At 36.7% G+C, this 144,179-nt stretch overlaps 2 protein-coding genes across 3 annotated transcripts; one reads left to right on the top strand and one right to left on the bottom strand.

Annotated features, from left to right (window-relative positions):
* Positions 1 to 5,973: 5,973 nt before the first annotated feature.
* On the bottom strand, positions 5,974 to 100,525 carry LOC118838683 (N-acetylated-alpha-linked acidic dipeptidase 2). 2 transcript variants are annotated; one of them, XM_036746037.1, is made up of 19 exons: positions 100,429 to 100,525; positions 99,031 to 99,142; positions 85,380 to 85,566; positions 84,238 to 84,339; positions 83,069 to 83,194; positions 80,165 to 80,351; positions 73,146 to 73,239; positions 65,440 to 65,538; positions 57,608 to 57,693; positions 57,243 to 57,362; positions 56,854 to 56,936; positions 51,799 to 51,862; positions 50,685 to 50,752; positions 38,981 to 39,072; positions 37,719 to 37,809; positions 34,073 to 34,337; positions 27,981 to 28,062; positions 27,375 to 27,467; positions 5,974 to 6,267 (listed from the first exon to the last, which is right to left on the bottom strand). In XM_036746037.1, the coding sequence occupies exons 1-19, from the start codon at positions 100,508 to 100,510 to the stop codon at positions 6,078 to 6,080; spliced, it is 2,223 nt and encodes a 740-aa protein (XP_036601932.1). In that variant the 5' UTR covers positions 100,511 to 100,525; the 3' UTR covers positions 5,974 to 6,077. The 2 variants fall into 2 exon arrangements, with proteins under 2 accessions (XP_036601932.1, XP_036601933.1); XM_036746038.1 differs by lacking the exon at positions 65,440 to 65,538 and having other exon boundaries at positions 100,429 to 100,510.
* Positions 100,526 to 125,319: 24,794 nt separating this feature from the next.
* LOC118836810 (olfactory receptor 8A1-like) lies at positions 125,320 to 126,252 on the top strand. Its single transcript, XM_036743970.1, has one exon. It carries the CDS (start codon positions 125,320 to 125,322, stop codon positions 126,250 to 126,252), a length of 933 nt encoding a protein of 310 aa, XP_036599865.1.
* Positions 126,253 to 144,179: the final 17,927 nt, after the last annotated feature.

Here is a 144,179-nt window from a genome sequence, read left to right on the forward strand (position 1 = left end):
AAATAATTTTCTTCCTCCCTTTGGTTACATGATAATGCCATGACTGCCAACTTCCTTATTCTCCAAGAGCATGTGAGTCACTCTATAACTTCTTTTTGTAGTCTGGTTTCATTTATGGTAAAAGAATGTTCCTCTGCATATAGCTAAGTTTTTCCAACAGAGTGTACACTTGTTAATCATTTCATAAAGATTGTACATTGAGAGTACCAAATGGTTAATATCCTTGGACTAAGAACTCTGGGATTCTTAGCACTCTCTCTCTCTCTCTCTCTCTTCTCCCCTCTTCCCGGCCCTGCCCCCCCACCCCCCAATTACTGTCACTTAGGAAAAAGAAACCAAAGACGACGGTTCACGGCTTTCTTCTTTTATCTGTTGTTATAGTAAAAAAAAAATATGTAGAGCACAAAGAGGCCAAGCCAACCTTCTGTTGATGAGCCTGTCAGTAACTGTGCTGGTCCTCTGAAAAATAGGTACAATCTGACATTGTACTAGTATGCAAACCTTTTACAATTTGGTAGAACCTACCAGAATTTGATCTCTGTATTGTAGCCTTTGAAGATACCATGACGAGGTGTCAGTGTAAGACTTTACTATCTGGATTATGATTGTTTTCATTGGAGGCTAGAAATTTATGAGGGGTATTGAGAACTGACAGAGGCAAAAAGAGGCCTGATGGCATTTTTAAAAATCACAAGCCCACCTCAGGATTACAGACATTTTATTCAAGGACAGTGTGAAGCAGCCAGGAGTGGGTGGTAGTCTCACTGGCATAAAAAAAATATCAAGAGAACAACGAGAGGAAACAGCTAGCATAGAATTAATTAAGGGAGGAAGGAGTCTAAAGATATCACAGGGTCTCATCTCTCTAGTTCCCTGCACATGAATGTAAATTGTCTAGATTGCTTCTTTGTAAAAAATGGGGTAACCCTTTGGTTAGAGGAAAACACATTAGACAAATTAGGTATAGGGTGAAGACTTTGAAAATATTATTTCTAATAATTCCTAGTTAGGAATTCTAAACACCTGGGTGATTATACAAAATGTTAGCACTGGAGCTACCTTTTGGACACTGTGCTGCCCTAGGTATACAAATGTAAGACTCTAATGACCTTTGAATGTGCTTTGAGTTTCTCTAGTAATTAGCGGAGATGGATTTTCTCTTAGCCATCTATACTTTTACCCATCCCTCTTTACAGTGAATGCTAAAAATTCAGAAACAATTGACCTTAGGCTGGGATATGGCTGTGAGAAATGGTAAGGGTAACAAACCATAAACGGGTTGGGATCCATGGCCAAGCCAGCACAGGAAAGCTAGGCTTCATAAATACTTCTTTCTGTGAAATGGATCCAACCTCATTGGTTTTGTTCTCTGATAGAAGGAATGGGAAGAGTTCTAGAAAATTTTGCTGCATCTCTACATGATTTCACCAGCCTGGATGATTGGAAGCCCATGTTCTGGTGCACAGAATATAAATCTCTATAATGACAATGAAAGAAATAAGAGAGCAGATTTAAATACAGCTGCAGAGGGCACTAAACTCAACCTTGGCTTCACTTGCCTAGTCAATTTCATTTTCATTTCAAGGACATAAAATCCTCATTCAGTGAAAAGTTAAGCAAGAAGTTCCAGAGTGGTAAGAAAAAAGGCATAAAAAACTTTCTTAAAAAATGCTAACTCTTGGCTGTAATTGTATATCAAGTATGAATTAGCAACCTAATCAGTATAAAAAATGAGTCATAAATTATAAAGCACTTCTTCCCAGGAAAAAATGTCTAGTTTAGTTGGATAGTGCTGGCATTTCCTTATAGCTCTTATTCCTTTGGCAACATTACTTAATAACCCTTTCTGCCAGAAACTCAAAGGTCAATGTGGGCATTGTTTTATTCTAATTTCCCGAATAATCTTCTATCAGGACCATTTTTGAGAAGGGAGAGACAACCTTTCACAGAAGTATCAAAGTGAAAACTTAAAAAAAGAAAGATATAAAAATACTAAAACAGTGATTAAAAGAATCCATGGGAAACTAGTATGTTGGTAAACAAAATGGGCTTTTAGCACTCAGTTCAACCAAGTGCCCTTGAAGAGTTTGGCCTTTGTTTCCTTGATTAGATTGAGAGTCCTTGGTGTCCTCCTTGCCTCAGGGGAGGGCCTAGTTTACACATGAGTTGGAGTGCCGTGTTTAGGACATCAGAGGCTTTTAGACCACATGGGTTTAAGTCACCCCTTTGTGACGATTTTAGGTCACGTGGGTGAGTCGCATGTGTGACTCACCTTTGACCCTGAAAAAGATATAAAACCAGGGGTTGGCTTTCTCTTTTTCAGAACTCTTACCCACAGCCATGGTGGCGCGCGTGACTCTGGGCTAGCCCTTGTTATGAGCTCCTGGGCTGAACTTAGATGTTGGTAACTATTAATTGTATTTAGTCTGTCTGTCAATGTCTGTAATTTGTTTGTATTTTGCTCTGAAGCTCAGGGTGCTGGCTTTTTCCCCTGAACTAAGTGAATGGTATTTGTATGCTGAATTAAAGAAGGCTTGTTAACCCCTTAATGTTGCTTTCCTTAGTAAAGCAGATCAAAAGAACTTGGGCTTTGGCAGCATTCTTGTTGTTGGGCTTGTGTTGGTCTTTCACCCCCACAACAGCTGCTATCCAGATTGTTGAAACAACTAGGTGGCACAGTGGATAGAGCACCCAGCCTGGAGTCAGGAAGACTCCTCTTTCTGAGTTCAAATCCCATCTCAGACACTCATTAGCTGTGTGACCCTAGGCAAGTCATTTGACCCTGTTTGACTCAGTTGCCTCATCTGTAAAATGACCTGGAGGGGAAAACGGTAAACTATTCCAGTATCTTTGCCCAGAAAAGGGTCATGAAGAGTCAGACGCAACTGAAACAACCCAGCAATATTTATATGGTGCTTACTATGTGCCAGGCACTGTGCTAAGTGTTTACATTTATCTCATTTTGTCCTGCATTTTACAAATAAGGAAACTGAGGCAAACAGAGGCTGAGTCTGTACAAGGTGGGATTTAAACTCGGATTCTCCTGACTCCATGCCTGATGCTGTATCCGTGGTGCCAAATAGCTTCCTTTATAGTCTACAAATAAGTCTTTTTGCTTAATTTAATTTAGAGACTGAAATCCAGAAAGTGTGAATGAGTACACTAAAGTCATACTCAATGGAAAAGCACAGGCAAGAACTTCATTGACCTCTCTAGTCCAGTATTCTATCCATTCTCCTAAATTCCTATTGATCAAAGGAAGAGGACAGGGGGGAAAAGTCTTGAGCAACATTTCTTACTTCTATTGCTAAAATTGTAACCCTTGTGTAAACAAGTCAGGGGCAAAACTGTCTATTAACTGAATCCTTTAAACTGGCTTGATACCTTTGAGATTCTTAAAAACTTCCAAGAAGGACAAAAACCTTTTGCATCATAAGGCATACTATTTTACTTTCAGATCACTCCCATTGTTAAAAATTATCCTCATCACAACATTCACTTATTGTTACTAGTTCTACCCCTGGGAACTAAGTAAAATAAGTTTAATCTCTTTTCCATTAGCTAGCCCTTAAAATCCTAGAATTTTGTTTTGTTAAACATTCATACATATGATATCAGGCAGATCACTGTCACTAGGTCACAGAATATGTGGATCAGTACAAGAAGAATGGAAAGGGGAGGGGGGAGGGTTTGGATGGAAGTCATGAAGGGCTTCAAATGTCAGAGGATTTTATATTTGATCTTGGGGGTGATAGGAGGCCACTAGAGCTTACTGAGTAGAGGGCAGCATGGCCAATTCTGCACTTGCAGCAAATCTGTTTTACAGATGAGTTGAGGAGGATAAATTAGAGGGAGGAGAGACTTGTGGCAGGGCTTACAATAGTCCAGATGAGAGGTGATAAGAGCCTGCACTACGTTGGTGGAAGTGTTAGAGAAGAGCACAGGGTGTACAAGAAAGCGGTTACAAAGGTAAAATTGTAGGAATTGGTAAGAGTTTGGATTTGTGGGTGAGAGAGTTAAGAGGCAAGGATGAGGCCCAGTAACTTGGAAGATGGTGGTGCTATCAACACTAATAGGGAAGTTTAGAAAGGGGGAGGTTGGGGAGGAGGGGAGACAATGAGTTCAGTTTTGCACATGTTGTATTTAAGATATGTAAAGAACATCTAGCTCGAAACTCCCATAATATACTACTTACATTATTATGAATATACTACCTATGTTATTACATATATACGTATATGTGTATGTACATTACATATCTATATATACATATATAATGTTTTAATTTTTTTCATTTCAAGATAGGAAATCAGGCTACCAGTTGTTATGCTTAATATACTACTTATATTACAAGTAATAATATATTACTTAGATGTATACATGTATATATTATGTATACATACATAATATACTAACATATATGTATAATGTTTAAATTTTAATTTTTCTATCTCATGGTTGGGAAATCAGGCTAATTGATGTTAATAGATGTCTACTTCTAGAAATTCAACCTCTCATAATTTTTTATTCCTAAGGTACAGAGGGTAAAATTTCAGATAACTAAGTTTATTAAATCTAGTGTTATTTTATACCCAAATCTAACACAGTGATCTCTAGATAAATGACTACAATTGCTTTGTGACAATATCACTTAAGAGTACAGATAGTGAAGATCCCAAGTGAGTGCAGGTGATGCTTCATTTACCTTATCTCCCCATTCCAAGATAAAAAACATTTGTTGTTCTTCAGATCTCTTGGGGCAACTTTATTATCTTTGGACTTAACACATTCAAATTTGCATTAGTTGTTTCTGTACTTGTCTATCAGATCATAAGCTTCTAGAGGCCAGAAGAAGCCTGGCTTTTATTCATCTTTGTATCCTTAGTGCCTAGAACAATGCCTTGTATAAAGTAGATGATCAATGTCTAAATTATCGAAGCTTTGGCATTGCTAAATTCATCTGGCCCACTGGTGAGGTGTTTTTTTTTTTTTAAAGAAAAAAGATACTTAAGAAAAAGTTCCAATTCAAAAGTTGAATGCAAACTGAACATGAGTTTACAGATTGATATGTCAGATACCACCCCCCAAAAAAACCACCAATGTGATCTTAGACTAAGCTAAGACAAATAATAATCCACTGTGATCTTTGTTGGCCAGAACACACTTGAAGTACTGTTTCTTTAAAGAGAGACATTGACAAGCTGGAGCACATTCACAGGAAAGTGCCTAAGATAGCTGAAGCCCATGGCTGAAGGAAAAACATTGTCCTTTAGTTTGATGGGGTTGTAGGGAGAGAAGACTTGGGTGGCAGTTGAGGATGAATCAGTAGAGGAGGTATTTAGCATACTAGGTATGATTCTAGAGGGCTGAGCTTTGAACAATAAGTGGGAAAGTTACAAGAAAGCTGATACATTTGATATCAAGAAAAAGTCCCTAACAATTTATTCTATCTGAAAATGGACCTACTGCCTCAGGAGGTAGTTGTCTCCCATCACTGGAGGTCTTCAAGCAGAAGGTAGAAAACCATTGTCAGGGGATATCTAGAAGGGATTCCTCTATCAAGGGAAGCAATTAGGACTTTTCATGTAGTCAGTGCAATGGATTTGCCCTGAGAAGACTAAAATGCCATTTAATATTATCTTTTAAGTCTATGATTTCTGTTTCTCAGCTAGGTTCCTGGCCTCAATTAAGTTGGAGGAGTTGTAGCTGCTATTTCAACTTGCTACATTTTGCAAAGTTGATTCCTACTGCTTCAAGAGTTTTGCTTTTGTCCCTGCTAATGTAAATGTAATAGATCTATGCCTGTGAAAAAGAGCTTCCAATGTCTTTTCTCAAGTTCAGCTGAGCAAAGGGAGAATTCTTAAGTAATTTCAAGCAGATTATTAGCTAAATTGATAAAGCACTTTGAAGTGAATTGATGAAGAATGTCATATAAAATAGCAGTTATGCAGGTTTTGTTTGTTTAAAGGCTTCATGGGTTATCAGAGAAAAACTGGAGGTGAATCCTATTCTCTGATTTCTTTCCTGCTGGTGCTTGTAGCTGGTCACACACACAGAGGGTTTCTGCTGCCATCTTCTTATAACACTTCCTTCAGAGTCCCTGCTGCTGCTTGAATTGTAAATGCTGCAATGGAGATCTGTTTTTTAACTTCTTCCCAGGCCTCAGGTTGATCTGCTTTGTTTTCAATATCAAACATGGCATCATAGATTCCTGGAAATGATTCCCCTGCGTATTTGTTGTGACTACTTGGAGCAAAGATGATGTGCCTATGAGAAGAAGCATAAACCAAAGCAGACTGGTAAATAATTTTGTTCTCTCTTAATGTAGTATTAAATGAGCATTTAGTGACCTGATCCCTAATACTAGTGTGAGAGAGAGAGAGAAGAACTGCTTCCCACCCACCCAGTTCCCATAACATGTTTGCTGTAACTCTTTTAAAAAAAAAAAAGTAAAGTAAACATCAACAGACAACTTTTTGAAATTTGTGCATAATTTACTGCAGATCACTTTAGGATATAAATAAGGGGACAAATGTACTGTTGTATGATTCATTGGTTAGGTACACAATACTAGGGAGAATATAAAGCTAAAATTCAAATTTCTGATACACACACACTTCTAGCGATTTGTTACTTGTCCTCTGTTGAATGGAATTGGGGAGGGGGATAGACACACAGATTAGTGTATGAAGGGGAGGTACTTTGTAACAAGGTCAAGGGAAAAAAAGAATGTATCTGAACATGATAAAACATACACATGAGTCTTTTCTTCACATATAATATGCCAGTAGATGTATGTTTTGATAAGGTTAGCAGTACACATAAACTATGTGCAGACTAAAGCAATAGATCTGAGAAAGAGACCCTGGCTATGAAAAGTATGATCTTTTTTTTTTTTTGAGGGGGGAAGACAGGGCAATTGGGGTTAAGTGACTTGCCTAAGGTCACACAGCTAGTAAGTGTGTCAAGTGTCTGTCGCTGAATTTGAACTCAGGTTTTCCTGACTCCAGGACTGGTGCTCTACTCACTGTGCCAGTTAGCAGCCCCAAAAGTATGATTTTCAAGGAAGGCTCAGAACATCTTAAACATTCTGGGTTAGCCACTGGGAGGGCTATGGAATATTAGCAGATTTTCTGGAACAGGATCAATTAACAGGAGACAAAAAAAGGTTTTTTAGAATTTTCTCATTTTCAGTATCACCTGCAAACCATAATGAAAGAATGTGGGGGGAGGGAAGGTCCTGAGAAGAGGGTGTAACTAGCATTTTGGTAATAATAACAGACACCTCCTAAAACATCTGGTTAGGATGATGGTATGATGAGTTACAGACAAGTCCGAACCCTTCAACATGTATCTTGGCAAAGATCCAAAAAGCAGAACCAGATTAAATAATGATCAAGAAGTCTGAAGAGAAACAATAGTAAATTTCTTTACCTGGACTAGGACTACACAAAAAGACAGCGAAAAGCCTGAAAGCACGGAGATCTTGTCAGGGAGGCAGACGGACAGGAATAATCCAGAAGCCTGTCCATGTTCAAATGCTGAAGCCCCAAGGGGATCAGAAACATGTGATTATTATTTCTCAGACTGTGGATGCTGAACTGAAAGGTGGATGACTCAGAGTAGGATACCCTGGGAGCCAGGTGGGGACAGAGGAAAAGAGGATTCTATAATTCTATAGAATTCTGATCTGAAATGCACCCAGGAAGCCCTGAAGACCATGGCACCCTGGCCCTAGATAATCTTGAGGGTCTGAAACATACTATTGCTCTGAGCGTAGGCACACTTGAAAAGGTGGAAACCAGTAGCAGAAATTCAAGAAATCAAGTTTAGAAAGAAATGGGAGCTAATCACATCATCTACAAGTACTAGATAGGGTGGAGACTAGCCCTGCCACAAAGTCCCAAATAAGGAACTGAGGTTGAGGACAGGAAGAAACAAAAGAAAGCAATAAACACTTTGAAGAAATAGTATAGGTCAAAAGATATCCAAGCACTAAACAGAAAAAGAAAGTAACTCCACAACTATAAGCAGAGCCTCAAAAAAAAAAAAAAAGATGGCATGGCTACAAGGATTACAAAAGTATCTGGAAGAAATAGGTAAAACAATGAAATTTATAAGTGAAATAAGAACTCTGGAGGAAAGAATGGGAAGAAGAATACATAGCATTGGAATTAAAGTATAAAACCTTACCTGAGAGTAAGAGAATCCCTGAAAATTAGAGTGGAGAAAAAAGAATGCAATGATTTTATTAGCCAAAAAAAAATTGTAAAAAATGGAAAGAATTTAACATATTTACTTTCAAATAGTTGACCTGGAAGACAAGTCAAAGATAGATGGATAGATAATTTAAGAATCACTGAATTCCTCCATAACCAAACAACAACAAAAATCCTGAATATTATATTTCAAAGAATCTTAAATAGTAGCCAGTGCTATATACTATGACCAGTTTGATCTATACCAGGAAAGCAAGTTTAGTTCAATATTATGAATATTATAAACATAATAATGTATAACATATATAATATGTTAATATATAACATTTATGATGACAAAAAATCATGTGATAATATCAATAGTTGCGGAAAAAAGCCTGACAAAATAAGGTACTCATTCTGTTTAAAAACATTTAAAAGCACTGGAATAAATGTACCATTCCTTAAAATGGAAAGTAGGATCTATACAAACTCCAAACCCAGAATTATGGGTAACTGAAAAACATTAGAGGCTTTTTCAATAAAATTCAGTGGTAAAGCAAAGATGTTCACTAATACAGCTATTATTTGATAAAGGTGGCAGAAATGCTAGTTACAGCAACAAGAAAAGAAAATGCAATTAGCAGAATAAGTATAGACAAAATTATCTTTTTGCAGGCGATTTGAGGCAGCTAAGCAGAATAGTGGGTAGAACTTGGAGTCAGGAAGAACTGAATTCAAATCTTGCCTCAGATACTTACTAGCTATATGACCCTGGAGAAATCAATCTGTGCCCTCAGCTTTCTCATCTATAAAATTAGAGGATTCGATTTAATAGATTATAAGGCCTCTTCTAGCTCTGAATCTATGAATTCATGATATGATGGACTATTTAGAGAACCTAAGTTCTCTAAACTAAGCAATAATAAAAATGTCAGGAAACAATTACTTAAGCAAAGTAGCAAGATATAAGATAAACTCACACCAACCATTACCCCTTTCTGTATACAACCAACAAAACTCAGTAGGATGAGGTTGAAAGAGAAATTCCACTCCAAATAACTAGAGAATATATAAAATATTTGGGAGTCCACCTCCCAAGACACGGACAGAGAGGATTAAAACGTTAGTTAGAAGTGAAACTCAGCTGCCAGATATCATGCTTTCATTACCCTCAACCTGAAAAAAATTGGGGAATTCCAAGAAGCACTAGGCAAAAATCTGAATGACCTCTGGGATAGTATGACCCTGGCTGTAATAGATTCCCACTGTCCCTCAGTGGTGACATTGCTCCTGCTCTATACATTTGTTTCATATATGAAAGAGAAAGGGAAAAAAGAGAGTAGAGACAGATATAATTACATTTTGTCTTTTCCAAAGAGTAAACCTAGCGGGCAGCTAGATGACTCAGTGGATAGAGCACCGGGCTTGGAGTCAGAAAGACTCATCTTCCTGAGTTCAGATCTGGCTTCAGATACTTAGTAGCTGTATGAACCTAGGCAAGTCACTTCACCCCGTTTGCCTCAGTTTCTCATATATAAAATGAGCCAGAGGAGGAAATGGCAAACCACTCCAGTATCTTTGTCAAGAAAACCCCAAAATGGGGTGTAATAAATGTATGTTGAATTGAATGGACATTGGCAATCCAGTGGCAAAAATGAAATTAAAGCTCAGACCGGGTCCTTTGCCATTCTCTTCCTGTGAGAAGCTCATATCATGGTACTCTTTCTGTAGTATAGCAGTATCTGAATTCTGCCTTCCAGGGAAGAATATGTCACTTTAAATAAGCATATCAGAAAATTAACTCAGTGGTCAAATCCACTGCCTTCTAAAGCTCAAGTTGATTAAGGCTGCTATATCAGACAGTTACAGCAGGAAGCTTAGCATACAGCAGCATTATACAGGCAATGAATACCTCTTTTAATGCTAGTCATTTGGATTCCCTGAAGCACATCAGACATTCAAGGTTCTTGGCTTTTAAAGATTCTTAAGGTCTTAAAGGGATCTTTCTTTTTAAAATGAATATTTATATCCTGCTTGATCCACCACTAAAACTATGACAGGTTAGGCAGAGCCTTAGTCTGAGTGTTATCTGGAAGTGAGGGAAAATTAGTCTGGCCACTCCCTACCCCTTTTAGTCTCCTGTGACTTTCTTGAAGAAGAGAGCTGTTATACCACTCTCATTTCCCTCACCATCTGTCATGCCAAAGAAGGCCTACTGATTATTTAGAGGATTTGCAAATAAAAAACTGTCAGTCAGCTCCAGATTAGAATAATACTTGGGATTTTGTTTCATGCTCTTAAAAGTACTTTCACGGACACAATTCTCATTTGATTCACAGAAGCATCAAAATGATATCCCCATTTGACAGATGATGAAACAGTCACAGTGAAATTTTTTAATTGGGGCTCCCTATTTTTCTCAGGCAGTAGCATAGGAACTAAAGAGACTACTGAGACCCTCAGAGACTGAGACCCAGTCTCATTACAAACTAATGCAAGAGTTTTGATCAATTCCATTTCTGACCTGGGCCGGTTTGCTCCTCATTAGGCCACCTGGTGCGCTGCCCACCCCCCAAGTTGAGCGAGCTCATCATATTGATGATGGACTTACTGAGGACAACTGCTCAACTTTAGCTCTACCACAGCTTAGAACTACTGCGATCAAGATATTCACCAGCCTCATGGGTAGTAGCTGTATTATAGGCATGTGCAATTACCCCCAGGCAGACACAGCAAGATTAAGTGATTGAGAATCCTCTGACTTTTGAAGGGGTGAAAAGAACCTTAGAGATCATTTAATCCAACACTCTCATCCTACCGATGAGGAGGGTGAAACCTAGCAAGTTGAAATGACTTGTCTAAGGAAAAAGAAATCATAAGAGGCAAAGCTAGGGATTCAAACCTAGGTCTCTTGCTTCAACATCAATTATTCTTTCTACTATGGCATGACATCATACAGTAAGTTATTGACAGGGCCAGGACAAAAATCTAGGTCCCTTAGCATCATAGGACTGAGAAAAGAAGTTTAGTGAAAATATAGTTCCAACTCTTCATTTTACATATGAGGAAACTCAAGATTCTAGAGTGGTAGAATGAATTGTCCAAGGTCACATAGAGCAATAAAGCCAAGTCTCATTTGATGTTTTTGCATCCCTGGCACCTACCAGAGTATCCAACTCTGTGATTCCCACTTTGGAGTTTTCTTGGCAAAGATACTGGAGTGGTTTGCCATTTCTTTCTCCAGCTCATTTTACAGATAGTGCTTAATATATTCTTTTTGATTGAACTTTGCCTACAAATCTAGGGCTCTTCCTATGACACCATTTTGGCTTAATGCCAAATCCAGTGGCCATTCGAAGAGTTAATGGGGCAGATTTTAAGTCTGATTCAAAAGGGAGGATTTTGGGGAATTTTACTCCTAGGCTGCAGGTTGGGCTAGGGTCTATTGACCAAATAAAATTCGAAGTAGTTATAACTAAAGAGGAATGGACACGGGCTGCAGTTTTTAAGTAAATATGCAATTAACGGAACTTATCTCCTTCAATAACAAATAATCAATAACAAAACCAACAGAATTTATATGATTATCTCAATAGATGCAGAAAAGGCTTTTGACAAAATACATTTTTAATCATACCTGTTTCTACTGTGAGCACCACCGTCATTCAAGTCAGCCAGGTCCACAACTTTGAGTTTATCCTTTACTCTTTTCTCTCCCTTTCTCCCTATATATAATTGTCTATGTTTGCTGATTCTAATTCAATATCTCTTTCATCTGTCCTTTCTGTTCACACAGATACCACTCTTGGTCTCACCTAGTCTTTGCCACTCACCTAGTCTACTTGCTGACAACTTCCTAAAAGTTTCCCTGCTTCTATTATTTTCCCTCTCCAACCCATTTTCTGACTGATATACCTACAGCACAATCCTGACCATGTCACTCTCTAGGACAAACTACAAACTGCTCTATTTGCCCTTCACAATATGGCTCCAAACTACCATTTCAGAGTTCTTTCACATTATTCCCCTTTACATACTCTATTGTTACAGCCAAACTAGCCTTCTTAATCTGTCTTCAAACCCAACATTCTATTTCATGCTTCTGTGTCTATATAGTCTGTAACCCACCTTGCCTCCTAATCATCAACCTTGCCTCCTAATAATACCCTTAGCTTCCTTTCTGATCCCAAGAATCCAAAGGAAAGATAACTCAGGTATATCCTCTGGGCATCAAAATGTGCCCAGTAGATACAATTCCATTAACCTTGATAAAAAAGCTCTCCTAATGTGTTCAATACAGTTAGATGGGTTTAAGTGGTATCTGAGCCAAATGCCTTTAATTTTTTATTTCAATCTGTGCTTTATCTTAAGACTCTAAGCTTATTTCTGTCACTCTGCATTTTATTTGGGCTAAGTTCCTGTATTTTTCCATCTTCATTTTATTGCCAATTCTGAAATGTGACACATATAGATAATGACCAGTACTGTAGTGGGGGATAAGGGGATGATGTCTGTGATAATTGCCCCTACCCCTGACATAATATAGCCCTCTATAGCAATTGGAATCCAACTTCAGTATCAGATGGGAGAGGAGCTTTAGGAATGAAATAGATACAGAATATTTAAGAAGAGTTAGACAATGTTAATGTGACAGTTTTATCTCAGGGACAGGTGTGTAATCAAAAGGCTTCATTTTTACAAAACAACTAACTGAGGAGAAGCTGACCAATAGTTAGCATGGATCTTTGTAAGCCAAATTACCCTTTGAATAGTGTAATTAACCATGCTATCTCCTAAGGAACATACTTTTGCAAACACTTCCTATACTTTCCCCTTGGGACATGGGAACAAGCCACTTAACCCTCTTTCTCTTCTGGGAGAAGAACTGAAATAGCACAATTGTGGTTCTTCCTTTGTTTCAAAGAGGACCAATGACATCACTGGGTGATATCATGACTCACACATGAACTGGATTTAAGTGAGGCAGAGTTGCACAAATTTGTCAGCCTCGTTTTTTCCCCCCGGAGTCATAAAAGTCCATTGGCAAGACAAAAATCGAGATGACTGGCAATGGCCTAGGATGCAGTGGATGATCTTGGTATCTTCAATATATGACCAAACTAAGTGTTCCATAGCACCTGCTTCAGATGCCTTAATGGCCACTGGAAAATTTAAATTGTCCTCATCCACCTATTCTGTCTTCACTTGCTTGGAGTAGCCATTCCCCTAACTAACCAACAGGTCTGAGGGCTGTCAGTTACCCTAACCTTGGTTTAGCCCATCTGGCAAGATGGTTTTACTGGGGTGTGGCTGCTGCACATACCACAGCTTCCTGGAGCCACAGATGAGAATGAAAGGTGGACACCAAAGGTGGGTGAGCAGACCTGAAAGGGCGTGGCAAGTCCTCACACCAGAGGTGCTAGTCCTCCCTGAACACCCAATACACAATCAGTATGTCAGGAAAGCTAGGCTGTAGGCAGTAATTCTGAGGAATGGAATAACTGCTCTCCCACACTGTGACTACCTAGAGCCAAGATTCTTTGCTACTGTTTGACAATAGCTTTAGAAATACCATTGATGCAGAGTGCCCTGTAGTTTTGAAGGAAATGGGTGGGACCTTCTTGTAGCAGAACAGTGTGGCTTTATGATTCAAGTTGTTGTTAGATGTTTTTCCTTGCATATTTCCAAGTATATTTCCCCCTATTTTGTGTGTCTTCAAAGGATGTCATGTACATGCTGCCAAATTGCTCATTTAAGATATAAAAAAGACCAAAGAATTTGGCAATGATGAAAAATCAAAAGTCAAAAAAAAAATCCTATCCATGATAATACTCGTTAAAGCCATTCTCTTTTTCACTAGACTATGCTTTGTCAAAGGTTAGGACCACCTGGCAGTAAGAGGTTATGGGATCCTGACTATGGGAATGGGAGATGGTATTTTTTGATTATCTATTATATCCTTAGTAATTTGTTTGGCACCATGGTCCATACAGACACATTAACCCCCAAGACACAGTCCCTGCACTCAAGAAGCTTTAGCGTTTTGATGAGATTTTTCTGGGTCTTTGGTATCATATTGGAGGTAGAATGATATAATGGAAAAAGTCTTGAATTTAACATTATAGGATCTGGGTGTCACTTATTGTCTGTGCGATCTTGGACAAATCACAACTTCTTTGGGCCTTAGTTTTTCTTCTATAAAATGAGGGAGGTGGATTGGATCAAGTATTCTTAACCTAGGGTCTGTGAAATTAAAATAACATATATATATTCTGATAACTATATTTTGATATGATTGGCTTCCTTTTTAATCCAAAGTATTTTATTTTATGTATTTAAAAATATTATTCTGAGAAGGGGTCCATTGGATTCCCCAGACTGTGCCAAAGGGGTCTCTGATGTAAAAAAAGTTAGGAAGCTAAGAACTTTACTAGATGATCTCTAAGGTTGCTTCCTATTCTAGATCTTTGATCCTATTCAATCACTGATTTTCATGTAAAAATAGAGTCCTTTATGCAAACAGAACGACAAAAATTTCATATCCTTTGATCCAGAGTTTCCACTTCAATGTTTATATCCCAAGGAGGCCATTGATAAGAATGAAAATCTCCATACATACCAAAATATTTGTAGCTGCACTTTTTGCGAGGAAAGAGTTAGAAACAAAGAGTTGGCAACAAAGTAGGCGCCCATCGATTTGGGGAATAGCTTAGCAAACTGTTGTACATGAACATAATGGAAAGTTACTATGCTGTAAAAAAAATATGATGAATACAGAAAAGCATGGAAGGACTTACAGATGGCAGAATGGAATAAGAAAATAATATACATAATGATACAACTAAAAGGAAAAGAACAACCACAAAACAATCAAAATTGAATGCTGGTAAATTTCAAAGAACAAGCATGGCTCCAAAGGAGAGAGATGAAAATATCCCCTCCACCCTTACTCCTTTGTAGAGAGGCCCACAGGTGTGGTTCATGGTATATATTTTCAATGTATCGATCGGTTTTCCCTTTTTTGGTGTGTTTTCTTTCTCTTTTTAAATATTATTTGTTACATGGGATGGTTCTCTGGGAGAAGGGAAAGGTTAATGGGTGAAATTACAATGATGTTAAAAAAAAGCTATCAATAAAAATATAAGGGTCCTTTAAAATTTACATTTCCTTTGGGCCGAGTAATCACAGGTAAGAGTGTGATACCCTATGTGGACAGAGGGAAAGAGAGACCAGACTTCTAGTAGGGCAACACAGCTTCCTTCCTTCCTTTTTTTTCTTTCTCTCCTCTCTCTCTCTCTCTCTTCTCTCTCTCCCTCTCTCCCTCTCTCTCTCTCTCTCTCTCTCTCTCTCTCTCTCTCTCTCTCTCTCTGTATCTGTCCCCTCAGTCCACATGGTGCATCACACCCTGACCTGTGGGTACTCTGCCCAAAGGGAATATGAATTTTAATCTCTGAAACTTTTTTCTTATTTAAAGACCAGCTTTAACCCCAAATCACTGGCTCTCACAGATTGGCCAAAAACAAGTCCCAGGCCAAATCCTACTTGCTCATTGTTTGGGCCCTGATTGGCTCAGAATGAATGTAAATAGCAAATATTTCTGTGGGTCTTCCCCTCTATTTTCTATTTTCTTCTAAAAAGAGGTCATTCTTTGCCTCTTTGGATGCAGATGGCTGTTATGGTAATTAGGGTGGGATTTTTTTGTTTTCTCTTTTAGAATGCTAAGGTAATCAAGTACCTTTATGAGTCTTGCCTTTCAAATGTAATGGCAAACAAAGTGGACTTTTTGCTGTCTTTTGTTTCTTTCATTGAATCAAGAGTCTTTGACATACTTAAGAAATACAAAAGCCTAGTTCACATAGGTTTGACTGGCATGGTTGTGATGCCCTCTGATCCTGTGAGGTGTATATAAGATCTGAAGCTGGTGTTTTGTTTTAGGGCTCTCACTCACTGGAAGAGCGTCATGTGATTTGATCAGACGAGACTCTAGGTGGCTGCTGGAGCCTCCCACCTTTGAAAATCCAGATGTTGGTGCCTCTCTCTCTGGTAACTATGTAATTTTTTGGTCAGACAGATAGAGGCCTGTCTGTTGATCTCTGTGTATTATTTGCTCCGTTTATATAATGTATGCTTATAATTTCTGTTTGTATTTGCTCTTAAGTTCAGGGTGCTGACTTTTTCCCTTGAACTAATTGAATAATATATTGTTGCAACAATCCGGCTAGCAGCTGCTATAGGGGTGGAAAACTAACAACAACCAGCTCACCGAATGCTGTAAGCCCAGGTTCTTTTGATCTGCTTTACTAAGGAAAGCAACGTTAAGGGGTTAACAATCTTATTTTAATCCAGCGTACAAATATCATTCACTTAGTTCAGGGGAAAAAGCCAGCACCCTGAACTTCAGAGCAAGTACAAACAAATTACTAACATTAACAGACAGACCTTGTCTGATTCAAATCTCAATGCATAGTTACCAGAGTTTAACTAAGTCCCAATATCTGGGTTTACAAGCTGGAGGGCTCAACAGCCGCCCGGAGTCTCCACATCAGTGTGCCACCAAGAGTGACAGCCTTAAGCAAATAGCTCTGTCTTCTCTTTTTATGCACTCTTTAGCCCTCATTAAATGTCATCTGAGCCACCAGAACTCAAGCTCTTACTATTGGCTCTGGAGTTAGCACCTCCCCCTAGGACCTTGAGGGCTTCACCCACATTGGTTTAGCACCTAATAGCTAGGGGTCTTGGGTCTACTTGGGAGTGAAGATGTAATCAGACCTCCCTTCATGGGCCCCACCTGGAGCCCCACCTTAGTTACCTAATTTAATCAAGGAGATAAAGACCAAACTCTTCAAGAGCACTTCATTAAATAAGTGTTAAAAGCCCTCCTTAATTACGTATACATATGTATGTTTAATTAAATACAAACTGAGATTGTTAGCCCCTTAAAGTTGCTTTCCTTAGAAAAGCAGATCAAAGAACCCATGCTAGGAGCCCTCCTGTGTGCTGGTACTACTGGCCTTATACCTCCACAACAGATGCAAGCAGCATTGTTGTTACAATGGCTCTGGAAGAGAAAGTGAGGCTGGTGACCTTGCACAGCCCTCCCTCACTCAAAGCAAAGTCAACTACAAGTCATGTCATCATTTCTCTGATGCCACGGTCCTCTTCTAAAATGAAGGACAAACACAATCTTATTAAGCCTCAATCACTGAATGGGCATTGCCCTCAGTTGAACTGAGACCTGTTAAAGACCTTAGCTTGAAAAGGCCAAGGTCCCCTCTTGAATCTTGGGCCATCTCCTATAGTCCTGATCTATATGTGGTCACTGGATCCAGATGGCTCAGAAGGAGAAAGTGAAGCTGGTGACTTTGCATAGCCCTCCCTCTCTTAAATCCAATTCACCTGCATGTCATGGCATCACCTCTCTGATGTCATGGTCCTCTTCAAGAATGAAGGACAAACAGCAGCAAGGGTCCTTACTGATCCATAATACAAGAGACTGATAAGTCTAGAAAAAAAAATGTAATGCCAGGAACTGGAAACATAGTTCAACTGACTCTAAATCAGATATCCTATCTGGAGCTTTGGGCAAGCACTTGGGTACTTTTTACCTTTGTTTCTCCTAAGAACAACTTAAGATGAGAATATAACCATTATTTTTAGCACCCTTATGACTGTGACAGGGGATATCTGAAGCCCTCAGAAATTTCCTTGGGTGGGGGAATGGAGATGAACAACCAAACTGAATATTAGAATGTGCCAAATATTTCATTGTAAAGTAAAAACTACTCATTGGTTCTTATCTGTGATTATCTCAATATGTTTTTCATAATTCATGAATAATAATCAGCAAAATGAATGCAAAAATGTTTTCATAACCCACTGTTATACATTTATATCAAACTTTTGATTATTATTCATATTGGAGTGAAGATGTACAATAAAGCCCAATGATTTTAAAAAAATACTAGTTTTTTATTTCCTGTTTTTATTTATTACTTAATCTTCTAAATATTTGTGAAATTTCTTAAAACTCTATACATATATTTTAAAAACCTGATTGCTTTGATTTCTAATTCAACATCTCAGAAAAACTTCACAACACTGTAATCCTTTTTCTCTCTCTTTGTAACTTATTTCTTCATAATCTCAGAGGCTTATGAAATAGAACATCTTAAAACTGTTATTGGCCCTGGACCACAAACTCAAAGTTCTGAATCTCAGATGGGTATAATTTTTGTGCATGTTTAAAACCTGATCCAAGCTGCTAGTTACAGAGATAGAAAAAAAATGTGAAATAGGTTCTCTATATTGTTTTTTTTTCACTTTTTAAAATTTTATTTATTTCATTTTAATTTATGGAATAAAATAAGCATTTCCATAACTTAGTAAAATAAAAAAAGATGTTTGCACATGAAACTGCAAATGTATTATGTATAACTTTCTACTCCTTTTAAATCTATAATAAAGTTATGTAAATTTAATTTCTTTTTTTTCTCTCCCTCCCCAGATGGCTACCATTAGACACTAATTTGTATATATAAGTACATGTTCATATACATGTAAAATCACTCTATTCACACTTCTACTTATCAATTCTTTCTCTGAATGTGGATAGTGTCCTCCTTCATATGTCCTTTGTAGTTAATTTGGGTATTTATAATAGCCAAAATGACTTATTTGCTCAAAGCTGTTCTTAAAACAATATTGTTGTCACTGTATACAACATTCTCTTGCTTCTGCTCATTTTGCTTATCCAAGTCTATCCATGTTTTTCTGACATCATTGAGCTGATCATTTCTTACAGAAGAGTAGTATTCCATTGTAATCATATACTACAACTTGTTCAGCCATGCCCCAAAATCATAAAAAAAAAATACACACACTTATACACACATATGTAAATATATATATATATATACACACACGTGTGGATAGAACTGGAGTTATAGCAATATTTTTCATATGGTTTACTGAGAAAAGTGCCAGTAAGAATATCAAACAGGTATTATATTGCAGCTAGGTGGAACAATGGCTACAGTGCTAGGCCTGGAGTCAGGAAAACCTGAGTTCAAATTTGACCTCAGATACTTGACAGCTATGTGACTCTGCACGAGTTACTTACCACTTTGTCTGCCTCAGTTTTCTCAACTGTAAGATGGGGACAACAATAGCACCTACTTCCCAAGGTTGTTGTGAGGATAAATGAGATAATATTTGTAAAACACTTCTTATAGTACCTGGCACACAGTAGGTGACACATAAATGCTTTTCCTTTCCTTCCCTACTCTCCCCAAAATACAACCTGTTTACAAGTTAATCATGTTAATGAAATAAAATTATGTTTCTTCATCATTATTGCAGGCTGTACTGAAATACAAAGTGTGCTCAGCACCCAGCATATTCCTTTGTAGGTAATTCAAAAAATATTTGTTGAACCAAATACATCAATTGGCTACAGAACACTCCTTTTTACATATCTTATTCCTAGCTCCAAACATCTACAGGGAAAGGCTAAACAATGTTCATCAAAAATCAAAGCTGGTATTTTTGCTGACATTTCTAAATTTTGTTTTTAAAATTCATATGCTAATTTGGCTGATGACTACTTCTTTTCATTAAAGGCTATTAACACATCAAAATATAGCATTTGTTGAGCCTGGCAAGCTGACAAATTTTTCATTTTTTTTTTACTTATATCTTCTCAGTTATTTTTTAAGTATTCTTTTCAGAAGCCTGGCCTCAACAAGGAAGGTTAAATAAACCATTAGGTTGAGAATAGATGTATTAGCATCTGAAAACTACAGAAGCTAGAGGTTCTACAAGGTAGAGACGATAAAGGAATACATTCCAGACATTGGCAATAACTTATGTAAAGCCACAGAAATGGGAAATATAACTGCAAGTAGGACACTTTGGTCGATTCTGCAGGAAAGTCATTCTCCACTCCTGTTTCAAAACTTGTCATACAATATAATCTCAAGACATTCACCCTTTCAGCACAGTCCTCCCAAGCCAGGCTTATCAACTCAAGCCCTCACTCTGGCCTTCCACACCTCCCCCAGGCCTCTGCTTGTTTAATCATGCCACTTTCCTTGCTGAAAATCCTGTAACTATTCTCTACTGTCTCTAGGAGGTACAGTAGAACACTGATTCTGGCATCAGAGATGGGCCTGTGTTCAAGTCTAACCTCTGAAACTTACTACCTGTGTACCTTTGGACAAATCACTTAACTTTCCTGGGCCTCAGCTTCCTTTTCTAAGATAAAGGTATTGGACTAGCTGGCTTTTGAGCTTCCTTCCAAATCTAAATTATCCTATGAATTTTCTTAGTCTGACATTCAATATTCCCCCACCATAATTTGGGCCCAGCATTCTTGGCAAAGTGGCTTACTCATTCTCTCTCTAAGGTTTTTCCATTTATATCTATATCACTGTACTCTGTTTCATGTAGTGTACTTGATGTAGCAAACTCTGGCCTCCTCTACTGTCTTACCTTTTCACTTCAATCCATAGTGATTTCCCCCTCTTAAATAATATTCACTTAAAGCAAACTTTAGAAATTATACTTCATAATGAAACTTCTGACAAAAATATCACCAAATCTCAAGTGGTTTTGAAAGAGACAGGAATAAATAGTATGGGATTTTTTTTTAAAAAGCCCATTTTGAGTTTAAAAGCATGAACGCAACTAGCAAGCCAATCATGCCAAAACAGAAATATGAAAAAAGTTGCTATCTTCTATAATCATCATGCATGAACACATCCTCCCCAAGTATTTTACTGAAGAATATAAAACAGGCATCAAATACCAAACTGAGAGAAAACAGAAGAAAAAACTTGAAAGCCATTGAAATTATGTGAAAAGGCATTGGAAGATCACAACAATATCTAACTAATATAGGCAGTAGAAAACTTGAACATACTATTGTTTATTTAAAAGCAACAAAAAAGAAACGTGTAATGGAATCTGGAAAAAAAACATATCAGAAATTCTAGATTCCTTAATGAACAATTGGAAGCAAAAGTTAATCAGTGATACAAGGAATCAAAGCAGCAGAGTGAACAAAATACTTAATTCAACATCCATCAAAACCTTTACTATAGAAATTTAAGAAGATATCAAGGACAAGACAATCCCCAAGATGTGGAAATGTTCTGGTCATCTATTTAGTCAAAATAAGCTTTGTTGATTATTCCAAAGATTTTGACTTAATTACACATACGTAGTTTATTCATGTGCTCCAGATATATAAAGCAGACCCAAGTATGATGCCAACATTATAGTATTTGATGTCCACATAGAAAACTGTTTTCTACTTAAAATATGACACCAACGCAGTAATCTCAAGGGCAATTCATATAAAATGTGTTATTTTTTAGTGGGATAGTTTAAAATCTATTGTGGTTCTGCTTAGTTTTAAATTCATTATCATTTCTCCTAAAAAGAATTTGTGTGGCTACAAAATTAGTCAAATCCGAACATTTACTTAACCACTTGATGTACATGGCTTACCTTAAGCTACATGGCTCTACCACAAAACAAACTGAATAGCTCTTTCATATTATAGAATCTTTCTCCAATAATATCAAAATATTGCTTGTACTCGATAAATGTAAAATTCTTAATATATATCTGGGAAATATTTATGTTGAAAGTTTCCAAAGTTTGAATCTGGAAATCACTTTGATCTAATGCAGGGGTGAGGAACCTGCAGTCTCTAGGCCAGATGTGGCCCTCTTGGATCTCAAATATGGCCCTCTGACTGAATCCAAACTTCACAGAACAAATCTCCTTAATAAAAGGATTCGGTGAAGTTTGGATTCAGTCAGAGGGACGCAGTTGAGGACCTAGAGGGCTACATCTGGCCTGGAGACTGCAGGTTCCCCACCCCTGATGGATAAAGGTGCTATCTACAAATACCTTGGTTTCTTCAAGGCAAGACAAACTAAGCATAAAAATATCAAAGAGAAGGCTATAGGTGAATACAATAAGAGACTTACTGGCATTCTGAAATCAAAGCTAAAATGGGAAGAACACATTTAAAGCAACTGATTCCCATGCAATACTTGTCAACATATACTTTTAGAACTGTAAAATGGAAATATATCAGATTTGAAAATTACCCAGACAAAAATCTATACAATATTGAAAAAAATAGGGCCTATGTCCCTAAATTAGCTATGGAATGATTAGTACACAGAGAAAAGAAGGAAGAGGATTAATAGATGTTTTTAGAATGCATGGCAAACAGGTCAAAAAGTGACAGAAATAATTTTAAAACAAGGGTCGGCTCTTTAATGAACAACAGTACAAGGTCCAGGCCACTGGATTTTTCAAAAATAACCAAAAAGGGGCCTTTTCTCTAGATGGAGGCTATGAAACGACTAATAGCCAAGGATGAATCATGCACATGAACTCTTCCAACATTATTACATCAACAAAGCGGTATTGAACAAATGGCTGAGAAATGAAGATTTATTTGTTAAAATGGAAGCATTTATAGTAACAGCTCAGGAGCAGACTGTTGCCACCAAAAACCATATAAGGGCTATCCTTAAGTGACCTTGACTTAGTGATGAATGTAGACTATGAAAACAAATAGTGGAGACAAAGCAACACATTACTATGGATTGAAAAAAATTAGAGCGTTTTGACTTAATAATAATAACAATAACTTAATAATATGCAGATCAGGTGTTCAAAATGTATTGAATAATATCTTCCTCCTTGATCTAATATGTTATGTCATATATATATATATATATATATATATGTATATACATATATATGTAATATCCTGATTTACTTATAGAAAAACAATAAGATCATAGTTCTAACTGGAATGGATCCCACAGTCCCAAACCCTCATTTTGCAGATAAAGATACGGAGGATCAGAGAACTTTAGTGACTGGCTCAAGGTCATACAAGTAGTGGACCCCAGGTCCTATTGTTCCAGTCAGTTCTCTTCCTCCTCTACATTCTATATAGTGGATAAAAGGAAAAAAATTCTTTGAGAGGATATTTAGTATAATAGAAAGAGGCTAACGTAGAATCTGGAGATCTGGATTTGGATCCTAGCTCTGAAAATTACTTAATAAATGACCATGAGCAACTAATTCACCATCTCTATGAGCCTCCTTTTTTAGCAATAGAATGGAAATAATAATATACACATACATAGACTTAAGGGAGCCAAGATGGCAGAGTAATCAGTAAATCGCTGTAGTTCTCCCATATTCACCTTCAAACAACCACAAAATAGCACTCCACAATAAATCCTGGAACAGCGAAGCCAGGGGAAAAATGGGGTAGGGTGGTTTATTTAGCCTAGGAGACTTGGAGGATCAACATCCATCTCACTCTGGTAAAAAGCCATTCCATGACAGGAAGCATCCCAGCAAGCCAGCAGCGAGCCCCACCTCAGCAAACCAAGGGGAGATCCTGAGCACCAGTGTGGTAGAGCAGCCAAATGCCAACACCAGGATGAACCTCCCCCGCCCCCACCTGCACGTGGCTTTGTATAGCCAGGGCAATTGGCAGACTCCAGCTCTGATAACCACCAGATGTTTCAGCATACCTCAGGCAAACAGGTATTCTTCAGAGGCCAGACCACCACATGTTTCAGTACAACCCAGGGTAAAAAGGCATTGTCCAGCGTGACAAAAAAGTAGGCCAGACCTCTACATGCTTCAGCACAGCTCAGGGCAAATAGGCATCATCCAGGGGATGTACCTCAGTGTGGCCCCAGGGAAATGCAGTCTCAGGACAACATCAGCACAATACCAGGTAAACAGCCAGGGCCTGCAGCCACTGGCACAGGAAGCCTGAGAAACAGCCCCTTCCACTCTGGGAGAAAAGATCATATTTAAAAGGAAAAAGGCCAAAAAAAATAAGATCAGCAAATAACAACAAAAAAAAATCTGACCATAGAAAGTTATGGTGATGGGGGAACACCAAGACAAAAACTCAAAAGAGGACCACAGTGTCAAAACACCTATAGCCAAAACCTCAAAGAAAAACAAGAAGTGGTCTCAGGCCCAGAAAGAACTTATGGAAGAACTCAAAAGGGAACTTAAAAATCACGTAAGGGAGGTAGAAGAAAAATGAGAAAAAGAAATGAGTGATGCAGGACAATTATGAAAAAAGAGTCAACAGTTTGGGAAACTGCTTAAAAAATAGAATTGGCCAAATGGAAAAGGAGATAGAAAAATCCACTGGAGAAAACAACTCCTTAAAGAGTACAACTGGCCAAATAGAAAAGAAAGTACAAAAGCTGATTGAGGAAAACAATACCTTAAAAATTAGAATTGGGCAAATGGAAGGTAATGACACCATGGGACATCAAGAACCAATCAAACAAGTTCAAAAGAATGAAACAATGGAAGAAAATGTAAAATACCTCATGAGAAAAACTACTGACCTGGAAAATAGATTCAGGAGAGACAATATCAGAATCACTGGACTGCTTGAAAGCCATGATGAAAAGGAGGACCTAACTTTTAAAGAAGAATAGGATAGAGGGAAATAAATAGGTAGTAATCATAAGCGTAATGTGAATGAGATGAATTCTCTCATAAAATGTAAGCAGATAGCAGAGTAGATCAAAAACCAGAATCCTACAATATGTTATTTACAAGAAACATACCTGAAGCAGAGAGACACACACACAGAGTAAAGGTAAGGGGCTGCAGCAGAATCTATTATTCTTCAGCTGAAATAAAAGAAAAAGCAGGGGTAGCAATCCTGACCTCAGACAAAGTAAAAGCAAAAACAGACCTAATTAAAAGAGAAAAGGAAGGAAACTACATCTTGCTAAAAGGTGCCAAAGAAAATGAAGCAGTATCAATAGTAAACATATATGCAACAAGTGGTATAGCATCCAAATTCTTAAAGGAGAAATTAAGTGAGTTACAAGAAGAAATAGACAGCAAAATTACTAGTGGAGGACCTCACCTGTCTGTTCTCAGAACTTGATAAATCCAACCAAAACACAAAAAAGCAAGAAACTAAAGGAGATAAATAGAATATTACAAAAGTTAAGATATGACAGACCATTGGAAAAAATTGAATGGGAATAGAAAGGAATATTTTTTTTCTTCAACACATGATACCTACACAAAAATTTACCATGTAACAGGGCATAAAAATCTCAAAATCAAATCTAAAAAGGCAGAAATATTATATGTATTCTTTCCAAATCATAATGCAATAAAAATTACATTCAACAATGGGCAGTGGAGATATAGATTAAAAATTAATTGGAAACTAAATAATCTAATCCTAAAAAATGAGTAGGTGAAAGAACAAATCATAGAAACAACAATTTCATTAAAGAGAATGACAACAATGAGACAACATACCAAATTTTATGGGATGCAGCCAAAGCAGTACTTTGTACTTCTCTAAATTCTTACATCAACAAAATGAAAAAAGAACAGATGAATGAATTAGACATGCAACTGGAAAAAAAAACTAGGAAAAGAACAAATTAAAAATCCCCAATTGAGAACCAAATTGGAAATCCTGAAAATAAAATGTAAGATTAATAAGATTGAAAGTTAAAAAAAACAATTGAGCTAATAAATTAAGAGCTGATTTAAAAAACTATGATAGATAAGCCATTGGTTAATTTAATTTAAAAAAAGAAGAAAACCAAATATCCCGTATCAAAAATGAAAAAGGTGAAATCACCACCAATGAAGAAAAAACTAAATATGCCAATAAATCTGACAATCTGAGTAGAATGGATGAATATTTACAAAAAATATGAATTACTTAGATTAACAGATCAGGAAATAGAATACTTAAATAATCCATTTTAGAAAAAGAAATTGAACTAGCCATTAATGAACTCTCTAAGAAAAAAGCCCCAGGGCCAGATGGGTTCATGAGTGAATTCCACCAAACATTTAAAGAACAATTAATTACAATACTATACAAAATATTTGGAAAAAATAGACAAAGAAGCAGTCCTATCAAACTCCTTTTATTGGTTAATGGAGTTGTGAACTGATCCAACCATTCTGGAGCACAATTTAGAACTATGTCCAGAGGGCAACCAAACTGGGCATATCTTTTGATCCAGCAGTACCACTACTAGGTCTGTATATGAAAGAGATCATAAAAATGGAAAGGACCCACGTACAAAAATATTTATAGCAGCCCTTTTCATGGTGGCAAAATATGGGAAATTGAGAGGATGCACATCAATTGGGGAATGGATGAACAAGCTGTAGTGTATGAATGTAATGGAATATTACTGTGCAATAAGAAATGATGAACAGACAGATTTCAGAAACACCCAGAAAGATTTATATAGATTGATGCATACAAATGAGCAAAAGAAGGAAAATATTGTACACAGTATCAGCAACATTGTGTTATCAACTATGAATCAGCTCAACAATCAGCTCTTCTCAGCAACATAATGATCCAAGACAAGTACAAAGGACTCACAAAGGAAAATGCTATCCCGTATCCAGGTAAAGAACTGATGGACTTTGAATGCAGATTGAAGCATTTTTTCCATTTACTTTATTCTTTCCTGTGTTTTTTCTTCTGATCTGTTTCTCTTTCACAATAGTGACTAATATAGAAATATTCTTTACATGATAGCACATGTATAAGCTATACCAAACTGTCCACCATTTTCAGAAGAGAAGAATGGAGGGAGAAAAATTTGGAACTCGAAATCTTGTAAAAATGAACGCTAAAAATTTTCTTGACGTGATGAAAAAAATACTATTAAAAATAATAATACAGTCTCTCTCACAGAGATGTCATTAATAAAGTTCTTTGTAAACCATAAAGTTTTACATATCAGTGATCTATTAAAGTTAATTATTATTATTATGAACTATATTTTAACTATTTATTACTATTACTTAATACTTACAGGTACATACATAACACTTATTCCCTTATATCACTAAATGAAGATACTTCTCTTTCAATTAATTGAACTTTTACAGAGTTCCACTCTATGCAAAGCAATATAAAATACACCAGGTATACCAAACACATACAGCGTTATAGGAGACACACTAACCATCTTAACCATTCACCTTAAGTATATAGAAACCTTTCTGCTCAACTGCATTCCATCATTCTCAAAGAGATCTTTTCTGTGTATGGTACCTTGTGCCCACTAAAAGTTCATATCTCCATCATCTTACCTATAGAATTGCCTTCCAGGTAAACCAAGTGGATCAATGAAAGCTCTTTCCAACAGCATCAGCTGATCATTCACAATTCTCACTGCAATTGGGCTATGGGGAAGGAAAAAATGTAATCACTTTTACCGCCAAAATATTTCAAAAGAATTTACAAAAAAAGAGGCAAGACATAATTAAGCTTAAATGAGGTGAACATGGTGTCCCCATTTGTCCACAATAATGATATATCCCACTCAATACTTTACCGGGAAAGTTATCATCACTATGCAACAAATTTAAATATTTTGCATTCTAATTTTGACATTTAAGTTATTAGATGACATGTAAAAGTTCACCCAGTAATTCACAGACTAAGGGTTATAAGTCACAAATCACATGTTACCGTGAGAGACTCTACAAATAGACATGGATCAAAAAAACTATCAATTAATTCCAATCATTCTTAGCATGTAAGATCCTAAAGTTTCATCATTCATCCATATTGTGTCCTGGGTCTTCAGGTTCCACCATTTAAATGCTTTATCAGTATACATTGACAGATTTTGTTATTTCCACAGATGAGCCTCTTTCATAAAGAGGTTTGGTGCCCTGGCATTTTAAACTTACTTATTAAAGTCAATGTGTGCAAGTCTTCTATGAAAATCTGCAGCAGCATCTGTGAAGTTTCTCACAGCAGAAAATAAGGAATCTTTAAAAGGAAAAAGAAGTACAGGTTTTTGGAAGAGTAATGTCAGAGAAAGAGCCAATAATCTTATAAATTCTTTATATTTCAGAGGCTCATTTGCCTATCTATCCCTCCCCTTTCCAGATGGTCCTAAAAAAAAGTTCAGTTTTTTCCCCCATTTTTTTGGTTGACAGTGCCTGCAGAACCATAGAGGTGATTAGCAAATGTCTTTAGCGAGTAGGTGTTGTATGAAAATGGAAACAGTATTAAAATTTGTTTCTGAGAGGATAGCAGCCAAGAATCTTAGAAAGCCTGTAAATGGTAGGAAAAAACCACAGCTAAGGCAGTAACAGGAACATACACCCACGTAGCTTATCTAAATTGTAGCATTGCTCAAACTCTGCATAGAGATGAAAGTGAAGCCTTTCATAATCTGCCTTCACCCCTATCTTCGTAGGCTTATTAATCACTATTACCCCTTCATTCTAGTCAAACTACTGGATATACTAACTGGTATACTAACTACTGGTATACTAACAAATTATTGTTTTACTTCCTTTTTTGGGTGCTCTTTCACAGGGTAAAGGCTGGTCCCCATGCCTGGAATGAACCCCCTCCTCATGCCTACCTCTTAGAATTCCTAGCTTCTTTCAAAACTTGGCTCAAGGGAATTTTTCTACATGAGGCCTTTCTTGAAAACCTCAGCTAATAGTGTTCTACCCCTTCTCTACCAAACTACTTTGTATATAAGTTTCATTACGTATAGGTAAGCGTTTGCTTCTAAGCTCCTAGGACAGTACCTGGCACGTAGTAAATGCTTAATAAATGCTTATCAATTGATTAATGCTGTGAACTCAAAATTCAGGATAAAACAAACTCCATTCTTGTTTGAAAAGATTACAAATCAGAACCTCACCTAAATGGCAATTTGTTGCAAAACTGGCATGCTTGGAAAACTAAAAATCCAAGTTAATGGTGTTGGCCTCAATGTGGTAAAAGATGGAGAATTTTCTTCAGACTTCCAAGTTTTCAAGGAAAGAGAGCATGTCTTCATTATATTTTTGATGGTCGTCCAATTGAGACCATCTTTCACCATGAGTTCCCTCTTCCTTTGAGCTCAACACTCTGATCCCCATCTACCTCCTTCCTCCAATCTCTTGATGAGGTGTAGCCCTTTTCCTTTCCAAGGCCAAACTCTCAAGAGAGGGACCCTTTCTATCTTCTCAAGTAGATCGTCCTCCCAATCATGCCCCCTCCCTCTCAAAAGCCTTCACTAGACCCTACTATCCTCTCAAAGTAATATATATGTATATATGTATATGTATGCATGCATGTGTACATACATATACATATATTTTTACACACAGTTATCTATATCTATTTATATCTTTATCTTCTCTCTTTCTCAGCCAAACTCCTAGAAGCAGCTGTTTATAATTGCTAATTCCATTTACTCCCTCCCCTCTCTCACTCCTCAACTTTTTGCAATGTGACTTCTGATCTTCTCTCTCTAACATTACCAAGAATCTCTTAACTGCTACATCTGCTGGGTTTTTTTTCTTGGTCTTCATCCTTCTTGGCCTCTTTGCTACATTTGACACTGTTTGCCTCCCTCTCCTGGATATTCTTGCCTCTCTGGGTTCTTGTGACATTACTTTCCCCTGCAATATTATTTCCAGCATGAAGTATAAAGGTATACTGAGGCAGACACGGGAGGCTTGTGCCAGGCAAGTCAGAGTGTCACTACCACCTTCTAAGAGACAGCTGTTGAGAATAGAAGGTGGCCTATCCTTCCTGGACCTTTAGCCTTACTTCTGTCCCATCCCTGCAGCCATCCAAGGAAGCACCTCCTAGAAAAAAGAGGCTAGTCATCACTCCAAGTAGTGACTGACTGCCATCTATGGGGAAGCCAAACCAGCCCGGGTGAAATTAGCAAGGCACCCTGAGGGAGAGATGGAAGGCAGTTTGTGCCAGGCAAGTCAAACTATTACCACTAATTCGACCACCACCTCTCCTCAGACCACAATACAGACACCCTAGGATCTTAAACTTAAGAGCCTTGGAAATATTGTCTCCCAAAATTATCAGTCTTGCTTTCTGATCATTTTCCATATTCAAGGAAGAAATACCTTTGAAGAAAGGTCCCACTTTCCTCACCCCTACTAACTCATGACATCTGGCACCGATTGGTGATAAACTCAAGAGCTGAGGGAGTGGCAGGACACCCCAAGCCATTGGTCCTGCTTCTAGCCCAACTCTCAGAGCCATCACCCTGGGAAGCAACCCTCATAGAGATATGACCTGACAACTAACTGCCTTCATGAGTTCTGCAGATATAGCTACTGAAGACCCAGAAAAGAAAGTTTGCCCCCAAAGTTCTTGACACTGTTAAGTGGCTCAGCATTAGAAAATGATGATTTTATCAGTGAACATGAATTTAGAGATGATATATTATCATCTGTTTTACCTCTGCACCCTATGGACCATGGGACCTTTCCATCAGATTTGCAGCTGAAACCTTCTGTATCATTAGAATTTGAGCTTCTTAAATCAGAAACTTTCTTACTTTTCTATTTATATCTCCAGTGCTTTGCACAGTGTTAATTAATTAAATGCTTTTTCATTCATTCATTCATTCTTGATTTCCTTCCTAATCTATCTAACCACTTTGTTTTCTTTGCTATACAACCATTTATAAAATTTCTCCCAACGGCAGAAGTGTCCTAAGGTTCTGTCATTGGCTTAGTTCTCTCTATACACTTTCTTGGTGACTTCAGTGGTTCTCATGGGTTTAAAATAACTCAAAGATCTATATATCCAATCCCAGTCTGTCTCTTGAGCTCCAATCCCACAGATCCAGTGATACACCAAAAGCCAATGTGAAAGTGGATGTCCTCACATCTCAAACTTAATGTGTTCAAAAAAAGAGAACTCGTTATCTGTTCCCAAACACTCTGTTCTACCAAGTTTCCCTAAGCTCTGTTGAGGACACCATCATTCTAATCTTCCAGGTTTATTCTCTTTTCTCTATATACTGAATCCTCTGTCAAACACTACTGTTTCTTACTTCCCAACATCTCTTACATCTGATTCTTTCTCTTTAACACAGCCACCAAATTAGTCCAAATTCTCATTACATCTTCTCCTGGACTTTTTCAATGGTCTCCTAGTTGGTGTCCCTGACTTAATCTCTCTTGATTCCAAGCTATCCTCTACACAGTTGCCAAAGTGATTTTCCTTAAATACAGATCTGACCATGTCACTCCTCTAGTGGTGATGGTTTCCCTATTGCCTCTAGGATGAAAATATAAACTCTTTTTTTTGTCTTTTTAAGGCCTTGACAATCTGATCCCAAACTATCTTTGCAATTTCATTGCATTATTTCTGTTATTATATCTAGAATCTAAACAAACTGATTTTTTCTTCCATCCCTCACACATGGCACTTCATTTTTCTTCTCTATGTTCTGCACTATTCATGCCCTAAGCTTTTAATGCACTCCCTCCTTCAAAACACAGCTCAAGAACCACTTTTATACAAAGCATTTCTTAAGCCACTCCTTCACCCACCAATGCTGTCCCTCCCTATCTTCCATTAACTTGTATTTGCTCTCCATACTACCTAGACATCTACATGTTATCTCCCCTCATAGAATCTATGCTACTTGAGAGCAGGAATTGTTTCATTTTTTTAGTCTTTGTAAATCCACTGCTTAGTAAAGTGCCTGGCTCTAGCGGGCACTTAAATAAGAGCTTGTTGATTACTGGTTAACTGAGGTACAGCATCAGGATACTAACAAATAAAAATGGTTGTGGTGATATGTAGATATATACACACACAAATTATGTGTATGTATATACATATATGATATATACACATGTACACATATGTATATGCATAAATATATATATGTGTATATCTACCTGACATTAGAGGGGTAGAACACATATTTTGCTTTATAAAAAATCCTTGGGCAAAATTATACTGGGATCAGGATGGATATTTGGCAAAATGCGTCCCATCCCCCTTTGCCATCTTCTGTTTTATTTCTTTGCACATCAATAAGTCATTTGTAAGAATGACTAATAAGAATCTTGTGAATATATGCAGCCAAATCAATGATAATAATAAACAATTTCATTGTTGGAGAGCATTAAGTCATACAGTTTCTGAAGACTCAATGAGGTTTGAAACCTATAAGCTGTATAAACTTGGACAACTTAGTTCAACATCCCTGAACCTGTTTCCTTATCTGCAAAATGTGGATAATCAGATTCCTTACTCCACAGGGTCACTGTGAAGTTGAAATAAGACTATTAATGTAAAGCACTCTGCAAAATGTAAAGAACTACAAATGTTATCATTTTAATTACTGACGTAATTCAAAAACATCTTTAAGCATTATAGAAACATTCCTTCTTTAAAGTCATTAAGTACCCATAACATGCCACCTATATAAGTTTTTCATCCTGTGTCTCTACCCCCACCCCCAGACCAACATCTGAATCATAAGGATTTCCCTTCAGATGGTGATTTCTAAATCATTTTACCTTATCTGAGTCAGGAAGCAGATTTTTTTATTCATCTTACAACTTCTGAGTATAACATGACTTATTCCTTAACTTAAGTAGTCACTGTCCATGGAAAATCATAATATTGTACCAGCTAGAGTTGAAGAGGATCCCTAAGGGCTCAACTAGTCTAATCCCTTCATTTTACAGGCGAGGAAACTGAGGTCCTAGAAAAGGGAAAGAATTTGTTCAAAGTCACACAAGTAGCAAATGGAAGTGCTGGGATTCAAAATAAAGTTTCTGACTTCTAATCCAATGCTTTTCTACCACTCCGCACAGCTGGTATCCAGTAAAGTGGAAGATTCAGGCATCTATCTGGATACCTCTTTGCACATTAAGTGGGCACTCTACCATCTAAACATATTCTCCATATGGCAAGGCTGCTATAAAAAAAAGCCAAAGTCTTCCAAAAACTATAGTTAGTAATCTTACATGGAATTAAAAATAGTAATGTAGAACAGAATTAAGAATGATCACGTATTTTAAAAAGTGAACATGGACAAACACGTTCAAGGTATAAAATAATCCTTCTTGTCTCAAATAAATATGGCTTTAGCAAAGCTTTACTCTTAATAAATATGGAAAATAATACCAGTAATATCAGTTTTGTAGCTTTTCAAAGCTACTAATATCCTATATTTAAACCTTTATGCAATGACTAAGAACTCTACTGGTGGGGCAGCTAGGTGGTGCAGTAAATAGAGCACCGGCCCTGGAGTCAGGGGGACCTGAGTTCAAATTCGGCCTCAGACACTTGACATACTTACTAGCTGTGTGACCTTGGACAAGCCACTTAACTCCAATTGCCCTGCCTTCTCCCTTCCAAAAAATTAAAAAAACTCTACTGGTAAGCCTTGAAAGTACTGGTGACAGATATTATAGATGCAGCTCAGTTTTAATTCTTTACAAGGGTAGCGATATAGAAAAGACATTTACCTACCTGATGTTTCCAGCACTTCCCACACACAAGAAGAAACATGCTACATATGTAGTTTGTTTATCAGTTCCAAGGAATGAACCAATTTGGTTATGGAAATCTCATCATTTATATCAGATCTTATTACATTCTCTCTCTGTCTCTCTTTCTGCCTGTCTCTTTGTCTCTCACATACACACACAAACACACTCCCAGATTCAAGCAAAATCTACAAAGGTTATGAGCAGGTAAATTTTAGAAGAGCAAGCAAATTGGAAGAGCAGGCAAATTTTAATTAGTAATCCTCATGGATATTTGTTCAGGCACCCTCAATTGCTGCCTCTTGAAATAAGCAGAATTCAGTTTGGAATTTAATTTCTTTGATAGGCATTTCTTGGGCAAATTTATTTTTAGTAATCAGTCCAATTTCATATTAAAACAAATAACTGAATAATGACAATGATTGTTGGAAGTAATTATCAAATTGTTATCAAAGGAGGTAATTTCTTAATAGTATGACCCACAATAAATGTCAACTACTACTTACCAAATGACACTCTATGGTCTTTCAATTGTTGGTCATGTTTCTTGGATAAATTATAGATACTGGTAGCATAGTTTCCTAAAGCTTTTGCATAGTCTTGAATATTGAAAGGAATGATTCTGGAATCTGCAAGTTCATATACTAGTCCTCCTCGTAACTGGGCTACAGCAAGTTGTTTCTTAAAGGTAGGGTCATAAAACTGGTCGACCAGCTCAAAAGTCTCATAAATAGTGTGGTAAACTGGATAGCTACTGAACTTGTCTGTTTTCTAGGGTGGGGGTAAAAAAAAAAGCATAGACATATGTTAAATACTTTAAGTGAAAACAAAATTAAGCACTTGTGAAAAAAATTATATCCATATGTCACTATATCCTTCTCCACAATGAAGCAACAGCATTAAATAATTGAGGTAAACAAAACAAAAACAAACAAAAAACTTCCCAACAGTTGGTCCAAAAGTGGAGTGCATAATGTGTTGGTGATGAGTTTCTTCCCTCTAGATAAATTTAAGAAAACACTGGAAAACATCTGAGGGGATTTCTTGCTTGAAGTAAATGGTTACTTGAGGGTTCCCTGCCAACTCTGATATTCTGTGATTCCATATATTTTTTATATCCTTGTATATGTTTGTATTTATTCTCTTCATATTTATACTGCATATACTTATAAATTCACTTCTCTCTCTCACTAGAATGTAACATCTTTGTAAGTAAAAATGATTTCATCCTTTGTATTTATATTTTTAGTTCTTAGATCTAACAGTTACTTAATAAATATATGATGATCGATTCTATGAAATCTTAATGGTCTAAAACTCCACAAACTAAATGTCCAATAATTTGAAAACGCCTTGGTCCTTATTTTACAAACTTTATGAGTCACAAAAATTCTGCTTACTCAAAATTTAAAATACTTCTCACATATTTTGATAACTTGTTTCATAAAATAAGTTGCAATTTAATAGAATTAACATATAAAATAATTAAGATTTTCAGAATGCTATTCTCAACCACAAGCCACCAAATGTGATTATCCTCATTTTATGGTTGAGGAAACCAAAGCTCAGAGAAGGTAGGTGACTTGTCCAAGTGCTATGATTTGAACCCAGGACTCTTCTTGATGTGTTTATATTAGACTGCCTTCCTTAATTTTAATTTGAGAATCTATTTGAAATTTACTACAAATTTCTAAATGTACCAAATGTGTATTCCAAACTTTCTTTAATGAACACTGCTTAGCTTAAATGTACATGTATATAATACACATGCCTAGTATACCCAATAACTCATATGCTATTCAACAGTTTAAATGACCATATTTGCAACCAATCAATTGAGGTTAAAGGATTGGAATTGTAACAAATAAAAGAGAAGCCTATTCCATTTCTCTTCATAGTCCCAGAGTAATAAGAGGGGAGGTAAAGGAAATCTCAGCCCTGGAGAGTCCTTCTAAATGTGTATGTTCTTTGAATCAACATTTTATTGAAGAAAAGCAGGTTGGAGGCAGTGATACCAGAAAGCTTTCTCTATAAAGGTCTGTACTTTTAAAAATGAGTCTGAAATTTTCAGCTATTGATAAGCTAGATGCTTTAAAAGTATAAAATTGGGAAGGCATAGATTTTATAGTATAACAGGAGTTTGGAAGATGCTCAAAACACCTCAAATATAGTCACTCATGTGGAAGATGCCAGGGACTTATTCTATGAAGAGACATTCCATATTGGACTATCAAGCGTCTGAGAGCACCTTTTCCATTGGCTGTATAGTCATAACTGGCTGTGTCTTTAAATCTTCCTCTGTGAGGCAGGTTTCTTTTGTTTGAATGACATCCATGGGTGAAGGATACATTTACTCACAGCAGAGGCACCATGGAGTAAAAGCTGAGTGAGAAAGGGCCTGAGGGCGACCTTTCCCTCAGGCCCTGTGGTCCTGAAAAATGGGTCTGGGATTTTGTTCTTGCTTTGTTTGTCCTTTTAAGTTCTACATGCAGGGAATGGAGGCCCTAGACACAGAAGCTTGTCAATGTGGCCCTGAAGCCCAGGTTTCCAACCTGGTTATTGTTGCTTGCCCAGCAGGGAAGCCTTAAGAAGCCAGGGCAACAAGACATAAAGGGAGGGGGAAAGAGAGGATACCTTCAGATTTAGAACTTGGTGGGACTAATACTACGGAGGAACAGAGATAATTTTTTCATTCAACCCACCCCTTTCCTCTTCAGAAACTGAGGTTTTGCCCCTGAAGTGCTAAGAGAAAATGTTTGTATGTTTGTTCTGGCTATACCTTTGAAGCAAATATCTTTTTGTAAAAGCAAATCTGACTGTTAAGTGATTAAGTGGAACTGGGGGTTTGGATCCCTAAAGTTTGAGGAATACAATTACAAATGGCAGAGACCAAAGACACCCCTAATTCTCTAAGGGTCCTGGAAAACCCTTGGGGGGGAAGAATGAAATGTGACACACTGGTCCTCAAATAGTGAAGGCCAAAAAAACATTATTACATTAGAAAGAAGATTCCCTAAGAAAAGACTTAAGAGTTTTTAGTGGATTAATGCACAAATCAAGTCAACAGTCAACGAAAAACTAAACATGATCCTGGGAGATATTAAGAGGAACACTGCTTCCAGCACGAAGGAGATAATCCTCCTGTTCTCTATCCCGATCAGACTACATCTGCAGCATTGTTTATTTTTGGGTGCTACATTTCAGGAAGAGTGTCAGTGGAACGTGGCCAAAGAAGGTCAATCAGGATGGTGAAATGCCTGAAGATCAAGACATATAATAATACTACTAATAACTGATTCTACGTGGCACTTAAAAATTTGCCATTCTCTCATCTGATCCCCATCAGGATCAATTAAAGGAGCTAGGAATGTTTAGCCTGGAGAAGCCTGAGAGGGGAGATGATAGATATCTTCAAGCATCCAAAGAGCTGGCTCTTAGAAGAGAGAACAGATTTATTTTACTTCTTTCCAAATGGCAAAATTAGGATCAATGGGTAGAAATTGCAAAGAAGCCAATTTAGACTTAATATGTATAAGGAAAACTGTTCTAACAACTAGAGCTGTTTAAAGGGAAATGGGCCCCCTTGGGAGGTAGTGGGTTCCTCCAAACTGGAAGTCTTTAAGCAAAGGACAGATGATTGATTCCTTGTTGGGGATATTACAGAGGAGATTTCTCTTTAGATATGGATTTGATTAGTTAAGCTCTGAGATTCCTTCAAAACCTGATAGTCAGTTCTATGAACTATATATGCATTATTTTGCTCACTATTATGGCACTAGCTTATTTCAAATGTAATAATTCACAAAGCATGAAATAACACTTAATGGTCTATAAAGGAACTTAGAGAAGAGTGGAACCAGGAAACCTGTTCACTCAGTACAGGTCATCAGATGTGGCAGCATTTGCTCACTTGACCAACATATACACAACACACACAAATCTACATATATGTATATACACATATATATACACACATGCATGCATACATATATGTATATTGTAGATAAGTGTTTATTATACATGCATAGGTATATAATTTATTATTTATTTTATTATTTACTATTAAAATATTCACATTATATATATATATACACACACACACACACACACACATAGAATAAAATTCTTACTCCAGATAATAAAATGGCTTACCCTGTTCTTAGTATAACGGGCTCTACCAGAAGCAATTCCCAGCCTCTGAAAATAAGCTTCAAAATCACTCCCAGATCCTAGTTTATTTATTCTATACATAGAAAAAAAATCAATATAAAGTCAACTTCCCACAATAACTTATAACCTAAGTCTAACAAAACTCTATTCCTGACAGGAGACAGAAAACTATTCTCAGTGAATTTAATTAATTTTTGGATGAAAATAGAACTGTTTTAAGTTTAACATAATCATGAGAGGTTTAACCTCAGGCAACTCTCAATCTAAAATGCTGCAGACAAGTTGCCAATCTGTATTAATGGTAAGAGTTGTCATGCTAGTAGTGTCTTTTACTGATGAAATCACAGGCGTAGATGAAAACCACAATCTTCGGGTAAATATTTTCCCCTATAAAATGTTAAGAGAATTTCAGTCCTGATAAAACTAAATGCATCTTATTTTCATTTTAGTAACAAAGCCAATATTGGTGAGCTGTGTTTTACTTAATTAAAAAAGAAAATAGTTGGAGGCAGATTTAGTCACACTACTCAAATCTTCTAGAAAATCCAGTTAAAGAAGAGGGAATGAAACTGAACTTTCTCATACAGTTTTTGCAAGCTTAACAACCCTTTGTCCTACCTGTGGTCCCTAGAAGTGAACACATAATGAAGAAAAATGACATAAAATGAATAGAGGGAAATAGCTATAGTGGAAAAAATGAAATATTTCTGAGTTACAAAATGAATGAGTCATTATCTAGCTTTTATGCTGTTATTGCATATCAGGATGCAAATCAGTGATGAAAATAAAATCACCCTAAAAGAAATGGCAATTTGACATTCGTTTTGCCATATACCCACTGTCCTACTCAATGGTTTAGACTGGAATCTAGGGTGGAGATAGGGAAAACTAGGATTAGGGCTGGGGGTTTTTTTTTGTTTGTTTTATTAATGTATTTTGTTATTAAATTATAAACATTTACAGAGTACTTCCACCTGATAAGATGTATCTTGTAACAAAGTAAAACAGATAAAACTAGCAATTTAGTGATCTTATCTGAAAGTGCAACCAACATCTCACATATGTAGCACCTTTTACCTCAAAATATAAAAAATATATATATTTTCTCTCTTCCTAACCCCCATCCCAATGAAAGGTAAAAGAAAAAGAGTTTCTTGGAAGTTATATTTTTTAGACAGTCAAGGAGCAAGTGAAATCCACTGCTTATTTTCTAGTACATGCAAAACATATATTTAAAAATTTACCTAGGAATATTTTTATCTTCAGGTGAAGGATCCTTTTTTAACCAGCTTTCATAAAGAGATTTGCTCTCAAAACCATCATCAGGGCTATCAATCTGGAAAGGTAAAACACATATTGGAAAATCAGAAGCAAAAGTATAATCAATCATAATGCTATATAAAATGTATGTATCACGATATATACTTATGGGTAGGTAGGTGGCACAGTGGATAGAGATCTAGGCCTGGAGTCAGGAAGACTCATTTTGAATTTAAATCTGGCCTTAGACACTAGCTCTGTGACCCCAGGCAAGTCACTTAACCCTGTGCCTCAGTTTTCTCATCTGTAAAAGGAGCTGCAGAAGGAAATGGCAAACTACTCCAGTATCTTTGCCAAGAAAACGCCAAACAGGGTCAGGAACAGTCAGACATGACTGAAAAATGATTAAACAACAGCAATACAAACATATATACATGTTAAATTGAATTTTTTAAAAGTTATTATGAAGCAGCATTTTATAGATTAGATTCCATAAACCTTTATGTAAATGTGTGTATGAATTCCAACTTAATATTATAAGTTATGGTTCATTTGTCAATAAGTGCCTGTTTGCAAGTAGGCAAAAAGTTATCTCCCAGGTAGTGGTTTTTACCATATTATTGTTAAAGATGGAAGTCTTTTTTTAAGCATTTTTAAAAAGACTTGAAAAATTAAAAAAAAATTGGCATTTTGTCTTTTTTTTTAACTAGAAACTTTGGGAAAAATTTGTACTTTGGTAACTTTTGCTTAAAAAGATACAGGGAAATCCTAAGAAGGCTAGTTATGATCCATGTTAGGGAAGATTATTTAGCAGCTTGCAACAGTAAACTCATATCCTAAGAGCCCACATCAAAACACTACTCTTGACTATAGATGGAATTCATTTTCTGAGAGATGTAATTAATTTTTAGATGAAAACAGAACTATCTGAGTTTAATACAATCACAAGAGGTTTAACCTCTCAATATCCCAGGAACCTTCTCAGTCTATAAGTTACAGAGAAGTTTGCCAATCTGTATGAATGATAACAGTTGCCATGCTGGGAATTTCTTTTACTGATGAAATCACAGGATCAGACAAAAACCACAATAATCCAGTTTTCTCAGGGACATATTCTGGAATAAATCAAACCTACACATTTGCTTTTCTGCTGGAGGGAGAAAACTAAACTGTCTAGACCTGCGGCCATAGGAAGTGTTTATCAAAATGATGGCTCACCTAATTCTTTTTTTATCAAGAGCCTTAACTCTGGCCCAGATTGACAAATCTAATTCTGTTCTGACTTTACCTATTTAATTCATGTAAGTCCAAATATCTCTTTGAAATTAGCCAAATCTCACTTTTAAACACAGAACTTTAGAGTGGGAAGGGGCTTTAGAGATCACTTGACAAAATCCTCTGAATTTGCAGGGAAAGATTCTAAGGCCCAAAGAGATTAAATGACTGGCCTAATTATTTTGTGAAAGGCAGAACTAGAAGCAAGTCTACTAACTCCTAGGCGTACCCCTGCTACGACATCATACTCTGAACACATTGTCACCAGTTTTTTACATATTGGGCCGGATGTAAGGGGGCAGGAAGAAAACATAATTAATGACAGAAAAAAAATGGTGCCGCAACTAAGTGAAACAACGTAATATAATAGTAAGAGTCTAGAGCCCTTGATTCAAGTCCTGACTATGACTTAGGCAGATCACTTTCCTTCTTGGGCCTCAGTTTTATCGGCTATAAATGAAGAAGACTAGATAATCTCTAAGATCTCTTCTGACTTTTACTTTCAATGAATCAACATGTCTGTAACTTAGGCTAATGAGGGGCACTGGAGATCCCCTAATTACATTATTTTTTTTCCTACCTCTCCTTTTCACTACTATATACCTAATCTTTATGGAAACTGTTATGTTCAATTTAAGTACTTTAATATATCAGTCCTTAACTTTTAAACTGAACCAATTAGAAATGATAAGATTACATAAATTTAGAGGGAAAAGGATCTTAGAGTTCATCTAATCCAATACCATCCTCTCAGCTGAAGAATCATCTTGAAAGATAAGATGAATGCCCAAGATGACAGATAATAAGCACCAGGAACCAGGATTCAAACCTAGAGACTCTCATTCCAAATCCAAAGTTCTTTCTGCTAGGACCACAATACATGAGTGCAACCTATTTTGTTTCTTAGCTACATATAAATATCAAGTATGTGCTCAGAATGTCAGAGAGAAAATTTCCTCCACGGCAAAGTTTCTGAAGGCAAAGAACTAAAAGAATAAGTGCAAATGTTTTATAAGATGAAGCGGGGCAAAGACTGCCTGATATAGTAGACTTAGCAGATTCTAAACTGTCTTTGGCAAGTCCCATAATCTCCCTGGGCCTGTTTCCTTATGTGCAAAATGGATATAAAAAAAGCTCCCTTACCTATCTCAAAAGGCTGTTGTAAATTCCAAATAGGCATGTTGCAAATGTCTCTGAATCACCCCATGCTCTCAAAATGTTCAGAACCTACAGAATCCTATCCATAGGATTCTCTTTGGAGTGTACCTCCCAGAAGCTTGTGCAATGGATCCACAGTGTGGCTTTCAAAATAATTAAATCTCCAACAAGTACAAGGTATTTGATAGCACAAAATTTCACCAAAAAACAAAATTGTTTCAGCAGCTCAGTTAATAAAGTTTCGTTGTAAAGCATACAATTATCCATTAATACCATGAACAAATAAAAGAAAGGTGAAGCTCTATATCCCCCCACTCCACTTTGCTCTGCCCAAGAAAAAATAAATAAAACCAAAAAAGGTCAAAAAAAAAAAACAGAGAGAACAGAAACTAGGAACAAAGACGTAATCTGGATAATTATTAATAGCTTCCTTGTTTGAAGAATAACTGTGAACGAGGAAGCAATTCTGAGTATTATAAATATTCAAATCAACTACAAAGGACCTATAAAGAAAGATGTTATCTACCTCTAGAGAAAAAACTAATAGAAGTTCCTATAGGATGGTTTTACATATCTATTTGTGTCAAATGATTGCCTTCTCTAGTTCAGGGCGGGGAGGGAAGGAGGCAGACAGTTCAGAACGTAAAATGTAACAAAAAAGAAATAAAATTAAATTAAAAAGTCCTTGTTAATGAAAACTTGTGAATCTTGTGTGTTTTAAGCAAATCTTTTGTAGTAGAGAAAATAGTTCTCCTTTACCTGAGCTATTTCTTATACTAAGTAACTCTCTAGAAGTAATCCTGTTACCTCTTTTGGGGAGATTGTAGACACCAACTAAATCTAAGTTTTGTTTATTTAAGGACTGTCCCATGAGTTCTACTTTGGGGTGGGGCTACAAAGAACTAGAGACAATGAGAAAAGTTGACCATCCTTCTTAAGAGACCAGGCCACATCAGGACTGACCCTACTTCACCTAAGCCAAGAACCAGGGCCTCATATTCCAGATAAGCCCTCATAGCTAATATACATAAGGGTCTGCCCCACATGGTTTGGGGAAAAAATGAGCATTTGGCAGTGTCCCTTGTAATGGATGATGTCCCCAGGAGTTTTAAAAATAGCACTACATGTGTTGAAGGGGACTTAGAATGGAGCAGTTCTCAGAGAAGGTAGAGCTCCATTCCCCATTATCATTCCATTTGAGGATAGTTTGTTTAGGTTAGGTGTACACACACACACACACACACACACACACACACACACATACACACACACACACACACACACACATACACACACACCCCATAAATATATTATCTGCTTATATGGTCTCTTGTTTGTGGCAAACTTAAAACTTACATAGGGATGTGATTATGATAAATCCCTGTTGCTTATTATAAATCCAAATGGGTTCAGTGTCTCCTTTTCCTTCATCATTCCTACACCTAAACATATGCTAAAAATCAGAGATAATGCTTTCTATAACTTTAAAAGGCCAAAGCTTCTTCCCAGATCTCCACTGGCTACCATTATTAATTATACCAGGTAAGGATTTGGTGGCTGCCAAATTTGTTTTACATAAAGGAAAAGGAGATTCATAAGTAGTAATAATGGTAAGCAATTGAGGAACAAATCATTTGTAACGAGCTGCCTAATATGGGCAACAGAAGTGCTTTTTTCCTCCTCCCAGAAAGAGAGGAGACCAGGAAGAAATTGTCTACCAGCTTAATAGAAATATAAGCTTCGAGATAAGCCACTCTAAAAGACAAGAGGTGGAGGAAAATTAAAGCTTCCTTTGGCTGCTCTTCAATCAGGAAACTGAATTGCTTCTATCTGAATTGTCTTAGGAAGATCCTGAAGATCACCCTGCAGGATAAAATACCAGACACTGAGGTCCTTTCTTGAACTAAACTGCCAAGCATTCAAATTCTAATGCAAAGAGCACAACTCCGATGGACTTGCCATATTGTTTGAAAGTAAAACAGACACTTGTTAAACTATTTTATGGAGCACTCTCAGAGGGCAAGTGTTCACATGATCTCCAGAAGAAGTGATACAAGGATACTTTCAAGGTCTCTCTTAAGAACATTGGAATTGCTTGTGTGACATGGGAGACCCTGGCACAGGACTGCTCAGCATAGTGTGCCCTCATCAGAGACTGTACTGTACTCTATGAGCAAAGCAGAACTGAAGTAGCTCAAAAGAAACACTAGATGTGCAAATTTAGAGGAACCACCCCAAATGTTCACACAGACTATTTGTCTCTGATCTGTGGTAGAATATTCCAAGCTTATATTAGTCCCATCAGCCAGTCAGACACACTGTAACTTGACCTCTAGCATAGTGATATCATTTTGGTCCTCTTTGAGAACAAAGGACAACCACCAACCAGTCTCTCCAGTGTGCCCATTGGTCCTTATTCAAGGGGAAAGACTGCTCTTCAACTTTTCACTCTCATCACCTACAATAGGAACTCACAAGGTCTTGAAGAAAAGGAACAGAAGGGGTAGAAATCGTCCCCACTTCTTCCTATGAGATGTGAACAAGACTGCTGATCTGATCCCCTCTTCCCAGAATAAAAACCAAATTTTTAAAAGTTACCAATGTGTTGAATTCTCTGAAAGAGTCTAGTTGTCTTGGAATAACCTAGGAATAATAATAAACTAGGAACAATCAGATGGATCACAAATGGCGAGAGTTTATCATCCTTTCACCCTCTGAAAATTTGCACCCTTAACAATGAAATGTGCATAGTCAGGGGAGGTCTCTCTGCCTCTGCTCTTAAACCTGCCATAATAAACAGGCATAATCCTATACACTTTGTGTGATTCATCCCAAAGGAAAATCTCACACAGCATAAGTGCTACAACAACAAAACTCCAAAACAAAACAAACAAAAAAAAGAATAAAAGAATATCATTCTACTTAGACTCTTTCCTGCAATAAGAAATCTGAAGTAGAGGTAGAATAAAGTTTACCTCATTAAAAGAAATCTAAGAGGAAGAATACAGACATAACATAATAATTTCCATAAAACAATATAATATGGTCAAATATCAAAGGCAATTCTAATGAACTTCTCTTTAAAAATATATTTTTCATCAAAGCACGGCAGCAAGAGATAGAAAGAGAAATTCCAGTTAAAATAACTACAGACAATATAAAATACTTGGAAGTCTACCTGCTAAAACAAACCCAGGAACTATATGAACACAATTACAAAAAAACACTTTTTACACAAATAAAGTTAGATCTAAACAACTGGAAAAATATCAATTGCTCATGATAGAATAAGCCAATACAATAAAAAGGACAATCCTACTTAAATTTTCTAATTCAGTGCTATACCAATCAAATTACCAAAAAAATTATTTTATAGAGCTAGAAAAAATAACAAAATTCATCTGGAAGAACAAAAGGTCAAGAATATCAAGAGGATTAATGAAACCAATGTGAAGGAAGGTGGCTTCTATATTACAAAGTGGTAATCATCCAAACTATCTGGTATTGGCTAAGAAACACAGTGGTGAATCAGTGGAATAGATTAGGTACACCAGATACAATAGTAAATGACATAGTAATCTAGACTTAGATAAACACAAAGATCCAAGCTTTTGGGATAAGAACTCACTATTTGACAAAAATTGCTGGGAAAATTGGAAAACAGTATGGCAGAAACTAGGTATAGACCAATATTTTATACCATACACCAAGAAAAGGTCAAAATGGGTGTATGATAAAAGATGATTTAATAAGCAAATTAGGAGAACAAAGAGTTTACCTGTCAGATCTATGGAGAAGGGAAGAATTTATGACTGAGAGACAGCATTATGAGATGTAAAATGGATTATTTTGATTATATTAAATTAGAAAGGCTTTTGTAGTCAAAATTAGAAGGAAAGCAGAAAGCTGGGGAAAACTTTTTTACAGGAAATATTTCTGATAAAGGCTTCATTTCTCAAATAGAGAACTGAGTTAAATTTGTAAGAATACAAGTCATTTCCCAGTTGATAAACCGTCAAAGGATATGAACAGGCAGTTATCAGACAAAAAAATCAAAGCTCTCTACAATCACATAAAAATGCTCTTAAATGACTAATGACTAGAGAAATGCAAATTAAAACAGCTCTGAGGTTGCATCTCATACCTATCAGATTAGCTAATATGACAGAAAAGGAAAGTGATAGATGTTGGAGGGGATGTGGGGAAAACTGGGACACTAATGCACTGTTGGGGGAGTTGTCAACTAATCCAACCATTCTGGAGAACAATTTGGAACTATGCCCAAAGGGCAATCAAACTACATACTCTTTGATCTAGCAATACCCCTAATAGATTTGTATTCCAAAAAGAGGGAAAAAACCTACTTGTCCAAAAAATATTTACGACATTTCTTTTTTTATGGTGGAAAAGAATTAAAAATTGAGAGGATGCGCATCAATTGGAGAATGGCTGAACAAGGTGCGGCATATGAATATAATGGTATATTATTATGCTGTAAAAAATGATGAGCAAGTGGATTTCAGAAAAACCTGGAAATACTCACAGAAACTGATGCAAAGGGAAGTGAGCAGAACCATAAGAACTTAATGGGAACATTGTACAATGATCAACTATGAATGACTTAGCTATTCTAAGCAATATGACAATCCAAGGCAATTCCCAAAGGACTCATGATGAAAAAAGCTATTCACGTTCAGAGAAAGAATTGATGGAGTTTGAATGCAGATTGAAGCATGTCATTTTCACTTCATTTTTTGGGTGTTTTTTTTCTTTCAGTCTGTTTCTTCTTTCAGAATGTGAATAATATGGAAATATATTTTACATGATTGCACATATATAACCTATATCAAATTGTTTACTGTCTTAGAGAGGGGGCAGGTAAAGGAGGGAGGGAGAAAATTTGGAACTCAAAAATTTTTTAAATGAATGTTAAAGTTTGTTTTTTACAGGTAATTGGAAAAAATAAAACACTTAAAAATCAAAATATATTTTTCACTAATTAAAATTTGACACACAAACAATATCTAGATAGTACCTACTAACACATTGTAAATCTGAAATCAGGCATTATAGTATTTTCAGATCTTCTCTCTAGGTGATGCAGTATATAGAGTGCTGGCCCTGGAGTCAGGAGGACCTGAGTTCAAATTCCGGCTCAGACTCCTACTAGCTGTGTGATTCTGAGCAAGTCACTTAACCACTGTTTACGTTTCAGTTTCCTCATCTGTAAAATGAGCTAGAGAAGAAAACGGCAAATCACTCTAGTATGCTTGCCAAGAAAACCCCAAATGGGGTCCCAAAGAGTCAAACATGACTAATCAACGACAACACCTTATTTCAACAAATGTGCTACCAGTAAATGTACACTGTCTTGTTTCTTCACTGTTACATTTTATATTGTTAACCCTACTGAGTTTCTATCCCTCTTCATATTCTTTACATCACAGAAGTTTGGGATTGAGCAACTATTTTACTCTCCTGTTTAAAAAAAAAGGGAGGGAATTTTGTAAAAATTGTATGGTTTTTCAACTAATTTCAAGCTCATAAGGGTTAGGGTTAGGGCTAAGGGATTTTTTTCCCTTTCATCTCTTAAACCTGCCATAATAAACAGGCATAATCCTATATACTTTGTGTGATTCTTCTGTGACGTTTTCTGAATCATTTATAACCTTACTGGTTTCCTTTTAAGCCTGTGAATTTAAAGTCTTTCCTGAATTCTTTTTCAATGTTTTATTTTACTTCATTGAAATCTTTTGTTTTAAAATCGCATTCATTTTGAAAATAACCCTCTCCTACCTAGTGAGTCATTCCTTGTAATGAAAAATAAAAAAAGAGAAGAAAAAAAGCAGCTCAGAAAAACTAACCAATGACTCATGATAACCTGATTGTTGAACAAGGATAAGCACTCTGAAAGGCAATAATAAAGAGGAAGCATATTCCAAGCATGATGGACAATTTTTGTAAAGCTATAGAGAGAGGAGATGGCATGTGGAGTTCAGGGAACTTTTAGTAGTTCAGTTTGGCTGGAAGATGGAGTACATGAGAAAGAGTACTGTGAAACATCTGAAAAGTTACACTAAAGCCATATGTTGATGTCTTTAAATGCCAGCTTGAGGAGTTAGCATTTTATACTAGAGACAATAGGAAATCATAGAAGACTTATGAGGAGGGAAGCTAACATGGTCTTAAGATTTAGGAAGACAATGTGGGCAGCTGCGCTGAGAAAGGATTAAAAAGAGAAGACAATAGAAGCAGGGAGAGCAAATAAATAGCAATTACATTAGTCCAGGAGAGGGGCAAAGGTGTCAATTGGGATAGTAGCCATGTGAACAAAGAGAAGGGAATCAGTGGAAGAGATATTATAGAACTGACCAAATGTGGCAAATGATTGAATATGGAGATGGGATGAGGGAGAAGCAGGAGTCAAAGACAACACAGGCTGAAAATCTAGGTGCCAAGAAGGATACTGGTGTTCACACACACACACACACACACACACACACACACACACACACAGATTAGTATTTATAGGGATGAAAAGTTTGGGATGAGGGGAGGAAGATTTGGCTATGTTGAATTTAGGATGCTGATAGGACATCTATTTGGAACTGTATAACAAGAAGTGATGTGACCTTGAAACTAAAGTAAGACAAAGTCTAGATACATAGATTTGCACAGAAATGATAAATAGATGGAATGCTTGCCCAATCTGCAGTTAGTATAAAGAGTTAGGATCCATGAAGATCTGGATACATGAAACTCTTGACTGGCTAAAACAGTTACCTAAATTACAAAAATAAAATTGAAAAGCAATAAATGAGAAGTCTTAGGCCTGTGTTAAAAATTGATAATCACAAGTATAAGATGAGAAGGTGTAATTGCATGATGGGTTTGTCTAAAAAAATGTTCTGAATTTTAGTGGATGGGAAGTTCAAAATGAGTTGATAGTGTGATATTCCAGTCAAACAAACAAAAATATTTCTAATGTGACCTTGGGCTGTACTGAGAGGCATATCCTCCAGAAATAAAGACGCAATAGTTCCACTGTACTTTGCCCTGGTCAGACTCTAACTGTAATATTATGTTCAGTTAAGCACATTACATTCTAGAAGGATATTGATAAGTTTGAGAACATTGAGGAATGCAGACCAGGATTATGAAGGACCTTGAGTTCGTACCATATAAGGATTGATCAAAGGAAATGGGAAAATTTAACATAAAGATGATGATGAAAATGATTATCCAAACCAAAAAAACCCCCTCACAAAACATTAACAAAATACAGTGGCCATCACTCTATGTCAGCTACAGAAAGATATGAACAATATCTATATATGGTGTCATAGTTCTGCTTTCTTCATTTTGTAACAGTTTCTCATTTAAATTTTCAAGAGTTTTGTTTGTGATATGATTTCATTGACAGGATTTCACTGGCATAGGATTTCATTGGCCTAGGGAACTCCCAGTGAGGAAACTTGCTCTATGAATGCAGCTCAGGAGCTATTCTACATCACAGAGCCTTAAGAATTCGCTAGGGCACTGAGAATTGACTTCTCACTAATAATTTCTTAAATGCAAAATCAGATGAGCTTTTCTCAGTTCTCATTCATTTACTTCTCATTGGCATCTCTTCAATTTGTGATACTGTTGACACATAAATACATGTATATAACTAAATATATATGGATACGTATGAGATGACTATAACAACATAAATAGAAAAAATAACAAAATCAAAAGTGAATGTTATGTATTTATAATGACCAAGTTTGAACCCGAAGAATTTGCAGATGTAGGAGACCTATGAGTGTGGAACACTACATATATTAGCATACTTGAAGGATGTGTTGAATTTTTTTCTTCTTTTTTCTATCTTTTGTCTTAAGGGATGGCTCTCTGGGTAGGGAAGAAGTGAAGGATATATATCAAGAAATGAATGCGATTAAAAAGAAAACCAACAAGTTTTTTTTTGATGAAAACTCTCTTAAGTCTTAGAAGGGCTACAATATGTTGAGAGAGTACCTATACGCTGACAAAAATCACAGATTCTTAAAGTACTATAGCAAGTCTTCATATTTTGTTGTCACTGTTCAGCCATTTGAGTCATACCTGACTCTTCATGACCTCTTTCGGGATTTTCTTGACAGAGAGACTGAAGTTTTGTCATTTCTTTCTCCAGCATATTTTACAGATGAGGAAACTTGGACAAACAAGGTTAAGTGACTTGCCCAGGGTCACATAGCTAGTAAGTGTCTGAGGCCAGATTTTGAACTTAGGTCCTCTTGACTCTAGGTCCAGCACTCTATCCACTGTACCACCTAGCTACCCAAGTCTTCGTAGACCTGATGACTAATAAATGACCCATGGAGATGTTAAATGAAGTAGATTACCTAACAGTCCTTTACTGTTTTCAAAACACTTTCATCTCCATGATCTTAGGCAGGGCAAGCAATTCTGGCCATTTTAAAGATTGAGAAACTGAGACCCAAAGAGGTCAAGTGATCTTGTCCAAAGCCACTTAACTTAAAGCCAGGAATGGAATTCAAGTCTTCTCTATTATAATAACAATTCTCACTTGTATAGAGCCTTAAAGTTTATAAGGCAATTTCCTACCAGTGAGGGAGGTAAAACAAGTACTGTCCGGCCTATTTTATAGATAAAAAAACAAGTTCAGTGAGATTAAATTACTGTTTTCCCCCAAGCTTATAGAGGTGATAAGAATCAGAGTCAAGACTCAAACCCTGATATCCTGACACTAAGTTTAGTGTCTAATGTGCCTCTTACTCTGCTTTTTCTCTACATGACAACTGGTAGGCTGAATACACAATATGATTGTATGTATTAGCATTGCCTAGAGAAAGACTAGGGCTATCACTCATAATTTGTGACATGGACATATAAAACACAATTTCTTAATATTTTGTTGACTGGAGGGAAGTACCAAAGTTGAAGTGTGAAAGCAGAGAAATGCTTACCTCATTTCACGCTGATTCATTCTAATTGCGGCTAGATACATCAAATGCCTATTCGTATAGTTTCTGTATTTCAAACTGTCATGATTTTAATAATTCATTCAAATACAAGAATCCTAAATAAAATGTGTATTCCCTATTATATAGTGACTTAATAATAATCTCTTTGATGGAAGAGACATTTTTTTAATCCCCAGTTCCTAGCAAAAAGCCTTGACCATAGTAGGTGCTAGCTTGATGAATTTAATTTATCTGTTATTTTGTGACAGATTCATTTATGTACCTCTTTTGTCAGATTATAGACCAATTTGTAGAGAAGGGGTGTGCAGTCCACTCTAAGGGTATAATTGCCTGAGAAAAGAAACAAAGATATGACCAAGTTAAATGTGAATTATTAACAACTCTAACTTTATTTCCCAATGTTTTAATTATGAGCATATTTCAATAGTTTTAGAAATTAATTCTTCTTTCCTCAGGAAAGGGAAATAAGAACACAGCTGGACAGCCAGAGGGAAAGCTCTAGTAATGCAAATTGGGACCAGGAGCAAAGAGAAAACATTCTTATTCTAGCACTTTTCAGGGGGAATCTGGAATTATAAAGCCTTCAGCACTGGAGGTTCCTGTGGGGGATATACTGGAAAGAAGGAATACTACAGGGGCTTGGGCAGCAATGTCTAAAAGGCTGGAGGAGGGCTGAAGGCAGTTTTTCTATAAATGGGTTGTTCATAAGTAGAAGACAGAGGCCAAGGTCTGAAGCATTAAAAAGGACCCCAAAGAATCCCAGATACTTTCTTAAATATTCAGAGTAAAGGGGGTAATTATACTGGGTGTTCCAAGTCTTAATGTAGTTTTAAGCATCTGACATTGTAATCTGTACTAAAACTTTCGGGAAATCCTGTATATTTTGACAACCACCACAACCTGAAGACCAAAGTTAGTCTGACTTGTCCTTAGACTCATTATTTTAGAGCTTTGAGGTATATGAAAGATAACCTCATCTAGTACCCTTATTTGGGAGGAAGAAAACAACCACCACAAAGGTTTAAACTGACCTATGTACAATTTAAGAGAATCTTTGTGACATATTTACTTGTGCTTTAATATCAATACGTGCAATGTTTCCCACTAAGACTAAAAAATGGAGGCAAATTGTTATAGTATCTGCACTGACAGAAATACAGTTGGACAATTTACTTACTTAGTAAACCAGGCAAGACCAGTGAATATTAAGTTTACCAAAGGTACTGGTGGAATGGATTGCTTATGTACATCATTTAACTAATAAAATGGGAAACAAAGGTAGCAATAGCAAATAGCTCACAAGAAGAGTTAAATGGTGCACTAGTAAGTACTTCAGAACCTAAAAGATGAAATTACTTATTTGAAATAAATTTTACCTTCTATGGATGAGTCTGAATTTATATAAGCAATGCTTCTCTCTTGAAGTATTTTTGCATTCTCCTATAGTTGAGGTAAAGTTGTTATTTTATTCTTAGTCATTACCATATAAGAAAATGTAGACAAAATAATTGTTACTTCAGAAGAATAGTCAGTTAATACCCTTAAAAATTAAATAACAATTTCCAAAGTTCCCTATCCCCCCAAGGATTCTGATTGAATAAAATCTACCTAGTACAGTTGTAGCTATGGTTTTTTTTTTAGTAAATAGACATATTTAGGTACACTTTTAACAAAGAAAGTCAGGCTTATGTAATGGACAGGGAGCTGACTTCCAAGTAAGGAAGACCTGCCAGGGTTGAATCTCTTCCTCTACTACACACTATCAGTATGGCCTAGGCAAATCAAGACTTCTACGTGTTCTAGGTAACTCTTTAAGATTCTAAGTTGCAGAAAAGGTTCTGAAATCTGCATGGGGAGGAAGTTTCCTCACTTGCTAGTTGCCTACATAACTGAGAAGTCACAGGACCAGTTTCTATTCCTATCTTTCAGCAAACAGGGTCTTATCAATTGTTCTTACTTATCCTCCTGAATAGTTCCTGATACAATCACATAAGCCCATCTCCACTACAGCAAAAAATATTTATTATTCTTCAAAATTGGTAAGGGGGAGCTAGTAGAGGGAAAACATGGCGAAGTATGGGGATAAAAAAGGTGTTTCTCACAATGCCAAGGTGATAATTATCAATGTGATACCCATAATGTTAATTGAGAAGGAAAATGCTAGATCGTGTTTTTATGTATTAATCATAGTATTTAGAACATAGTAGAAATGATACAGAAACTAAAAAAAAAGACTCTAAGAATGAATATTTTCATTATTCTATATTTCATTCTTTCTAGTCTCTCCTATGTGCACCAACCCAATTAAAAACTGTATAATGATTTATATATGAATATTTTTATTTTTTATGTTCTCTCTGATTCCTCTTATGTGTATCAACCCCATTATTAATTGTAAAATGATAAATATACACATACCTATCTTCCAACTAGACTGTCAGCTCCTCAGAGGCAGGGATTGTGTTATTTTTCATCTTCTCCATAGTGCCTAGTATAGTGCACTGAAGGTGTTTTCTGTTTCTCGAATTGAATTTAAGTGAACTGAATTGTTAAGGGTCATTTACATCCAGGAAAAAAGATCAACTGAGGGCCACCTTTAGTGACTATAACTCTTAGAGGCATTTCATTTCTTATACTGAGGCTAATCAAAATCTGCCTCCCAATAACTTCTATTCCTCGATTTGACCATTGAAACTACACAAATGAACTAGAATCACTCTTCCACATAATGGTCTGAAATATTTGAGAACAGCAATCATATTATCCTGTGTCTCTTCTCCAGATTAATTATTTGCAATTTCTCCACCCCTTCAAGTGTGGCTCATTTAGCATGGCTTCAATATCCTAGTAGTCTTCTTTTGGATACGTCCATTTATCATATGTTTGGATTTGTCCCTCTTAAATATGATGCTCAGAAGTGAACACAAGACTCCATATATGTTCTGATCACAGAATTGCACAATAAGACAATTACCCTCCCTTAAACTCAATACTTTTATTATTATTGTCCCCTATGATTTGGTGAGGGTTTTTTTTAAGGCATTTTGGACTGGAAGTCAACTAAACTCTTAAGTCTAAGTTGTTCTCACAAGAACTGTGGCCTTGTCACTCATTCACCATCCTATGCTTATGCCATTGATTTCTTAAATCTAAATGTAGGTCTTTCTTATTCAATAAATACATTCATCACTTTTAAACTTCATTTTGTTACCTTTAGCATGTCATTTCAGCCTACTAAAATATTGATAAATCTTGATTCTATAATTTCAATTATAGATAGTATAGCAATTAAATGACTCAGTGGATAGGGCTCTAGGCCTGGAGTCAGGAAGACCTGAGTTCAAATCTGGCCTTGGACATTTGCTAGTTGTGTGACTCTGGTCAAGTCACTTAACTTTGTTTGCTTCAATCTACTGAAGAAGGAAATGCAAACCACTCCGATATCCTAGCCAAGAAAACTCTATGGACAGGGTCATGAAGAGTCAGATATAACTGAACAACTAAACAACAGCTCTCCCTGCTGACTTTGTGCCATCAACATATTTGGCAAGCATAGCAATTTTTATATCTTCATCTAAATAATTTTTAAAATAATAAATTAAAAATGACAAAAAAATCTTAAAACAGCACCAAGAACAGACATCTGAAGCTTGGAACCAATGATCTAAGTTGAATTCAACCCATTAGCTCACTATTGATATAACTGCAATACTACGCAGCCCATATGACTTCATTTTGTCCATAACAATATGAAAGATCTTATTAATTCCCTTACTAAAATCCAGCACACAGTATAAGCATTGCTCCCATGATCTCTATGTAGCATTTCTATTATCAGGAAAAAAATTAAGTTAGTCAAGTATAACCTATTCTTAGCGAATTCATAATGGGTTCTAAGGATTATTATTTTCCTAAGTGCATACAAAGCATCCATGTAATAATCCCTTCAATAATCTCTTCCCCCTTTCCAAGAATTTATGCTAAGATCACTGGTTTGAAGTTTTTGTAATACTTAGTTTTTAGCATGTTGTAATTCTAAATAACATTTGTCCATTCCTGTTCTTCTGTAATTTTTTCAACTGAAAATTTTTTTAAAATTATATCAACATTTTAGCAATCACATTTACATTTTTATTTTTAGGACCTCAGCTAAAATTAATTTGCTTCCCCCTCCCCCCAAAATGGTTTCAATTACAGCTACTAAGTGCTCCTTTACTATATCCTTTCCTATCCTAGGTTCCAGTCCCCATTCTATTTTGCTGTACACTTTTCAGTCTGAAAAGTAATCTCATTCATAAGAAAAGAGAAAAATAAAATAGGCTTGGCAAAGTTCTCTGTTATTTCTGAACATACTATTTACCACTGCTGGACTCTTCTATTTCTTGCTCTCACTTCTTACTTCAAACACTATTTTATAAAGTTCCCTTTGTTGCCCTTAACATTTCTGAAATCCACAACTCATTCCAGGTTTAGCTATATTCAATGAATAGGGTAGGAATAGGGAAATTTCCAAGAGATGAAACTCCCTCTACCAGTCCAAGTTGGCTACATAGCTGTAATTTATAATCTTAGAGAGTTGATTAGAGTACTACCAAAAGGTTAAGTATGGTGCCCAGTGTCATATAGTCAGTATGGAGCAGAAGAAGAACTTGAATCCAAGCCTTTCTAGCTTTAAGGCCAGTTTTCTATAGACTGTGCCTTGCTGGCACTGACTACAATGGCTACAGCTAATACTAAACTTAAATTCAAGATTATAGTACAGTAAAGGTGAGAAAGAAAGAGCAAGAAAGATAGGAAAAATGAAAATGGAATAAAATGATACAGTTAAAGAAAATTTAATTTAAAAAGAGACAGGGAAAGATAAAGAATAATACACATGGAAGAAATGATAAAGAAATCTTTGCTGAGGAAAAAAGAGACAAAGATGGAGAGATACACAGAATAATATCTCCACCTCATGGTCTCTTAAAGAATTGTTGCTAAAACCTTTTAAGGACATGTGGAATTTGGCAACTTATTTGACAGCATCATTTAGTATTTTCCCCAAAATCCAAATGAAATCTACTGTTTAGCTAATGACTACATCATCTGATTTTCTCAACTGCCAAGAATAAAAGTAGCTATAAAAATGATTTGTTATAACTATTCAAAAAATAGCTACTCTGTTTTTGAAATCAAGAAATGGGTATGAATTATACCATAAAAGAGAAAAATATTTTTCCCCTAAGGGACTGAATTAAATGCAATAAAGCTGATAATTGTGGGTTTTTTTTTTTGCCTTTTCTTGTTTACATATTTTTTTTTAAAGTTCAGTACTCCAAAGGTCAAGAAGAAGCCAAGATCTCCATCAGCAATTATGATTAACATTCCATTAAATAAAGTGAGATTTAGAGCTGAATCTTTAATCCAGCCTCCTCATTTTACTGAAGAGGAAAGGTTGTGACTTATTCAAGGTAATGGAGGAATTAAGTAGTATGGTCTAAACACAAATATGTTTCTATATCTATTGGCAGAGCCTGACAAATTTGTTTCTGGTATTATTGTTATCATAACTTTAAATGGGGATATAATGGTGCCAATTGAAGTTTTGCTTTTAAAAAAAGAAAGAAAAAAAGCTTTATGGCAACACAGGTACATCCTGATTTAAAAAAAATTCATTTTATGGATATCTAGAATTTGAAAATATATACCAAATAGGGGACAATCAACAGTACCATAAAAGTTTCCTTCACTTTGCAAAAGGATCCCTTTAAGAATCAAGATAATTTAGTGATTTTTGGTATTCACAAATTACTAACTGTAGTAGAATCTAAGGACAAAGGAACTTACAGCTAAAGCATTTATCTGACACCACCAATGAAAGAACAAAGACAAGTGAGAACAAAGCATTTCTCTTCATATTATAGTATAAGTCAAAGGGAAAATTCGATTCAGTTTTAGAGTTTAGACATACATGTATAAATCTATTTTTAAAACTAGAAAGCAGGTAGAGTTGGAATGCTACCACGAACCTTTAGTCTAATATTACAGTCAAAAAATAATCAAAGAAACCATGACATATTTTTCTTAGAACTCTAATTGTAACTCAGGATATAGAATGAATACCAATAAACTAACTTATCCAAAGTAGCCCTGCTAGTCTTGATAGATTTTTCTTACTTCTGAAGTTAATGATTTATCTCATTTTTCATAAGTTCAGATAGAATCTAAATTATTTGAACAATAAATTCCTTTTTTACATAATACTTTAGTCAGAGGCTGTCTTAGTTTGTCAGATAAACAGATATGAGTACAGAAAATAATTTCTTCAGCAACTCTCAAAATTAAAAACCTTATTAGGCAATAGTTGCTATTTCTAAGTTTCTTTAGGTATACATACATTTGTTCATTGCTGCCAAAGAAATGACAAGAGTGGTCTCTTCCTTATTTACCTCAGCCCATTCTGTGGAACCCAAGAGTCCAAATTCTTCTGCGTCCCAGCTAGCAAAAATAATAGTTCTTTTTGGTCTCCAGCCTGAAATTACAGAGTTAATTTACAATTAAACTTAGCATCACAGAATCAAAGGCTTTGAGCTGGAAAGATCCTTAGAGGTCACTGAGTCCAACCTCCTCATTTTACTGTTGAGGAAACTGAGACCCAGACAAGTTAAGTGACTTGTCCAACTTCTCATAGGGAGTGAGAGGCAGAACTGGGATTTGAACCCAAGTCCTCCACCTACAAATGCAGCACTTTTCCAGTGCATCATGTCTAAAAATAAAAGAAAATGAAATATGTCATTCTTATAATTACTACCCCCCCGCCACAACTTCATTTGTTTACCTCCACTCATCATTTTTCCAAAACTCCGGACAACTTCTTGCAGAACAGCTGCCCCAGTGGTTGGGTCAATAGCACCAAATACCCAAGAGTCCCGATGACCTCCAAGAATAACATACCTGTCTGAAAACACATATATTTAAATGAGTGATAATTCTGAATACAAAAGCAAACACTAAAAGCCATCTAATTATTTAAGTTACTAATCATCTTAGAAAAATAAAATGCAGAAAGGAAGCATTATCTCAGTTGTGCACATTTTACTATTTAGCAGTTTTTTGTACTACTAATAATATATTACAAGGTACCCTGCCTGGTTCTTTAAACCTCTGAAAAAATTGAATCTGAAGGAAATGTTAGTAACACACCTGGTTCCACAGATCCTCTGATGGTTCCAATTACATTGTAAATCCTTGTTATTTCATTGGTATTGTGAACATGCATTCTCACTTTCCTGTCAATCAAACAAGAATGAAGAGAAAATTTATCTTAAGGTTTTATGACTAATAGTTTTAGGACCACATGTAGAAAACTGAATGCCTAATATTCCATGTAACTTTTTTCCCATTCTTGTTCATGGATCCCCTGACATCTATCCATAAACCTCAGGTTAAGAACTCTTGATCTAAGAACCCTTGAACAGAAGATCCAAAAGAGGCACACACGAAGACGGTTTGGAGACCTGGGCTGGTAAAACAAGCTTTGAGCACCACCTGGTGGCATAAGCAGAAAGTGTACTCAGAGTAGTTTTCCTGGTCCTGTCCCTGGGGCCACAAAAGTACACTTAAGAGGACCTCTTTTATTGAAATCACCAAGAGAAGCAGACCCAAGGGTGTAGATACATCAGCCTCTCCCTGCTTCCCCCCACCCCCACTCCCTTTCTCCCTTTCCCTATCTCTTCCTTCTTGGGAGTTCCCTAAACTCACTGTAATTTCTTTTCAGTGTTTTTTTTTTCTATTTCAACTTTTTAAAGATAAAATTTGGCAGCCATTGTATTACTGATGTGTTTTTGATCACCTATATGAAGCAGAAAAAAGACAATGGGTAGGGAGAAGAATAAGTGAGTGAAACAGATATCATAAATGTGATTATACATATATACATATATATACATATATCTATACATACACACACACATACACACACACACACACACACACACACACACACACACATATATATATATATATATATATATATATAATGTTCACCAGAGCAATTTTACTAGCTGGAGGTTGAGATCTATAGTTAAAGAATTACTGATTCAATTTTACATTTCCCCAGAGCACAAAAACTTAAACCCAGATCTTGCTAGATAATTAACTAAGCTGCTTTGATGGGGGGAAGCTGTGACAATCTGGAATTGGCATGAAAGGTGAGCCTTGGATGCTTTCTTTTCCAACTATTTATATTTCCCATGGACTTAAAGAGAAAAAAAAAACACAACCCACACTCACAAAGGGAGTGAGCAGAGAGGAAGTCACATCCAAAGAAAGGCATCGAGAGAAGTTATACAGAAAGATTGATGCAGCCAGAGTTAGGATGGTAAATGCTTCATTGCCCCCTGGAAGTGACTCTCAGAGGGAGAAAAGTAAGTATGACACCATATTAAGATTAATCTGCATTCTTAACAGCCTTTTCATAACATCAATGAGTAAATCAGGCCTTAGCAGTATGTATTCAAGGTGTACATGTTCACAGCAAAAATTTAAAACACCATCTCACCTATACAAAGATCAAATCAGTAAGAGTGACAGCCCTGCTCACATGCCCAGAACAACACACCACCACCCGCACTGATGCTACACCAGAAAGGAAGGGCAACAGTCCTTTAACTTTGATAACATGGTACTTTCACTGACTACTCTATTTGGCCAGTTTTCTTGCCACTTCATGTTGACTTTATTTCAACTGGTCTACTAATTGTCCTTTAAGCTCTACTTTCCTATATCACTTCGTAGATGTCATTGCATATTTCTCTGAACTTTTCATACCTGACTTTCCTTATTCCATGTAATATTCATGTAAATATTCATGTAAAAATTGTTTAGTTGCTCCTAAATCATCATGAACACATTTTGTTTCCAGCTTTTTGATATCATAAAAGATGCTATTACGTTTTTGTATAAATAGGTTTCTTCTTGCTGTGAATAACTGCCTTAAGATAGAGTCCTTCATAGTAGAGTTTCTGAATCAAAGAGTATGAACAATTTTAACTTGCATGCTTCTAAATTATTTTCTAGAATAGTTAAACTAATGAATAGCTCCAGCAGTGAATTAGCATGTCTGGTCCTGCACAGATCTTCAAAAAAAATAATCTTCTCATCTTTTGGAATTTTAGCCAGCTTAACTGGTATAAGGCAATGCCTCAAGTCCTAAGCAACATAAATTTTAGATAATAGTACCATTTCTTTTTTCCTTTTTTCAAATTAATAAAATTATATGATTTAACAGAAAAAACCAAATTTAAATTATTAATATTTAAATATGAAAATTATGAACTTATATAAATTGTACTAATTCACCCACAAATGGAGGGTTAGAAAGCAATATTCAATGAGTTGTTTTATATAAGAAACAAACTTAAAATATAAAGATTAATACAGAATTAAAGGCAGGGTCTGAAATAAAAGCTTTTATGCCTTAATTGAATTTTTAAAAATATAAATAGCAATCATTTCAGACAAAATTGATAAAGTCAAGTAAGACAAGCCAAGAAGAGGTTATGTCAAAGACATACAATACGATTAAGACTAGCGATTAGCCTTGTGGTTTCGCTGATACAGAAAATTCCAAAGTGAAGAAATCCCTTGTACCAATGCAGCTGAGTCAATGTCTTCTCTGCATTAGTCTTAGAGAGCTGCCAGAGCATTGAGAGATTCAATGACTTGAACATGGTCATACAACCAGGGTGAGGCAGAGGCAGAGCTTGAACACAAATCTTCCCACCTTTGAGGCCAACTCTATTCATTGTGAACCATACTGTCTTTGAAACCCTTAACTCTAACACATATAGTCTTTCTGTCTGACTGTCTCTGTCTCTTTCTCCTTCCTCTCTCCCCATCTTTTCCTCTCTCCCCTTCCATCCCCTCCCCCCACCCAAGTCTTCAAAGTAAATGGAAATTAAATTACAAGATTTAGATAGTAAGAAAACAATTGTTGAGTATGTGCCTCTCAATGGTATATATACACACACACACATATATGTATATGTATATGTATATATGTATGTATATATGTATATATATATGTATGTGTGTAAAATGTGTGTGTATATAAATAATACACATATATGTGTATGTATACACACACATATATATAAACACAAACACATGTATACGCACATATAATCTGATCATATATACATATATATGTATCTGGTCATATAAACATATATATGTAATTTGTATTGTATATTTCTTATATAAACATGAATATGAAAATGTTTCTTATCATAAATATATGTATAAAATGCATAAATTACATTTATAAAGCAATTTATAAGAACAGGACCACATCATAAATCTTTCCAAACAGGATGATAGCTGTGGGATGGAGAAAAAAAATCTTGAGTTGTTATAGTTGTAGTAATAGTAATAGCTCCTTGTAAAACTATAATTATTTCCATTTTACAGATGAGAAAACTTGGGCTCACAGAGACAATATCAGTTGCCTTAGATCACATAACCTATTAAATGGCAAGACCAGGACCCAAATAAATCCAAGTCTTCTGATTCAAAGGACAGAACTCTATACACTACACTATCCTGCCTCAGTAGAAAATAAGTACTCTGTTTAACAAGTTAGCCATTAATTTCAACCAGATCTCTTCATCATGAAGAGTGATGGACACTAGATACAGATGAGAGACATGAAAAGGAGCTAGTTTACTAGAAATCATTCTTTAATGTTGCATGTAACTGAACAGGCAGGAATTGAATACTTGTGAAATAACTGAAGACCAAGACAGCACTCTCGATTTTTATAGACATTTAAATAAATACAACTATGTCCACCCACCTCACTATTTTAGTCCCTGGGATAATTAATGAAAATAATTGCTTAGGATTTTACCCGAGTGTTTGAGTGTTACATAACCATTGCAATAATTCTCTTCAATCAATAAGAATTATGAAAGCTCTAGCTTTAATGTTACAAGACAGCCACAAAGTGAAAACACTCAAGGCAGTCACCAGGGTTCCAGGACAATGTTTTAAGTATTCATTCACAAACTGCTATTAAAGATATTAGAACAAAGCAATCTACTTAGGTCAGCCAAAGGGAAAAAAAAAAACCAAACCAAAAACTCACAGTTTTTATGAACACAGGGACGGCACGGGGAGAATGTTTAAACCTCTTTTCCACTGGAGAACAAAATAAGTCTTTATTCACTCCAGGCAAAACCCCAGCAGTTTCTCATTTCTAGTGATTTCCTGACAGCTAAAAAGCTGCCAAAAAAGGAATCTTCTTTAGTGTTGCTTATAGATATTTTTCTAAAAAGGACACTGGGTGTACTGAATGCAGATTGAATCCATCTGTAGTATTTAACCAGCAGCTTTCTTCATAAGAAAATTCATTTATCGAGGCATCAAATACATGGGGGTTAAAGAAGGGAAGAATAAGCATTTATGTAGTGCTTGTTACAGCTAGGCATAGTGCTAAATGCTTTGTAAATATTATCCGTTGAGTTAGTGTTTAGGGATGTATATATAGGACAGGCCCTGAAGATGGACAAGGAATTGCACCCAGAATTTAACAAGAGGTAAACAGCAAACTGGATTATTTTGGAAATATGTAGCACTCTTACAAATTGTAACCTTAAGTCATGTAGTGTGCTAAGACTCATTTGTCCACGACAAATATTCTCTTGGCAACCTTTTTAAAACAAAGTGAAACAAAAAACTGACTTGTGATTTCATCATAGCAAGAGCTTTCAAGTGAGGTTATTTCCTACGCTAATACAAGGTAAAACTCTTTGCTATTTATAGTCTTAAAAAGTTACCTGGCCACTGATTTAAGTGATTTTCCCAGAGTCATAGAGCCAGTATATGTCAGAAGTGGGCTTTGAACCCTGGTCTTCCTAACTTGAACTACTTCACTAGGAGTGTCAAATGCATAGCCTACAATACCCCTTAACGCTGCTCAAACCAGATTAAAATGTAACTGGACAATATTTGACAAAATAAGTAAGAAAACAACAGAATATAATTTCAATATGTGGTTTTCTAAGTCAATATGCAGCCCTCAAAGATCCTTATGTGACCCCATTTGTTTCTGAGTTTGACACCACTACACTACACCATATCGTCTCTCACTGCAATGCTTTTTGGTTATAAATCTTGGAACAGCAAAATTTCCAAGGAAACAAAGTTGTGGGTGAACCAAAGGGCAATATAGAAAAACATAGTGTACATATAAGTCAGCTGCAGTACATTTCCAATGAAAATCAATGTAACCCTGCTTCTGCCCAAGTCTGGGGCAGTTTTGTGAAGGGATAGCCCTGTACTTCGTTGTGTATGTGCACACATATACATATATATGTGTGTATATAGGTGCACATACATATATGCATTATACACAGTATGTACATGCATACAAATAGAAATGTATATGTATATTTATGTGTGTATGTATATATATATGTGTGTGTGTGTGTGTGTGTGTGTGTGTGTGTATGTATATTTATATATCTAGCATTTGGTGGGAAAGGGATTAAGCTGGTGAGTATAAGCTGAAGACTACCTTTCCCCTTAAGAGTTACTAGGGAAGTTCTTTCACTTCTGAACCCCAAATCATATACCTAGGCTCAAGACATTTGAGGGGTTGCAGATAAATATAATCTAGCCTAATATCCACCTCTCCCTCTGATTGGATGGATCCTCCATTCAAGAAAAGTGTCTGGGTCAGCCATGTCTCATGCCCCTATACTCTGGACTTCTTCCATTGCTCAGCTTTTCATGCTGATGCTTACTCCAACTCTGGAATTCAAGCATTGATGCACCCCAGACTTCCCCTACCATGCCCCTCCACCAGGTATTTTCATCTACAACTCCTACTCCTCTTCAGCTTCCTTTTATGCACAGTCTTCACCCATCAGAAGGTAAGCTCCTTGAGGACTGTTTGTTCTTTCTACTTGAATTGGTATTCCCAATGCTTAGCATAGTGCCAGGCAGGTAGTAAATGATCAACAAATGCTTGTGATTGACTGATAGTACTCTTGGAGTTAGGAGAGATCACCCTGCTCCTGCCTTCTTTGATCCTGCCTACCCCTCCTACAGCTACGATACTAGGGTGGTATCTGAACAGTGCTTCTACTCCTCACAAAGGAAGAAAGGAAATCTCCTTGGAAATGGTGTGGGCCAGATTGGATCTTAGATCACATCTATCTGTGCCACCCAGGAGCTGCATCCATACATTTAGATGACCAAGCTCACGTAAATAAATCTTAGACCTACATGTAAGAAATGGTGTAAGAAATTCTAGGATTGGAAAAGGAGAAGGGGGGCCAATTATGTGGCAACAAATCAATTAATCAGCCAGCTTTGCTTAAGGGCCTACTATTTGCCAGGCACTGTAGATATAAAGACAAAAATTAAATAATCCCTGCCCTCAAGGAGCTTATATTCTCTCACCAGGAGTCAGGGGCAACAGAAAGGTAGCCCAAGTGCCTCAGAAGTACTCAAAATATGTAAAGGACCCAATGATACTATAAAGCACTTCAAGATGTTGAGACATCCTCTCTAAACGATGTGAAAAAGAATGTGGACAAGTATGAGGGCTAGGACTAGAAGGAAAAAAAAATGAGTTGTGATCTGCATCAATGAAAGGAGTACCTATGTTGCCATGAAAGTATTGGAAAAGAACAGCTCCACCAAAGTATCAAAATAAGTAGGTAGGTTCATGGTACCTTCTCATATCTCAAAAGAAAGCCTTGTGTACCTAAAAGAAATTAAGCAGTAGGCATCTAAGAACATTTTCCATTTTTGCTTGGTTTTCATATGAAGTTATTGTTGGGAGACTCTTAAAATGTTCATTCATGTCGCCTATCTTTCCACCTCATCTGTGCTCCAGCATCAGATCTCTAACTGCCTACCAAAATGTAGGATGTGCTACTATCACTTCAGATTCAACTTGTTCAGAACCTGAACTCATCCTGTTTAACTCTCAAGCCAGCTCTCTCTCAACTTTACTTTCTTAGTCAATGGCTCCAACATACTCCTAGCTACTCAGATTCAAAACTTCAGTGTTATCTCTTGCTTTTTTTTCTTCATTGTCTAAATCTAGTCCCACAAATATTACCATCTTTTCAATTTTTCATTTTTTTCCCCACCAACATCCACTGTTGGAAATCTAGTCAGACTTCACCAATTTGTACTCCTATAATATATCCTACTCTGATTCACAGAATTTCAGAGCTAGAAGAGCCTTTTAAAAACCTACTCCAACCTTATCATTTGGCAGACATGGAAATCCATAGCCTACTGACATCAGACTCAACTTTCTGAAATGCTATTTTGACCGTGCTTCATTAAATCAAATGAGCAAAATCAATAACTCTACAATCACCACACCATTATCACAGAAATGGGCTCTAGACTGGAGCTACCCTATTCAAGTACCCTGAGTTTGAGGTCACCTTCCACTATCATTGGGAAAAATTACCCAGGAGTTGGCAGGTACTCTGCTTTGAATCACAATACTCCAGCCCTCAATTACCATTAAGCCAAAACTATTGGCACCTGTGGGAACCAACTTACTCCATCCTGCTTTAACACATCACACAAGAAAAGCAACAACACCTCAGACCTCTCTAGTTGTTGAGCACCCAGACACCAGGCCTCTCCCCACTAAGACTCTGCCCAGGATGATGCCTAAGAACACCAGGCCTCTTGCTACCATAACTTCATTCAGTCCTTACACCCTGGCACCAGGCGCAATCCAGTCTATTAATTCCATTGGAGTCAACAGCCTAGAAAAGTTGAAGAACTGGCATAATAAGGAATACAAAGAAAGTGAAGTGAGTGCTTTTGGAAACAAAGACAGGTAAGTCAGATAAAGGATCATGCTTCACATTAATATAGTACTTAATGAAATAATTTTAACATATATGAGATAATTTAATAATAACAGGAACCTTGTGGAGTAGGCAGTAAACATATTATCCCTATTTTAAGGGTGAGGAAACTACATTGAAACCTACCTGGTAGAATAGTTCCCTATAAAACCAGGCCCAATATTATAAAGCACATTAAGATTTCCCTTCCAGCTGTCATCTGGTGGTGCAATTCCTCCCATATTGCTATTAAGACAGAAACAAAAAAAAAAACACATTAAAAGTTGAGAAATTACAATTCCTCAGATGGAGTCATACACAGCGATGATAGTGATAAAAAAATAACAATTCCTGACACTGAAATACTGACTTAAGGCTTTCAAAATAATTTACATAAGTTCTATCATTTGACCCTCAAAACAGCACTGTGAGACACTAAAGATATTATGATCACAATTTTATAGATTAGGAAACCAGGAGAGTATTTCTCCATTTCCTCCCCGCTGTACCACCTCTCCCTCCCTCCCCAGCCCCCATTCTTTTCCTGGGTAATGAACACAGAGACTCATTAAATCCAAAATACTTTGAATGCAGATCAGAGACCATTAAGTATATAGCAGATGCTGAACAGCTACTTATTGAGTAAGTAAAGGAGCTAAAGAAAAGGAGTATTAATTGTAACCCATGAGAGAAACTTCTAGGTCATGTTTAACTCATCCTTCTGGTTGACCCTCTGCATCCTTTTATTCTTCTAAATTATACCTCAACTATTTCTTAAATCCTATTTTTTTTCTTTTCTCTCTAGCCACCACAGTTTTAAGCCCTCAACATCTCTTACTTGGCTTATCTGTAATAGCTCCCTCAACTCAACACCTATCTATTCATTCAGTGCCTACTATGAATGAGGACACTCTTGCAAGACACTAGAAAAATAAAGACAAAAATGTAATAATGCCTTCCTTCAAGGAGTTTGCACTGTATATAGTGTACTGTAATATAACACGGATGCAACAAACATAGAAGGTAAAGATGAAGTAATCTGAGGAATCAGAAGTAGAACCTGAAGGAATTAGGAGGGCTTTTATGGTAGAGAGGGTACATGAGTTTCAATGCATAGGGTCAAGAGATAGAATGTCAAAGTGAGGAGAGAACCAGTAATGGAAAATAGTGTGAAGGGAAGTAATATGAAATAAGGTTAGAAAGTCATGTTAGAGCGAATTTGTGGAGGGCTGTATTTGCCAGGCTGAAGACTTTTTGTCCTAGAGGTAATAGGTATCCGCTGAAGAATTTTGAGCAGGGTAGTAATCTGTCCCTAAGGAATACTATTTGAACATCCATGCAGAGGATGACTTAGAGAAAGGACATATGGTGAAGTATAGACATGAATTAAGAGGTTACTGATACAATCAAGCAAGAAGGCCTAAACTTTAGTAGATTGGTGGCCATGTGACTGGAAAAGAGATAAAAGCAAGAGACATTGTCAATGAAGCCACTGGAGAGGACAAGATGACCAAAGAAGAGAAGCGGGCCCAGCATAGAGCCTTGGTCTCACTCCACTCCACTATACCTTTCATAACACTGTCTAAATATTTTTCCCAATGAATAAACTAACCTTCCCCCCCCATAAGTCACTCTTCTCCTCAAATCCTTTAGTGTATCCCCATTTTATGTAATTTAAATATAAACTCTCTTCATTGGCTTTTAAGGAAACATTATCTTTCTCTCATACTTACTCCCCTTTAAAAGAAACTGTTTCACCCATTTTCCCCTCTTCTTGTCCCACCCTATTCTCCCAAACATAATCATCAACAACATTCTAAAGCAGAAAAGGAACTCAAAGGTCATTCAAACCAACTGATAATTTTATAGATGAGGAAACCAAAAAACTTAAGAGACTCACTCAAGGTCACATAGGTAGTAAGTTTCAGAGGCAAGATTTGAACCCAAGTCCTCTGACTCTTTCCCATGGTATCATTTAATCTTGTTCACACTGTACCCCCCATAACTGAAATGTACACAGCCCCTCACTGTCCAATTTCTGTGTATGAAACCCTTCCCCTGTTTCAGGCACAGTACATGCCATCACCTTCATGAAGCTTCCTTGAATACTCTTCCCTCACCAAAGTTCTGATAGCACATGATTTTCCCCATTGCAACTATCTCTAGATCCTTTTACTTGTAGCTCCCACATAAGAACAGCATCCTCACCTGGGAAAAAATCCAAACTTGCTGGTTTTATTAATTACCCATCTGTTTTGCTCAGGCCTCTTTGGATCAAGTTCATTGGTCCATTTGATAATCCTAAGTTCATTCTCATATAATAAAGAAGTTTCCTGCATAAAAGGGTTTTAGTGCTTCTCTATGTTATTAACTAACTAGATATTTCTCCCTCCTTTCCTGTGTCCAAAGTGGGAAGGTGATAGACAGAAATAACTTATAACTAGTTTACCTCATCACTTGAAGATAGAGAGCATAATGTCCCTACAAAAGACCACAAAACAAGTCTTTCCATCCCCTGTGTCTTTCCACCATTCAGTTTCCTGAGTGCATTAGATGTGTTTGGCTTCATCTTTGTATCTCTAGGGTCTGCAAAGCACCTTGATTATTGTACGAATATAATAAAAAACTTGAAGGGAGGTAGAAAATTTAATCCTGACATAAAAAGAAATTCCTTAAAGAACTTGGTTTTGAGCCTCTGCAAAATGCAATAATACAGAATCACATAATTAAAACTGGAAAGATTCTCAGATAGAATTTAGTTAAATCTCATTTTTACAGATAAGGAAATTGAGGTCCAGGAAGTTCAAATAACCCGCCCAAGGTCATCCAACAAGTTTTTGCCTGAGCTGGACTTGAGCCCAGTTTTCTTCATTTTCAATTAAGAGCTCTTTCCATTATAACAGACTGTTTGACATGAAGGGGGGAAAAGACATAAAATATAAAGGAATTTAAATTATGGGTTCACCTTGTACCTGATGCTTAAAGAATGTTAGATTCCTTTGATTTTCAAAGGTCATTGGCTATACTCATCCCAACTAAAGTTCATGAGCTTTCATCATGCTCAGGTTCAATAGCTAATGTCCTTCAGCAATCAGTACTAGCTGAGGGAATATTTCCTCATCCTTAAAATGAGAAGATTGGACCTGATAACCTTGAAGGTCTCATTCAATTTGAAACTTATGATCATACGATAGGACGTTATGGTCAGATAGAGAAATAGGAAAGTTTTGTTTTGTTTTTCTTTAGTGAGGAGGTGGACCAAATTGTGAATGATGATGAGAATCAAAGGTATGGCTATCTGAGCTAGAGTGAACGTACAAGTCATGGGAGTTGAGAAGCTTAAAGAGTTGAAAACAAGGACACTTATGGGACATTAATATCTATACTGAAATCCTCAATTATAAGAGCAGTGAATGGGGTCAAGAGGAAGATTGTGAACTAGGTACTGAAACCTTGATAAAGAAGGAAGAATGATCTCAGGGCTGGTAGAGAACAGCCCCCTAAAACTTGAATAGATTGATTTATCACAGTTGAGAACCTCAAAGGAGGAGAGACTACTAAATGGTAGAAGTGGTAATGAGGTGGAAATGGCAATTTTCTTCACTGAATATTATTTTAGAAAGGAATCTCTCTTCGTCTCTGCTTCTTAGAATTCTTGTCTTTAACATTCAGCATAGGTGCTACATTCTGTAGAACCTTCCCTGATATGTCTCTTATTCTCCCTCCTACTTGATTTGCCATGTATATTTTGGATCAATGAGTGAAACAGGATTTGTTAAATGCCTAGTAGAATTCTATTAGAGGAAGGCAACATAGTGGCCAGGGAGGGATGTTTTGGTCTAGGAAGTCATAGAGCTGCTAAGTAGAGGCCTATGGCAATTGTTTGGTATATTTTTCCCAAGAATGGAAGTGTTTATTTGATTACTTTTCCCAGAATTAGCAGTAGAAAGGGGTAGTGGGAGAGCAACAGGAAAATATGAAGATGTCAGAGAGCAGTGTTGGTGTGGGTTGGGACAGATATGGAAAACCCTCACTAATCAAGAACTCAAAACCCAAGGCAGGAGCTGGAGGGCTGGGTTGGTGTTGAAGACTAGAACCAAGAGGCAGGGCATAAAAATACCTGGACAATAGCCAGAAATACTTGTTGTATAGTTTTCCAGCTTCCTTGTAGAATGTAAGCTCTTTAAAGGCTGTTCATTTTTGGTCCTGTATTCACTGCCCCTAAGACAGTGCCTTAGAAATTAGACATGCTTAATAAATATTTACAAATTGAATTGTGACATATATTTAATTACGGTCTTGGATTATTTCAGTGCTTTTTGTGTTTACATATTAAAAACAGGGACCACTGGATAGACACACACACATATGTAATATAAATGCACATACATATATGTGTTTAAAATGCTTTACAAACTTAAAAGTGCTATAAAATGGTAGTTATTATTATTGAGACATTTCTTTGTAATCCCCATAGCACAGTGGCTTACCAGTAGCAGATACCAGTAAATATTTATTTGTTATTTTTAAAATCAAATAAAACTATTATTCTATATAAGATATTCTTCACTGAAAGCTAAATACTCCCAAGAAATTATTCCTTATTATGCTATAATAAGAAGACCTAATATTTATATAGTGCTTTAGGACTTGCAAAGCTAGTTATGGAATATTACAGTCTAAGAACTGAAGCTGAGGATGACCCAAATGGTGATGGAGAGATGTATGGTAGACATGCAACACACCACAAACAAAAAATAACAAAGGAGAAATACTATAAATGATGTAATAATAATAATGATGATGATGATAACGTCTCGTATTTATATCACACTTTAAAGTTTGCTTAAAACATATTATTATCTCTTTTGATCCTCACAACAACATTGTAAATTAGGTGCTATTCGCATCTTACAGATGAAGAATCTGAGACTTAGGGCCAGTTTGTAAGCATTAAGGATATGATTTGAATCTGGGCTTCTTGGCTCTAAATCCACTATGCCATGATTCATAAAGGAAAGGTATTTTTTTAATGTTCATTTGGTCATATGACCAGAGGGAGCGAAAACCCTTAGACTAACATTCTGATGTATCTGTGTCCTCATAGGATCCAAAGAACTGCAGGAAGTTGGGTGGTAAACTTAGAAGAGGACATGGAGAGAGGTTTAACAAGATGCAGGCCTAGATGGGTTGCAATCTCAGTTGTTGGTGGGAACACCATTATCAAATTTAGAGTATCTACCTCAAATGTTCACATGGACTATTTGTGCCCAACCTATGGTAGAACATTCTGGGCTCGTACTGGTCTGATCAGCTACAGTCAGACATACGGAAACTTGACTCTAGCATAGCGATGTCATTTTGGTCCTCTTCGAGAGCGAAAGACAACCACTACTATACCATAGTGGAAGAAGATAGAATTTCAGAGTAAGATGCTTAGAGAAAGAATTTTGAATAGTGCCTTATAATTCAATGGAGGCACCCTTCTCCCATGAACTCTTTTAGTTCAATTATCATCTCTATTAAGATGGCTCCCAAGTCTATATATCTGGCAATTTAGAACTTCAGCATGGTACCTCCAATTGCCAATGGAGATCTCTACCTGGATGACCCATTGGCACCTTCTATGTAGGATGACAGATCTAAAGCTGGTAAGGAATTCAGAGGCCATTCAGTCCAAACCTTTCATTTTACATAGGAGGAAACCGAGACCTAGGAAAGTTAAATGACTTGACTTCAAACTCAATATGACCACCATGAAAATGATCATTTCACCCCTAAACTCTCCCCCTCCTCAAAACTCCCTATTTCTATTAAAATCATCTTTGACTCTTCTATCTCTCTCTTTCCAATTAGTTCCTAGATTCCATCAATCCTACATCTATGACATCTTTTCCATGACATTCCTCCCACCTTCCTCCACTGATAGTTCAAAAACTGCCAAAATAACCTTCCTAAGACACAAATCTAACTCCTGTCACTGTTCTTGTACTTCCATGTACTCTGGGATAAAACAAAGTTTATTAGCTTAGACTTTAAAGCTGTCTGCATTTGGCTTCAACCCATCTTTACAGCCTTATTTTACATTACTGATCCCTTTCATATATACTGTCTTTCAGTAAAACCAGACTAGAAAATATTCCTCGGACTTAACATGCCACTATACATCTCTGTACATTCACACATGCCATACTCTATAATTGGAATGTATTCCCTCTTCATCTTCACCTTTTAGAACTATCTGCCACTAAGGCTCAAGTCCAGATGCTGCCACATAAACCTCCCAGAGTCCCCCAAATGAATATGTTGTCTCACTTCTTAAATACACTGAGAGCACATTGTCAGAATCCCTTCAATATTCCCCAACCATGTATAATACTTATACGTAAATATGCTGTATCCTGTGGCAATAAAATATAAGTTCCCTTAACTTAGGGACTGCCATTTTTATCTGTGGATCTCTAGCACATATTACATTTTATGTTATTAAAGAAAATTTGTTGAATGAATGATTAAAATGGCATTTTAAGAAGATTAAGCTGGTGGCAATATGTAAGAATGAGAGGCTGGTGGTAGGAAGACCAATTAGGAAGCTACTGAAACAAGCAGTAGGCCATGAAGTAAGGGCCCAAGCTTGAATGGTGGGATGAATGGGAATGACAAGAAAAAAAATGGATGTGAGCGATGCTGTAAAGAAGACTCAAAATTAATGAGCTAACAGATTGGATGTGGAGGAGAGGGAGGAATCAAACAAAGCTGACTTGTTACAGTATCACTATTAACAGAAGTAAGGCAAGAGGGGAAATCAATGTTGAGAGACTCTGGGATTCTTTTTACATACATCAACTTTGGGATAATATCAAGAAATGAAAGGAATGCAGCCACAAATGCAGAAAAGGATATCAGGAGGAGAGTTAGAACCAGAGATATAGATTTCAGGTGACAGGTGGAACCATGAAAATTGAATTCCAATAGAATATATATATATATATATATATATATATACACATAAAGGTAGGAACAAAGAGATGAGAACTGATTATTGTAGTGTAGGTCAAATATATAAATGACAGCATAATTGCTTTTAAAATGTTTTTTGATATTTTAATGTTTAATGATTAGTATTATTCATGTGCCCTTTTGGAAAATACAACAAACTTTCATTTTATTAAGCAACTAAGTTGGATCTATTCTTCTACTCCAGAAAGAGAAGGGAGGGAGGAAGGGAAGGAAGGGAAAGACAGGAAAGAACGAACAGAAGGAACGGAAGGAAGGGAAGGAAGGAAAGGAAGAGTAGACTTGTGATTTCACCAGTATAAGGAACTCACAGGTAAGGAAATTCCCCTGAGGAATGCAAGTCAGTTTGTCTACAGTTTGTAATCTTAAAGAATTGCCTAGAGCAGAGGAGTGTCAAACATACCCAAATCAGATTAAAATGTAATTGGGAAATGTTTAACAAAATAAATAAAAAAGCAACACAACATAGATAATGTTAACTTCTGGTTTTCTAAGTCAATCAGAAACCTACAGATATCTATTTTTATTTGAGTTTAGCACCACTGGTCTAGAGCACTGAGAGCAAATAAGTGTCAGAGGCTGCACTTTGAAACCAGTTTTTCCCGACTCCAAGGCCAGCTCTGTATGTGCTACACTATATGGCCTACGCTTTTAATCCTATAAAGGAGAAAACTACTGTCCAAATGTCTCCCCTTTTTTATTTCCTATTTTTAAAGGAAGGTATTGAATCATAATGTTTTTACTTTTAATAGAAAATATATACATTTGTTTTTAGATTAAGAAATAGTCTTTTGGAGCAAGATATCTTAATCTTGCATCCAAGCAGAAGACTTTACCGTAATAATATCTCTGCATCATGATATCCAATGGGATGCACTGGTATTTGGGGGATTCCCACTCCTTCATTTTCTGCATACCTGAAGGTGTATTCTGAAAAATCAAGTGCATTTTCTAAGTAATATGGCATTTTCTATTTCACAAAGTTAAAATTTTGATCATTTTTCACAAATTAAAGGTAATACAGATTGCAGAGATAATTGATTTTTGTTCTCCACCATCCCCACCCCCAGGCCTTTGAATAAGAGGAAAAATCAATGTGCAACGTTCATTTTCATTTTTCACAGACATTATTCTCATGTTATCGTATTCTGAGAGGCAGGATGGTGTAATGGATAGAGACATGACCTTGGAAAAGGAAAGACCTAGGTTCTAGGCCTGCCTCTAACACAAACTGGTTCTGTGACTGGGCAAGGCACTTAGCTGCTTAGGATTCTAGGTACATCTATCCACCCTGCATTGGAAGAGGGAGCTTCTTCACCCAGGAGTTCCCTAGACCAATGAAATCACAAGTCCAAAACCCATCCCACCTATTATATTGCTACAGACTATCATCACTACATCTGCTACACCATTCATAGTTTCTGCAATAAAAAAGCTGTAACTTTTTTCACATTTATCATGTAAGATTTCTTGAAAATCTGCTCAAATTCAACTTATTTATTTAATCTTAATAATTTTCTTCTGATATTTAGATCATTTAACTCTCTAGGGAAGTTCTGAATTTCTGCTTGGAACATCTGCCATAAAACAAATGATGGGAAAATAGAACTTGGACAATATAAGCCAGAAAGAATGAGGAAAAAAGGCAAAATGTAACACAAAAAGAACCATTTGTGAAGATCTTGTTGAAATAAAAAGTTTTCCCTCTAGATAATGAAAAATCATTGTAAACTATATATATATATAAATAAAATTTAATATATTTAGTTTTCAGCATTGATTTTCACAGGAGTTTGAATTACAAATTTTCTCCCCATTTCTACCCTCCCTCCCACTCCAAGATCGTGTATATTCTGGTTGCCCTGTTCCCCAGTCAGCCCTCCCTTCTGTCACCCCACTCCCCTCCCATCCCTTTTCCTTTCCTTTCTTGTAGGGCAAGATAAATTTCTACGCCCCATTGCCTGTGTATCTTATTTTCTAGTTGCATGCAAAAATTTTTTTGTTTTTGTTTTTGAACATCTATTTTTTAAAACTTTGAGTTCCAAATTCTCTCCCTTCTTCCCTTCCCACCCACCCTCCCTAAGAAGGCAAGCAATTCAACATAGGCTGCATGCATATCATTATGTATGACCCTTCCACAATACTCATGTTGTGAAAAACTAACTATATTTTACTTCTTCCTAATCTATCTCCCTTTATTGAATTTTCTCCCTTGACCCTGTCCCTTTTTGAAAGTGTTTGTTTTTGATTACCTCCACCCCCATCTGCCCTCCCTTCTATCATCCCCCTTTTTTTTTATCTTCTTCCTCCTTCTTTCCTGTGGGGTAAGATACCCAATTGAGTATGTATGGTATTTTCTCTTCAGGTCAAATTTGATGAGGGCAAGATTCACTCACTCCCACTCACCTGCCTGCCTTCTCTTCTCTTCCTACAGAACTGCTTTTTCTTGCCACTTTTATGCAAGATAATTTACCCCATTCTGTCTCTCCCCATCTCCCTCTCTCAATATATTCCTCTCTCATCCCTTATTCATCTTCAACTCACCTGTGCCCACTCTCTCTCTCTCTCTCTCTCTCTCTATATATATATATATATATATATGTATATATATATACACACACATACATATATACATACATACACACTCACAAATACATATATATACATAAACATATCTATACACATACACACACACACACACACACACACACACACATATATACATGCATATTCCCTTCAGCTACCCTAATACTGAGGTCTCATAAATCATACACATCATCTTTCCATGTAGGAATGTAAACAAAACAGTTCAACTTTACTAAGTCCCTTGCAATTTCTTTTTCTTGTTCTTTTTCTTGATTACCTTTTCACGCTTCTCTTGATTCTTGTGTTTGAAAGTCAAATTTTCTATTCAGCTCTGGTCTTTTCACTGAGAAAGCTTGAAAGTCCTCTATTTTATTGGAAATCCATATTTTGCCTTGGAGCATGATACTCAGTTTTGCTGGGTAGGTGATTCTTGGTTTTAATCCTAGCTCCATTGACCTCCAGAATATCATATTCCAAACCCTTCGATCTCTTAATGTAGAAGCTGCTAGATCTGGGGTTATTCTGATTGTGTTTTCCACAATACTCAAATTGTTTCTTTCTGGCTGCTTGCAATGTTTTCTCCTTGACCTGGAAACCCTGGAATCTGGCGACAATATTCCTAGGAGATTTCTTTTTGGGATCTATTTGAGGAGGTGGTCTGTGGATTCTATCAATTTCTATTTTGCCCTGTGGCTCTAGAATATCAGGACAGTTCTCCTTGTTAATTTCTTGAAAGATGATATCTAGGCTCTTTTTTTGATCATGGCTTTCAGGTAGTCCAAGAATTTTTAAATTCTCTCTCCTGGATCTACTTTCCAGGTCAGTGGTTTTTCCAATGAGATATTTCACATTGTCTTCCATTTTTTCATTCCTTTGGTTCTGTTTTATAATATCTTGATTTCTCATCAAGTCACTAGCTTCCACTTGCTCCAATGTAATTTTTAAGGTAGAATTTTCTTCATTGGTCTTTTGGACCTCCTTTTCCATTTGGCTAATTCTGACTTTCAAGGCATTCTTCTCCTCATTGGCTTTTTGGAGCTCTTTTGCCATTTGAGTTAGTCTATTTTTTAAGGTGTTGTTTTCCTCAGTATATTTTTCAGTATTTTTTTGGGTCTCCTTTAGCAAGTCATTGACTTGTTTTTATGGTTTTCTCACATCTTTCTCATTTCTCTTCCCAATTTTTCCTCTACTTCTCTAACTTGCTTTTCCAAATCCTTTTAGAGCTCTTCCATGGCCTGAGACCAGTTCATGTTTTTCTTGGAGGGTTTTGCTGTAGGCTCTTTGACTTGGTTGACTTCTTCTGGCTGTACGTTTTGGTCTTCTTTGTCACCGAAGAAGGATTCCAAAGTCTGAGACTGAATCTGGGTGCATTTTTGCTGCCTGGCCATGTTCCCAGCCAACTTACTTGACCCTTGAGTTTTTCAGTGGGGTATGACTGCTTGTAGACTAAAGAGTTCTATGTTCCAAGCTTGGGGGTACATGCCAGCTCTGCTACACCAGTACTCCTCCTTTCCCAAGAACCCCCAAACCTGGACTGGACTTAGATCTTCAGCAGGCTCTTCACTCCTGCTCTGATCCACCACTTAATTCCTCCCACCAGGTGAGACTGGGGCCCGGAAGCAACTGCAGCTGTAGTTCTGTAGCTTCCCCACCTCCGCTGCCCCTGGGGCGGTGGCTGAACCACAAACTCTATCTCCATCCCCAGCACCTTTTCCCACTAACCTACTCTGTTGTCTTTGGTGTTTGTGGGTTGAGAAGTCTGCTAACTGCTGAAGCTCACTGATTCAGGGTGCTAGGGCATACCCCGCCCGGCTCCTGGTCTGAATGGTCCGCACCACCCACGCTGGGCTCTGCTCAGCTCTGCTCCCCTCTGCTCCCAGCTCCATGTGGAATAGACCTTACCCAGAGACTATCCAGGCTGTCCTGGGCTACAGCCCTACTTCCCTCCGCCACTTTGTGGGTTCTGCAGTTCTAGAATTGGTTCAGAGCCATTTTTTATAGGTTTTTGGAGGGACTTGGCAGGGAGCTCATGCTAGTACCTGCTTTCCAGCTGCCATCTTGGTTCCACCCCCCTCTTTGTAAACTTTTAAAACATTTTGGTATCTCTTTCAAATAGACATGTAATATTTGATTGAAGTAAAAAAAAAAGATCACCAAATGATTTAATTCATTCAAACGCAACATTTATTAAGTGTCTGTCACTCTGGGCAAGGCATTGATCTACACTGGGAATAAAAAGACAAAAACAAAGCAGATCCTGTTCTCCAGGAGTTTACATTTTCCCAGAGGAAATTGTTCTTGTTCAGTCATTCAGTATGTCTGACTCTTTGTGACCCCTTGAACCATAGCATTCCAGGCCCTTCTGTTCCAGGGGAAATAACACAAACAAATTTAAGTAAATGGAAAATAATATACAAAATAACTAGAAAATAATTTCTAGGGTGGGGCAGCTAGGTGGCACAGTGGATAGAGCACCAAGTCTAGAGTCAGGAAGACATCGTCCTGAATTCAAATCTATCCTCAGACACTTACTAGCTATGTGACCTTGGACAAGTCATTTTACCATGCTTGCCTCAGTTTCTTCATCTGTAAAATGAGCTAGACAAGGAAACAGCAAATCACTCCAGCATCTTTGACAAGAAAACCCCAAATGAGGTCATGAAGAGTCAGACACAACTAGAACAAGTGAACAATGACAATTTCAAGGATGGCAAAGTGACTTAACAACAGATGGAATAGGCCTCATGAAGACACATGATGGCACTTGAGGCGAGGGAAGGAAGCAAGCATTTATTCAACACCTACTATGTACCAGGCACTGTGCTAAGTGATTTACCAAAGGTCACACAACTATTAAGTGTCTGACACTTGATTTGAACTGAGGTCTTCCTGATTCCAGGGTCCATGCTCTAGCTACCGCTCCACCTGCCTGTCTCACTTGAGCTAAGCCTTAAAAAGAATTAAGTCTTACAAGAGGCAGAGGTGAGTTGGTGAGACTGGGAGGACAGCCTGTGCAAAAGTAGGGATACTAAAGACAGAAAATTGTACACCAAGTTGGTCCAATTAGGCTAGAATGTAGAGCATATAAAAGGGAGTAATGTGAAGTTAGTATGGAGAGATAGGTGGGAGCCAGATTGTGAAGAATTTATAGATTTTGCCCTAGAGGAAATAGTGAGCTACTAAAGCTTCTTGAGGAGAGGAGTAACATGGTCAGATCTGGGCTTTAGGAAATTCAGCTCTGTAGTGGTTATGGTGGAGGGGCAAGACTGAAAGCAATGAGACCAATTAGGAGGCTAACATAATAGTCCAGATGAGAGGTGATGAATGCCTAAACTAGGGTGGTATCTTCAATAATAGAGAGAAAGGACAAATTGTGAGAGATTTGGGGGAAGTAGAAGTAGCAAGAGTTAACAAATGATTGGATATGAAGGATGAAGAAAAGAGGATAACTGAAGATGACTGAAATTACGAACTTGAGTGAGTGACTGGAAGGATGGTGGTATGCTCAATAGAAACAGGGAAGGTAGAAAATGGAATAGTTTTCTTGGAAAAGAAAATGAATTTTACTTTGGACACAGTTTCTATGTCTATGGGATATCAGATGGAGATGTCTAACAAGAGGTTGGAGATGTGGGGCTTGAGTTTAGCAGAGTTGTGGACTGGATTTAGGAACCAAATGCATAGAAATGATTACTGAACGAATGAGAGCTGATGAAATTACTAACAGAGTATAAAGAGAGAAGAGGAGAGGGCCAACAGAGAGCTAAGGTAGGTATAACCATGAATGGGGACAAGGGTAGAACTTGGATGATGATTTAACAAACAAGACTGAGAAAGAGATGGTGGAAGAAATAGGAGACAGAAATTTCATGAAAACCCAGGAAAAAGAACGTATCCAAGAGCTGTTGTTTGTCTTTTGTACTCAAAGAGGACCAATGGCATCAGGATGTTGCAGTGAAGGTAAATTAGTTCAACTATGCTTGATCAGTCCAATATAAGCCAGGAGGGCTCTACCACAGCTCAGGCACAAACACTCCATTTGAATATTTGAAGAAGTCTCTAGATTTGCCTATTTCATATTTCCTCTGTGCTATTGTGATTCTGCTTTGCTCAGAGAGCATAGAGCTTTTTTTTGATGCAGACACGCCATGCTAGGTGGTCCTGTGGTAGCATCTCCCATGTCTCACAATCTATACTAAAGTTCTTCAGAGATCTTGAGAGTTTACTTGTATCTGATCTCCACATGAATGCTTGCTTTGTGCACATTCTCCATAAAAGTCTTTTAGGAAAATTTATGTTAGACATTCAGGCCCATCAGAATTACACTCTCTGCAGTAGAGTTTGAATGCTTGGCAGTTCAGCTAGGGAGAGGACCTCAGTGTCTGGGACCTTATCTTGCCAGGTAATCTTCAGATTCTTCCTAAGATAATTCAAATGGAGGATCCTAGAGTACATAGTCAACAGTGTCAAATACTGTACCTCATCAATGTCCTCAGTAGCCTCTGTCTCTCCGACCAGAGGGCTGAAGAGTGGAGCAAAAAATTCCTCCCAAAGGTCTCAACGAGGGCTCAGAAGTCATCTCTCTATTTCCCACTAGATTCAACTCCACCACCATCATGTCCCTGAACCATGCATCTTCCCCCCACACACTTTCCAGCTTCCTTATATGTATTATCTCCCCATTATACTCTAAGCTTCTTGAGGACAGGGACTGTTGTTCGTTTTCCTAATCTGCATTCCAAACACTTAGCACAATGCCTGCCACATAGAAAGTGCTTAATGTTTTGTATTGAATTGTAGGTCAGAAGGGATAAAGACAAAGAAAATTAACAGGTCCTGAAACCTACCATTCTAAGGTCTGTTATTCTGGCAGGTATTTTTGAGGTTTGGGAAAACAAGGGTTGGTTCACTAATACTGTATTCTCCACACTACTAAACACAACATTACCATAGCTATCAAAGCAAGCAAACTCATATAATTATGTTATTCATATTAATATTAATATGATACCTGAAAAAGTATTTTAAAGTATTTAGTAAAAGTCATTTAAGTATATAATTTCTCTGGATACCTCGATTTCCTCATCTATAACATGAAAGGTTTGGAGTAAATGACCTCTAAATCACACATAATTTTGTGAATCCAGGATGTTATCATTAAACAGGATGTTATTTTAATCTTTACCCCAAATGTTTATGTTGCCATTAAATCAGGAAGGCCTCTGATACTCTGGAAAGGTACAAAATTTGTAACATATATGTTGCTCACCTTTAGCTGGGTACCCTGGAGTGAGAGGATCACCTGCTCCATTCAGGTTTAATACGTTCCCTCGCTGGGCAACATCTCCAGGAAGGTTCCATCCATTGGGATAGGGCTGTACCCCAGGAGCAAGGTAATCAGCTGGATCTGAGTACAAGATGATCCCTATGGCTCCAGCTAACATGGCATTCTTAACCTGCAAAGCCAAAGTAAAACAGATAAAGCCAACATGTCAACACTCGATTACTACAGCCAACTTTGACTCTCCTGCCTCCCTAACACCTAGTTATCAAGTGCTGCTGCTTCTACCACCACAGTGTCTCTCACAGATGGATCTGCATCCGCCTCTGTCCATGCCCATTGCTATCAGACTAGCTCAGGGCCTGGACTCTTTTCTCATCTATATGCCTGCCACACCATAGATGCTTAATACATGCTTATTGAAGCAAATTGTATAGGATTCTACCTGTTTTTCTTATCTTCAGTGTATTCCTTCTCTAATCCATCCTCCATAAGGTGGCATTGTAGCACAGTACCATAGAATTTGGTGTTAAAACATATGAGCTCTAATCCAAGCTCTGCTACTTACTACCTAAGCTTCAGTTTCCTCATCTGTAAAATAGGTCTTATATCTCTATTACCTACCCAATAGAGTGGTTTGGAGGTTTAAATATGATGTGGGCAAAGCACTCTTAAAACTTAAAACACTACTCACACATCTGTGATTCCAATTATCTTTACTTTTGTGACCTTTGGCAAATTACTTCTCTCATTGGCCAACAATAGGTCCCAGGCCAAGCCCTACTTGGTCCTTCTTTGTACTCTGATTGGCTCTGAATGCAAATAGCAGTTGTTTCTGTTTTGGCCAGAAACCCTGAGGGTCTTCCTCTCCCTGATCAATTTTTTTTTTAACTGGGTAAAGAGGCCATTCTCTGCCTCATTTCTTATTAAGCCTTAATCATTGAATGGGCACTGCCTCAGTCAATCTGAGACATATTAAAGACTTAGCTAGAAAAGGCCAAGGTCTCCCACTGCATCCCGGGTCCTGATCTTTATCCGGCCACTGGACCCAAATGGCTCCAGGGGAGAAAGTGAGGCTGGTGACTTTGCACAGCACTCCCCCACTTAAATCCAATTCACTTGCATGTCGTGGCATCACCTCCCTGGTGTCATGGTCCTCTTCAAGAAAGACGGACAAATGACGACTTCTCTGGACACCTCACTTTCTGCATCAATAACATGAAGGGTTTGGAGGACATGACTTCTAAGGTTTCTTTCAAAACTCAAGGTCTATGAAAAATATTATTCTATCATCCTAAACCAGAATAATCTCCCTAATATTCTTTATCATGTTATTTCTCTCTGTTAAAAAAACATTCAGTCCACCTCCATCCCCCTATCCAGCTTGCTTATCAGGTAGAGTATAAACTCTTCACCCCGGCATTCAAGACCCTATACAATCTGTCTCTCACTTAGAGCTTTATTTCATTCTTTCATTTATTTCCATCATTTATTTCATTTATTTTCACCCACTCATTTAGTCTGCATTCCAGCCAAACTAGACCATACTCCTATTCTAGTCTTCTTTCCCTTCTCTGTGCCTTTGTTTATATCGCTAAATTTCCCCCTTTCTTTGAGGCCTAACTCAGATGCTGTCTCCTCCTTCATGAAGCCTTTCCTGACTCTACTTACCCTTATTCTCAGCCTTTACGAAAATAATCTCATCTTCTTCAAATTTCTTAAAGCACTTTGACTAGATCTCTCCCTCTTATTATTATGATAATAGCTACCATTTATATAACTATGTGCCAGGAATTGTGCTAAGCACTTTATCAATATTATTTCATTTGAGCCTCAATGCTGTGAGGCAGGTGCTATTATTTTACCCTTATTTTACAGATGTGGAAACTGAGCCAGGCAGGGGCTAAATGACTTGTTCATGGTCACAAAGATAGTAAGTAGCTGAGGCTGGAGCTGAGTCTTCCTCACTCCAGGTCCAGAGCTCTACCCACTGCCCTACCCAGCTGCCCTTATCACAATTATTAGGTGTACTTGTCCTCCCTATTAGTCTATATTCCTGCAGGATATAGCCTGAGCCCTATATATCTCTGTCTCTCGGTGTCCAGACTACTCTCTAAGACCATCCATGGCAGAGAAGGGCCAATTTGCCTGGGTAGGTGGGGTTTCTTCAGAGAGTGTTTTTAATATGAATAAAATCAGGTTCAATCAATAACAACAGCGTCAAAGTCAAAAATTCAAGCTAATCCATCATAGTGAGGGATGAAAGATCCATGAGGTTCCTTTAAACTAACTTCCTAAAATCTGAGCTGTCTAATAATGTAACAGATTGCCTCTAAGACAATGAACACATTATTACTGGAGATATTCAAGTAGAAGCATCATGACTACCTTAGTCAGAGATGCTATTGCAGAAATCCATTCTTTCATTGGGGGGAGGTTCCTAGGACCATAAGATCATAGATGTAGAGCTGGAAGGAATCAGTGAGGCTATCTAGTCCCAACCTTCATTTTAGAAATAAGGAAACTGAGGCCCAGGCAGGTTAAGTAACTTACCCAAGGTCACATAGGTAGTTAATATCATGTTTTGAAATGAGGTGCTCTGATTCAAGAGGCAGGGCTTTTTCTGCTCTTCTATGATAATCTCTCTATATAAGGTCCCTTCCAATTCCAAAGAGTCTATGAACCTAAATGCACTTCGGTCAAGTGCTCAACTTTTAAACTGCCCTTATTTATAGACACCTCTATTAATATTATAACAGGGCTTACTTTGCAACAAGAGCATCCAACAGGAATAACATTTTGGGAGAGATTTCTACAACCACCATTCTCATTCATCATCTACATTTCAGATGAAATATCCTTTCTCCTCTGTTCCCCCAAATGTTATCTTACTTTATTTCCTCTGAAGATTTTCCCATATCTGGCAATAACAATCTTTCCAGTGCAGTTGATTTTCATGTCCCGTTTTAGTTTGAAAAAGTCTTCAGTACGTGCATAGTTCACATAAATAAGATCTCCCTGGATGGAAAAAATGCAAAATGGCAGTCTTAAAATTTAACTGATAGTATCATTAAGAAGTCAACAAAAAATCAATTTATACTATAATATAACATAACCACAAACTGCCTCTCCATTTTCATCATATATTTTAGCCCGTATTTATGTTGGCAACTTGCTATGTCAGGAAATTGACGGCACATGGAAAACATGCTTTAATAATTTAATAATTCAGTTTCAACTGATCTTAATGACTTATTTGAATCATAAAAAGTGATAAACATAGTATTATTTTAAGAATTTCTTACAGAAAAGGTCAAAAGTTAGCTCAAAATGCATGAATGAAAAATAATCAAGTGCTTACTATGTAGCACTCACTGCTCTAACCACTGGGGATGCAAAGAAAAATCAAAACAAAAAACAATGCTTTCCCTTAGAAAGCTTTTCTTTTCTGTATATTCTTATACACAAAAATACTGCAATAGTAGGGGAATAGTGGCTTCCCCCTGGCACAAATAGGATTGAGGTATTGTGGTTTGGAAAATTACAGGAAATGACTGGAGTCATGGGGGATTCAAATGACACACTCTTCCAAGCGGCAATGAAAATACTGATTCGATTACAGTTCCTGAATTAGAAAGTGGAAAGGGAGAGATCATAAGTTATGAACCTGGTAGCTGGGATAAAGAGAAGCAAAGCTGCCAGGGCCTGCTTAAACACAGAAGTCCATTATTATGTGTCACACTCACCAATTAGGATGCAGGAGAGGACGGGGAAATGGGAAGGCTCTGGACACAAAAAAGGTATAATACTATTACCACATAAGAACAGATAACCTTTTCTGACTATAAGGGTGTATTCAACAATTTATCTCTTACTTCCAAGGACAGTATCTAATTCCCCAATGCCTATGCTTCACTGAACTTTAGTCTATATATGAAATGTCATGTATACTTAAAAGGTGATTCCTTGAGGTCAATCAATCACATGAGCTTAGATCTCTACACAAGATTTCATATCAAAGAAATTTTTAAGTTTTCAAAAGGCCATATCTTTTACTTTACCTCTGGCACGCCTTGGGCTGAGAAAGCATTATATGGTGGGACAATCTCTGAAACATTTTCATATCCACCTGGGGGTATCTCAAAGAATGAAGTATTGAAAATCTAGGAGGGAGAAAGTAGTAAGTTTTAATGGATGGCTCTATGTTATTAAACAGTAACCCATTTTGCTCAGAAGCATATATAAAAGTATGATACTCCCAATCCTACGCTTAGTACCATGTGTAATTCAATGAGAAAACTCTACTAAGGGCATTGAAGAAAGAATTTAATTGTTGTAATCACCAACTCAAAATATCCACAACCCAACTTACTATCTTTACCCCCCCAAAACCATTCTCTACCCTAACATCATAGTATCATCTCTATCTCTGCCGATGGCATCACTGGAGCATTCACCCAGTGATTAATGTTTGATATTTTGTGGCTTCAACAATTCCTCAATCACCCAAATTTAATAAGCCATAAGTCCATTTTTTCACTTTCTCTTGAATCAGTCTCTTCCTTTCCACTTGCACTGCTACCATCCTATTTGCCTTTATTACCACATGGCCAGACCATTGTAAAAACCTTCTAATCCATCTTCTTGCCTCTACTTCTCTTTCCTCTTCAATCCATCCTTCACACCACTTCCAGATTAATCTTTCCTTAGTACAGGCATTATCATGTCAATCCTCTTTTCAAAACCCTTCAATGACTCCCTATTGCCAAATGAATAAAGTTTAAACTCTTTATCCCGATATATACATTCCAATACCATCTGGTACCTCAATGCCTTTTATGTTTTATCTTGTTCTCTACACATACTATGTGCCCCAGCCAAACTAGACTACTTCTTGCCTACCAAGCAGACTCTCCTCTCCCCCCTATCTTTGACTTTATTCAGAGTATCTCCTAGGTCTGGCATGTTCTCCCCTCATGCTACCTTTCTATGCCTAATAAAATTATACCAGTCTCTTAAGGCCTGTTTCAAAACTAACTTGACCATGAAAACTTCCCTGATTCCATAGTTAGAAATGATCTGACCCTTTTGGACCTCGCATCACCCCAGATTGACAAGAATTCCGATTTTGATCCACTCCACTTGCTGATTCATTATTGAATAACCCTGTATAATTTAAAGAATAATCACAGTTCCGCTTTACCTCAATTCCATGTTCATCAACAACTGAGATATAATTGGGATTTGTGTGATTAGGATAAGATAGGAGGACATCATAATGAACCAACTCAGCAGAGTCCAGTCCAAATTTCTTCCACTGACTTTGGATTCGCTTTGCAAGAAAAAAGTTCTGCTTTGTTCCTGCCAGATGAGGGAGTTTTGTAAAAGAACTAAAATGAAACCAAAATACAGTGTGAGGTGAGCATTCTATGTTCAAATGAAGAGCTTATTATTATTCATATTGCAATGAGAGCTTACTTGAACAAATAATCAAAGTAAACGGGCTTTCTGCTTGTGTCATTCTCTTTTTTGGTCAAAGCTTAAAGCCAGACTTTTCTAGACATGCATAATCTTTAAAATATTTAGTAAGTACACTGCTACTTTCACAAGTGTTTCTAGAACTAGTCACCTAGGTTGGAGTCCAGATCCAGTGAATAGTGCAAATGTTCATCAAAAACTAAGAGATGGGCCAAAGGGAGATTCTTGGAACTGTACTATGATCCATAATCATGTCTGCAGCCCAAATGTCTTCTGCACCAAGAATAACACTTCTTACTGTCAATCAGGAAACAGGGAAACAGATTTTTAAGAGAAAAGTCTCTCAGAATTTGCCAAAATGCAGTCAGACAATTTTGGGTTTGACTCACTAGTACCGTGTTAACAGCAGAATTGTTTCAGGGCTGTGACCTCACAAAACTGTTAAGACCTACTTTGTCTAAGGCTGACATTGTTTAAAAAAACATTTTCAGGCCCTTCTTTTTGGGTCATGGGTCCTTTCCTACATAGGATTATTTGGTCATTCAGAGGACAAGTGGACAAAACAAAAAGGATATTTTGGATACCGTCCAGAGCAGAGGCTCCAAAACTTACGTGGCCTACCGCCCCCTTTAAAAAAAATATTACTCAGCACCCCCCTGGAAATCTACTTTCTTTAACCCTTTAACTTTTTTTTTAAATTTCTGTCATTTAAAAAATATTATATATATATATATATACATATATATTTTTAAATGATGCATTTTAAGTTTCATAATTTTTTTGTAAATTTGTGGGTTTTTTCCTGGTCTGAAATTTTGATGATGCAATATTATGTCATGTACCCATACAGTATCATATCATAAACAAGTCATTATACAAACATGTTTCTGCCAATGCATGCTGGACTTTCCAACAATGCCCGACACACTTGCTTGGCAACACTTGCTTGTTAAGACCTGTTGGCAGACTTGACGACAGAATGGTTATAACTTGCATTATGTGTATTTATTTGGAAAATAATGTAATCGCTATGACTTTAACTCTGTTACACAACAGACGAAACATGTATGAACGGTTTTTCAAAATTTTATCTTCTCTTCTTTCCTTATGCTTCCACTGTCCCCTTATTTTTATTCAATACCCTGCAATTGCATGCATGGCTACTAGCGCCCCCCCCCCACCCCCTCACCCTGGATCATTCTAGCACCCCCTATGAAGCTGTATCGCTCACTTTGGGAACTTATAGTCTAGTGGAACAGAACAATTATAAGTTGTAAAAACACAATTTTTCAAAAAAAATATGTAAATAAGTCTTATAGGTGACCTAGCATTCACGTTTGCTCTTGGATCAACTTTAAGCTCAATATAGGAAAAAAAAAGAAAAAAAAAATTTCCTAGCAATTAGAGTAAGAAAAAAATGGATTAGACTGTGTTGTGTTTTATGTTTCAATGGGTTCCCTCATTACTGTAAAGGAGAAGCAAAGGCTGGATAACCACTTTATGGGGATACTATTGAGAAAATATTTCTTTGGGTTTGAGTTGCACAAGAGTATCTTGGAGGTTTCTTCCACTCAGATCCTGTGATTCTATTTGTCCTTGGAATATAATGTAATCTTCATTTTTTCTAGCAAATTACCTCACTAACTGTGTTATTCTTGCTCCTGGAGCACAGGCTGCCTGGGCAGCAAAGAGAGGTGATTCAAAGTATGGAAAGCAGGGGAAAAAGGCTGAGCTAGCTTAGAATTAGCATCATGATACATATTTAATCCATAAGGTAGCTCTTTTATATGTGGATAACCAAGAGCTGATTATAGTTGAAATCAACGTCATGACTATGACAGAAACAAAAGCAAGCTGCCTCGGTTATCATATTCAAAGACTTCTGGGTTGGATTTTTTTTTTTTTTTTTGCTTTTCCATCATGGTACATAAAATAACCAAAGTTATAGTGACAGCAGATTTGGCACTTGATAATATTGGGAAGATGGTATTTTTGTTAGAACTAATAGATTTTCATAGGTTTTTGTTTAGTGATAAAATTTTGACAGGAATTTTGGTTCTGTTTGATCCTTACTACAACCTTATGAGCCAAGTTTGATTATTATTCCTATTCCATAGATGACGAAATTGAGACATAGCTGCAGCCTGCATGTCCTTTCCACACCTATCTGAAGCAGGGTTCAAAACCAGGCCTTCCTGATTCCAAGCCCAATGCTCTATTCATTATGTTACATAGGCCTTTCAACAACAGGCTGGAGAGTAGAATGAGTATCTTTGAAGGAGAATTTGTAAGAATGCATAAACATGGTTAAGTGAAAGACACAAAGCTTCCCCATTAATTCAATTAATGGAAAGGTAGGTTGGAACTTCCAGACTATGGAAGGCCTTAAATACCAGGCTAAGGGGTTCGTATTTTATGTTTTCGGCAAGAAGGAACCACTGAAGATTTCTGAAGATTAATTTGGTTTCTAGGTAAAAAGATGAATTAGAGGGACGGAAGGTACTAGGCAGGGAGAACAAAGGGGCTTATTATAATAGTCTAGATGAGAGAGTATTGGACCTCAAGTAAGATGGTGATATTATGAGTGGAAAAGAAGGGACAACTGTGATTAGTGCTTCTGAGGTTAGTATTCACTCCCTGCTGAGATACTCTGTGGCCCATACACTTGAAAGAGCCCATATAACTTGACAACTTTAGAACATTAGCTTCTGTAAACCTATGCCTTCCATAGAATTCTATTGGGGGTGGGATACAAAATGGAAACAGCTAAGAAAATACCAACTTATTTGTGTTTGTCTATGAGCACTAACAACTGGAAGATTAGAAAGACTTCTTGTATGACCAGGAACCTAAACTGAGCCATGAAGGGGATCCAGAATTTCTGAGAGATGGAGGTAAAGAAGAACATTCCAAGCAGTCAGCACAAAATCTTAAGAGACAAGAATTAGAACATTCTGGGGGAACAGCAAGTAGGCCCATTTGGCTGGAACACTGCGCCCAAGGGAAATTAATATACAATGTCTGAGAAGATAGGTTGGACCAGATTCTGAAGGGCTTTAAGCGACAAAGAGAGGCGTTTGTACCTAGGGTTTGGGCAATGATGTGAGGCCAGTCCAACATAATCAAAGTACTAGCAGAGCCCTGCAAATAGAAAGCTGGATCTCAGAACCAGAAACTCACAGGAGGCTACAGAAAAATAGTAGAGATCACTGATAAAGCATTGAACCCACTACCATGGAAAGAGTTCCAGAGAAAACCATCTTCAGAAACTCTAGCACAGGAAGAATGGAATGATTGGCTGAGAAACAAACTCAGCTTAAAGGTCAGGGGTTTATCACAATTTTAGTCAAATACAGGATGAGTACAAGGGCTAGTAAATACAATTCAACACCTCCATAACTCTATTTTTTTTTAAGACCAGTTCTGGAAAATTGCCTTGTCCATATGCTCTCTCTTTCCGAGACCCATCAAATTGGTTCCAAGTAGTTGGGGAGTACAGGGTGGATTGAGGGCAGCAGCAATTGGTGTGATGCTAGGTGATCATCTAAAGTTCCCTGAGCACTTAAGTCAGCCCCCGCCACAACTATCACTGTTCTCTGAGATAGTCTACACTCTGGCCTTTGCACAAAGCAAGAAATAATCTCTCCCCTTGGGAGGCATTAAAATGTCCTCTGTGGTCTCAGTGTCATCAACTGGCAAATGTGAGAACTGAAAGTTCATGGCATTCCATCTTCAAGGTGCAAAGAACATCAAAGACATATCCCCTTAGGCTTTCTAGTAATATCCTACCTACAGTTCTATGCATCACTTCCCTACCAGAATTATTTTTCATGTGGCATGTTCTAGCCGGGTAGTAAAAGTTTCCTTTCCAGGTAAATCCACAACGCTTCCCTTGCCCTACCCCCTCCACAAACTCTCTCCAGAAACTTAAATTTTATTGTCCATAAAGGGTACCCGCTATACTTCTTAATTGCCAGCCTACCTCACGCTGAGCCCAGGACTCTGCTGGCATTGGGACACTGACCAAAGAAGAGAGTTGTCTAACTTTCTGATCTCTGTATTTCTTATATTCCTCCTTGCCCCTCTCTAATAAGCTTTACCTCATTTAGAGGGCTTAGTAATTAATTTCCAAAAACTCCCCTTTCCAAGTATCTCTCTGTGAATATGGGAAGGATTCAGGGTTTTAAGAAATCACACAAGGTAAGACTTACGTTGTCATTTCTTATGAATACCTTCCCCAGTATTTTAAACTGTACCCTACCCACCCAATAACCCATTGTAGTATATGAAATCCTGAAACTTTCTTCATAATCCATGGGCACCCTCAAAATTAACAGCCTAAAACAATCACTATGAATCAATCCTCAAATAAATGATCATCTACGGAGACAACTCATACCCCACACCACCACCAACAATATACAATTATATATACAAAATATAAAAAAAATACAATTATATAATGTCCCCTAGGCTCATGTTTGCTTGGTTCTTACAGGAGTCTGTCTTGACTCATGCACTATTAGTACACAGAACTTAAACATCCCTCTCCCTCACAATCCCCCCTCAAAACAGATCAAAATTATTAACATGCCTATAAAGACCAGAAAAGAGACTCATATGAGCTGGTTTATCAAGAGAATAATATTCATGTCCTCCTCCCACCCTCTGAAGGCTAATTCTTCTTTTTATGGAAGCAAACCCATGATAACAAAAGGGAAAGAAAGTCTCAATAGCATGAATAGAGTTAAAAGTCGTTGGGAGAAGGCACGTTAATGTAAGGTACTGTGCTCTTTCCGCTCTGAGGCCTCCCACCCCCCAAACCCCACACTATCCCTCACTACACATTCCCCCTGAAAACCCCCCCAAAACCCTCCAAAAATAAGAATGGAGGGGTGAGGGAGGGACTGCCACCACGGCTGTGACCCGATGGGGGCGCGGGGTGGGGAGGGGGCCATGGGGGAAGGCCTTAGCTTGAAGCCTCCACCAAGAAACCTTTGCCTCGCCCCGCCCACCCGCCAGCACGTCTGCTTCAGTGTGTCAGTCTTTTATCACTCTTCGCCCAGGTCTGCGCCCTAGCCCCGCCCTCTCCTATCTGTCCGTGTACAGCCCCCCGGTGTCGGCCCCCTCCCCCATGTTCCTCCTCCGGCTTCTCTGTCCCCTGCCCCCCAACATGTCCAGGGCATGGGGCGCCCTGCCTGCCTCCCACCTTCCCTGCCCTACCTCTGCTGGCAAATTCGAACTACATAAAAATCGCAATAAATAAAAAGTGGAATCTTTCGTCTTAGTAATGCTGAAGAATGGTCCAATTACCAAGAACCGTCTGTAATGCTGTGGGGATTATAGGTAAGGATATCATGGAGTCTACGGGGATTCGCTAGACAAGGGCAATGTACCACATTTGAGAGGAGGCAGTGCATAAATAACACCGTGTCCGTAAAGTATGTAGTTATTTGTGTATTTCATAGATGATGTAACATGTAACCCCATGTAAATTATACATTTCAGACTGTAAATTACTACAGTCTATGTAAAGCCAATGCGGTTTTACACAGACTGCAAAATTTTTGACTGCGGAAAGAATGTAATTAAACTTAGGGGTTTAATTTTTGAAGGACTTGATTTACATGGCCCCAGAAAAAAAGACAAGGAATAGTAGACAACTATGGAAAGGTAGAAGCCTCCGGAGCCCCTTCAAACCTCAAGATTCAGTGAGAATGGTGAGTGAGTAGTAAGTACCCTTCATGGAAGGTGAGAGATGAGTGTGGGGCAGAAAAGGAGATAAATTCATACTAAAGAGATCTTGAGTATTAAAAAAAAAAAAAGGGAGCCATTCAAGCAGGGCAAGAGGAATGCTCTTTTTACAGTACAACTGAAGAGGTTTTTTGTGGCTCAGCGTTTGAGACCCACCATGAAAGAACAGAATAAAAAGGTTAGAGCCATGGAAATCTCTGGAGATCGTGACTCAGCGCTTCATCTGCTATAGCTGCTGGAGAACTGACATCATCTCCTGGGGGAAAATGAACAATTCTCAGAGGACATCTATGGCAAGCAATAAAGAGAATAACAGAATCATATTAATTTAAGAATCAGAAAGAACTTCAAAGACTGGTTCAAAACATACAGGTAAGGAATCTCCAGTATGACACACCTAACGAGTGGTCATTCAGTCTCTACTTGGAGACCTTTAAGGAAGGGGAACCCCTCACCTCTCAAGGCAGCCCATCTCACTTTTGAATAGCTCTAAGTGCTAGTAAGATTTTTCTTCTAATATCAAGCTTAAATCAGCCTCTTTGCAACTTCTGCCCATTATTCTTATTTCTGTCCTTTGGAGCAACCGAGAACAAATTTAATCCTTTCTCCACATGACAAGCTTTCAGACACTTGAGATATATCATGTCATTTGGAATGTTCTTTGCTCTAGGCTAAACATATGAAGTTCCTTCATATGAGTAGGACTCAAGGCCCTTCATTATGACAAACGTTCTCTATCTTGTCAACAACCTTCTTAAATCATGGCATCCATAGCTTAACACAATATCCCAGATGAACGCTCATAAGGGAAGAACATAGTGGGACTATAATCTCTCTCTTTCCCTGGAAGCTTTTAAATATAGCCTGAGACTTAATTAGCAATTTTTGGCTGCCATATCGCATGACTGACTCATAACAAACTTGCAGTCCAATAGCTTAGAACCATTCTGATTATAAAGTTGAAAGAGCTTTAATAATGTTAGTCTCTTCTGGTCCAGGTGCCCAAGAGCTAATACCATCTCATAGAAAATGATCAAATGCATCTGTAGATGGAAAAGTGAAATGAAATAAACAACTAGGAGGCAGAATCTTAATAATGATCTCCTGTCCTTACCTTCCAGTGGAATCTCCACCAAAGTAGAGCAATGGTACTAGTCTCTATTAGGGTAGGGAAGGAAGAGCAACATACTAAAATGAAGAAAGACACTTACCTCTCTCTGGGCTGGGTTTCTCTAGAAAGAAAAATTAAGTCATTGTCTTATAAGCCTGAGTCCTGGCAAGAATAATTGATGGCCATGCTTTAGAATTTAGCATACATTGACGTTATTATGATATGCCTTAGTGGGGCCAAAATGAGAAAAATAGGCAAGTCCTTTCTATTAAGAGGGGAACTCTGAGGTTTCAAGCCTGGGGGACAGAGTCATCAAGAGCAACAGAAATAGGGAATTTGGGAAGACGAGCAGGTTTGTTGGATTTGTGTTGTGGGGGACAGAGAGATGATGAGATTAATTTCAGGTGCTGGTAGGGCATCTGGTTGGATATATCCACTGGGAAGTTAGGGATATAGGATTAGAATATGGGGGAGAGACTGAGACTGGACATATAGATTTGAGAGTAATTTGTACTGAGATGGAAGAAATACATGGGAGTAAATGAAATCACCAAGAGAGAGAATATATAAAGATGGAAGACAGCAACTTGAGAGACAATAGAAGGGAAGTGAGACCATGGACATGGAGGAGTAGTTAGACAAGTAGAAGAACCAAGAGAAAAATACAGGAGGAGAAAATATCAGAGAGGAGGGAATGTTCAACAATGGTATGCTAAAGAAAAGTCTAGAAAAAAGATTAAGAAAATGTGGAGGACTTTAGCAATTAAGAAGTTACTAATAAGTTTCAAGAATTCAGTATTAATTGAATAGTTAGTTTGGAAACTATTTTCCAAGGCAGTGGCATGAAACTCAATACAAATGGAGTTACCAAACTATATGTAAGTCTCTTTGAGGGCTACATCTTGACTTAGAAAATTAGAAAACCACAAATTAACATTATCTATGTCATACTGTATTTTTATTTAGTCTAAAATTACCCAGTTATACTTTATTCAGGTTCTAGCTGCACTATGGAGTGTTGCAGATGCAGTGTAGCCAGCCTGTTTGATATCCCTCCAAGGAACTGAGTAAAGGTAAGTAAAAGGAAGTATTACGTATACACTACTCTAAAACTTTAGTTATGAAGTGGAGAGACAAAAAATGACCTGAAGGAATAATAAGGTCAAAGGAAGGGAGTTTTTTATTGTTATAAGAAGAATCAAATATGCTTATAACCATCAAGGAAGAGGAGATAGAAAAACTGAATGGCAGTGTAACAGATCCCATAAAAGACAGAAATGAGTGGAATAGGGGACCATGCAGAGAGCTTACTCATAACCAATGGGAGTGGTATTCCATACTCTGAGACTAAAAAAATTCAAGAATATATATATTTTGAATCATTGAGAATGAAAGATGAAGAAACTCACAACAGTTGGTCAGTATTCTCAGCAAATTCAGAATGGGATTTATCTGTTTAAACAGGGATGGTGGGGTAGAGTAAGGGCTTTGAGGAGAGAGGAGAATAGCTGCTATAGAAAGCATGATATGGAATCACACAGTGATAAATAAAAGACTTTACAAAAAAATTTAAAAACTTTTGCACAAATAAAATCATCAAAGGTAGAATTAGAAGAGAAGATGTAGAGTGGGAAAATATTTGAATCAAACAGAACTGATAAAAATCTGATAACTCAAAATATATAGGATCTTGACATGCTACAAATATCTATATCTATATATCTATATATCTATATCTATATCTATATATACATACATATATATATATGTATATACACACATCATGAGCCATTCCTCAAGAGATAAGTAATCAATCCCCAAGCATTTACCAAGTATTCACTTTTTGCCAGGCACCGAGGTAGGTGCTAGAGATACAAATACAACCAATCGAACAATCTCTACAGTCAAAGAACTTACGTTCTGGCGCAACTCACTCTCTGCACTCCTTTCCAGTACTAGCCCTGCCTCCCTTCAAGATGCCTCTGCCCTGGGTCCTGCCTTTTTGAGTGGTTAATCTCTAGCCCAGACAACCATTTCAGAAGGGCCCAACCATTCATATTCACTTTGTTCCCAGCTCAACTCATTCTGCACCTCCTTAAGGACAGCCAGTATACTTCCTGCCCCTTTCCTTTTCATCTCTATGTTTTTTTTTTTCTCTCCCAGTTAGAACATAAGCTCTTTAAAGCTAGACACTCTATTGTTTACTTGTCTTTGTATCCCCAGCACTTAGCATGGTGCCTGGCACAAAGTAAGTGCTTAAGCAAATGTTTTATCTATCCATTTTCATGGAGGAGACAACAGGTACAAAGGATACTAATAAATTGAAATTTTTAAAAGAATTCCCTATTATGAATGACCGTATGAAATATGTTCCAAATCACTAATAGTAGGGGAAACAAACACCTCTGGGTTTTAAGAAATACCTCTGAGGTTTTACCTCGGACCACATTAACAAACATGACCAAAAAAAGAATGGTCACTGTTAGAGAGGCTATGGAAGCACAGGCACCTTAATCGAATACAGAAAAAGAAGCTGTGAATTGCTCCAACCATTCTGTATGACAGTTTGGAATTATGCAAGAAGAGACATATCATTTGTCTCAGCAAACCCAGCGTTAGGCATACAATGTAAAAAAGTGAAAGACAGAAACAGAAAAAAATATATATATAGTAGAATAGCACCCTTTGTGGTATCAAACAATTGAAAAAAAGGGATGTCAATTAATTAGAGAATGACTGAAAAAATTATGTAATATAGATGGAATGGAATATTATTGTAGAATAATAAATGCCAAATATGAGGAATTCTGAGGAACATGGGGAAAACTGGGAAAAATTTTGTGAAATGATGCAAAGAAAAATAAATATGACCAAGAGAATAATACATACATAGTGATATAATAATGTAAATTTTTAAAAATGCTTTAAAGGAAGTTGAACTCTAAATAACTGAAAAATCAGTAGTCTTGGGGAATAGATAAATAATCTCACTGCTGAAGGGAGATAAAAGAGGAGGGACACAATTAAGACAGAATATCGTATCCACATACATGTGATGTAGATGTGTTTGTCCAATTGTTTTTATCCCAAGGGAGGATGGTAGAAATGACTTTTATTTAAAGACAAAAGGTACCCAGTAAGATATATTTTTAAAAGTAAAAAAGATTGGCATATGCCATGCAACAGTGAGAACCCAGTTGGGGTTAAATCACATGACTTTGTAGTACAGCTGATCAGTTTGGTGACTTCTTCCAGAAGCAATCTGCAGCTTAAGAATAGAAGCAGAGAATGTAGCAAAGTATGTAGTGTTAACATATGAAGCAAAGCATGTAGTTAGTAGAATGGCAAGGCAAGGAAGTCAAAATGACCTAATTGTCCAAGATCCTGACAGATGAAGACAACTGAGTACAAAGACAAGTTTCAAGGTGGAGAAGGAGGGAGGAGGAAGGAAGGGGGAAGGCAGGAGAACTCAGGACAGATGGTCTCAATCTGCTAAGTAAATGAAGTGGGGTGGGAATGGGGTAGAAGATAAATGCTTAAGGAAACAGGAGGTCTGGAAAAGCCACAGTGGATAATATGAAAATATGTCTATCAAAGGAAAAGGATTGCTACATGTGCTGAGGAACCAGCTAAATTCCACAATTTATGCTGCATCAAGTTACCCTAAGTTATTAAAATTCCACAGAAATTTAATTTAAGCAGAATTTAACATATTTAAAGCAAACTAAATACAAACAATTCTAAAGATACACTGGCCATATTTGTCCAGTGATTTCTTCCAAATCTATGGTTTATAGCTCTCAAATATTCTCTGATTTTTCCTTTAGGCAATCAAATATTAGCAACAGAGAGCCACTTAAATGTTTATTTAGTACATAATCAAGATGAAAAAATACTGTAACAGTTGTTTGCTCAGAATGCTTTGGACTTAAGAGGTGTGATTTATTAAAAGAAAGTTAAGATCAATTCAATTCAACCATTTATTGTCTCCCTCATACAAAGTACTGTACTAGATGCTGTGTACTCAAGATTGTAAATCATTAAGTAAATTAAATCAAATTGCCCACAAACAGTTTGCTATGGCTATCTCATATCCCCAAAGACTAGTAAGTTATTGATAAAACTAAGGAAATGTTTTATATATATGTATATGAAATAGTGAAGTAGCACACTAAAAATAGTCATTTTACGTGTTCATTTACAATGCCACATATAAGACCCAGCTGAGGATATTTCTCCATAACTCAAAACTCATTGAAAGTTCCAATTTATAAGTGATTAGATTTAGCAAATCTAATCAATATCTAGCCCCATTAAATTTAATCACATGAAGGCAGTCACAAAGAACCAACTACCATATATACTATTCTTAAAGGATTACAAAAATTTTAATTAAAAAAAAAAGCCATGGAAGGAGAAGTAATCTCCCTAAAATGAGTAATCGAAATAACTACTGATCATACTTTTGGTTAAAATATCTATATTTATTTTTTCATAATAACAAAACAATGGGCATACAATTGATCCACAGTCAAATCTGGATCCCCTCCATCACCACCCTATAATAATCATGGGCTTGCACAGATCTATGCTTCCACCCTGTGAATAACACTTCTGTCTACAGGATAAGTTAAATTTTCAGTCCGTTGCCTGAAAGAAATCCAATCAAATTATCCCTCTGACTTCTTTTCTAATTAGCTTCATCAACCATATGCATTTTACTGGTTCCTAGTGATGAAAGGCTTAAAAAAATATTTTATTCAACTAAAAGAGGGAAGGTTAAAAGAGTAGATTTCACAGACCTCCAGTTAAGAGAACAAAGTTAATTGTAACTCTATTAGATGAGACTTTGCCTTAAACAGCAAAGTACATGTTTCCACTCTAAGATGGGGGAAGGAAAGAATTAGAAAAACTCTTGCAGTATTCAAATGGATTAACCATTTACTATAGTTGCAAAGCCTTTACCTTCTACAAACTATTAAGTAAATCATTTTAATATTACTTAAGAAAGACAAGTTCTCGAATGTGCTATAATTATTAACTGATATTTATATGATGTTTTAAAGTTTGCAAAGTATCTTACATACATCTCATTTCATCCCAATCTTGGGAGTCACAATAGGACATTATAGTGCAGTGAGAAGACTATTGGCTCTGGAATCTAAGAACCTGCATTCTATCACCCATGTGACCTTGGATAAATCACTTAACCTCGGTATCCTTATCTATGCTATCAGGGGACTGAACTACATGAATTCTAAGATCCCTTCCAGTTCTAAATCTATGGTCCATTAGGTAAATACCCCAAGCATCTGTATTGTTAATGTATTTTTACTTAATTTGAAGATCTTGCCATCCGTTAATAGGACCATGTGACCTGCTTAAGTCACATGTAAGCCTAAGTCACATGAAACCTGTGGTGGGAGGAGCTTGCTGAAAGGGTGGTGGAATAGGAAGGGCAGAGCAGAACAGAGGAAGTTGGTCAGGGCAGTTAGAGCTGAGGGAGAGAAAGGAAGCAGCTAGCTGTGAGCTTTTGTTTGTGGGAAGGCCCTAGCTCGGGAAGACTTTGGGATGGTAGTGCTCCCTGCAGTGATACTGTGTATAAATTTCTTTGTTGCTGTGATGGATTTGGCTTTCTGGTGTTCGAATAAATGCTTTCGTTCTGTCTTCCATATAGAAAGTCTGTTATATTTTTCGATTCAGAACTAAACCAGCATATTCATAGCCACCGTCAATGCTACAAATATTGTGTTGGCGATACAGTACCCTATTTTATGGATGAGAAAACTGAGTCCTAAAATGGTCATGTAGCTTTCCCCTGGTCAGTCACATAGCTTGCCTATGGTGTCAACTAGAGGGAACTGGCCTCCAACCTCTGGGTGGCCAGAGCTGAACAGAGCAGGCTAGAGACATGAGAGTCAGGAATCAAACAAAAATTTAATTTCAAAGTGAGGGAAACACCTTGCAAGCAAGGAGGGGGATATAGACACATGTGGCTGGGGACCAGGGACCAAGGCATTGTAGGGAGATCTCATTACTTACACCAAAAGCTGTACAGTGAGCTTGTAGCCTAATAATGAGGGAGTAACAGCAACAATGTGGCAAGTTTGATTCATAGTAGGGCTCTTCATGACCAGAACATGGATACAGCAGGTGCTTGTCTGAGTTCAGAGAACACCTGGTGCTGGTCAAAGCAATACATAATTATATGAAACAATTCTGGGATTTTGCAGAGGCTGAGAATCATATGGAAGGTGTGCTCAAAGGACTGTTGTTATGCCAAGCTCAGGGTACAGTCTGCTTGCTAGGCCTTAGCTCTGGAAGACAGATACTGGTCATACAGCTGGTAAGAGGCAGAGCCAGGAACTGAAGCCAGGTCATCTAATTCCAAATCCAGCATCCTATCTACTTTGCCAAAATAGAAATTTTAGTATGCTTTCAATATTGCCTTGGGTGCTTCTGATGCATTTTCTTTTAAAGGTATAAAATAGAAAACAAAAAATATGCTTACCGGAGAAACTGTCTAATGTTTTCTGCCTTCATTTCAGATACCAGTTTCCACCTTTCATTTTGGTAAGTAGGCACTGGAGCACCTACTTCTTTGACAGGTTTAATAAACCAGCCTGAAAAACATAGCCACAACAACTTGTTACTCCCTCAAAAACTAGCCATCAAATTTATATTAACACCGGAAGACCTGGAGAACTGGCCTGCTCCAAGGAAAGGAGCCTTTTCCTACTAAATACATGCAAATTTGGTAGTCATGTCAAATATTTTAATCCATTTCTGAATAGTTTTATATCTCAAGGACTTGAGGGTTGTTATTTTAGTTGAACAGCATTTATTTCAGTTTTACTCCTGGAAATGTAGCATTCCTAAGCCTGGAAAATTCTTTTTCATACTAGTGAAGAATAACCTGTAAAGGCAAATGAAATCCCTCAGGACTGTGGTAGGATGGTAAGTGTTTAGACTCCTAGAAAAATACTTACATGCATGTAGTACAGACAACAAATCTGTGCTGAATTGGATAAAATCAGATTCACATAAGTTGTTCGGGATAGGAGTTGGACTTGTAATTACACTGGTACAGGGAACTCTTTCTGATTACATAACTCCCTCTACCAATTGTAGGATGCACCTTCTCAGCAACTCTGTCTTAGCCAGTTTCTGGCTCAGGGTCACACTGCAGGTATTCAAGGCAAGACTTGAACCCAAGATTCCCTGGATTGGCTCTTCAGCCATTATACTTTACTGTTACTCTAATTTAATGTTGTTGCAATTTGTGTAATATCTTCTTTACTAGTGACTTTCCAAATGCTACTTGGGCTAGAATTCAGGTTTCAAATCCTTCCCTTCCCCTCCCCCAGCCCCCATCCCCAGCAATTGACAATTTATTGATTAGTTCTGTAGTTCACTAATTCCTGGAAGGGAACATGTACACTCCAGGGAATCCCCAAGAATTAATGAGAATATGAAATTAGATTTGACTTAAAGACTAAATTACAATTAACTCGACATTAAATTAACAATTAACTCCTGTTTTCTGAAAAGCACAGAAAAGGAACGAGCTGACCAGAAAAGAAATTAACCTCTCTCCCACTTGGACCTCCCGCTCTCAACAGCATAAAAAGGAAAATGGAAAAAAATCTCTGAGGCAGAAGTCCCTCTAGTTCAGATCTTTCCCACCCTGAGTACCATCTCTTCAGCGTTGCGGCATGGAGGGACGGGAGGGAAGTAGAATATAAGGAAGAGGATTCTAAGGGTTCAGAACTTGCTCACTATAAAATGCCCCCGTAGCCCTACTCGCAGCCACCAAGAGAGTCTTCCAGGGCCCAGTAAAGAAGCCTTCCAAGGTGGAGCTTGGAGAATGGAATGGGGAGACTGGGGGAAGGAAGGGTTGCGTACTTACCCACCATAAATCCAGACAGGAAAAACATGAGCAGGGCAGTCAAACACACCCAGGTGTACAGCCTGACCTTGGTCTTAGCCATGACTCTAACGGGGCTGCGCGCTTCACTCCACGGTGCTGTATGACTATCCTCGCTGTGCATGAGAGCAGACAGGCAGTTCGTTAGTTCAGATGCTGCTTCGGGAACCTCGATGCACTTGATGACCTGAAGGGAACTTAAGAGAAGGGCAGACCTTCCTGGGCGGTTCTTCCCCTCTCCCCAATGCCCACCCACCCGCACACTCCTCACACACAGAAGATGGTCAGATAAACAAACAAAATTCTAGATATTCGCCAAAGGCCAGGAAGCCCAGACAATGAGAGAATGGAAAGCCAGAACTGGAAAAAGAGAGCACACATTTTTTTTTTCAGATCTGCAGGGAGCATTCCACTCCGTTGACCCCACTGTGAACCCCTAAGCCTCGCCTAACCACAGAGTCGCCAATGAGAATGACTGGCTGGGCTAAGGAAGAGTGGGCGGCTTCAGAATAGGCTCTGATCCCGCCCTGCCTTGGCACTAATCACTGGCCCCTCAATCAGCTACAGGACTATTGGACTTTGTTGTCCCCCTGTTGGGGGATTTGTTGTGGGGGTTGCTGAAGGACAGACTAGAGTTTAAAAACAAGCAAAAACAACAACAAAAACCTGGGATCTCATTCGGACTGTGCTTCTTACTAGCAGTAATCCAGGTCAAATCACTAAGCGTAAAGAGTGCGAATTTGCAGGCTCAGGACCTGAACTCTGCTGTCCCACTTAGTATCACTATGTCCTACTGTTTTGTGGACAAGTAGAAATGTCGGAGTTGGACTAGAAGACTTCTAGTCTGTTTCGTTTCTAGATCTATGAGCATTTAACCTCAATTTCTGTATTTGTGAAATAGGAATAATTGTTGCGCTATCCACCTCATAGAACGATTCATAAAGATCAATGAAATATTTGTGAAGGGTTTGTAAATAATAAAAATCTCTATATAAATGTCAGCTTCTAATATCCTTCCGACATCCCCATTCCCAGCATCAGTTTGGGGTTGGGATACATCATTATGGACTGGCTACTACCCAATTTAAGTATTTGATTAATTTTATAAGAAGGATGTTTGAGGACATAGAAAAGGTTGCTTTGAAAGCACTTTGGTAAATGACAAGTCTCTGGAAATCTAGATAGTCCCAAGGAATGGTCATGTAAAACTTATTTGCTGCTACTGCTCCTCAGTTCAATTCCACAAATATTTATTAATAAGCTCCCCTGACCTTGGAATCACAAAGGCCTAAAGGTGACATTTAACCCCACTGTGCTCAACACAGGTGAAATCACTACACATGATGTGTAAGGCCTTCTTGTGTCATGGCCGCTTAACTGTCCCACCACTGAAACAATCACACACCTTAAATGACCTTATCCCCAACAACTCATGCCCAGAAGCAGAAAAGACTTTTACTTTCATTTGCAAAATAAAGGAATTGGGCTTGAATAATATCTAAGGTCTTTCCCAGATCTAAAACTTATGATCTTATAATCCTATGATATTCATAAATCCTTAACTTTTTGAATGAATGAGTGAAAAAAATGTTGTTCATGCTTAACAATGTGTTAAATGCCAAAGATACAAATACAAAAGCAAGGTAGTCCCTGCCCTCAAGAAGTTTAAAACAAATGATTATGGCTATGATCCAAAAAAGCTTTATTTCTGGAATTAAAATTTGAATTTCATATAATTTTCACACATGTCATAAAATATTATTCAATCATTTAAAAATAAAAACCATTCTTAGCTCACAGACTGTACAAAACAGATGGCAGGCTGGCCCAGAGGACACAGTTTACAATGACAACACATATAGGGATGGAGTTACCAGGAAGAGATGTTTTGGTTTGGGAAGTCAAGGAAATGATGTAGTGAACTGCAAGGAAGGTGAATGACACCCTTTCCAATAATGATAGTCATATCTCTATGATTATTGGTCCCAGGGGAAATGATGGAAAGGGGATGAAAATAAAGATATGTGCAGCAGAAGAGTAGATGGCAACAACGTGACCAGGGTGCAATGTGAATGATGGCTTTGGCCACCTAGATTTTTATGAGTCAATGTGAGTTCTGACTCAGGCACTCACCAGTCAGGAAAGTATGAGAACCAGTGTAGCAGTTCTAAATCTCAGTGGTTTAAGTCCTCCAGGGCATGGTCCCTGGACATCTGATGGCTTTGAGCATGCACTAGAAGAACTCTTGGCAAGAAGATCCTTGTACCACTAACTTTTAGATGATATTTTACAAGCTTCTCCAAACATCTTATATTTCCAGACATTTGCAATCTTAGGTTTTTCATTTAAATATTTTCCTCTAAATTATTTAGAATGTTTCAAACCTCATCACAAGTTTCCAAAAACCAAATTTAATAGTCCATGTTTCCTATCCACCACCAAACCTAACTGTGCACCCAGAACAAATGCTCTACTGTATTTTAAATGAATAACAAAGGCAAAAATCAATATAAGGATTTTTAAGTTTTAGTGCCTTCCCTCTATTAATTATTTCCTATTTATCCTACATATATCTTGTTAGTATATATTTGTTTACATGTTGTCTCCTTCCTAAGATTGTGAGCTCCAACTCTCTTTGTGTCCCCAGTGTTTAGCACAGTGCCTGACACATAGTACGTATTTAATGTTTATTGATTGTTTATACCTAATGCTGAGTGTACTCAGTGGAGCCATAGTGGCCTTCCAGGGTTAAGGTACTTCTCTGAGAACCTAAAAACTTAAAAACAAAGTGAGAGTGTTCAGTTATAGAATCACTTTCAATCATTTCAGCACTACCAGAGACCTCAGAAATCATGAATTCCAACTCATACCTAAATAATAACCTAGTCTGTTTATATTTCATATGTACCTAGTTGTTAATATGTTGTCACCTCCCTTTGAATTTGAGCTCATATTTTTTTGCCTTTTCTGGTCATTTGTTTTGTCCTCCCAGAACTTAGAATGATGCCTGGTACTTAGTGTTTAATAAATAGTTGTCTCAGCCTTCTTTAGGAGAGTGTTTTGCATATGTGAATCGTTATTACACGTTTCTGTCCTTTGTGGCAGTGCAGGAAGTAGGTTTAGGGGAAACATCCTCTCCCCAGGAAAAAAAATTAGAAATCAGAGAAAAGCAGCTACAAGGTTGTGTAAATAGAGACAAACCCTCAGTCTGTATTTTATTCAACAGAATAAATCCACTGATTCTCTCTGGAAAACATACACTATCTCATTGATCAGATTAACTATAGAGAATGGGATTAATTTATAGAGAAAATATCTCCACTGAAACAAACCAGATCTTTGCAACTCCTAGAGATGCCAAGAGTAATACATACTCCACAAAGATTACCTGGAATCTTCTCCTCATTACTCAACCTCCCAAGTAAAGAATGTTGCTGAGTAGCCTCACCTAACGGACTACTTTTCTCAACCGATAATGTCTCTCATCCACTATATCTTATCTGTTGCCAAGGTTTATCTGTTTCACCTTTGTAACATCTCTTGAATTTGCCCTCTTCTCTCCTCTGACACCACCACTACTCTAGAGTAGGTCTTTATCACTTCACACCTGGATTATTGCAGTAGCCTGGGTGGGTCTGCCTGCATTGAAGAATTCCCCAACATGGACAGATGAAATAATTTTAATCCTTCTACCTAGCCCTGTTATTATGTCCCTCTCTTTAGTCATTTTTTCTCCAGGCTAGATATCTCCAAATTGTTCAGTCTTCTTTTATATGACATAGCCTCAAACCTTTCACCATTCTGGTCATTCTTTTTAGCATGTTCTAACAGTGATCACCTTAAAATATGGCACCCAGACATAAACAATATTCTAACTGTCATCTGACCAGACCAAAGCACAGAATTATATTATTACCTCTCTTATCCTGGACATTATGTCTCTGTAAATAATGTCTTAGACTGAGTCATGGTCATAGAATCTTAGAACAGGGAAAGACCATAGGAATTATTAGAGAGAATGAATGTCTGCTAAAATTCTCATGATCAGTTTGACTGAGCATCAAAACTGAGAAACAATGCATGACTAAATAAATGTCCTTTCCCAAAGATACAAATACTTGCACACTATCCTCTACAGTACATAAATCAAATACAATTTTGTTCAATTATTTTCTTTTTAAAACTGACGATAAATGAGATGGAAAATAAAAAAAGAACTTGGAAAGTAAGGAAGAAACTAATAGGCAAGAAAATGTAGACTTGGAATATACACTGTAGCATAAACCTTAGAGGATTCACATTAGATTGACTTTTCCCCTTACCATTCACTTGAACTTGTTTGTTTTTGTGTATTGTTAGCTTAATGCTTGATGGAACTAGGATTATTAAATGTTTTTGGAAATGAATATATAAACATGCAAATACTGATGATAATTGTAATTTAGTGACTAATAATTCTTTAAAAATGAATAGAGGGGAATGGCTGAACAAATTGTGGTATATGATTGTGATGGAATACTACTGTACTATAGGAAATGATGAAATCAGTGAAAAAGATGGAAAGACTTGCATGAAATAATGAAGAGTGAAATGAGCAGAACCAAGAGAATAAAGTATTGTTCAAAGAACAACTGTGAACAACTAGACTGTTTGAGTGTTATAAACACTCAAATTTTACATACGAAGGATCTATGAAGGAAGATGCTATCCACCTCCAGAGAAAGCACTGAGAAACAGAAGTATGCATGGTATGGTTTTACATACCATATACATACCTATATACATACATATATACATGTTTTTATATGGTATGGTATCTTTTGGTATGTTTTACATACCATATATGTACCTACATGCACTTGTTTGTGTATATGTTTGTGTGAAATAGTGGCCTTCCCTAGTGTGGAGTAGAGAGGCAGAGGGGAAGACAGTTTGGAAATTTAAAATGTAACAAAAAACAAATTTTAAAAATGAATATAGATTAGCAGTTGGGAAGAAATCACATTCATAATCAGACTGTAACTTTGACTATTTTTTTTAGCTCAGCTTTAAATGCACTAGCATAATCAAGTGGCAACATGTTTATCTAGAAGTTTCATAATGAATCTTCAAATTAAAATTTATGTCCTGACTCATAAATTATAGTCTAAAAACAACATAATAACTTAGAATCATCTTGGAAGAAAAGCCACCATTTTTCTTCTTAAAAAGTTACCATGTTGTAGTGGACCCTGGGCTGGTGTCAGAATCAGGAAGACTTGTTTCAAGTCCTGTCTCTGATACATACTATTGGTGTGACCATAGGAATGTCATTTAAACTCTCACTTCTCCAGACAACTTGCCAACTCTCTAAAATTATAAATTATATGTCTGCAGCGCAGATGAGTAACTCATCTGCGTTGGATAAAATTTCACATTAGAAGTTCCCTATGTGGATAGAATAACATGTCTAAACCACTTTGATACACACAAAAATAATAGAAAGGTAAATTTACCTTTATTGTAACTAAGTTTAATTATGTATATAAATGTATGTACATAAATATGTACTTATTTAGTATGTATGTTAAGAAAGGCTTAGCTCTCAAACACTAAATTCTCAAATTTTTCGAGCCCCGTCGATAAAATTAACTAAGCACGACATTACTTCAAGAGCACTTAATTTCAGGTGCTACAGGAAAGCAGACTTGGTAAACTTCCTACAGTTAAATTAATATGGGATATGAATAGTTGACAGCATACTTAAAAATTAATTTATTATGCTAATACTTCACTTATCCAAAACTCAGCTACCTAGAATTCTTACTTATCAGGAATTCAGGCAAGTGCTGGAAAATAGGCAAAGACCTCTGAGAAACCATAATAGATACAACGAACTCTTTCCATTATAAAGTAAGGCTTAATAGTTGTACTTTTTAGGAGAGTATTTCCGAACTGACGGTTCTTAGCAAAATTTTATAATTCTCAAAGCACTAAATAAGTACCAGCTAGCTGGTAGTGGTAGTGGTGTCATAGGGAGAGTTGACCTCAAATCCAGGATCTGGGTTCACCACCCCACCTCTGATACTTAATGATTGTGTGACCTCAGACACATAACCTCTCTTTGCTCCAGGCAACTGAATAACACTGTTAAAAGTTGCAGAGCAAAATAAACCTGTATTAGTTGAAGGAATTTCCTTACCTACCAAATGAAATCAGAGGTCCAATTCCTAGCCCCTATTATTATACACTGTGAATTTAACGTCTATGTACACTGTTAAAGCTTCAACAAACAGTAGTTTAGATAAATAATTCTTTTGACATTTCCTAATTACATTTTCTCTACTTTTTCTTTCAGTCTAAGTTTCATTTTATCTTTAAGATTTAGAAACTTATTGTTTTGTTGGATTTTTAAGATTCAGAACATTAGAACTGACTGTAAAAATCTGACAAGTTCTTCTGAAGCCATAAACTGCTGACAGTTCTATACACACTCTCTGTCTCTGTCTCTCTGTCTCTCTCTCTTTCTCTCTCCAATTTGTATGAACTCATATACACATATGCCTACATATGTTTGTACACATGCACATATATATAATATGTATCACATATATGTGGGCACCTGTGTGTGTCTGTGTATGTATATGTGTGTGTGAATATGTGCTCTCAATAAGCTTTTATGTCTAATCAAATATTCTATACGTTATGTCTCTTTTACAAAGTTCTTTACTAGCAATAATCTTGTGAGGCATGTAATACAAATATTTTTTCCAAATTTTAAAAGATGAGCAAACTGAGACCCAGTGGAGATAAGCAATTAGAAAGCACATGATCACAGTCACTGTTTTTAAGTATTGCAGTCAGTACTTGAACTCATGTATTCTGACTTTAAGACTAATAACTTTCTTCATATCATGCAAAGTCAACGTGTTTATTCACACACAGACACACAGACACACAGACACACACACACACAGAGTCCTAAAAGTCTTAGTGCACTTAAGCTGCTAAAAGCTTTGTACTAAGACTTTTGGGGCATACCTGTGTGTATTTGACTAACATCTATTAAGCACCAACAATGTATAAGATATAGGAGGGGTGGAGTATTCAATGATTGATTCTAATAATTTAATTATTAATTAATTAATTATTTAAGTTGTAGATTTATTTAGACTTCTCTTTTGGCTACTCGGCATTTACCCCATTATACTATGCCTTTGGAGTAGTGAATTAGAGCTGGAAAGGACATTAGGGATCATATAATCACAAATTTAAAGTTGGAAGGGACCTTAGAAGTCATCTAATCCAAAATCCTCATTTTCCGGAAGAAGCTGCATTCCACAGAGGTTAAGTCATTTACCCAGCATGGTAGTGGGCAGAGATGAGTTTTGAATTCAGGTCCCATATCTCCAAGTTCAATGTTCTTTCCATTATACCACACTCTCTCCTCAATTGGCTAGTCCTGCTCCTCCAATTTATAGATGAGGAAAAAAAAATGAAGTTTAAGTAGGCTGAATGGCTTGTCCATGGTCAGATCAGAAACATCAGAGACTCTCCAAGTCTCCTGACTTCAAACCTAAGCCTCTTACCAATTTGGCATGTGTTACTTCTAAGCAGGACTTATGTACAAGGGAAGGAGGTGGAGCACAACATGGATGAAATGATAGTCTAAAATTATTCATATAATTTGTTTCTCCCCTTTTCTATCCACATTGCAGTGAATAATTGACAGCTAGCCACATAAAGAAATGGATTTAAGATTGCCTTCAGTTTTCTAGTTCCCAAATGAACCTTTGCAAGTTATCCCAGATTGTTACCTTAAAAGTGTGAAATGCCGATGTCTCATTAAAAAGTTTCTGCAATCTGTACTTTCACAATCCATGGTAAAAAAGAGCAGCTCTGTTTCCAATTTGCTAGCAGTCAGTCTTTGGCCTTTTCTAACACAAATATTGTAAACATTTACAATTCCATTGGCAAGGAAAGTTGTTATCATAAGTACTTTCTAATTATTTACATCACAACAGAGACCTAATTTACCCTGCCAAGCCTTGCTTATTAAAAACAAAAGCTCAACCCTATTAATTTATGCAAAACAACCCTTATTCTCTTCAAAGACTTATTTGTCCCCATTAGCTCCCTGTTGTTTGGAAACTTTTACCATCGGGAAATTTACTTAACAATAAAGCTTTTCAAGCACATTTACTTTTCTAAGTGAGCCCCCTACCAGTACACCATTTCTGATTCTACAACCCTCATCCTTCCTCCCCACCCCATCCCACCCCACCCCACAGAGTTCAAATTAAGTTGACATAACCTACCAGCTTTGCTCCTCAGAGAGGCTAGAAAAGAGAACTCTTCAATAAAGTCAGACTATCTTCTCTCAGTTCATGGGAAAAATTTGTATGCCCCCAAATGTAGTATAGAGATAATATTTTAGAAAAGTTCTATCTTTAAAAACTCCTGTTGACATAGAAGAGAAATAGTGATGTTACGAGAGATAAAATGCAGGATGTAGGTTAAATATACAGTCTCACCCAGCTTTAGTGTCATACATAGTGTGTCTAGGTTTCATGTTGTCTTTAAAGGTGGTGTCCTCCAGCTGACTGTTGTCACCTGAATATTCACTGGATAAGGGAGTTTGGCCATTAGTGATGTCACAAGGTGGTATTGCTAGAAAAATAAAATTTGACTGTTAGGGTAATTTACTGATCTGATCATCCCAAATAGTGATGTTGAGTTACTGGATGAAGTTGGAAGCTTTTAACATTCTATTTATCTGAGAATTTCTAAAAAAAAAGATTCTAGTTGCACTTTACCATAGATCCATATTATAATTTCATATGCAAGAATGCAAGAAAATATGGGTTTCCAATTAGAAAATGATATATAACATTATTAGTATTGTAAAAGACAGAATTGAACCAAAATAATGTTTCAGTGGGAAAAAATAATTCTAGCTTTAGAGTCAAAGGATCTGAGATTCCACCTCAGCCCTATGTGGACAACTTTGAGCAAGTCCCTTCATCTTTCTAGATCTCAGTTTACTTATCTGTAAAATGAAAGAACTGGACTAGATGAACTCTAAGGTCCCTTCCAAGTTTAAATCTATGAATCATAGAATCCATGTAGCCAGAGAGGGAGAGGAAGAGAGAGAGAGAGAGACAGAGAGAGAGAGACAGAGAGAGAGAGAGAGAGAGAGAGAGAGAGAGAGAGAGAGAGAGAGAGAGAGATTGTCAAAAACTGAAGACAGAAAAGAGCCTTTAAAGAAAAAAGAAAACAATGATTGGATGGTTTCCTTCTGATGTCACAATCCTCTAATCAACAATGGATACAGGAAATAGTCATTGAGATGGGAAGCAGAAAAAGCAGAGAGAAAAAAATTCAGATGATGACTGAAGTAATAAAATTTCCATTTTGAATACAAATATATTGTATCTGTTTGTGAACTAAGATTTTAAAATTCATGCTCTTATATCACACCTACAAATTTTCAAATGAATTTTTAAAAATTTGATTTATTTAGCATCTACTAGCATGCCATTGTGCTAAGTGTTAAGGTATACAAAGAAGTACAAGATGTTAACCCAGTCTTTAGATAGTTAAAAACCACATAGATGGGGAAACAGAACACATGCACATTAAATGTTAACTAATAACAAAGGTAGTGTCTATGAACATTAGATGATAACTAATAATGAAAGGTAGTGTCTATTTATGGCCAAATGAGTGGTTCAGACAATAATCACTAACAAATTTCAGAGTATGGAAAGAATATTGTGGCCTGAAAGGTACTCTGAAAGGTGTTACAGAAGAGGGAGATTTGAGTTGGGATTTGAGGGATGCATAAAATTGGAAATAGGAGAAAGCATTCCAGATGGAGGAGTTGGAATATAGCTAAAGCTATATTCTTGACCAAAGGGGTCAAACACGCAGCACACCCATGAGTGCCTGCTGAACCAGATTAAAATGTAATTGGGAAATATTTGACAAAATAAAGACAAATTCATACAATGTAGATAACTTTAATATGTAGTTTTCTAAGTCAATATGAAGTGGCAAGGATCCTTAAGTAAGATATAGTGGCCCCCATTTCTATTTGAATGTCACACTACTCTTCTAGACCAGTGTGACTAGAAAATAGCTTTCTTATCTGAGGAGTAGTAGGAGACAAATCTGAAGAAATTGAAGCCAAATTATGCAGGGTCCTGAATGCCAGACTAAGAAATTTGGAATTTATTCTGGAGGCAGTAAAAAAAAAATAAAATTGAAAGTAACACTATAGCTCTCTAATGTATTTTATGTTATGATCAATTGGCTACATTTTCTCCTAACCACCATATTAGAATGTAATTACATGAGGGTATAGACTGTGAATTATATGCTTTTATATGCACCATCTTAGTCTCTAACATGGCAACTGCATTCTGCATGATACACATTCAAAAAAAGCTACACGAATTGATTTATTTAATTAAATTTAAGGTATTTAACATAGAAAGCTTAACTTTATCCATTGAAGGACCACTGAACAAGAGGCATTTGAGAATTACCATCTTTGATGTTGCATTGTGTAATGAAAATCATTAAAGTTATAAGCTTTGGGTTGACATGAACTCCCTCAACTCTGGATCTTTACTCTCTCCCATGTCAATCAATTAAACCATTAATCAATCAACTAATATTTATTAAATGCCTATTATGTATCAGGCCCTGTTCTAGGCACAGGGAATTCAGGTATAATGAATGAAACAATCCCTACTTAAAATAAGCTTACCTTCTCTTGGGGGGAGGGAAGTGCATATGAAAATATATAAAGCATAAATATAAAGTTAACAAATAGAAATATGTAGTAGGTAAACATAAAATAGTTAAACATAAAATCATTTGGGAGAGCCATTGCAATATACTGAGGGGAACAAATCAGAAATACCTTCATGCAGAAAATATTGCCCTGGCCACATCTTTTAAAAAAAGGCAGATGGGGCAGCTTCATAAGGTACTGGGAAAGAAATACATTTCAAGAATGGGGGAAGAAAAGTGCAAAACTGCAGAGATGGGAGATGGAATTTGATCAGTGAAGGAAAGCTAGTTTGGCATGACTACAGAGTGAAGGAAGGGGAATAATATCCATTCAGGCTGGAAAGTCTATAGAATGGACTGGAGTGGTAAAAAACTTGAGGCAGAAAGACCAGTTTGGAGGTCTGTCACAATATCAAGATGGTGGTAGCTATTTGAGTAGAGAGAAAGGGTCAAAACTGAGAGATGTTGTGAAGGTAAGAATAGCATGATTTAGCAAGTGATTGGATATATATTGATTAAAGAGAGTGAGAAGTCAAGGGTAATGCTGAGATCATGAACCTGAGTCATTAGAAAGATGGTGGACTCATATCTCTGAGATACCAAGTTTGGAATTCCAAACAGAAACTTGGTGATCTAGGAATTAGGTTTAGGGGGAGAAAGTAGGGATGGATATATAGATCTGGGCATCAACTGCAGAGAGATGATATTTAAATCCATGGGAGCTGATGAGGATACCAAGAGAGAAACTATAGACAAGCGGGTCTAGGATAGAACCTTGGGAATCAACCACCACCTGGGCCTAATGAGTCCTGTGTTGATCTATGAAGAAAGCCTAAGGGCAATATTTCCCTCAGACATTAGAACTCACAGGATAGATGGCCGTGGGGATTACATTTATCCCTGGCATTGGATGGCCAGGTGAAAAGATAGGCCCAAGAGGCTCAGAGAATTTATATAAAGTGGAGAAAGCACTTACCTTTGTGAATATTAAAAACAAGATCATTTTAGAATCATTATCCCCAAACACCACCTCTGTATGCATACCCATTCTTCTTTGTTGATGTATATGTATATGGGAAGCAGGTCAGAATACAGTTTGCCAAATGAAAACCAGAGAGCAGGAAAATGTCTCCATCTGGGTAGTGAGTGCTATTAAGAGTCTCTTTATAGGTGTCCTGTACCCACTGGTGTTGCTTTTTCACATACATCTCCCAGTAGTGGCAGGGATAGGAATGACAAAAAGTTTCGGTACAGGTGGGCACATTCTGTCAGGTACTTCCCTGAGTTATACCCTTCAGGTTCTCAAATATAATAAGACAAGATTGGCAGTTTCAGGATCCAGAGAAATATCCACTGTAAAGAGAAGACCAGATTGTCATTACATTCTAAGATGAGTAGCCCCTTTGGTTCCCTGATCCTGAGATTGACTGCAGGCCCAACTGAGGCACTTTTACAGAGCGCAGGGAATGATAAACCACACATTTCTCTTCCTTTTCCTTCCATCCTCATGCGTTTGGTCATAGAGGCAGAGAGACTTCAGTTCCATACAGCTACTGGTCAGTTGAGTCAATCAGTCTGCCTTAAATAAGGGATTAGCCATTTTAGAGTTTATATGGAAACAAATCACAAAAACTTGGGCAGTGACAAAGTTAATAGAGGTAGTCAAGAATTCCTGTAAAATGTGTGTGTGTGTGGGGGGGTGACTTCCTTTATTAGGGTAGCAACTGGATCAGAGATTTCATTATTATGGACATCTTGCTGTAACAATGAAACTAGGTGGCACAGTGGAGAGATGACCAAACCTGAAATCAGGAAGACCTGAGTTTAAATCTGTTTTCAGCACTTATTAACTATACAACCTTGGACAAGTCACTTAAACCCTATTTATCTTAGTTTCCTTACCCATAAAATGGGGATAACAATAGTACCTACTTCCCAGGGTTGTTGTGAGGATCTATTGAGGTACTTATTGTAAAATGCTTAGCACAGTGCCTGGCACATAGTAAATGCTATATAAATACTAGCTATTGTCATCTCTAGAGATCTACAAGTGGGTGCTAGAAAACCACTCATCAGGGACTTTGTAGAGACAATTGCTACCTGATATAAATATTAGATAAGATGATTTCTGAGGTTTTCCTTCTTCCCACTTGTAATGTTAAGCAAGGTGGGATTTTTTTTTTTTTTTTTTTACCGATTTCTCTTTTGGAATGCTAAGGCAATCAAGTGCTTCTAACGAGTCTTGCCTTTGTTTGAATTGGGCGGGTAAAGTGGGAACTTTTGTCGTCTTTTGTTTTGGAGTGCTTCTCAGCACTCAGGCAATCAGGTGTCTTTGAGTCTTGCCTTTGTTTGAATCAAGAGTCATTGATTGGAAACAATGTATATGATGTGGTGCTAGTGATTAAAGATCTTTCCCACACCCATTTTGCTAAGTAGGCGCTGAGCCCTCAGGGCCCTGAACAGTGTGTATGAGCTCTGAGGCTGGCATTTTGCATTTGGGGGCACACTCATTGGAAGAGTGTTGGTGATTTGGCCAGATGAGACTCTGGGTAGCTGTTGGAACCCCCCTGGCTTTGAAAACCCAGATGTTGGTGCTTCTCTCTCTGGTAACTATGTATGTAATGTCTATGGTCAGACAGATAGAAGCCTGTCTGTTGATTTGTGTTATTTTGCTGTGTTTATAATTTCTGCTTGTAATTTCTGTTTGTATTTGCTCTGACGTTCAGAGTGCTGACTTTTCCCCCTGAACCAAGGGAATGATATATGTATGTTTAATTAAAGTAAGATTGTTAACCCTTTAAAGTTGCTTTCCTTAGAAAAGCAGATCAAAGAATCTGTGCTAGTAGCCCTCCTGTGTGCTGGTGTCATTGGCCTTACATAGCTACAATAGTGGCAAGTAGCATTGTTATATGACTGTAAGATCCTATACTTCTATAATTCTACGTTAACATAATTACATCAAAGCTTGTCATCAGCCATGGGAATCTTGCAATATGTGGGGAATTTCTGCTGACTGCATTATTTATCATATAGTCCTCAGCAGTCTCTTCTGTGGAACAGATTGTGTGATCACTGTGTTCCTGCATTTCAAAGCGGGAAAGACAGAATTATTTCTGGTCATCCTCACAGAATAATCTCTTGGTCTCGTGGTATCTCCCACACTTGTCATCTTTCAGAAATCTGGGAAGGGTAAAATCTGAGCTGCTTGTCAATGACAGTCAATTTACCCAGATGCACATTGGTCTGAAAGTCTCTCATCTGCAAGACTTCTCTGCATTTAGGGCAGGGAGATGGTGCAGCAGCTTCTTCCCAGATCCTGAAGGTGCAACTTCTGCAAAAATTGTGTGTACAGTCATTGGCAATGGAGTCTGTGAAATAGTCCTTGTAGACAAAACATAAGAACTCCTGCTGGATTTATGGTACAAATTTATCTGCTGCCACGTTTCTGAAGAGAAAAATACTTGGTTACTGTCAGGTCCTAGAAAGAGAAATTCCCTCAGGACTTGCATACTTGGTATTAGCAACCTAAAATCTCTAATAACTTAGTCTTCAACTCACAATTATAGGTAAGCCACAGGGGTAAGGCTGCATGATGTAAATTAGACAGACTTGGAAACCAGATTCCATAATCAAAGCTATTTATCTAAGACCCCATGTTAATTTATCCCCTGCCCTATCCATAAATCTATGCCCGTACATTCAATGTGCTAAGGTGAATATTTCTACTTACCCAGGTCACAAAATACAGTAATTAAACTTTTTTTTAATAATGAGAAAAGTTTAAAATGTTATGATTCCATATATTCTCTCTTATCAATCATATTGGTGTCAGCTGAGTTGCCTAACACTGTATCATTATAATTAAATTTAAACTATTTTAGTGCCATATTTTGTTCTTATATCCCTATATACTTACACTTAAATTTATTTTCAACATATCCCTCTCCATTTGAGTTATTCATGGGCAATCTTTGGAGATCTGTATCAACAATCCGGCTAGCAGCTGCTGTGAGGGTGTAAAGCCAACAACAACCAGCTCACAGAACACTGCAAGCCCCGGTCCTTTATATCTGCTTTATTAAGGAAAGCAACATTAAGGGGTGAACAATATTACTTTAATCCAGTATGCAAATATCATTTACTTAGTTCAGGGGGAAAAACCAGCACCCTGAATTACAGACCAAATACAATTCGTAATTATCAACATCTGGGTGTTTAGCTGGGGAGCTCATTATAATGGCTGGCCCAGAGTCACGCACCACTCCTGCTGTGGCTCAGAGCTCCAATGGAGAACTCTAACCTCTGCACTTACATGTCCTGTGGGCCTCGACCTCTCCCAGGCTGGGTGTGGAGAAGTTCCCCACCCCCAATATCACATCATATACAAATTAATGGCTCCCAATGGTCTCAGTGCTGAGAAATACAAAAACATTCCACTTTATCTGCCCCATTCAAACAAAGGCCAGAATCCTTAAAAGTCAACAGCAAAAAGTCCCACCTTAATTACTATTACAACATCAGATCTTGGGCTTCATAAAGTGTAGTTTTGACCACATACACTGCTGTTAAGGATGCATAAGGCTTAGCTGTCCACATTATTTTGATTCAATTTGAAAAAAACTCTTTTAAGGGCTTACTCTATGAGGAGGATCTAGTTTTTTCCCTCTTCTCTACTCCCTGTACTCTTTCTTATGGCATTATAAAGCTCTCCAAAGTTTCAATTCCCACTTTCGAGCAAGGGATTCCCAAATACATATTTCCACATCAGATTCTTCCCTGACCTCTAGACTCATTTTGGCAGCTCCATCTCAGAGTTATCCTTCATGTCCAGGTGATACTTCAAAATCAAACTTTACAAAACAGAACTCACCATTTCTATTCCCAAACCGTACCCCTCCTTATACTCTCATCATGTTCCACTCCTCCTGGTTTGAGACACTGGTATCACTTTTCACTCTTTCCTGTGCCTCCACCCTACATCCAGTCAGTTCCTATGTCTCATCATTCCTTGCTCATCAATATCTCATGTATTCTGTTTTGTAATCTACCATGCCTTGCTGATCAAGTGAAATGCACTTGCTCCTAATCAAAAATATACTATAGATACTGAAGTTAATGCCTCTCTATACTGCTCTCTAGGTGATAGAAAGCAGTTTAATGCTAAGTATTACTTTACTTTTCATTTATGGTCCCCTAGACCCCACCACAATGCTTCGTATATATTGGTTACTTAATAAATACTTTTAACTGAGTTTAGTGAAATTGAAGATATCAGTCAAGTTTTGCCTAATTATAGGGGCCAAACTGAGTGGTTTATCTTAAAATATTAAGAATGGTCATAAGCATATAGCTCCCAATGCTAGTTATAAAATTTTAATGATTTGGCTCTAAGCTGGGTTATTAGCATGATGGACCTCTGGAGAATGGGTGAAGTTAGAAGAAATATTGTGACATGAGATATGAAGGGTTTATTGAGTAGCCTATGTAACATAATCCTTTTCCATCCTTCTCTACTTGAGTTCAAAATCCTCATTTCCTTAAAATGTTCTTTTCTAATAACAAATCTACAATGAATACCCTGCACTAGAAAGCCTTTTTAAGGATCTCTATTCCTTCTAAATTTCATTTCCCAGTGAAAAGAATGTGGATTCACCTTGGCCTTTTATCTCCCTTTGGGCCATAAAGTAACAGTAATATCCCCTCATCTCTGCCAGAGAAGGTACTATCATGCTCTTTGGTCCTGTAGAATGCTATCCCTCACCTCTCTCCATCAGCCCCATAAGAATGATTTCGGAGTCTTAAAGACTTCAAATAGATCAAGGTGGCAATATTCTTTATTTTTTAAAATAATATTTTATTTTTTCCAATTGCATGTAAAAACAACTTATAACATTTATTTTAAAAAAATTTGAGTTCCAAATTCTCTCCCTCCCTTCCTCCTCTTATGCTTCCCTGAGAGGGTAAGCAACTGGATATAGGTTATACATGTGCAATCATGCAAAACATTTTTCCCTATTAGTCATATTGTGAAAGAAAACAGACCAAAAAAAGTTCATGAAAAAAATAAGAAAAGCGAAAAGCATTATGCTTCTATCTGCATTCAGACTTCATCATTTTTTCTCTGGAGCTGCATAGCATTTTTCATCATAAGTCCTTGGACCATTGTATGGCTAAGAATAGCTGTCATCCAGAGTTGATCATCATGCAATGTTGCTATTACTGTGTGCAATGTTCTTCTGGTTCTGCTCACTTCACTCCGCATCAATTCAGTGTAAGTCTTTCTAGGTTTTTCTGAAATCGTTCTGCTCATCATTTCTTATAGCATAATAGTATTCCATCACAATCATATACCACAACTCGTTCAGCTATTTCTGTATTGATGGCCATCCCCTCAATTTCCAATTCCTTGCTACCATAGAAAGAGCTTCTATAAATATTTTTGTACAAATAGGTCCTTTCACCTTTAAAAAGAGTCTCTTTGGGATACAGGCCTAGTAGTGATATTGTGGGGTCAAAGAGTATGCACAGTTTTATAGCCCTTTGGGCATAGCTTCAGACTGATCTCCAGAAGGGCTGGATCAATTCATAACTCCGCCAGCAGCGCATTAATGTCCCAATTCTCCCACATCCCCTCCAATATCTTTCATTTTCCTTTTCTGTCATATTAGCCAAACTGATAGGTACCTCAGAGTTGTTTTGATTTGCATCTCTCTAATCAATGGTGATTTAGAACATTTTTTTTTTCACATGACTATAGATAGCTTTGATTTCTTTGTCTGAAAACTGCCTGTTCATATCTTTTGATTATTTTTCAGTTGAGGGACATATTCTTATAAATTTGACTCAGTTCTCTATATATTTCAGAAATAAAGCTTTTATCAGAGACACTTGCTGTAAAAATTTTTCCCCCAGCTTTCTGCTTTCCTTTTAATCTTGTTTGTATTGGTTTTGTTTCTGCAAAATGTCTTTCATTTATTACAATCGAAATTATCCATCTTATATTTCATAATGTTCTCTATCTCTTATTTGGTCCTAAATTCTTCCCTTCTCTATAAATCTGACAGATAAACTATTCCATGTAAGTAATAAGAACTGGGAGATCATTGTAACAACAATTTTGTAATGATGAAAGACTTGGCTACTCTGATCAACAACATGATTCAAGACAATTCCAAAGGACTCATAATGACCAAAAGCTATCCACCTCCACAGAGAGAACTCAGAGAACTCGGTGTGCAAATTAAAGTATACTTTTCTCATTTTCTTTAGTTTTCTTGCTTTTTAAAAAATATGGCTAATATAGAAATGGGTTTTGTATGACTTCACATATATAGTTGGTATCATGTTGTTTTCCTTCTCAGTGGGTGTGGGAGGTGGGTGGGTGGGTGGGAGAAAGAGAATTTGGAATTCAAAATTTAAAAAGAAAAGAATGTATAAAATAAATAAATTTAAAAAATCAAATATATAAGAAAAATACATGAAACAACTTTTATTTTCCAGTTAATATTCTGTTGCTATTCAAAATAAGAATGATCTCTTTTTATAAAATTTTCAGACATATTTTTGGTCAAACTGTGCATTCCATATTATTTTTTTAATCCCCTATGACTCTAACCACTTTCTTGTCCATCAGCTACTACCTAGAAGCCATATGATCCACACAGGCAGATTTTCAGATTTTAGACAGCTTAATTAAAACATTGTTGACTTTAGACAAATCTTTAGGAAAATATTGCAAGTTGGATTTCAAGTTTGACAGTTTTACTTACCTGCTGTAATAACACATATATTTCATTCATAGATATCCATCCATCATGACCTTAATGTGTTGGCATGACTGGACCAAATGCCATGCATACCTATATTTGCCTTCTCTCACAATAAGCAGCAGGGAGGTGGGAAATAATTGATTGAGTCTCATCATAAGTAAGAGGAAGGAGATGGAAGTAAAAGACATTATGCTTACTCCAGTGAGTGTAAAGGCTTCCAGCCCTTATATCTGGGTAAGGTTATTTGGGAGCTGGAAAATGGGGCTATATTTAGGACTATTCTTGATTACTCTGGTCCTCCTCTTCACCATCCTAACTATATAATGGGACAGGGGTGGAAGAGACTTTATCCCTCCTTCTCTGCATACAACCTGTACCCAGCTACCAAGGAAGAAGAGATTGGTCTGGGTTTACAACATATGAGATGTCAATGAGAATTAAATTATCCTGGATACAAACATACCAAATAATTGCTTTTTTTCTTGGCAAACCTGACCTTCTAATTTATAATGAATGTAAATTAAAATATCTGTGAATGAAATCCTAAGAGACTTTCAATTCCCATTTACTATCTTGAGACTCAGAGATCTATAAACAACATTTAAAATTTTTACCTTCTCTAGTCTGGGCAATCAGCTTCTTCTGTTAGAAAAGCAAAGTAGATATAGTATGAAATTTGGAATCAAAACAGGTTTTTTTCTCCTACTCTACCACTCAGTAATAATATGGACTTGGGTAAATCACGTAATCTTTGCCATTAGATTTGTCATACGTAAAAAGAGAGTGATAATGACTGTCTATTAATTTTAGCAAACTTCCAAAGGGTTATGGTATGAGAATTGTAAAGTAGCATGCAAAAAAGAGAAATAATCCTATGATATGCTTCTTTAGTTCCACAAAGCACTAAATAATTGTAAGAAATAATTAACACTAATGTGGCTCAAAGGAAATACATTTTAATGATCATATCCTGGTAATGGCCTTCAGATATTTATGAAAATACACCAAAAATATGTTCTGACAGAAGCTAGGGAGATTCTAGACAGCCACAATTTGTTGTCATGATAGCAAATGTAAATTTTTTTGTGTAATACAGGAGACTGAAGGTAAAAGTCAAGTCAGACCAGTGGCTCTTCCGTTCCTAACAGGACTCTGGTAAGTCTGAAAATTCTCCTCTTTTTTTCATAGGAGACTTAAAATCAAGCATAAGCATAAAGAGGGGTGGAATTCATCCAGCTATGTCTGTGGTTATTTCCTTTTATTTTCTTTTTTAGGCATAATATGGTATAAAAGAAGAGAGTGAGCCAAAAAGATATAGGGTGGTAAGATGGCACCTCTTCTCCATTTCATACATTTGCTCTCTCAAGGATGTGGTTCTCCTATCCTAAAAATAATGGCTAAGACCAATTCACATGTCCAAAATGAATCTAATTGGGTACTGGATGACAGAAAATCTTTTTTTGTACTTTCTGTGAAAGTGACTCATAGTCAGCTTCCAAGGCCTACTAGACCTTTTTTTGGGAGATGAAGGAAGTAAAATTCAGTGTTCTATAATAGATTTTTACCCCAGTAAATGAAGTCTATGTTACTAAATCTTCCAGAATCAGAGACCACTCTGGTTGCTACTTTTATTCCTATTGACTGTTCTGGGACTGACAGTTCTACAGAGTACCACCCAGTTCCTTCCAGTGCATGTTAAAATGAATTGGATAAATAAAAATTAATTTTATTTCAAGTAAGCCTAACTTCATGTAAGAAACATCTTTCTGAAAAGTTTCACATAATTCCTATTTTTGTAAATTAGAACATACTCTGTCATTTGTCATTGATTTGTAATTCATTTTAATTTAATTAATATTTTCTTCAATTTTGTTAATAAATTTGTAATTCTTTTTTATTTAATCTTTGGCTTTTAAAATTTTAGGCTTCATTTGTTTCCTCTGAGCCATAAACTGGGCACAAACCCCCAAACTAAATTGGGCTATTTGTCATCTGCACAATTAAAAAAAGTACTACCTTATTAATAAAAAATTCGATGAAGTTAAGCACATGATAACTACAAAGAAACATGGAAAGAACTAAATGAAGTGGTGCATAGTAAACAGAAACAGGAAAACAGTATACAGAATGACTTCAATAATATAAGTGGAAATAGCGATGACAACAAAACAATTTTAACTAAATTCTATGAAATTATAATGATCCAACTTAGCCCCAAAGAAGAAATATGAGAAGGCATTCTATGCATTTCTTTTAGAGGTGGGGACTATGGGTGCAGAACATTGCATATAATGTCACATTTTTGTTTTTACTGTTTTGTTTGGTTGTGTGCATTTAGGGTAATTTTTATTCTTTGTTATAGGGGATGGCTCTCTGCAATGGAAAAGAGAAGAAGAGGGATATATTGAAAAAAATTTAGGCGTAGGTGTATAATGATATAAGAACAATATGTGTCAATTAAATAGTTGTAATTTAATCATAGTAATGACAATAGTTGATATTTTGTGGTTCAGAAAGGATTAGACTGAAAGTATCTCATAATTACAGTCATCCACACCTGGTAAGGAAGAAAGATCATGGTAGATATTATTTTCCCCATTTTACAGATGTGGATTCTGACTTAACTTTCGATTGGTCTCCCTGGCAATAGCCCCTTCCTACTCCCACTGCACTCTGCTCCCCGATTCTAAGTACAAATTCTATGTTATTCCTGCTATGCCACAGTTGGCTAATTCCCAAGTTTATATATTGTGTAAAGATTCTTAGAGTTGTACTCCCAGAATTCAAGAACCTGACTTTTCATTAAGATCCAGTACAGAGTTCAAAGAAGGTAGAAGGCAGATATCTTTGATGGTGGGGGTGGGAAGGGGTGATATAGGAGTCACAATCATTTTACATCTCAATGTACTAACATTGTATAAATTCCCCAGGTGGCCAATAATAGAAAATCCTCCAACACTATGAAAGGACATGGTAAAATGATTGATCTTGTCCACTGTTGTAATAATTACTTGTTCTTAGATAAAAGACACTACAGATTTATTTAAAATGACTGCTTTCATAATTATGAAAGTATTTCTTCTCTTCTCCTTCTCTCTTGCCCTTGCTCTGGAAATATTTTTTATTCTAATAATATATCCTGTCACTTGCATTCAATAACCCTTACCCCTCCTAGGATACGAAGATAAAATATATCCTCAAAGGAGGGAAATGATAAAGATATAAAAAGCTGTGGTTCATGAGTGGGAAACCTTACTTTGAGAAAGACAACAAGATCAGACTAAGATATATGTGGTTGGCTTCCAAATCTTTTCTGATAGGTAAAGAATATACTTAAAAGACTCATGATAGCTGCAATTGTATTAGGAGACTGAGACCTTTTGTTGTGTCCATGAAAATGTTAACAAGAGGCCAAGTAAATATAATAATCCTGAATTATATGTTTTAAATTTGAACTTGGAGATAACAGGTAACAAGACTGAATAAGGAAGAGCAAGGTAATGAATCTCCTCCAGGTCCACTTGAAAATCCACAAGATTAATTTTTTACAAATGCCTAAATACATGGGCTTTCACTGTGGTTTAGTAATTGTTTAGGCAGCTAAGTGGACCTGGAGTCAGAAAGATCTGAGTTCAAATCCTGCCTCAGACCCTTACTGGCTGTATGAAGTCATTTAACCTCTGTTTGCCTCAATTTTCTCAAAGGTAAAATGGGGATATTAATAGCATCTACCTCCTAGGGTTGTTGTGAGAATCAAACAAGATAATAACTGTAAAAGGCCTGGTACATAGCAGGTACTTAACAATTTCTTGTTTCTTTCCTTCTATAGATTCTCAAGTTGAATTGAGGCTTTCATATGCAAAATTTCTTCAGTTGTTGTAAAGAAACTCCTACATCATGTTTTCCTCTTTGAAGTCTCTCATAGGAGCAAGTGACAGAAGGACCTATTTTACAGGTCAGGTCATCAATTAAAAGATTTTTTTCCTCTTACCTACAAACTACAGGGTTTTGACTAGGTAGAAAGATCAAATGGTATGCGAAAATTTAAACTCTCAAAACTTTCAGATGAGTTAGAGGTACCCTGCTCTGCTATTTACTTTATACCCCTTGAGACTGACTGTAAGTTTGACACCATAAGCTTTTCACCACAGAAAATAATTAATGGAAGTCAAATGTGATTAGATTTTGTCAGTTTTTAAGAACTTACACCAAGTCTTTATCATTAACAGGTTTTGAGTAGCATTGCCTAGGAAATATACAAAGATTGATGCATGACTTAGAATATGGCAAGTGGGTCTTTTGGGGTGGGGTGGATTACTCCCAAGTTTATATATTGTGTAAAGATTCTTAGAGTTGCACTCACAGAATTTGGGAACCTGAATTTTCATTAGGATCCAGTACAGAGTTCAAAGAAGGTAGAAGGCAGATATCTTTGGTGGTGGAGGTGCAGATTCTACAAATCTGCCATAGAAATAAGAAGAAATGGCCATTTCAGTTTTACTGGATCAAGCTGAAAAATTTATAGACAGTGGTGTATGGCAGACTCTTTTGACTCAGAATTACAAAAGAAAAATGTTTTCTAGAAGCAGATGGAATCATAAAGTAGACAATTAAACTGGACACAGTGGAATAAGGTACATGCTACCTAAAAGGACTTTGATTTACTTGCCCTGTTCCTGTATGTATTCCTGATTATATAGTTATGTTTAAAATATTTTCTTTTACAGCTTGAAAAGAGACCTTAAGGCCAGATTTAGACAAAACTGGAAGTTTAAATGCACATCCTCCTTGTCCAAGATCAAATAAGATAATATTTGTAAAAATTGTTTAGCATAGTACCTGGCACATTGTAGGTACTATATAAATGCTTATTCCTTTCCTCCTACACTCTCCAATTCATTGAATAATTACTGTTAAATAATGTACCATAAAAATGCTACTTTTGAAATTCAAGCCCCCACTTCTAAGTGTGGATATTTTTGCCAAACAGTTACTACTATACAAGATAGTAGTACCAGAATCTATAGAGAAAAAGCCTGATATGACCCTCTAGCCTTGTTAATCTTGCCTTCTTTATTGAATCTCAGATTTATTTCAGTATGATTAACTGAAATTTGCTACTTAGTTTTACAACAGAATATTTTGGATGGCAAGTGATTTGTTATCTACATCTTTTTGTTTCGTCATTGCCATAAGCTTCATTGGATCAAGCTTCCTATTTTGCTGTAAAACCAATTGCTTTACTGTAGATGTGCAAGGAGGTAAAAATTACCCCAGACTAGCAAGAAAAAAGTGCTGATTGTTAAGGAAACTGCCAGAAGACAAGGGAAACAGAGGAACTTAAAAACTTAATGAACATGCTATAGTGTAGTCAAGACTTAATGATACTTCTTAATAAATATCAAAGAGGGGAATGTGGGGAAAAAGTAAGAATCACAATTATTTTGTGATGTCTCAATGGACTAATAACATAGATATCTCCTGACTATCTGGTAGGCTAATATTTAAAAGCACCCAAACCTTATGTAAGGATATGGTAAAGTGGTTATTTTCATCCACTGTTGTAACAATTAGTTGCTAATCTTGGACATAAGACCCTAAAGATTTGTCTAAAATGACTGTTTTCCTAATTCCAAAAGTACTTGGTCTCTTCTCTTTGTCTCTTGCCTTGGAAAATATTTTTTATTCTGATATTAAATCCTGAATTCCAGATACTCCTATTTTTCCTTTGGCTGATTTCCCTCTTTTTCTATTCCTCTCTTTACGGTGAAATGCTTTATGTCTTTATCTTAAGTTGCTGCAGAAGGCAGTATATGTTAAGTGGACCTGAAATGTTATTTTAAAAAAATCTATATCACTCTGAACTTGCTATCAGTGAGAGCAGATTCTTTAGCTGGCTAATAAATCTCTGTACTTTCAGTTTGATCTCCTACCTTTGGTCCATAGTCATCAGACCTCCACTGATAGTACATAAAGGTCAGGAGAATTCTCCTTTACCTTCAGTCCATCACAGATATATAAGATGCTCTTCCCCACTCCCAGGCTGTTGAACATTTTGTAAGCACATTTTGTGCTTACCTCTAAAAATATAAATATATTGTTTTTATAAATGTATATATACATCATATTTATAATTTATAAATTTATTTATTATTTAATTCTATAAATTTATTTTGTTTTCAACTCAGTAATAACTATGGTTTCTAACTTACTGCTACATGAAGACATAACAATTCTTATATCAGAGAAGTTGGACAAAAAATCTTTATCTAATGGATTCTTCTTTCTTCTCCTCACAGGTTTCCAGTTCAATTTTAAAAGTATGATGATGGTAGGAAATCATTCTATGGTTACTGAGTTTATCCTCATGGGCTTAACAGATGAAGCAGAGCTTCAGCTTCCCCTCTTCTTCTTGTTCTTTGGAGTCTACATTGTATCCATGGTAGGAAACCTGGGCTTGGTTCTGTTAATCAAAATCAGTTCTCAGCTTCATACCCCTATGTACTATTTCCTCAGTAACCTGTCCTTCATTGATCTCTGCTATTCCTCTGTCATTATTCCCAAAATGATGGTGAACTTTGTATCAGAAGAAAACATTATCTCTTTTCCAGGCTGTTTAACTCAATTTTTTTTCTTTGGTTACTTTGCTGTTTCTGAGTGCTACATGCTGGCAGCCATGGCTTATGATCGTTATGTTGCCATCTGTCACCCTTTGCTTTACCACATAACCATGTCTCAGAGGGTATGCTTCCTACTAGTAGCTGGAGTGCATATCATTGGGATATGTGGGGCCTTTATCCATACAAGCTTCTTGGCTGACCTAACCTTCTGTAGAGCTAAGGTCATCAACCATTACTTCTGTGATATCCTTCCCATATTGAAGCTCTCTTGCTCAAACACCTACATCAATGAATTTCTTTTAGTGTTTAATTCTGGAATCAATGTATTTCTGACAACCCTGTCCATTTTTATCTCTTATGCTTTCATCCTTTCAAACATCCTCCAAATCCGTTCTGCTGATGGTAGGGCTAAAGCCTTTAAGACCTGTGGTTCCCATGTTGCAGTTGTTGCTGTATTTTATGGTTCTATAATCTTCATGTATTTTAAGCCATCATACAATGACAACAATACACAGGAGAAGGTGGCATCAGTGTTTTATACCATAGTGAACCCCATGCTGAATCCCATGATCTACAGTTTCAGAAATAAAGATGTAAAGGATTCCTTGAGAAAAGTCATGAAGAACAATCGATTCTAATAGTAGATTGTTGAGTAGGTAGTTTTACTATGACGTAAATTTATGGAAGTTATTGCATGTAAACTCTTTGAGAGTAGAGATTATTTCATTCATTCTTTTTATTGCCATCCCCAGTGCCTAGCACAGTGCCTATGCATAATAGATCCATAATAAATGGATTGATTTTGTCTGCTCAGTAAATGACAAAAATTAGGTGAATAGAAAGTGCTCTAGAGTACACAATTGAGATCAATGAGCCTTGTTGGGAGAAACAGGTTTTTTTTTTCTTAAGAATGCCAAGATTTTTTATTTCAACACAGTTCTTTTAGCAGGAAAACAACAACAATGTGACACAAAATTGATTGAACTTAGGCCTCGCTTAAGGAAGAATGAAATGAAGGGAAAGACATTTAAAAGTGCAAGCCTCAGTCTTCAGCATCAGTGCCTCAACTCTTTCCCCACTTTCACCCCACTACAAATAGAACTGAGAGGAAGAGTGTAACACAAATGACAAAGAATGGAAATAAAGTCATGAAGGGGAGAAAGAATGAGATAACTTCTTTTATTCTCTTTTGCTCTTCCCCACTATCTAATCCAAACACTTGTGTTAATATCACAATATATCAGATTGATGTTTAGAGTGAAAAGATTGGAACTTGAGGGGAGAAAAGTCCAATTCTGTAATTCAGTGGAAGGAATAAAGAGAGCATATCATAGGATCATGCAAATGAAATAAATCTATTCTAAACTGAGAACTTGAAGGGAACTTAGAGTTGATTGAGTCTAACCCACTCATTTTAGAGAGGAGGAAACTGTGGCTCAGAGGTGTTAAGAGCCTTCCCTAGAGTCATAGTGATAAATAAGTACCTGATGTGGAATTTTTTTTAACACCTAATAGTATTTTATTTTTTCTAATTACATGTAAAGATAGTTTTCAACTTTCATTTTTATAAGATTTTGAGAATCAAGTAAAAAACTACTTGAAATAATTAATAAATTTAGCAAAGTTGCAGGATATAAGATAAACACATTTATATCATCAGCATTTCTTTATATGACCAACAAAGATTAGCAGCAAGAGATAGAGAAATTCCATTTAAAATAACTGTACACAGTATAAAATACCTATCAAGACAAACCCAAGAACTATATGAAAACAACTAAAAAAATTTTTTTCTTTTCCCCCTATTTAATAGTATTTTATTTTTTTCCTGTTACGTGGGAAAATAGTTTTCAACATTCTCTTTTATAAGATTTTGAGTTCCAATTTTTTTTCTCCCTCCCACCCCTGATATAGGCTATACATGTACAATAATATTAAACATATTTCCACACTAGTCATGTTGTGAAAGAAGAATCAGAACAAAAGGGAAAATCACATGAGAAAGAAAAAAACCAAAAAACAGAAAATGTATGCTTTGATCTGCATTCAGACTCCATAATTCTTTCTGTGGATGTGGATAGCATTTTCCATCATGAGTTTTTTGGAATTGTCTTAGATCATTGTATTGCTGAGAAGAGCTAAGTCTATCAAATTGATCATCACATAATGTTAGTGTTACTGTGTACAATGTTCTCCTGGTTCTGCTCACTGCACTCAGCATCAGTTTATGTAAGTTTTTCTAGTTTTTTCTGAAATCTGCCTACTCATCATTTATTATAGCACGATGGTATTCCATTACATTCATACGTTTTTTGCCACCATAAAAGAGCTGCTATAAATATGTTTGTATATTTGGGTCCTTTTCCATTTTTTGTAATATCTTTGGGATACAGACCTAGTAGTGGCATTTCTGTTCAAAGGGTATGCACAGTTTTATAGTCTTTTGGGCATAGTTCCAAATTGCTTTCCAGAATGGCTGGATCAGTTCACAAGTCCACCGACAATGCATTAATGTTCCAATTTTCCCACCTCTTCTCCAACACTTATCATTTTCCTTTTCTGTGATAAGTATGAGGGGGTTTGTGCAGAAACTTTTTTAATTTAATGTAATCAAAATTATCCATTTTGCATTTCATAATGTTCTTTATTTCTTATTTGGTCATAAATTCTTCCATTCCCCATAAATCTGACAGGTAGCCTATTCATTGGTCTCCTAATTTGCTTATGGTATCACCCTTTATGTCTAAATCATATACCCATTTTGACCTTATCTTGGTATACAGTATGCCTAGTTTCTGCCATACTATTTTCTAATTTTCCTGGCAGTTTTTATCAAATAGTGAGTTCTTATCCCAGAAGCTGGAGTCTTTGGGTTTATCAAACAGTATATTACAATAGACATTTACTACTGTGTTTTGTGGACTTAACCTATTCCACTGATTCACCACTTTATTTCTTAGCCAGTACCAAATAGTTTTCATGATTGCTGCTTTAAAATATAATTTTAAATCTGGTATAGCAGGGCCACCTTCATTAATTCCCTTGATATTCTTGACCTTTTGTTTTTCCAGATGAATTTTATTATTTTTTCTAGCTCTATAAAATAATTTTTGGTAGTTTGATTGGTGTGTCACTGAATAAGTAAATTAATTTAACTAGGATTATAATTTTTATTATATTAGCTCACCTACCTGTGAACAATTAATATTTTTCTAATTGTTTAGATCTGACTTTAATTATGTAAAAAGCAATTTTGTTATTGTGTTTATATAGTTCCTGAGTTTGTCTTGGCAGATAGACTCCCAAGTACTTTATATTGTCTACAGTTATTTTAAATGGAATTTCTTTTTCTATTTCTTGCTGCTGGGCTTTGTTGGCAATATATAGAAATGCTAATGATTTATGTGGGTTTATTTTATATCCTGCAACTTTGTTAAAGTTGTTAATAGTTTCAAGTAGTTTTTCACTTGATTTTCTAGGATTCTCTTAGTATACCATAATATCATTTGCAAAAAATGATAGTTTTGTTTCCTTATCACCTATTCTAATTCCTTCCATTTCTTTTTCTTCTCTTATTGTGAAAGCTAACAATTCTAGTACAACACTGCATAATAATGGTGATAACAGATATTCTTGTTTCACCCCTAGTCTTATTGGAAAAGCTTCTAGCTTATCCCCATTACATATAATGCTTACTGATGGTTTTATATTACTTATCATTTTTTTAGGAAACTTCTATTTATTCCTATGCTCTCTAGTGTTTTTAATAGGAATGGGTGCTTTATTTTGGCAAAAGTCTTTTCTGCATCTATTAAGATAATCATATTATTTCTGTTGATTTTGTTATTCATTGCTGGAATCTCTTTGCTAATATTTTATTTAAAATTTTTTGCATTGATATTCATTAGGGAAATTGGTCTATAATTTTCTTTCTCTGTTTTGGCTTTTCCTAGTTTAGGTATCAACATTATATTTGTGTCATAAAAAGAATTTGGTAGGATTCTTTTTTGCCTGTTTTTCTAAATAGTTTATAGAATATTGGAATTAATTGTTCTTTAAATGTTTGGTAGAATTCACTTGCAAATCCATCTGTCCCTCAAGATTCTTAGGAGTTCATTGGTGACTTGGTCAATTTCTTTTTTTAAAAGGAGGTATTTAAGTATTTTATTCCCTCTTATTTTAATCTGGTCAATTTATATTTTTGTAAATATTCATCCATTTCACTTAGATTTTCAAATTTATTAGCGTACAATTGGACAAAACAGCTCCCAATTATTACTTTAATTTCCCCTTCATTAGTGGAAAATTCACCCTTTTCATTTATGATACTAGTAATTTGGTTTTCTTCTTTCTTTTTTTAAAATCAAATTAACCAAAAGTTTATCAATTTAATTGTTTTTTGTCATAATACTCTTCTTAGTTTTATATATTAGTTTAATAGTTTTCCTACTTTCAATTCTATTAATTTCTCCTTTGATTTTCAGAATTTATAATTTGGCATTTAATTGGAGATTTTAAAATTTGTACTTATAATTTTTAAAGTTTCATTCCAATTCATTGATTTCCTCTTTCTCTGTTGCACTCTTGTAAGCAATTAGAGATATAAAATTCCACCTAAGTACTGCTTTGGCTGCATCCCATAAATTTTGGTATGTTGTCTCATTATTGTTGTTATCTTTCATGCAATTATTGATTGTTTCTATATTAGTCTTTAGGATTAGTTTCTTTAGGAATAGATTATTTAGTTTCTAGTTAATTTTAATCTATCCTTCCATGGTCTCTTATTACATGTATTTTTTTATTGTATCATGATCTGAAAAGGATCCATTCAATATTTCTGCCTTTCTGGATTTGGTTGTGAGGCTTTTGTGTCCTAATACATGGTCAATTTTTCTGTAAGTGCTATATACCACTGAGAAAAAGATATATTCCTTTCTACCCCCATTTAATTTTCTCCAGAGGTCTATCATATCTAACTTTTCTAAAATTCTATTCCCTTCCTTAACTTCTTTCTCATTTATTTTGTGGTTAGATTTATCTAGTTCTGAGGAAGAGGGTTGAGTCCCCCACTAGTATAGTTTTGCTATTTCTTCCTGTAGATCATTTAAATTCTCCTCTAAGAATTTGGATGCTATGCCATTTGCTACATATATGTTTAGTATTGATAATACTTCATTGTCTATGGTACTTTTTAGCAAGATGTAATTTCCTTCTTTATCTCTTTTAACTAGATCGATTTTTGCTTTTGCTTTGTCTGAGATCAGGATTTCTACCCCTGCTTTTTTGTTTTACTTCAGCTGAAGCATAATATATTCTGCTCCAGTCTTTTATCTTTACTCTGTGTGTATATCCCTGCTTCAGATGTGTGTTTCTTGTAAACAACATATTGTAGAGTTCTGTTTTTTAATGCATTCTGCTATCCACTTCTATTTTATGGGAGAGTTCATCCCATTCACATTCACAGTTTTGGTTACTGTGTATTTCCCCCTATCCTGCATTCCCCTTGTTTATAATTTTCTCTCTCCTTTCACCCTGTCCCTCCTCCTCAGTGTTTTGCTTCTGACCATCACCTCCCTTAATCTTCCCTCCCTTCTATCAGGCCCCTTCCCTTTTATTTCCTCTTTCCCCTCCTACTTCCCAATTGTGTAAGATAAAGTTCTATACCCAACTGAGTGTATTTGTTATTTCCTCTTTGAGTCAAATCCGATGAGAGTAAGGTTCAAACAATGCTCATCCCTTCTTTCCTTCTACTGTAATAGGTCTTTTTTGCCTCTTCAAGTCATGTAATTTATCCTGTTCTATTTCCCCCTTTCCTCTTCTCCCAGTATAATCCTTTTTTCACCCCTTAATTTTTTATGTCATCACATCAAAGACAACTTATACCTACACCCTCTTTCTATGTATACTCTTTCTAACTGTCCTAATAAAGATATAGTTCTAAAGATTTGCAAGTATCATCTTCCCATGTAGGGATGCACACAGTTTAATCTTATTGAATAACATTTTTTTTCTTTCCTATTTGCCTTTTTATGCTTCTCTTGAGTCTTGCATTTGAAGATCAAATTTTCTGTTGAGCTCTGATCTTTTCATCAGGAATGCTTGGAAGTCCTCTATTTTGTTAAATAAATACAGTCTATGTTAGTAGTCCTCCTTGCCCTGGGAATGAGACCCAGGACTGCAATCCAGATCCAAGTATGGGAATGCAACAGAATCCTGCACCTGTGACAGCAAAGGGACCCTGAAACCTCCTTCTGACCTTTTGTTTGGCCCCCTTACCATCTTTGGGTTGAGAGGTCTGGAAACCACCACTGTCACTACTGATTCAGTTGCCCACCTCTCCACCCCCCCCCCCCACCCCAGGTCTACTTCTGGTTTGCTGAAGCAAGACCTATACTAGACTATGCTCTACTTTTGCCTTGGTGCAACTGACCTTTCCTGCTGACCTTCTAAGTTGTCTTGGGCTGGAAAATTGTTTCGCCCCTTCCTTTTGTGGGTTCTGCTGCTCCAGAATTTTTTTTGAAGCATTATTTAAAATTGTTTGGAGGGTTTGGGGGAGAGTTCAGGGGAGTCCCAAGATGGATAATATTTATTTCTTCCTTATCTTTTCATTTTCAAAAAAATCATGATTTAAAAATTTCTTGACAACTATATAAAACAATTATATGTGTAAAAGCCTAAATCTGTCTTGAGACATTACAGACAATTGCTAAAGATGATTATGATATATTGCTTGCCTTCTTAATAAGTCATGGAGAGGCTACTGGGTAGGAGAAAATTTGGAACTCAAAATTTTAAAAATCAATGTTAAATTAAAAAAAATAATTCACTATGCCAAGCTTCCTGCTTCTTAGGATTTTCCTATATATTTTAGCATGAGGTAGCTCTCCTTTCCACTCACAGTGAGCACCTGAAAAGACCTTAGCCTAAAAGGGCTAGGCTATCCCAATACATCCTGGGTCATCTCCAGTCATCCTGATGAATATCAGGCCACTGGACCCAGATAGCCCTGGAGGAAAAAGTGAGGCTGGTGACCTTGCACAGCCCTCCCTCCCTCAAATCAAAGTCAACTGCAAGTTGTGTCATCATTTCCCTGATGTCATGGTCCTCTTCGAGAATGAAGGACAAACACACAACAACAACAACAACAGCTCTTCTTTCCAATTCCTAAGACTTCTAAATTGCCCATCTGGCAAATGGAAACTTTATGCTACTTACTTCTTCCCTCTTTGTTCACTCACCTTCAGTCTTGTAGACTGAAGCCAAAGATGCCAAAGAAGCTTATGATAGGGTGAGATGCTGGGGATTATAGAGTCCAGGGCTTCAAGGAGAGTGACCCCACTGGCATTGCCCTCCTTCCTTTAAACCTCTTAATCCTTGGGCTATGACATCTGTGGGGATGGGTAACAGCATGAACCAAAAGATGTCCTCTAAACACCTTTAAATTCAACCATTTCAAATCAACATAATCAATGGTTTAACATGATTTAAATGAGTCTACTTTTTTAAAAAAAATAACCATTTGTATATTACACTGGGTTGCAGAAATGAAATATAGTCAGAAAAAATTAAGAGAATAAAAAAAAATTAGAACTTCATATCACATTGATAAATGCTATCTAAGGTAGTCACTTAAAATACAACATTTTAGTTAGTTAATCTCTAAGGTCCTTGTTCATACAGTACATGAAGAAGATCTTATGAGGCTCATTATAACTTCTCCTTCTTACATTGTTATTCTGGGTCCTTAATTGTGAGTTATGGGCCAATTGATTTGTTTAACAAGGAAATTATATTAGAAATTGTAATGGGCCTTGTTAAAATGTTTTTAGAGGTATGTCATACATCCATTGGTGCTCCCTCTCATTGATGAGTACCAAGCAGAGTATGTAGGAACACATGTGCACATGTACCAGTAACACAAAATTCACACTGTTTTCTCTAGTGACTCCAAGATATATCTGATTACTCCTATATTTAGGTCTACCTCTAAAAAGGAAGCATTTAATAGTTTCTTCTCTGGTGTGTAGCATCTGGGAAATGCTCAGTTTTACTTTTCTTTATAGGAGTCAATAGAAAAAATGCATTTCACACACCTCAACACAATTTAAAGAGTTTACCATGTAGTTGGCAACAACCAAGGGGGAATAGAAAAATCAGGGTCTCTGAAGAATAAGTCCCAATGTATCTTCTTACTTCAAGATTAGACTGTTTTTACACTCCCAAAACCATCAATGAATTTGTCATTTGGTGGTTGTGCCCTTAGTGCCCCGAGCAGCAGAATTTGCCTGGCACACAGAAAAAAGAAAAGATGGTAACTTTCTGGCTAATCTGAGCGTATGGGACAGAATTTTCAAATAGTAGGAGAGACATCTTTAAGAGAAACAAAGTAAATTTATTTTACAAACCTTGCAAGATTTGGGCACACCTCCATAATGGAGGAGGCAAGGTAAAAGGAAGGGCTGCCTTAATTTATACTCTTAATGAAAAAATTCCCGCCCACCTCTATCCCTTCTCACCATTGGCTGGGAGGTGGGCTTACAGTCTAGGCACGAAAACTAGGCAGAGGACCAAGGTTGATCTGGTCCATTCAGGTTTTCCCTATCAGAACTCAATTGCTGGGGTTGCGTCTGAAAGTCTAGAAGAAATGGAGGTGGTGGGAGAGACCTTCCTGGAGCAGAGAACAAATAACTCACAGGTAGTCCATTATCTTCTAACATCTGAGAGAGGGGGAAGGGCATGCCCACAGCTCCAGGCTCTGACCTTCCAGAATCACAAGGCCAAATCCCAGACCTCTCCTACTCCCTCAGACATTCCCTATTTCAGAAATATGAGAAGAATGTAACCCCTGTATTTTACCCTGTGGAGTCTGCACAATTATCCATCCCATTCATGAGCAACATCCATTTTCAAAAATTCAAAGAGGATTTTGGTGTAGGGAGTGGGGGTTGAATTATCTAAACTAATTTAGGTATAAATGATTGGTAATAGATCTTTTTTTTAGAAAAGATTTTCACAGCAGGGAGAGAATTATCAAGATGTCAAAGGGAACCAGGAAGTGATGGAGGGATGATCTTCTAGGAGGAAAAATTAGTTTTAACAATAGGAAAGCTAGAAGCAATGCCCTGCAAATAATGAATGGGCTGTCTTGGGTTTCCCTGTCACTGGATGTGTGTGTGTGTGTGTGTGTGTGTGTGTGTGTGTGTGTGTCTTCCAGCTGATGCTGGATGACTGTGTGCAGGGAATGCTATAGACTGTATTTGCAGATCTGACCAGGTCACCCACCCTACTACCCTACTCATTAAACTTCAGTGGCTATCTATCACCTCTAGAATCAAATACAGAATCTTCTATTTGATATTCAAAGCTATTCATAAACACACACACACACACACACACACACACACACCCCTTTGCAATCTAACAAACCTACAGGGCTCCCCTGCTTTTCACTGTTTAGTGACATTGCTCTCCTTGTTCCTCAAACAAGAAACTCCACCTCTCAACTTTGGCTACTTTCTGTTGCTGCATCCCAAACCTGAAATGCTCTCCTATGTTGTTGTCTGTACCAATTGGCCTCCGTGGCTTCCTTCAAGTCCCACCCACTACAGAAAACCTTAATTCTAGGGCCTTCCTTCCGTGATTACCTTCAACTGACTAGGTATGTACCTTGTTTGTGCATAGTTGTTTGCATGTTTTCATTAGATTGTGAATCATTGAGAGCAGAGATTGTCTCTTGCCATTCTTTGTATCTCCAGGGCTTAGCACAATGCCTGGCATGTAGTAGATGCTTAATAAATGTTCAACTTACCAAGTCTATGGAATATACTGGCATCTGGATCTATGGAAACATTACCCAATACACTGCTGGGTGACTGATAGAATATCACACTAACAGCAGACTGTCACAACTGCATTGGAAGTGAAGAAGCTGGAGTCTCTCCTACATAAGATAGAACAATTTCTTTGTGGTTTTGTTATGTATTTTAAAAATTCAATAACATGGATTGCATGAAAGTTTTCATGGTCTGTTAGAAAGAACACTGATCTTGGTGTCAAACAGACATGGGTATAAATTCTAGCTCCCTCCTCTTTCATTGCGCCCCCCCATTTGTAAAACTGTTTTACTTTGGGTAACTTTCTCATTTTCTGGGTCTTTTCTTCCTTATCTCTAAAATTAAGCTCATTGAGAACCAGAAAAGGGTTCCCTACGTCACAGTACAGTTGTCAAGATTAAATAACATGATGGTATAATATAGGATACAACATAAATGTAAACTATTATTACTACCACTTGTTGTTTTTATGGCATAATGAATTTTGATTCAAAGCATGCAAATAAACATTATTCCTACCCTTAAGACCTGAAAGAAAGCAGAATGTGCCTAATTTAAAAAGACGGTAGATATAAGATATGGAACATTTTTTAATCTAATGCCTTTTCTTTCTAATCTTTATTGGTTGAAGCTCCTTTTGACTTTTTCTGTGGAGACCATTCAGTGTACTGGCTGTTTGTAGATTTTATGATTTAGAGGACTCTTTGTCTTACTAAATGATATTTATGCTCATACTTAATATATTTATTTTGTAAGAATTATATAACTAACATTTATTTAGTGTTTAAAAGTTTGCAATGTATTTTGCATATATTTTTATCATTTGAAAACTCTAATAATCCTGTGTGGTTAAATAATAATTTTAGATATGTTTATGCCCATTTTACAGCTGAGAAAACTGAGTTTCAGAGGTATTAAAATATATGATTCATCCCATGGTTACAAGGTGAATAAGTGTCAGAGGTAGTATTCAAACATGAGCTTTTTGAACTCCAAGTTCAGCAATTTACCCACTATGCCATGCTGCCCCCTACCTACTTAGATATGAAGAAGTGGTAGGGGCTAAAAGGTAGAAGAATATGTCCCTGAGCCAGGATGTTTGTGTCCATAGGTGCAAGAATTTAGATGTTAAAGGGGAACAGTTTGTATAGGGTTTAACCACAGATCGGTCAACGGGCTTAAGAAGATGAGAGGACTGATGTCAGAAAGGAAGATAACACCATACCTCTCCAAGAACTATTATGGGCTGGCAGGCAATTGCTTTTGGAAAATGAAAATTTTAGGAAAGTGATAAATAAGCATAAATGGTGCATGCACCACTCACAGGGGCACTTGTTATTTTGGATTTAAAGGTTGGTGCCTGAACTACTTGGAGTACCATATCTGCAAAGGCCACTAGATGGCCCTCCAAGCTTGAATTATTTCAGTTCACATCCACTGTGTAGGAGTGAGTCGCTCCTAGGTGCCCATCTTCAACAATCACCAGGACGTTCTGAGACATAGGCCTTGCTTGCCTCAACCCAGGTTTCAAGCTAGCATAAGGGAAATTAAAATTCCTTGAAAATTTATTATTTGTTTGGCTCATTTTTGCTTCCATTTCTCTCAAATTCAAATCTCTTTCCCAACTTCATATGAACCAAAGTGTCATTCACTATATCATGGTCCATTTTTGATAGTAAGAAGGGCTTCACAGTCAGGCAATGATGATAGTAAGAATCCCTTTTATTTGAAATTTTATTTGGCTCATTCTTTTGAAAGGGCAAGTTTCAAAGGGAAAACAATGTGATTTAACTAGAGCAGTCCTGAATAACCTGTGGCCAAAAGATTTTGGGCAGCCGGTGATAAATGTAGAGGAAAACATTCTGCACAACATGCAGATTGTGCAGGCCTGAACCAGAGACACTAAATACCAGGAGGTTGAAATAGCAAGGGGATAGTACTGGGGGAGTCCTATAATCTCCTCGAATTGGGGGCAATGACCAACATTTAACAAATTAAGGTAGTTCAATAAACTCTCATACTGGAGCCAAGAATAATACCTTCAAAGTGAGACTGGAGTAAAGCAGGGAAAGTGTACAATCAGGGATAATGCTATCAAGTATGATGAGTTTTAGGTGATGGCAGAAAGAGGAAACTTAAGATAGCCTAGGTTTTGGACCTGTGCCTCAAGTCAGCTCAAACAGTTTGCTTAACATATGATAATAGCCACTAGTTCAATTCAGAGGCTATGATAGCTCTGCGTATAATGACAGCTTTGGGAGCTCAGGTTTTTTTTAGTATTTTATTTTTTCCCAGTTATATGTGAAACAATTTTTAACATTCATTTTTAAAATTTTGAGTTCCAAATTCTTTCCCTTCCTCTGTCCCCAACCCCCTCTCCTGATTGAGAAGACAAGCAATTCAATAAAAATTATACATGTATAGTCATGTAAAATATGTCCATGATAGTCATGTTATGAAACAAAACATAGACCAAAAAAACCTCAGGAAAAATAAAGTAAAGAAAAAGCTCCAATCAGTATTCAGATACCATCAGTTCTTTTTCTGGGGATGGATAGCATTTTTCATCAAAAATCCTTCAGAGCTGTCTTAGATTGTTGTATTGCTGAGAATAGCTGTCATTCATAGCTAATCAGCTTACAATATTACTGTTACTTTGTACACAGTGCATTTCATTTTGTATCAGCCCATGCAAGTCTTTGCTGGTTTTTCTGAAAGCATCCTGCATGTCATTTTTTATGGTATGATAGTATTCCATCACGATCACAAACTGCAACTTGTTCAGCCATTCTACAATTGATGGGCATCCCCTCAATTTCTAATTCTTCTTCCCCACCCCGAGCAGAGCTGCCATAATTTTTTTTTTTGTATGTATAGGTCCTTTTCCTTTTTGCTCTTTTTTAACCTCTTTTGGGATGTAGACCTAGTAGTAGTTTTGCTAGATCCAAGAGTGTGCATGGTTTTATAGCCCTTTATTCATAACTCCAAATTGCTCTACAGAATAGTTGAATCAGTTTACAACTTCACCAACCGTGCATGATAGTCTCATTTTTCCCACATCCCCTCCAACATTTGTCATCCTTTGCTGTCCTATTAGCCAATCTAATAAATATGAGGTAGTAGCTCAGAATTGTTTTAATTTGCATTTCTCCAATCAATAGTGAGTTAAAATATTTTTTTCATATGACTATAGATAGCTTTGATTACTTCATCTGAAAACTGATCATATCTTTTGATCATTTATCAATTGGGGAATGGCTCCTAGTTTTATAAATTTGACTCAGTTCTTTATATGTTTGAGAAATGGGGCCTTTATCAGAGAAACTTGCTTCAACTTCTTTTTCACATTTAGTATTACTAACTGTATTTCCCTCCATCCTATTTCCCCAATTTATTCTATTCTCTCTCTCACCCTGTCTTTCCTCAAAAGCGTTTTGCTTCTGTCTACCCCACTCACCCAATCTTCTCTCCCTTCTATTACCACCACCCCCCTTCCCTTCCTTTCTATTCTTCCCTTCCTACTTTCCTGTAGGGTAAGATAGATTTCTATACCCAATTACTTGTGTGTGTTATTCCCTTTTTGAGCCAAATCTGATGAGAATAAGGTTCACTTAACCAGAGCTAAGGGAGTTTTTCTCCTGTGATGGTATATGTCAGGTCAGTCTGTATGTGCCCCTTGAGGGAATAAATTTTGACATCATTATAACTGTGTTTCTCCTTTTCCTTTCATAGCAAATATCTATAATCAGGGCAGGTGAGCAGTAGAAGATTTGTAAATATAATACTAAATCTATTAATTAATAAATTGATACCAAAACATCTTGAAGTTACTATAATAAGATGCAAGTAGGAAAAACCTAATAATTTTAATCTGTATTTATGGTTAACTTATAATACAGAAATGATCATTTCCAAAGGGGGAACTAGACAAAGTGATAAGACGAAGGTGTAATGTAAAAGTTTTCTAATGAAACAGAATAGTGAATTTTGAGGAAGCAACAGGATTAGACTGTTTTCTCTAAGAATTATATACATAATTATATGATTGACTTTCAAATGTATCTAGTATGTAAGTTCAGGCTTTGATTGTGTTTTTAATAATAAGTTATCAAAATTGGATTAGGGATTTCACATATAAAATTGTAGTTTCCAGAGGGAAAAATTTAAATGATCAATAATAGTCATATGAAAAAATACTCTCTGTCACTAAGATTAGAGAAATGTAAGTTAAGACACCTCTGAAGTACAACCTCATACTCATCAGACTGGCTAAAATGACAAAAAAAGGAAAATGACTAATGATGGAGGGGATGTAGGAAAACCATTATACTAATGCCCCTATTGATAGAACTATTTGTTCATATCTTTTGAATGCATCTGTTGGAGAATAACTTTTCACCATTCATACCTACATATACATGTATCTCTGCTTATATCTATCTATCTATCTATCTATCTATCTATCTATCTATCTATATGTGTGTGTATGTGTTTTATAAAGAAATTTGCTACAAAGGTTTTTTTTTTTTCCATTTTACTGCTTCCCTTCTTACCTTAGGTGAATTAATTTGGTCTTTGTAGAAACTTTTCAGCTTCATACAATTAAAATTACCTATTTTATCTTTCCTAATTGTCTATATACCTTTTTTGGGGGGTAAGAATACATCTATTATCGATATATGTGTGTAACAACAATGTTACTTGCAGCTACTGTGGAGGTGTAAGGCCAATAACACCAGCACACAGGAGGGCTGCTTGCATAGGTTCTTTGATCTGCTTTTCTAAAGGAAAGCAACTTTAAGGGGTTAACAATCTTACTTTAATTAAACATACATATATCATTCATTTAGTTTGAGGGTGGGGGGGATGGAAGTCAGTACCTGTAGTATTGGTGTGATCAAAGATCTTCCGCACCCATTCAATAGGCCTCAGGTGGGCTAGGTGGGAAAGCTTGATTATATCTTTGTTTCTAAGTAGGCCTAAAGCTTCTACTTACTGGGTACTAAGCCTATTTTGTCATGAAGCCCTCGGGGACCTAAGGGGAGTTGCTTAGACCAGAGCCAATGGTATGTGCACTGAGTTCTGGTCAATCATGAATTTAGCCAATCAGACACCTGAGTTCTAGCCAATCAGCTGCCGAGCAGGACTGTATATAAGAAAAGCCCAGAGTGTGAGAGAATCAGAATTGAAGAGGGACAGAGCTCAGAGAAGCAGAACTGAAAGAAGCAGAACTGAAAGAAGCAGAACTGAGAGCAGCAGAACTGAGAAGAAGACATTGAGGCAGCAGACATCGAAAGGGCACTAAAAAACAGAGATAGAGAGAGCCAGCATCGACAGAGCTGCAGAACAGAGTGCTGAGCAGAGAGTTAGGATTCATGAGTGATTGTTTACAGGAAGGTCTTAGCAGGGGGGAAGGTTACAGGATGACTTGGTTCCTTGCTATAATACTGTGTTATAATTTCCTTGTTGCTGGATTGAGGTGTGCTTCCTGGCTTTGGAATATAATTACTGCTATATTGAATTGGGGTTATTGGTCTTGGGATTTTATCCTCTGGAGTTTAAATAAATGTTATACTTCCTCTGCCTTCTACCTAGAGAATATTTCATACTTTGCTATTCCAAACCATTCAGGCATGTTCATGGTCATCCTCAAGGTCATGAATCTTGTCTTACTGATACAGCACCCTGAACTTCAGAGCAGATAGGAACAGAAATTACAAACAGAGAAAATAACACAAATCAACAGACAGGCTTCTAACTGTCTGACCATAGCAATACTTACATAGTTACTAGAGAGAGAAACACCAACATCTGGATTTTGAAAGCTGGGGGGCTCCTTAAGGGCTACCCAGAGTCTTGTCTGGCCATATCACAAGAACCCTCTTCCAATGAGTGAGCCCCAAAGCAAAATACTAACCTCAGAGTATATATACTGTTTTCAATCAAGGACTCTTGATTCAATCAGATATTCTTGATTCAAACAAAGGCAAAACTCAATCAAAGGCACTTGATTGCCTTAGTGCTTCTCAGCACTCCAAAAGAAAAAGAGAAAAAAATCCCACTTTGCTTGCATTAAACTGTGAAAGGTATGTAATTGGTTTCTCTTCTAGTTTTCTCTTACGGTATGATCTTTTATATTAATGTTGTATATCCATTTAGAATGTACTATGGAATATTGTATAAAGTGTTTGTATAAACCCAATTTATGCTAGACTGCTTTCTAGTTTTTTTTCCTTTTGGGTTTGATAAAATAGGGATTTATTTCCTAAGGAATTTATATTTTCTGCTTTATCAAACACTCAGCTATTGAGTTGTATTTTTTCTGCTTCTCGCTGGTCTGGTCTATTCCATTGATCTATCTTCTATTTTTTAACCAAAACCAGATGATTTTGATGACACCCACATTATAATACAGTTTGAGGTCTGGAATTGTTATTCTCCCTTACTCCTTGCCTCTTTTCAACATTTATCTTGACATTCTTAATCTTTTGTTTTTCCAAATAAATTTTATTATTATTTTATCAAGTTCTATAAAGTATTCCCTTGGTAATTTGATTGTACATAGTTAAATGTGTGAATTAAATTTGGTATTATTGTCATATAGCCCAAGAGCATATTATAATTGAAACTATACAGGTCTTTTTTGTGCTTTGCTAAATTGGTCTCCAGGTATTTTATGCTTTTGGCAGTTATTTGGAATGAGATTTTCCTTTCTACTATTGCCTCTTGGATTTTGTTCTCATTATATAGAAATATTGTTGATTTCACAGGATTTTATATGTAGCCTATAATTTTGCTGAAGCTATTGTCTTAATTAGTATCATTTCTGATTCCCTAAGATTTTCCGAGGATAGAATCACATTATCACCAAACGGAGAATTTTATCCCCTCTCTACTTCTCTTTATGCCGTTCTTTCTTTTATGTTTTTGCTATTGCTAGCATTTCCAGAGATATGAAAAAATAATATTGGAGAGAATGGGTGTCCTTACTTCATTCCTGTATTTATTGGAAAAGGTTCTAGTCTATATAATGATTTCCTTTGGTTTTAGAAGGACATTTAAAAATGATATTAAAAAATGTCCTTCTTTGTACTTTGTAGAATTTTAGCATAAAAATAGTGCTGTAATTTGTCAAAGGCCTTTTTTCTGAATCTACTGAGATGATCCTCTCATTTTGGATATTTTTGTTTCTAATACGAGTAATTATATTGATTATTTTTATGAAGTCGAATTGTCCTTGAATTCCTGGTTATATTGAATTATTTCCTGATAAATCATTACGGAGTGTTTGATAGGATTTTATTCATAAACTTTTTAATCAATGTTCATCAATGATATTGATCTCTATTTCTGTGTTGTCCTGCACTGGTTTATGAATTAGAATTGTATTTTTTTCTCACAAAACAATTCTGGTAGGTGCTTTCTTTCTCAATTTTTAAGAATAACATGAAATATTGCTACTAATTGTTCTTTAAAGTTTGATAGAATTCTCTTGTGAATCCATTAGGATTAGGAATTTTTTTTCTTCCCTTTGGTAGTTCCTTTACAGGTACATCTATTCCATTTTCTGTAATTAGGTTAAGATCTCTTTTTGTTTCTCTGATAGTTCCTTTTTCATTAAAATTTTCTTTCACATAGTTACTAATTATTTCTATGATTTTTTCTTTGAACCACTATTATTTAGGATTTCTATTTAGGATTGCTGCCTGACAACTCCAGGAGAAATGCCAGGAACAGAACAGAGATTTGTACACAACATCACTGATCTATGACTGATACTGTCAGTCATGAAGGCTTGTGGAAGATCATGGCAAAATTTGGTTGCTTATAGAAGTTCATCAATATTGTATACCAGTTTCATGATGGCATGCTTGCACAAGTTCTGGATAATGGGTGAGGCTCCCATGCTTTCCCAGTCACCAATGGAGTGAAGCAGGGTTATATACTTGCTCCTATGCTTTTTAGCATGTTTTCACCAATGTTGTCGGATGCCTTCTTTAAGGATGAAAATGGCATCAAGGTCAACTACTGTACTGGCAAATTATTTAACTTGAAAGGGCTACAAGCCAAGACTAAAGTGGAGGGAGAGTTGGTGTGTGACTTTTTGTTCACAGATAATTGTGCACTCAGTGCTTCCTATGAAGCTGACACATAACAGGGTATGGATTAATTCTCAGCTGCATGTGCTAATTTGGGCCTGATGTTTAACACCCACCAGCTAGCACCACACCATCCATATTTGGAACCATGGGTTACAGCAAATGGAGGAATTTTGAATGCTGTTGAAAAGTTCCCTTACCGTGACACTATACATTCTAGAAATGTACACATAGGTGATTAGGTTGATGCACACATTGTCAGAGGTAGCTTGATGTTTGGGAGGCTCTAAAAGAAAGTGTGGGAGAGAAGAGGTTTTAGTTTGCCTACCAAATTGAAAGTCTACAGGTCATTGTGCTGACCTCATTGTCGTATTTCTGAGAAACTTGGACACTCTACCAGCCCCCTGACAGAAAATTGAACTACTACCATTTGAATTTTCTCAGAAAGATTCTGAAGATCACCTGGCAAGTGAGGTAGTAGAAAATGAAGCCCTTTGTGGAGCCAAACTGCCAAGCATTCAAACTCTACTGCAGAAAGCACAACTCAAATAAGCTGGCCACATTGTTCAAATAAATACCAAAGGTACCTGTGCCTAAAAACTAATTTACAGAGAATTCACACAACAAAGCAAA

This window comes from Trichosurus vulpecula, chromosome 2 (genome assembly GCF_011100635.1).
Source record: "Trichosurus vulpecula isolate mTriVul1 chromosome 2, mTriVul1.pri, whole genome shotgun sequence".
Classification (NCBI taxonomy): Eukaryota; Metazoa; Chordata; class Mammalia; order Diprotodontia; family Phalangeridae; genus Trichosurus; species Trichosurus vulpecula.

Coding starts and splice junctions, on each gene's coding strand:
- LOC118838683 (XM_036746037.1), bottom strand. CDS start 100,510: ATGGCTAAGACCAAGGTCAGGCTGTACACCTGGGTGTGTTTGACTGCC. Junction 65,539..73,145: donor GATGCAGAGATATTATTACG/GTAAAGTCTTCT, acceptor CTGTCTTAATAG/CAATATGGGAGGAATTGCAC. Junction 27,468..27,980: donor GCACACATTGACTTTAATAA/GTAAGTTTAAAA, acceptor CCTTCCCCATAG/CCCAATTGCAGTGAGAATTG.
- LOC118836810 (XM_036743970.1), top strand. CDS start 125,320: ATGATGGTAGGAAATCATTCTATGGTTACTGAGTTTATCCTCATGGGC.